Source organism: Eschrichtius robustus, chromosome 21 (assembly GCF_028021215.1).
Source record: "Eschrichtius robustus isolate mEscRob2 chromosome 21, mEscRob2.pri, whole genome shotgun sequence".
Classification (NCBI taxonomy): domain Eukaryota; kingdom Metazoa; phylum Chordata; class Mammalia; order Artiodactyla; family Eschrichtiidae; genus Eschrichtius; species Eschrichtius robustus.
This window is the reverse complement of record NC_090844.1, coordinates 13,450,756-13,578,467: the sequence shown is the minus strand read 5'-3', so window position 1 is coordinate 13,578,467 and position 127,712 is coordinate 13,450,756. Positions and strand designations below refer to the sequence as shown.

The 127,712-nt window shown below is 41.0% G+C and overlaps 3 protein-coding genes across 8 annotated transcripts; 2 read left to right on the top strand and 1 right to left on the bottom strand.

Moving 5' to 3' along the window:
- Positions 1-12,014: 12,014 nt before the first annotated feature.
- CENPU (centromere protein U) lies at positions 12,015-44,250 on the top strand. Its single transcript, XM_068531916.1, has 13 exons — positions 12,015-12,086; positions 15,267-15,315; positions 17,084-17,201; positions 22,427-22,532; positions 26,549-26,609; positions 27,053-27,286; positions 30,705-30,771; positions 31,971-32,079; positions 34,395-34,473; positions 34,699-34,746; positions 35,857-35,918; positions 38,000-38,156; positions 43,117-44,250. The coding sequence occupies exons 1-13, from the start codon at positions 12,055-12,057 to the stop codon at positions 43,228-43,230; spliced, it is 1,236 nt and encodes a 411-aa protein (XP_068388017.1). The 5' UTR covers positions 12,015-12,054; the 3' UTR covers positions 43,231-44,250.
- On the bottom strand, positions 43,870-83,200 carry PRIMPOL (primase and DNA directed polymerase). Of its 6 annotated transcripts, none has more exons than XM_068531911.1 (14): positions 82,996-83,200; positions 81,660-81,718; positions 77,134-77,372; positions 75,084-75,181; positions 74,068-74,197; positions 68,043-68,190; positions 64,101-64,388; positions 55,406-55,568; positions 53,513-53,601; positions 51,634-51,723; positions 51,448-51,556; positions 46,936-47,018; positions 46,810-46,856; positions 43,870-44,115 (listed from the first exon to the last, which is right to left on the bottom strand). In XM_068531911.1, the coding sequence occupies exons 3-14, from the start codon at positions 77,311-77,313 to the stop codon at positions 43,870-43,872; spliced, it is 1,671 nt and encodes a 556-aa protein (XP_068388012.1). In that variant the 5' UTR covers positions 77,314-77,372; positions 81,660-81,718; positions 82,996-83,200. The 6 variants fall into 6 exon arrangements, with proteins under 6 accessions (XP_068388012.1, XP_068388011.1, XP_068388013.1 ...); XM_068531910.1 differs by having other exon boundaries at positions 77,134-77,369; XM_068531912.1 differs by having other exon boundaries at positions 51,634-51,720; positions 77,134-77,369.
- A 266-nt stretch (positions 83,201-83,466) lies between these two features.
- On the top strand, positions 83,467-108,049 carry CASP3 (caspase 3). The gene is made up of 8 exons (XM_068531957.1): positions 83,467-83,563; positions 97,523-97,590; positions 99,663-99,787; positions 103,281-103,409; positions 103,740-103,915; positions 104,257-104,377; positions 105,683-105,804; positions 106,290-108,049. Exons 2-8 carry the CDS (start codon positions 97,538-97,540, stop codon positions 106,446-106,448), a joined length of 885 nt encoding a protein of 294 aa, XP_068388058.1. The 5' UTR covers positions 83,467-83,563; positions 97,523-97,537; the 3' UTR covers positions 106,449-108,049.
- Positions 108,050-127,712: the final 19,663 nt, after the last annotated feature.

Here is a 127,712-nt window from a genome sequence, read left to right as displayed (position 1 = left end):
CAGTGCAGGAGGCATCGCTGCAGTTGGTGGTTCTGGCGTGGATTTCATTCGGCCTCATTGTAGTCATTGTCTTCTGTAGAACTGTCAGAGAAGACATCCCATTGACAGCAGCCGACTGTTTCTTCTATCGCTGCCCTACGCTGTCATTTTAAAGATTTTCTTTTCCAGAGGTCTAGTTAATCACGCCCTAAGTTTTTCTGTAGCCTGTTTTCAGTCCTCTTTCCCTTTAGTCTTGGGTTTGGGGTGCTGATGTCTGCTTTCTTCCTCTAAAGCTCAAGCCCTGTGCACGCCTCTCTGGTGAGACTCCTCATCCAAGGGACTTCCCTGGCGGTCCCCCTTCCCGTGCAGGGGGTTTGGGTTCAAGCCCTGGTCGGGGAGCTGAGATCCTACATGCCTCAGGGCCAAAAAACCAAAACATAGAACAGAAGCAGGGCTTCCCTGGTGGCGCAGTGGTTAAGAATCCGCCTGCCAACGCAGGGGACACGGGTTCGAGCCCTGGTCCGGGAAGATCCCACATGCCGCAGAGCAGCTAAGCCCGTGCGCCACAACTACTGAGCCTGTGCTCTAGCTCGCGAGCCACAATTACTGAGTCCGTGTGCCACAACTACTGAAGCCCGCACACCTAGAGCCCGTGCCCCGCAATGAGAAGTCACCGCAATGAGAAGCCCGCACACCACAACGAAGAGTAGCCCCCACTCGCTGCAACTAGAGAAAGCCCACGCGCAGCAACGAAGACCCAACACAGCCAAAAATAAGTAAATTTTTTTAAAAAACCGGAAGCAATATTGTAACAAATTCAATAAAGACTTTAAAAAAAAATGGTCCACATCAAAAAAATCTTTAAAAAAAAGAAAAAAGCCTCCTCATCCAGTCTGCCTTGTTAGTTAGGTTATTAAGTTCCTCGTGTCGTCTTTTTCTGCCCTGCGCCCTCTTGCTCTCGTTCCCTCACGGGAACTGTGACCTTTCTGTCTCCTCCCTGGGCTCCCAGCACAGGACTAAGGAACTGGTGGGTGTTTGTTAAATTACTCTCATTTGAACAAATACTTGAAATTTTGAACCAAGCTTCTGTAATGAGGTTGATAGAAACACTGTTTTGTTTTGTTTTCTTTTTAAAAATTCTGGTAAAATACACGAGATTTATCATCGTCATCATTTTTAAGCATACAGTTCAGCGGCATTAAGTGCATTCACACTGTTGTGCAACCATCACCGCCATCCATCTCCAGAACTCTTCATGTTGCAAAACTGAAACTCTGCCCATTAAGTAATAACTCCCATTCCCTCCTCGCCCCAGCCCCTGGCCACCACCATTCTGCTCTCTCTGAATTTGACTACTTTAGGTGCCTCGTGTGAGTGAATCGTACAGTGTTTGTCCTTCTGTGTCTGGCTTATTTCACTTAGCATAATGCCCTCTAGGTCCATTCGTGTGGTCTCTCACTTTTTATAGCTGAATAATAATATTTGTACAATTACACCACATTTTGTTTATTCATTTTTTGGGGGGGTTTTTTAATAAATTTATTTATCTTTTTATTTTTGGCTGCGTTGGGTCTTTGTTGCTGCGCACGGGCTTTCTCTAGTTGGGGGCGAGCAGGTGCTACTCTTCGTTGTGGTGTGCGGGCTTCTCATTGCAGTGGATTCTCTTGCTGCGGAGCATGGGCTCTAGGCCCGCGGGCTTCAGTAGTTGTGGCTCGTGGGCTCAGTAGTTGTGGCACTCGGGCTCAGTAGTTGTGGCTCGTGGGCTCTAGAACGCAGGCTCAGTAGTTGTGGCACATGGACTTAGTTGCTCCATGGCATGTGGGATCTTCCCAGACCAGGGCTTGAACCCGTGTCCCCTGCATTGGCAGGCGGATTCTTAACCACTGCATCACCAGGGAAGACCCTGTTTTGTTTTTTTTAGATTTTTTTTTTTTTTTTTTTGATGCGGACCATTTTTAAAGTCTTTATTGAATTTGTTACAATAGTGCTTCTGTTTTTATGTTTTGGTTTTGGCCACAAGGCATGTGGGATCTTAGCTCCCCGACCAGGGATCGAACCCGCACCCCCTGCGTTGGAAGGTGAAGTCTTTTTTTTCTTTTTTTTTTTTTAATTAATTAATTTATTTATTATTTATTTTTGGCTGCATTGGGTCTTTGTTGCTCCACATCCTCACTTTACTTTCTGTTTTCTTTTCTTTTTTTTTGATAACGCCCATCCTAATGGGGGTGAAGTGGTATCCCACTGCGGTTTTGATTTGCATTTCCCTAATGATGATAAGATCAAGCATCCTTTCGTGTGCATATTGGTCACTTGTGTATCTTGGAGAAATGTCCTTTGCCCATTTAAAAAAATTGGTTTTTCTTATCGAGCAGTAGGAGTTCTTTATATATTCTGGATATTAACCCCTAAACACTGTTTCCAATTCTTAACTTTCATGGTGCACTATATACAATGGCGCTCCATCCCCCGAATCAAAACCACACCTCAAGCCCAGGGGTGTCTGTCTCAATCCGGCAGCAGTGGCCCTGCTGCCCTGAGAGCTCACCTTGCCCCTGCCCGCAGGTCCAGCTCTGACACACCCTCACTCTGGGTCTAAACTCAGAAAAACAGTTTGTTTTTAAGTATATTTGGTGTTTGGTAGTTAAAGTATTTTTGCCTCGCTTCTGCTTTTTAGATTACTTGGAAGAAGAAGAAGAACTGAAATGCGTTGAGCGTTGCCACGTGCCAGGCACTCTTCTGAGCATCTTACACAGGTGACCTTTTCACGTTTGCAACCCTCTGAGCCAAATGCTCCTGGTGTCCCCATCATACAGTGAGGAACCTGAAGCACACGACTTGGGTCAGCGTCATACACTGAACAGAGTTGGAGCTGGGCAGTCTGCCTCTGGACACTGAGCTTTCAACTTCACGCCGTGGAGGTTTCTTGTCTGCCTGCGCCAGTCACCTCCTGACAAAACGTGTCATGCCAGCAGTTATGCCTCTAAGCTTTGGTCCAAACGGTTTTGATTCCTACCTAACGATTGTTCTTCGTCATAGCAGAGGCCAGTACCACTTCCCAGTTTTATTCTGGTTCATGGGTCATCAAAAATTAAATATGGTTGCTCTCTGTGATGTTGGAAACCCCAAATCCATCAAGGACCAAAAGTTAGGCAGAACCTGCCGCTCTGTTTCAGGAGGAAAGTAGGTGTAGAGCTGGGTCACAGACCTGTGGCATGTTCATGAGGTCCCTCGGACGTCCTAGGAATCATCAGCTACGGAGGTAGTAACAGCTATAGGGGGCTGTGGGCTCGCTCTGGGTGGTGGGCTATGCTGCGCTCTTAAATTCTCAGAGGGGTTACGTGGTGTGATGGTTAGCATTCTGGACTCTGACTTACGTTCTCATTTAATCCTCGCAAAACCCCTGTTAGGCGGGTGATGCACCCATAGTTCTGTGTCTAACATCAGCTAAGTGCCAGACACAGTTCTGTGCTATGGGGACGCAGCAATGAGCGCAGCAGACAAGATCCTTGCCCTGGGGCAGCTAACTTTCTAGCCGAGAGAGATGGACAGTAAACAGGAAAGCAAATGAACAACTTTGGATTGCAATGGGTGCCTTGAAAACAACGCGTAGAGTCTTAGCGAGGGGCCACGAGGGCCTATTTTAAGTGTTGGGGTCAGAGAAGGTCTCTTTGAGGAGGTGACACTTGAGGTGATAACCTGAAGAATGAGGAGGAACCAGCCTTGCAGAGGTTTGGAGAAAGAGGTTTCAAATAGCAGAAGCAGTGAGTGCAAAGGCCCTGAGGTGAGAAAGAGCTCGCTCTAGTCCAGGCCCTGAAAGGAAGCCAGTACGGCTGCGGCGGCGTAAGCACGGGAAAGAGTGGAACAGAAAGCAGTTAGAGGAGAAGGAGGGCCGGTTACCAGGCCTTGCAGCCCAGAATGGAACCTGGATTTTTCTCGGGAGGAAACCAGAGGAGGGTTTTGAGACAAGGAGTTCATTCCCTGAATGAACCCCTCCTGGTGGCTGCAGAGCCATCAGAGGAGAAGCACGCAACCCGGTCAGGACAGGCTTACCTGTGTAAGGCAGCCTGAACCGGGTTGGTGGCAGTGGAGATAGAAGACAGGCGAAAGCAGCTGGAGGTGGGACCCGTCGCGTGGGGAATCAGGAAAAGGGAGGGTTCGGGGGTGAGCACCGTTGGGTGGACGGTAGAGCCCTACTTACCGAGACAGGAAGACCCCGGGGCGTTGGTTTTGGGAAGGGAATCAAGAGGTTGGGTTTGGGCAATTTCCACCTGAGGTTCCTGCTGGACAACCACGTAAAGATAGATATGAGTCTGCGCCTCGGAATAGGGGTCCCCAAGCCCCGGCACCAGTCCGCAGCCTGTCAGGAGCGGGGGCCGCACAGCAGGAGGCGAGCGGCGGGCGGATGGGCGAGGAGTGGAGCTCCATCGGCCGCTCCCCGTCGCTCACGTTACCGCCTGAACCATCCCCCTCCCCTCCCCGGTCCGTGGAAGAATTGGCTTCCAGGACACCGGTCCCTGGTGCCAAAAAGGTTGGGGGCCACTGCCTCAGAAGACAAGTCAGGAGACAACAGATTGCAAAGTCCGCAGCACAGAAAAGGTATTTCAGGCTGAGGGGCTTTATCAAGCAACCTGGGGACCGGGAAACCTGGATAGGAAATCGAGGCGGCCCCAAACGGAGCCCTGGGGAGCTCCATAGTGGGGCGTTGATGAAAGAGCCAGCAACGGGGGTTGAGAGTCACCTGCCATGAGGAAGGTGGGCACCAAGCTCGTGGCATCCCTGAAGCCCAGAGGGAAAAGTGTTTCAGAAAGGGAGGGAGGGGGCGGGCCGGTTATGTGGTGCGCTGCTGCAGCAGGGAATAAGGTGGGCAGGAGGAGCGTCTGCTGGATTGGCAATGGCGTCCACCTCGGCAATGAGAGTCCAGCAGAGTGGGGAGGCCAGCAGCCTGCTGGAGTGGGTTGAGGCCTGAACTCCTAGGGAGCCAGGAAGAAGGATGGACAGCTCCGTCTTGAAGTTTTGCCGTGAAGGAAGTCAGGTGAGTGGATGGATGGTAACTGGAGAAGGGGAGGTGGAGAGGTTTGCTTTTCTTTGCTGGTGGTGGTGGTTTTGAAGATGAGAGATACAGAGCGTCATGATGTGATGTGATGATGATGACCTATCCTCACAGAAAATGATGAGGCAGCAACTCGGGGAGAACAAGGCTGTCCTGACAGCGGGAGGGGTTAGAGCCCACAGTCAAGCGTAGAGATCGGCCATCGATGGGATATTTCAATAGGCTGATTCTTGTATTGCAACAGGAAGGGGGCTAGGGAATGCGGGGGTAGATACAGGTAGATCCAAGGTGATTGATGCAGAACAACTAGGGAGCTCCTATCTGAATATTTCCTCTTCTTTCTTTTTTTTTTTTTTTCATTGAAGTATCACCTCCTTGTTATGGGTGAGAAAACTGAGGCTTGGAGAGATTGGCTAACTTGTCCTAGTAAGCGGCTGAGCTGGATTTTCTGACTCCAGGGCCTCTCTGTGTCTGGGCCACCTCCCTGCTGGCCGCCCCCCACCCCTGCATGGCGTGGTGCCCGCTGCCCTGAACGTCTCAGGGGCCCAGTCGTCATGTTGGATGAGTTTTCTTAATTAGCGCATCGGGTGCAGTTGCAGTCTCCAGTGCACTTTGAGGCAGGCTATGAGGAGGCGCAGGGTAAATGCCAGGGACACTGGACTTGCCTTTTTGTGTTTCATCCATATTCCCAGCGATTGTTGCTTTTCACGGCAGCAGAAGAGAAGCTGCCCGTCTGTCCCCAACTGCTGGGCAGAGCAGGTGGACAGAGGGCAGAGGCTGTGGCAGCACTGTGAGAGGTGAGGCCATGGGTCTGTTAGCCGATCAGGCCCCGAGCACCCCTGCCGGCCTCCAGCCTCCACCCCCTCCGCGGTCATTACGGACGGCGGCCACGGCTGTGCGTGCGACTGAAGGGGACTCTCCTGTGGCTCACAGCACTGAGGGTGACCTTCTGTGTCTTCTCTGAGCAGAGCGAACCCCCTCGCCCAGCCGCCTTTCACTCCTGTATCCTCCAGTGGGTGCTCAGACCTGTGTTCATCTTGATCTCACCCCTTCACCCAGCAAGAGGAATTGGAAGACTGACCCACCTTACTTATTATCCATACATTTGGCATAAAGAGAAATCTAGAATTTTCCTTTTGACTTTTAACTCCTTTGCTGTTGATTTGCTCAAATGGTGGAAGTCTTGCTGGGTGAATTCTGCTTCTTGGCACCGTTCTTCAGGTACAGAGAGATTCTGCTCTTGCCTGGAAGCAGGGGTTTTTTCCACAAATACATTTTGCATGTAAGTTCTTAGCCACTTTCTTTTGTTGAGATTTTTAGGGAGGGGACGGTTTGGGCTGTCACATTTCTCTAACAGAAATCGTCCTTGCTAAATACGAAGGCTGCTGGATTTTCCCCCAAGAACCCTGAGCAGGCTTCCTGCTTTGCACGGGGCTTACTGAACTGGAGCGTGAATCACGGGCGCGACAGCGGCGCTGCTCAGGGGCGCTGGAGCCCCCGCTCGGCTGCAACACTCCTGGCGCGGGTGCGGAACCAGCTGGCTCACGTGCTGCGTCGGGCCACATGCGCAGACACAGAGGGACTCTTGTTTTCGAGTCTCTTGCTTCCCTGCACCCACGATACTGCTGCCCTTACCTTGTGGGCTCCTGCCGGCTGCCCAGCCCTGCCCGGGCGGAGCGGTCACCAGGCCCTGCATTTGGGAGAAACTCCAGGGCTGCCCCAGGCAGCTCGGCCACCGCCCCTGCTGCTGCGTCCCCTGCTGTGCATCAAATTCACCCAGTTCCCTGCATCCCTTAGTCCTCCCACCCAAGCAGGGCGCCGCCGTCTCTTGCCAGGACAACCGCACCAGCCTCTTACTCCGCCTCCTTGCCTTTGATTTTGGTCTCTACTAAGTCACCCACTTTCCCTCCACTTTGCAGCAAGAATGATTTCTCTGAGTCATGTGTCTTAATCACGTGATTCACCTGCTTAATCATGCCGATGTTGCCTATGGCTCTCAAGCCTGAACCGCTGAATGTACTTAGAGGAAGGCTTGGCAAATGTGATTGCGCATCAGACCCCCTGGGGGAGAGTAAATCTGGAATCAGGCCTGAAATTCTGCATTTCTAATAAGCTCCCGGCTGAAGCCAGTGCTGCTGGCCTGTGCATTACACTTTGAGGGGCAAGGAACTGGAGGGCCCCTGCCTGTCTCCCCAGCCTCATCTCTGGCCACCTCCCCGACTCGTCCAGCCATACGGGGCTTATTCTAGCTCCCAGAATGCATGATGCTCTCACTCGCCCCTGGGCCTTTGCACATGCACCCTGCCTCGAGCACTCTCTTACTCCCCCCGTGGCTGGCTCCTGTCCTTTATTTCAGTGAGATTGTAGATGTCACTTCTTCTAGGAAGCCTTCTCCGATTCTCCAAGCCCAGAAAACAAATTGTAGAGCATGTTTGTGGCCTGGCAGTGGTGTGAGGTGGAGGGGTAGGGTGATGAAGATCTTTTTATGCTAGGGCACAAGGTCAACGGGGTGAGTGAGCTGGATCATGAGGTACAGGGTGGCAGCCAGAGGGCGGGGAGAGCCGTTTCCTCCTACAGAAGTTTCTAGGAAGAAGATTTTTGTGTCACCTGGGGTTAGAGGGAAGCCTGTCTGACCTGAGCTTGTCTGAAGTGTCCCTGGCTCTTCCACTGCCCCCTCCTCCCTGCTCGCTGAGCAGAAAGGATCCCTGAGGAAAGGACCCTGCTTGCCCCGAACGTTCTGAACAAGGTCAGCCTCACAACTGTGTGTGTCCTCAGGCCACCCGAAAGTCATGTCCGAGTGAGCAAGGTCATCACAAGGATAAAAACTTTTTCCAGAAAGTTCTTTTTTGACCAGAGCTTGAAAGTGAATCATGAAGACACGTTTCTACTGTAGAAATGTTATGTCCCTTTTTTCCGTAAGAAAATCTTTTTCTTTGAAGTGTCCTTTCATTTTCTTTTCTCTTTCTCCGCTTATGTACTCCTTTGATCCTTGTACAAGTTATAACGTTACTCCCTTCACAGGTTGGAAGTCGGGGTTTTTTTGGCTAGTAAAATCCTGGATTTTGCTAGAATGTTCCTGCCAGGGTTCCTGCACCAGACTCTCTGAGTCCTGCAGGGAGCTGGGAACGGAAACTGAAACATGAGACACAGCACCGTCAGGATGTAGTGATCAGACCTACTTAGCCATGTGATCTCAACTTGGGTAGGAGAAGTGCCAATTAGGTCTGGAAAAAGTAGATCATTAGTTACAGAGCAAACAAGTTTAGTAACCGGGTATCAGAGCCAGGGCAGTGTTGGAAAGCACATGACCTGGGGAGGGAGCTAATGTCATTGCAGTTTGCCCCAGTGGAAAAATCTTTCTGCCCTCCAACTTAAACGACACCGAATAGTACTTCCTTTCTGAATTTTTATTTCCCCTTTTCCTTAAAGGGGGGCATCCAAGGGAAGGTCTCTTTCCTCCTGGGCCCCCCGGCTCGCCCTCCTGGGATGTTTCGAGTTTGTTTTGCAGTGTCGTAGTTGTAGATGTCGAGCCGTTGGTCTGTTTGAAACAGATAACGACTTTAGTTTCTTCCCAATGAGAACTGCCAAGTTTAGTGGGTTATAACTGTGTACCCAATAATTCGCAGGTGCTGTAAGAAGTTAAAAAAGAAAGTCGGAAAATTGAAGAAATAAATGATTTTCTTTCCCACAATAGAAAATTACACCCTTTGCCTTAAGGGAAACTTACAGGAATGGATTTGATAAATTATGGAAGAGGATCACGCACATGAAGGGGAAAATGAGTTGAGCAAAGGCAGTTAAGATGTCTAGTCTTATTAATCTTGAACCCACTTTGAACTGACGGTAAACATTATTGACAATGTCTGAACATGGGTAAGTAGCTCTGGTCTCTGGTTACGTTTTCCAATCTCCAGCCCATTCTTCCTCTGCCCCCTAGTGGACACAGCGCTGAACAGAACATGTAACAGAAGGAGCTCGCTAGAAAAAAAAGCAAAGAGGCACAGAAAGAAATGATAAGCCCTTCTATCTGTCTAGGGACCTCCAGATTCTTTATCTCTTATCTTCACGGTAATCCTATAAGATAAATAATAATATTCTCATTTATATTTTCATTAAACATCAAGCTAATAATTCCAAAATATAGAACAAAGATATAGATCAACCTACTCCACAGGGAAGATATATTTCCGCAGGGAAGTGTCCATACCCAACCACTCAGTTTACCCCAAGGATCCAGGATGTCTTGTAGCTCTTTATTTTCTGTATTTGTATTATAAAAGCAGTAGCTTTGTTTGTTTGTTTTTCATTTCCCAAACATGAAAGTACATTACATAACTTAACGACCCGCCTCGTAGGTCCTGCAGTCCCTCTGAGCTTCCCCGCGCTGCTCCGGGATCCCCAGGGGCTCCAGACCCGCTGGCTCCACTCCTGTGTTTTCTGCCCCCATCCACCCCGTCCTGAGCACCGTCCCTACTTCTTCACAACCCCAGTGGCACGTCCTATTAGTTCTAGCTCTCTGGGACCCTGACTAATACAGGTAGGCAGGTCACGAAAGCTGGTCCAGTTAGAGTAAGTCCCAGGCCTTTTGCTGGAGCAGGAGTGCTGGGGCATAGCTGCTCTCTTTCTCTGAAGGGTGGAATTCCGACGGGAGACTTGGAAGAGCCGCCAGGTGCAGGCTCTGGGCCGGAATCCTTAGATCTCGTGCAGCCACGGTCACTTACTTCCTGTGGGGCTGCTCCTTAGTTTCCCCATATGCGAAGTGGGATTCTGGCGCCTACCACAGAGGGTTATTGAGAGGGTTAAATGGTTTCGTTATACTAAACACTTGGAACGATGCCTGGATCATAGTAAATGCTCAGTAAGTCCAGGCAATGATGATGATGATGGTGATGATGGCAGGACCCAGGCTGAGGAAAAAGCTGAGGTACAAGAAGAGCAAGAAAATGGATTCAGAGCCCTGATGGCTTCTCCAACCTCTAGATCCAACTGAGCTTGACAGCCATCCTACCACTGGACTTTTCAGTGACACGAGCTCATAAATTCCTTTATCATTTAAACCTACTTGGGTTGAGATTTTATTTCCATCCAGAGTGCTGAACCTCTTCTTGTCTTAACAGAAAGACAAAGCACAAGCACAAAAGGTTTGACTGTAACCGCTTTCCTGGGAAATGGAGCTATATTTCCACACTCTTACGAGTGACAACTTTCAGTGATTCCAGGAACCCTATTTCTATGCATCAGTGGGGAACTACCTTCAAATCCTCACAAGTGATTTACTCTTCTGTGGCAATTGCCCAAATGATTCCTGGATGGGGTGAACAGGTATTTCACTGAAGAGGAATCAGGAAGGACAGATAAACAAGGAAAAGATGATCAACTTAAGGGAAATGCAAATCAAAAACACAATAGGATACCATTTCAACTTGCTCGTCAGGGGAAAATATTTAAGTCTTGAAAATTCTAAGTATTGACAAGTGTGTGGAGCCAAGAGGACTTTTATATACTGCTGATAGGGCTATAAAGTCTACAGTCTATAAAACGATGTGCAAAACTTGGCATTGTCATATAAAGCTGAAAATGTCTTTATCCCATGAGGCAATAATAGTACTACTGAGTCTATCCTTGTCTCTTAGATATGTGCCCTGCAAGACACTTACAGGAATGTTTAGCATGGCATTGTTGGTAACAGCAAAATGACTGAAAGCAACTGATGTTTCCATACACGGGAGAATGGATTAATAAAATGTGGTGTATTTACTTAATGCATTCCAAAGACAGTGAAAATGAATGAATGACAGCTACATGCATCAATGTGGATAAAACCTAAAAATCATGGCTTTGAGTAAGAAATAGCACTTCCAAAATGCATACCAAATATCATTTATATAAAGTTTAAAAACATACAATAATTAATACATCATTTAGGGATATATCAAGGTAGAAAAACATGGGAATGAGAAACACAAAATCAGAAGAGTGGTTATCCGTGGAAGGAATGACCGTTATTACTTTCCTAACCCAGTGGTGAGCACACAGGTGCTTTTTATCTTTACGTTATATATGTTATATTCTTTAGTATGCATGAAGTATAATAATTTTTATTGTGGTAAACTGTACATGACATAAAGTTCAGCATTTTAACCATTTTTAACTGTACAACTTAGTGTACAGTTACTTAGTAATTCACACTGCTGTGTAACCATCCATCATTAACCACCTAGAACTTTTTCATCATCCCAAACTGTGCTTTTGGCTCTCACATCCAAGAAATCATTGCCAAGTCCAGTGTCGTGAAGCTTTTGCCCTATGTTTTCTTCTAAGAGTTTTAGCTCTTGCAATTAGGTCTTTGATCCATTTTAAGTTCATTTTTATTTATGGTGTGATAAAGGTCCAACATCATTCTTTTGCAGGATAGTACATTTTTAAACACAAAGCAAAGAATCAGAGAATATTAAAAGGGGCCCTCTCCATTTACGAATGAAGAAACTGGGGTAGAAATAAAATAATAAGCCAAGCTCACACCACTGCTTCAGGGCAGCAGCGGGGTAAAAGTCAAGGCCTATTCCCAATGCATTACACTAGACAACTGCACAGGCGCCTAAGCACCCAACGCGCCCCGCCCTGGGTTTGGATCCGCCCCTCGAGGGAGAGCGCCCTCCGACTTTCCGGCACTGGCTCCTCCCCTTCCTCGCCCCCTGGGGCGGGCCCTGGCGGCTCAGGAGTGCGGAAAACGTGCGCGGCGGACGTGGGGTGAGGGAAAACCCGGGAAATCTTTGGCGTCTCGTGGACCCGTCAGGAACTGCTTGTAAGGCGTAAACTCCAGCTCCGCTTTCGCGCCGTGCCAGGCCGGGTTTTCTCTCGCGCTCTAGGACGGGGAGGAGCCCTGGCCCAGTAGGAAGCAAGCTCGGGGGCGGGGGGGGGGGGGGGCCGTGCCCGCGTGCTCGGCCCGGATTGGCCGCTGGGATCAGCGCGGGGTTTGGCGGGAGCTTCGGGAGCTGCGTCGGCGCAGTGAGCGGTGGGCTGAGATGGCCCCGCCGCGGCGAGTGCGGCGCTCGGGGTAAGTGTTGCGGACTCTCGGAGCGCCGGGCTGGGGGTGCCGCTTTATCTTCCTTCTCCGTCGGGCTTCGGCCTCTCGGAGCTGTTTGTGCTCCCTGGCTCTGCAACTGTGCAACTTGTCCTAGTGACTAACCTCTCAGGGCCTTGGTTTCCCCGTCGGTAAAATGGGAATAATAATATTCCCACCTTGGAAGGATTACGGTGACGTTTAAAGGAGTCAGTTTAAAACCGTGGCCGGCGGGGAGGGGAGAACGTTGGCTAGTGTCAGCATTACTTTGTGTGGGTGAGTGTAGCCTAAAGTAGACTCCAAATATTTTGAAACAAACTATCCAACAAATAATGAGTGCCTACTACTTGCCAGACATTACGTTCTAGTGACGCTTACACTCTGGCTGGTAGTCAGTATTCTTATTTTCAAGACCCTGCTTGTTTTTGTAACACAAACCACAGACTGTAAAGCTGAACTAAATCTCCCGCCGCGGGGGCCCAAGCTGCCGCTTGTTATTCTTAAAGAGGGCCTCCAGCCGGGATGGGTCAAGCATTTTTTTTTTTAATTTTTTAAATTAATTTATTTATTTACTTATGGCTGTGTTGGGTCTTCGTTTCTGTGTGAGGGCTTTCTCCAGTTGCGGCAAGCGGGGGCCATTCTTCATCACGGTGCGCGGGCCTCTCACTATCGCGGCCTCTCTTGTTGCGGAGCGCAGGCTCCAGACGCGCAGGCTCAGTAGTTGTGGCTCACGGGCCTAGTTGCTCCGCGGCATGTGGGATCTTCCCAGACCAGGGCTCGAACCCGTGTCCCCTGCATTGGCAGGCAGACTCTCAACCGCTGCGCCACCAGGGAAGCCCCATTTTATTTTTTTTTTTTAATCAAAAAGGGCATGCATTTTAAAATAGGTTTCAAAACTGCTCTCTGAAATGTTATTCTTCATGGACTCATGGGCACGTGTCTCTCTGGCTGTGTCTGGAGTGCATCCAAGGCCCTGTGTGGTCCTGGCTGGAGGGGCCTCGGCGTGCTTCGCGCTCCGGCTGGTACTCAAGGCCGTAGGAGTTACACCTGGGCCGTGGGAAGGCGGTCTGGAGAAGGTGCATTTGTAGATGCGGGTGAGGGTGCAGGCAGCCAAACAGCGTAGGGGACAGGCTGGAACAGGACGAAGCAGGGCGGTTGGGTAAAGCGAGACTAGGCTCCCGTGGCCAGTGGGGAGGAGGATTGGGAAAGAATAAGGGGCCTGAAACTCAGCCGACAAGAGTGAACTTTATCTGATAGGCCAGTGGGGTTTTTTCTCTCTCCCTCCCTCCCTCCTCCCCCCACACACGTATACACGTACATATAACATTTTTGCCTTTGAGACTCCTGAAATCTGTTTATCCCTTCCCCTAAAACGCGCTCATGCGCATACACCAAAATTTTTACGTGTGTTATCACCGAGGTCTCCATCTTTTGGGAGCCTCACCTTGCTCCTAGCCTAAGGTGAGGAGGAAACTTGACCACTTTTTTGAGCACAGACAAGGCTAGAAAGGGTGGAAAGAGTGCGTTAAGAAGTTATGTGATCTGGTTTCTCGTCCTATCACTTGGCTGTGTGACCACTGATGTCACTTAACTTTTCTGAACCCCAGAATCACAAAGGCCGTAAAACTAGTATCTGCTCTACCTTCTTTTTTTGGGTCTGAGAATCAAATAGAGCAGTGGTTTTCAAATGCGGTTCCACCGGGAACTTGTTGGACATGCAGACTCTCAGCGGCCACCCCAGGTTTCCTGAATTAGCAGCTCTGGAGTTGGGGCCAAGCAGTCTTGTTTTAACCAGCCCTCCAGGTGATTCTGATACCTGAGGATTGGGAACCACTGCTCTAACAGTTTTCCAACTTTTTTTTTTTTTTTTACTGTAATTCACAGTAATGATGTTTTACATCACAATGGGTATACGGATGTGCACGTACGCACACACATAATAAAACCAAAGGTTTAAGAAATCTTATGTTTTATATTCTCATGTATTTATTTTTTTAAAATGCTGGGGGAAAACCTTAAAGGACATGATGGGGCAGTTGATGAAACCTGGATATGGACCGTAGATTAGATAATGGTGTCAGTGTTAAATTTCCTGATTCGGAAGTTGTCCTGTGACTACACAAGGTAACGCCCTCTTAGGAAAGACACACTGCAGTGTCCCCAGTTTACCATACACAGACACACAGGAAGCAGGTGAGACAAAATGTAAACAGTTGGTGAAGCAGGTAAAGGGTATACAGAAGGTTCTTAGAGTATTCTCAACTTTTCTCTAAGTTTGAAATTATATCAAATAAAGAAATACTTGTTCCGCAAAGAAATACTCGTTCAGACACTAAACGAACTTTGCTGCCCGCTAATGGGTGTCTGCAGGGCACTTTTGAAAGTCAGGGCCTGTGCGTGGTGGTGTAGGGCATCCCCCCAGCCCTGGCACCATGCCTGGACCACAGAGGATACTCAAAGCATAGTCCCTGGCGGGATTATTTTCTGCCTCTCATGTTTCCACTTTTTCTTGCTGGTCACTATTGTCATATCTTGTTTACTTTAAGCTCCGTTGAAGGTACGCAACTTTATCCTTTTATCCTAATGCCCACTGGGGGGAGCCTGAAGGGCGGAAAGAGGGCAGCTCTGGGTTTGAACTGATGCAGATGTTAACGCAGGCTTCCCTCCTTCCTGGCCGCATGGGCTTTGGGCAAATACACATCTGGAACGTGGGATTCACTTCTACCTTGAGGACTGTTTCAGAGCTAAATGAGAAAATGTGTGTAAGAGAGCCAGGCACGGATGGAACGGGGGTCCAGCGCTTGAGAAAGAGAGGTCTTGCTGTCTCTTGCTCATTTCTGCAGAACGCCAGCTGCTGCTGTTGATTGCGACTTCAGGGACAAGGATGACAGCAGGGTTAGGAGTTTTCTGTGTCCCTGAGGACAGAGCTATGCTATTTATACGTAGGTGTTATGAGTTGACCTATAAAAAATTTAATTCAATGTGTGAGATATGGGTTCTACTTTCTAAAAGGATTTTGCCATTACCTGAATTTCATCATGTGCACATTGTTAGTGCAACTAACAAGGAATGTGATTTGGAAAGAACATGCTTGGATGAGGTGTAATTCTGGTGTTTCCCCCAGTTATTTTTAAGTATTTCCTTACTGTTGTGTGTGTTTTTGCTGTTTCCTAGTCCGAGATATTCAAAGAACACTGTAGGAAGAACACAGTCCACGAAAGATGTAAGTTATCTTTTTTATATTTTAATATAATTTTCTCGTAATTGACAATACAAAATAACGTTTTACAGGAGACTCAGTTTCGTAGACTTGGTGAGCTCAGTGTTTTCTTGTGAAAAAGCGCATTCCTTTTCCTCCTGCTCTTCCCAGTATAATGGAGAAAATGGCCATTGTTAAAGTTTTGAATCTTTTTTTCTGGGCCTAGGCTGGTTTCATTTTCATTTGGATAATCGACATCGTTGAACAATTGTACAACGTTCTGTATTTTGCTTTTGTCACTTAGAGCCATTTCTCCATGTTGTTATAGTTTTCCACAGTTTATGATTTCATAATATTCCATTTAGTTTCGCATTTCACACGGTATTTTTACTTCAGGGTGGAGTCTTAGAAGTAAATGTCTGTGAAAGGCAGGTGCATTTGTTTAACCCTCTGGCTAGCTCACCTCAGAGTATTTTCCAGCGGCTTGTCCAATTGGCCTTGGAAATTCACATGAACCACCTCTGATAGTGCCTGCTTGGGGGTGCCCCGGCGTCGGGAGTTCTCCCTGCTCTGTGCCCTGCCCCCGGTTCTCTCTTTTGCGGGGTCTCTCCCCTCTGCCCCCCTAACCCCCTCCCCATTTGGAGGGGGCCCTTTTCCTCTCTGGAAGGGCTTCTTCAGCTTTCCGGCCCTCTTCCCTCCTCGGGAAGGCAGCTGCCTTACCCAGGCCCATTTGCTTGGGGAGGATGGAGGGTGTCAGCTCCTCTTGGGCGTTCGTTCTACCCACACACACTCCATGAATAATTTTTCCCTGAGGGTCTGTGAGTGGTAGTTTTTGTTTTGTCTCTCAGTTTTATTCCATCTCCTGTGTATCTTCCAGAATTTCTTCATATTTTCCTGTCTGTTAATGGCAGCCCTCCACATTTTCCAGAGCTACTGTGGACGTTTTTCTCGTTTTCTGTATGTTGTCTTTCATTGGGATTTGAGGAGCAGTCTTCCTGGGGCTTATTAGTATATTGCACTGCAAACCCTCGTCTCTGTCCTGCAATCAGGAGTTTTTAACCTCTGTGTTTAGGAACTTTCATGGGCATGTTTCTGGGGAGAGGGCCCACTCTGGCTCAGGAGTTGGCAGGCTGTGGCCTTTGGGCCGGATCTAGCCTGCCTGCTGGTTTTGTAAAGCCCTGCGAGCTAAGGGTGGTTTTTATATTTTTAAATGACTGAAGTAAAATCAAAAGAAGACTGTCTCATGCCGGGTGAAAATAGGAAAGTCAAATTTCAGTATCCATACACAAAGCTTGATTGCAGCCCAGCCGTGCTTTTTCTTTCTGCGTTGCCACTGTCTGCTTTCACACTGCGACAGCTGCGCTGCCTAGTGGCACCAGAGTCCCCACGGCCCGCAAAGTCTAATATACTGGTGACCCTTGAACTGGGAGGGTCCACTTCTACCCGGATTATTTTCAATAGTAGGTTCTACACTATCTGCAGTTGAAACCGCAGACGTGGAACCCCGGATCGGGAGGGCCAACTGCGAAGTCACATGGGGGTTTTCGGCTGCGCGGAGGGTGGGTGCCGCTGAGCCCTGCGTTGTCCAGTGGTCAGCTGTGTTTACCCCCTGGTCCTTCATAGAAAAGCTTCCCAACCCCTGCCTTAGATGATCAGAAGAGCCTCTGCCCCCCAGGAGTGTGAAGGCTCACTTCTTAGGCAGCGGTGATAGGATCCTTGCCACGTAAATCAGCTTCGTAATGTTCTTTTTGGGAGGGCCAGTTCAATGACTTTGAACTTTATTCACTTTTAGGAAGCTGGCCAAAAGCACAAGCCTACCGATATATTTGATTTTCCTGATAATTCTGGGATCTCAAGCTTCGGCAGGCTGGGTGAAAATGAGAAAGATGAAGAACCGTATGAAACCTTTGGTTAGTATTTTTTTTTTTTTTTTTTAATTTTTAAAATTTATTTGTTTATTTTTGGCTGCATTGGGTCTTGTTGCTGCGCGCGGGCTTCCTCTAGTTGTGGCGAGTGGAGGCTACTCTTTGTTGTGGTGCTTGGGCTTCTCACTGCGGTGGCTTCTCTTGTTGCGGAGCACGGGCTCTAGGCGCGCGGGCTTCAGTAGTTGTGGCACGCGGGCTCAGTAGTGGCTCGCAGGCTCTAGAGCGCAGGCTCAGTAGTTGTGGCGCACGGGCTTAGTTGCTCCACGGCATGTGGGATCTTCCTGGACCAGGGCTTGAACCCGTGTCCCCTGCATTGGCAGGTGGATTCTTAACCACTGCACCACCAGGGAAGCCCAGTATTTTATTTTATTTTTATTTTATTTTTATTTTTTTTTGAAATCTTGAGTGTTACGTTTTTTTTTTTAACTTTGGGTTTATTTATTTATTTATTTATTTATGGCTGTGTTGGGTCTTCGTTTCTGTGCGAGGGCGTTCTCTAGTTGCGGCAAGTGGGGCCACTCTTCATCACGGTGCACGGGCCTCTCATTATCGCGGCCTCTCTTGTTGCGGAGCACAGGCTCCAGACGCGCAGGCTCAGTAATTATGGCTCATGGGCCTAGTTGCTCCACAGCATATGGGATCTTCCCAGACTAGGGCTCGAACCCGTGTCCCCTGCATTGGCAGGCAGATTCTCAACCACTGCGCCACCAGGGAAGCCCTTGGTTAGTATTTTAAATCTTTATCCTAAAATCTTTAAAGTGGTTCAAGCAGCAGCGTTTAGGCTAGTTACTAATAAAAATATAGAAATGCCTTCAAATACAAAAGCAAGGTTGTCTGCACATGAATACAATGTTCTGGGGAGTATTTGATAATTTGAATTAATTTTTCTCACTTCTAGGTACGTTGGAACTAAGAACTCTGTAAGTGTTGTCCAAGTGGAGCTCTCCTAGTAGCATTTGTCAACAAGCCAGCCACATTAGGACAGCTGCTGTAGACCTTTGTAACAAGAGGAATATAAAATATATTTCTCACTTCATACCTCCAGTAGTCGTTTGGTAAGGGGCTTTAATTTAGGAAGGAGCGGAGGGATAATGCTTCCTTTTCTTAAACACACTGAGGCAGAGGATGCTTCAGGAGAGCTTCACCTGTGTTCCTGGGAGTGTTAGGAAGACAGGACTGGTACCTGGCTGACCAGGGGTATGTGAGTTGTCCAGATGGGACAGCTTCTGTCAGTGTGTCACTGGCCACTCTAGAGGCCAGAAATGATACAGAATGTGCCGTGTGTGCCCATATCTAGAACAGCAGTAATCAGACATTTTTTGCCAGAATAAGTTTTAAGGGAATTTTGAAAACATATAACTTCTCACATATTTTTAATTTGGCATCTAATATTTCTAGTCTAATTTTTGTTAATAAAAGAAAATATTGTACGTTGTATAAGGTGAAAAGTAATCCTTACCAGAATACCCCTTTTATTATGACTTGATAAAAATGTTTTAACTACTCATCTAAAAATCATAATTTAAAAAATTGAGGTGTAATTCACTTGCCATAAAATTCACCCTTTTAAAGTGTACAATTCAATTCACTTTTAGTATAGTCACAAAATTGTACAACCACCACCATTTTCTATTCCAGAACGTTTTAATCACCCCAGAAAGAAACTGCGTGCCCAGGAGTAATCACTCCCTTTTCTTCTTCTCAGCCCTTGGCAACTGTAAATCTACTTCCTGTCTCTATGGATCTGCCTATCCTGGACATTTCATTTCAGTAGAGTCATACACTGTGTATGTGGTCATTTGTGACTTGCTTCTTTCATTTAGTATAGTATTTGCAAGGTTCATCTACGTGGTAGTATCAGTACTTCATTCCTAAAAATTTTTATAGTTCAATAATCCATTGTGTGGATAGACCTCATTTTTTGATCCTTTCATCAGTTGATGTACACTTGCATTGTTTCCACTTTGTGGCCATTATGAGTTATCCTGCTGTGAACATTCATGCACCAGTTTTTTGTATGGACATGTGTTTTCATTTCTCTTGGGAATGTAGTCATCCCTCAGTATCCATGTGGGGTTGGTTCCAGGACCCCCCTTGGATACCATAGTCCGAGGATGCTAAAGTTCCTTATATAAAATGGCATAGTGGGGACTTCCCTGGTGGTCCAGTGGTTAAGACTCCACACTTCCGATGCAGGAGGTGTGGGTTTAATCCCTGGTCAGGGAACTAAGATCCCACATGGTGCGTGGTGTGGCCAGGAAAAAAACAAAAAGCAAACAAACAATGGCATCGTGTTTGCATATAACCTATACACATCCTCCTGTTCGCTATCAATCATATCTGGGTTACTTGTAATACCTAATACAATAGAAATGCTATGTAAGTAGTTGCCTGTGTGCAGCAAATTCAAGTTTTGCTTTTTGGAACTCTGGAATCTTTTTTTCCCCAAATATTTTCAATCCATGGTTGGTTGAATCTGTGGATGCAGAACCCATGGATATGGAGGGCCAACTGTACACCTCAGTCATGTGGTGATTCTGCTTCAGCGTTTTGAGGAAATGTTTACACGGCAGCTGTACCGCTTTGCATTCCCACCAGCTATGTATGAGGGTTCCAGTTTCTCCACATCTTCATCAACTCTTGTTATTATCTGACTTTTTGATTCTAGCCATCCTACTGGGTATAAAATGGTATCTCATTGTGTTTGTGTGGTAAAATATACATAACATAAAATGAACCATTTTAGTCATTTTGAAGTGTCTGCTTCTGTGGCGTTAAGTGTGCACATCGTTGTGCAGAGATCACCCCATCCATCCCCAGGGCTTTGTCCTGTCCCCTGAATGAAGCTCTCTGCCCATTAGCCGACGGCACCTCGCTCCCCTCTCCCTCTTCTAGCTTCCTGTTTCTATGAATTTGACCACTCATGTGAGAGGAAGCGTACAATATTTGTACTATTGTATCCTTTTTCTCATGTAGCATTATGTTTTAAAGTTCATCCATGTTGTAGCATGTGTCAGAACTTCCTTTTTAACAGTGTGGTGTATACATTTTACATATAGACCACATTTTGTTTATCCAGTCACCTGTCAGTGGACACTTGGGTTGCTTCTACCTTTTGACTATTTTGAATAATGCAGCTATGAACATAGGTGTACAGGTATCTGTCCCAGTCCTGCTTTCCCTTCTTTTGTGTATATGCCCAGAAGTGGAATTGCTGGATCATATGATAATTCTGGGTTTAATTTTTTTGAGGAACTGCAGTTGCACCATTAGCAATGCACAAGGATTCCAGTTTCTCCACATCCTCACCATTACTTGTTCTTTGTTTTTTTTGATAATAGCTATTCACATGGATGTGCGGTAGTATCTCAATGTGGTTTTGAGTTGGATTCCCCTAATGACTAATGTTGAGCATCTTTTCAGTGCGTTTATCGGCCATTTGTATGCAGGCACACCTTGGAGATATTGCAGGTTCGGTTCCAGACCACTGCCATAAAGCAAATATTGCAATAGAGTGAGTCACGAATTCTTTGGTTTCCAGTGCGTATAAAAGTTATGTTTACACTACACTGTAATCTATTAAGTGTGCAATAGCATTATGTGTAACAAAACAATATACATTCCTTAATTAAAAAGTACTTTATTGCTAATCATCATCTGACAGTGCAGGGTTGCCACAAGCCTTCAATTTGTAAAAAATGCAGTGTCTGCAAAGCGCAATAAAGCGAAGTGCAGTAAAACGAGGTACGCCTGTATCTTCTTCGAAGAAGTGTCTGTTCACATCCTTTACTTGGGTTGAAATCAGGTTATTTATCTTTTTAGTGTTGAGTAGTAAGAGTACAGCTTGTGTGACTGGTTCCATATGGAGATTCAAAATTGGTCTAGTTTTCTTTTCTTTCCTTGTTATTCCCAGTAGTAAAGTAAATAAAGCCCTTTGCCTCGTTGAGGCCAATACAAAGTATATTACTAACTTTAAAATTGTGCAGTTGCTATGTTCATTATATAAGCAGCCGAAATGTTTAAATCTGAGAACATTTAAATGTGTGCAGCGCGCTAAAGCCTGAGCGTGAAGAGGTGGGTGCTTGGTCTCACCAGGTGCGCCTGCAGCCATTCGCCCCACGCTGCTGGCCTCCTCCCTCCCCCGCCACAAGCCCAGGCCGGGGCGCCGAGGCCTCGCCTGTGACGCCCCTTCCCTCCCCCGCCACAAGCCCAGGCCGGGCCGCCGAGGCCTCGCCTGTGACGCCCCTTCCTCAGCAGGTGGGAGCATCCTCCCACCAAGGCCACGTGGTCTCCGCTCCTTTATCTCTGTGTCTCCAGTATCTTCATTATCTCATTATCTCCTTTATCTTCATTCCAGTTAACCTTTTTTTTTATTTTAATTTTTTTTTTAGTTTTGGCTGTGTTGGGTCTTGTTGCTGTGCGCAGGCTTTCTCTAGTTGGGGCCGCTCTTCGTTGAGGTGCGCGGGCTTCTCATTGCAGTGGCTTCTCTTGTTGCGGAGCATGGGCTCTAGGCGCATGGGCTTCAGTAGCTGTGGCTCACAAGCTGTAGAGCGCAGGCTCAGTAGTTGTGGCGCACGGGCTTAGTTGCTCCGCGGCATGTGGGATCTCCCCGGACCAGGGCTCAAACCTGTGTCCCCTGCATTGGCAGGCGGATTCTTAACCACCGCACCACCAGGCAAGTCCCCATTCCAGTTAACTTTTTATGCTTAGCTCAAGGCTCTAGAGTAAAGGAGAGAGGAGGGGAAGTGCGGAAGGACTGGGGTCCCTCCCCAAAGGGCCAGTCGTCCACAGATGTCGAGCACCCACCCTGCGCCAGGCACTCGGTGGGGTAATGGAGCTGCAGGAGTGGGGCCGGCGCTCCAGACCTCTGAGTTTATTGTTCATGCTGTGTCTCCCAGGTAGATGTGTGATGTTCCATCAGGTGAGGAAGGAATGTCAGACCTCCTGTTTATCTTTTAGCTCATTTAAACGTTTCCATATAACATATAAGGACAGTAAGGTTATAGCTTAACTATCCATGTATTTATTGGTGAAATGGTTTACATTTTTTCTTGTTGAGGTGTGAGATCATAAGTAGCATATGTAATTGGCTTTGATTTTGTTAGCCATTTAAACACAGGTTGCTTTATACTCCAATGTAAAGGAACAAACTTGAATACTGCTCAGACAGCCAGATTTCTGAATGCCCTTTTTAAAAACATCTTTTGTAGACCCTCCTTTACACAGCACTGCTATATATGCGGATGAGGAAGAATTCTCCAAGCACTGCGGGTCATCTCTCCCCTCAACTCCTCAAGGAAAAGAAGCAAAAAGAAGGTATGGGTGGATGTCAAGCAACTGTTTACTCATGGTTAATGGGATTTCTGAGATGTTCTTTAAGATAGAAGCTTATAAAACCAAAACTTTTTAAAGATCTTTTGAGCCAACTTACGTTTTCCCTCAAGAAGACTGGGACTTGAAAAGGCAGTTTTTCAGTAATTGACATTACGTATAATAACTATAACTGACACCTGATTATCCTAGAAAACATACCAGTGAAGGTGGTTTAGCTTTGAGGTAAAACAAAGAAGGAGGGGAAAGGTTTTAGGAGCATAGAATTTTAGATGATTTTGAGAGGTCCCTTTAATTTACAAATATGCTTAATTGTCACAAAAGATATGTTTTCTAGTTCAGGGTGGGAATAGGGAAGAGAAGCTGATAATCCCAAAGGAAACGCAGTCTGTTGTAAATTTCAGCTGCGTGGTCCCTAAGCTGCATCGGTTTGAGTTTTCAGATTTATGTGGAGGCCTGAGTCAGGAAAATCTGTAAAAATGACACCACAGAGGCAACTCGAGAGCACATATAATGAAGAACTCTTCAGTAGCTGTAGTACTAACTAAAAATTATTAGCTAGAGCAAATCCTTGACTTAAGGACCTCTGTTAGGTAATAGGTCAGTTCTAGTTACTGAGTATATTTTGAAAGTAACAAAACTGTGTTTTTAAAACAAATATCCCACTTGGGCAGAAATCTAGATGAGGACATCTTTCTGAGGTTCTCTGCACTGGGGAAACCTTATGGCACTTGGTTATTTGGGAGACTCCAGTTTTTCTATGAGATGTTATTGGAAATCGGTAACAAAAGCCAAATATTTGGAAAACCGCACAGTTCGTTTTAAATGGTGGTGAATGTAATTTTTCAAGAAGAATTTTTGAATAGGTGACACGTTCACATGGTTTAAAAATATAAAACGGTTAATAATAGTCTTTATGTCCTCTCCACCATCACCCAGCTCCTGCATCCACGTCTTCCTTCTCCCCCACTATTAATTTCCTATATGTCTTTTCACAGTTTCTTTGTGCACGTCAGAGTAAGAATACAGGGTTCTAACCTTTTCGGAACGGCAGGATACCTTGCTGCCTGGCTTCTTCCGCTCTCTGTAGCTTGGAGATCTTTCCAGATCAGAGCGTATGGAGCTTCCTCGTGCTTCCGTTCACAGTCGCAGGCTTTGCATAGTTCGGATCTTCCACAGTTTATTTCCCTAGTCCTGGATCAACAGGCAGTTGGGTTGTTTCCAGTCTTCTGCCGTCACCAGCAGTGCTGTAGTCAGTCAGTAACCTGGCACATATGCCGTTTGACACACGTGCCTGTATTTTTCACATATGTGCCTATATTTCTGTGGGATGTATACATAAGGGAAATCCTCAGTCAAGTGAAATATGTTAGCAATTTGCATAGTTACTGCCACGTTCCCACCAGCGTGGTATCAGACTTGGAGTTTTGCCAGTGTGATATGCTGTCTCAGTCTAGTTCTAGTTTGTATTTTCCTCATGACTGAGTTAAATAGCATCTCTTATATGTTTTACAAGTCCTTGAATTTCTTTTTGCACACTCTTTATATCCTTTTTCCAGTTTTCTAGTGTTGGTCATCTTCTTCTTGACGTCTGTGACTTCATTTAAACATGAGTGAAATTAATCCTATTTGTCATGGACAACTCCTGGCTTTCTGTCGTGTAAGTGGATTGAGATTGTGCCATTGAGTAGGATAGGGCTACCTAGGAGATTGAGTACTCCTGTCATCGTGAGGCGATCATGAACTTGGTGTGGAGATGTCAGGGAGACTGGTGTGTACTTGGGTCTGGCGCTCCCAGGAGGGGCTGAGCTGGAGTTCAGACTGCAGTGCTTTGGTACAGGAGGTGTAGGCACGGGTGAGCACTCCCAGGGAGAGACGGTGGACTGAGAGGAGGTGGGGACCTGGGACCACCCTGCAAGAAAACCTGGCATCTGTCCACGTGGAGGAGAAGGAGCTTGCAAAGCAGAGAGAAGACCAGTGGCCAGAGGGGGAAGAAGGAAGCCAGGAGAGGGTTTGTTCTCGGGAGAGGCGGGGGGAGTGAGTAAGTGTGTGTCCTCGGGAGGATCAAACGCCAGTCAGGGAAAGGCTGAACACATGGGTTGGTTTAACAGGGTGGGTGTCCTTGGTAATCTTGGTTTTGGTGGTGTGATACATCCAGACAAAAAACTTTATTTGGGTTAGTTAGACCGGGCTTATATATGGATACAGAAGGAAGTCTGGGAAGAAGGGATGCACGGGGAGGGGCACGGGTGGGGAGAGAGGGAGGGAGAGGGAGGGCGCATCAGCATTTCCCAGGACTCATGGCGGCATCAGCAGCCAGGCCCCGGGCCTGTCCAGGGCTGTCGAGTTGTTTGTTCCCAGATCTCCTCTCCTCTTTCTGTGTCTGCGAGTCTGCTTTCACCCTCTCCTCTCCACCCTCCCCCGTATTCCTCTCGTGGCTTTAACGACCCATAAGCGCTGACCCCAGCTCTCCCTCTTGCCCAGCCTCTCCCGAGGCCCGGCTGTCCTGCACCTCTACCACGTTTCCCTAGGTGCCCATCGGCACCTCGGGCTCAGCAAAGCCAAAACCAAGCTCCATCATTCCTCCCTCGTCTGGTGTCAACGAGCTCCTTTGGTGTTCTCTAGCTTGATGGTCCTGCTGTCACCCAGTCACCCCACAAAGCTGTCTGGGAACTGTTCCTGGTACCTTCTGTTCTCTGACCGGTCTCCTTTGTTCTGACCTGTGACTCCCTTGAGAATCTGCTTTTCTTCTCTCCATACACCCTCCGCCTCCCTGTGGGCACGGCTCAGGCACCTGCCGCTGGTCCCTTTGTCTGTGCGATCACCACCACCCACCCCACTTCCAGTGCGTGTGTCTAGCATGGAGGCCTTGGCTCCCTCACCCCCAACCTGTAGGCGTGGTATGGGGGCCCCTGTGTCTGTCTGGCTCCTCGGGTAAGTAGACCCTGAGGCAGAGTGAGAACTGAAGAGATTTATTAGCCACATCAGGGAAAGTTACAGGTGGAAGAATCCGGATTGAGCAGAGATGGCCTCAGGCCGCAGCGCAGCTCTCACAGCTCTGGCCGCCCCGAGGTGGTGGGCACCTCTGAGGGGAAGGCCGGGCAGCAGTGGCCGCCACGCGAGGGTCGCCCTGGCACGGCGGCCAAGCACAGGCTGGTCTGAGCAGGACGCCTCTGGCCACCTCGGTGCCTCCCCTGTCCTAGCCTCTGGCTTCTTCTGTAGTGTTAGCTTCTCTTTAGCAAGACACTCGCTCTGTACTCTGATTCCCGTACGTCGAACGGGCCAGGCTGTTTTACACCCCTGTGCTTTTATGTTTACTTTTCCCTCTTCCTTAAATCCCCTTCCCTTTGTTTCTTTGCCTGGAAAAGTGTTTTCAGAAGTCATCTCAAGTCTCATAACCATGATGTGTTTCCTGATTCCCCAGCCATTCATCCACATCCTCTGCACTCACTGTCTTCGGCCTTCCTGCTAGTCAGTGAACCCATTAAAGGAAGGCTCCTCATTTTTCAAGTAATTTTATTCCTTGTACTTGCATTTTGAGGTTGGTGTTAAATAAATGTTTGTTGTATTGAATTGAATGAAAAAAATGAAAGAACTCTCATCGGAAATTGAGGGTTATTTTTTCCTTTTCAAAGGATGAAAGAAGGTATTCCCTTTTCTATCCCCTGAGCATGGGCCTAGTGTCTGTGGATTAGTACAGATGATGGCCCGTACACCTGGGAGTGGTGACGGGGAGGAAAGAGCGGTTCTCAGACAGGACCATGAGGTACTGCAGTTATGGGACACTTACTTGCCTGCCAGCACTAAACTGATGTGGCCTGGGTGTGGGAAGGTGTGGAGATGATCAGTAAATCTGGGAAGGTGGCAGGCCCACCCGTGACAGGTGGGAAATCTCCTTATAAATCAAGCTTGTTTTTGTGTTGGAGGAGCAGCTTTTAGAAGACATATGTCAATAAAAATGAAATGCGTGCAAGATATTGATGGTTTGTTCTTTGGTACAGTTCGGACACTTCTGACGTTGAAGCAAGTGAAAATGAGTCTGTAAAAATTAGTGCAAAAAAGGTATGTAGGCGTGTTCTCCTATCTTAAATTGTAAGATATTTCATATCCATTTAGGTTGGATGCAAATAGAGAAAATGTTCTGTAGCAACATTTTTCATAAAGAGTATATAATGTTTTAGAAGATTTTTTAATAAAAAAATGAAATATTTTTGTATCTGAAGTGTTTTTCATTACAGAGATCTCAAATCTCTGTGTACCTTGTCAGTTTTCATAGTGTTCATGTAATGTGTTTAGATGGTGGTTTACAAAGGCAGAGCGATTTGTTGGGAGTGTCTGCTTGGAGCCCTTTAGTCGAGGTCCTATCTGCTAATCGTGTTGCCATCTTCTATTATGTTCAGTCTTGAAGTTTAGAGATAAGAAATGTGGACTTTATGGTTATCTAATATAGCAGGAATGATAAGCATCTGTACTTTCAAAACAGTAATGCTGTTTTCTTGACATAGCCAGGAAGAAAACTCAAGCCCATTAGTGATGAATCTGAAAGCACTGAAGAAAGTGATGTAAGAAGAAAAGTTAAACCAGCAGACAACATAAGTACACAACGTGAAGCTGTTTCAGCTACAGCATCTTCAGAACCTTCAGAGAAACCAGCTGAATCAGTCATGCTTAAAAAGGTGGGACCCCTTGGTGCCAAGCCCTCTGTTGAAAAAGAGACCCTGGAAACAGAAAGTCAACTGGTAGGAGAGTGTCTGCTATCCCCCTGGAGAGAAAAAAGGTTGATAGAAAATGTCTAGGAGGAAAACAAAGCATTTTCGTTTTTTCCTTCACTTCTTTTAAAAGATAAGTTTTATACTTTTCTTATTATAAAAATAAGTTTGTTTTAGAAAATTTGGAAGGTATGGAAAGGCAGATAAAATCACCTATAATTCCATCACCCCAAAAATAAAATAACCACCACATCTTTTGGTCTATACTCTTCAATTCTTTATTGAGCTTTTCTCACCCTAAGTGGAACCATATCCTTGTCATTAAGTATTCTACATACCATTTTAATAAATGCATGATATTTCATTCATGAACGTGCCATAGTTTAATCTCTTACTAATGAGCAATTGTAATTTTTAAAATGTAAGTGCTTTGATGATTTTCTTTTCTAGCTAAATCTTTGTGCACATCCTTGATCATTTCCTTAGAAGAAATTGCTATGATAAGATTTCTGGGTCATATGTATTCTATTTTAAGATTCTTGACATATCAATATATAATATCTTTTAATCAAGCTTTTAATATGTCATAATATGCCGGCACCTTCATTTTGGCCCATTGAAATGGATTTCAGGCTTCTGAACTCCAGAACTGTGGGAGAAGAAATTTCTGTTGTTTAAAGCCACGAAGCTGTGGTCGTTTATTACACCAGCCACAGGAAATAAAACATCACCCAGTGACTTTTCCTTTTTAGTAGCATGCTTTGGGGTTCTAGAATTTCTTTTTTTTTTCCCATAGTTTCTATTTCTTGGCTGAGATTCCCGATCTGCATAATCATTAAGACCATCATTTCCTTCTTTGGACATATTTATGACAGCTGCTTTAAGGTCTTTGTTTTCTAAGTCAGGTAGAGTCAGCCCTCTGTATCTGCAGGTTCCACATCCATAGATTCCACCAACCGCTGATAGGAAATATTTCACAAAACATTCCATAAAGTTCCAAAAAAGCAAAAGTTGAATTTGCCAGGCACCAGCAACTATTTTCATAGTATTTACATCATATTAGATATTATAAGTAATCTAGAGATGATTTAAAGTTTATAGGAGGATGTATGTAGGTTGCATGCAGATACTACACCATTTTATAAAAGGGACTTTGAACATCAGCGGATTTGGGTATCCATGGGGGATCCTGGAACCATCTTCCTTGGATATTGAGGGATGACTGTATCTGGGCTGTCTCAGGGTCAGCTTCTTTTGGGTACTTTTTCTGTCTTGACTATAGGTTACATTTTTTGTATAACATTTTTAATCTAATACTTTTTAATTATATATTCCACATTGTTGATAGGTTGTTGAGATTTTGAGTTGTGTTTTCTTCTGAATGCTGACTTTCATGCTAAGAGGTATCTTAATTATTGGCTGATCATCTTGAACTTCTGTAGTGTGGTTTATCCTTCGTTAGGGTCAATCTGTGGAAAGCGTAAGGTGTCTTCCAAGCCTCTCTAACTCAGTGGGACTCAACCTCTGTAATAGTTTTCAGTAGCTGCATAACAAAATACCACAAATTTTGTGACTTCAAACAACATGCATTTATACCTCATAGTTTCTATAGGTCAGAAGTCCAGCCTCACCTTAGCTGGATTCCCTGCTCGGGGTCTCACAGGCTGGAGTCAAGGTGCCAGCCAGGACTGAAATCTCATCTGAGGCCCGGGGTCCCCGTCTAAGATCATGCAAGCTATTGGTAGAATTCTGATCCTTGCCGTTGTAGGCCTGAGGTTCTTGTTTTCTCTCTGGTTAAAGCGGGGTCACTCTCTGCCCTTAGGTCCTGGTCACATGGCCCTCTCACAACATGGCAGCTGACATCTTCAGAGCTAGCCAGAGAATCTCTCCAGTCTGCTGCAGTGGCCTCTTATGAAACGTAACCTAATCAAGGGAGTGACCATCCCATCATATTCACAGGAGCCACCCACCCACACTCAAGGGGAGGGAATTGTCCAAGTCATTGGGGATCTTGCTTACCACACCCTCCCGTCTCTGTCTCCCTGGTGCATCTGGCCAGAGATTGGTTTTAGGCTTTGTTAGGGTGAGTCTAGGGTAAGCCTTACTCTAGAGCAGTGCTTCTCAACCCTCTTCCATTGTTGTCCTCCCTAAGAAGCCTTTTTAGACATTTTTCCTCCTAACCATCCCCCTGCAGTTAAATTTTAATATCATAAATACACTGTGTATCTGTGTATATACGAGGTACTTCGGAGGGTCACAAACCATTGTACTTACTATCTGAGAGTTTCTGGCCTGCCCCCTTGGGAACAGTTTCACCCTGTTTGAGATTGCACGCTCTAGGGTACCGTTCTTACCCCTAAGTTGTGGTCTCTCCCCTAGCTCAGCTGGATAGACAGCTGTTAACTAGTTGTTAATGAGGTCTCTGCATTTTCTCCATCTGATCTCCCCCAGAATTTCTTGTCCGTTATGACCTGTTACGTTCTTAATGCCACGATAGCCACGTTCCAGTATGCTCTCTGTAGCCTCACGCGCATGTGGAGTAGGTGGTCAGGGGCTGTCGGGGACCCGCACCCAGACCTCTGCTCTTCTCCCTGAGCAGCTTACCGCAGGTCCCCGCCTCCCGCGGACGAGGGTTACCACTCTCTGCTGGGACTGGGCCTGCTGCGCTGCCGTCTCAGCTGTCCCCGGCGTGCGGGAAGGCGGGCAGCCGGAGTCCACCTTCTGAGTCTCAGGCTTGTTTCGCCCGTTGTCCAGTGCCTGAATGAGGGTGCCACCCCTCTCCCCGCTTTATGGCTGTTTATGGCAAGAGAGCTAGTTCAGAAGCTGTTCCTTCCTCTTAGCTTGGGGCAGAAATTGAGCTGATTCCACACATTATTATCTTAAATAATAAAAGTTCAGTTTCCTCCAAGGCACCCACTGTTACAAGCCAACTGAAAGTTTTAATTACTTTTTATCCTGAGACGGTTTTATTTTTTTCAGCATTTTCTTATATTAATTTAGATAATTTATATAATTATTAACTTAGAACGAAATGAGAATTGTAGCTAAAATATTGACAGTGTCTGATAATACTGTCTTTTTTTTTTTTTTTTTTAAATTTTATTTATTTATTTATTTATGGCTGTGTTGGGTCTTCGTTTCTGTGCGAGGGCTTTCTCTCGTTGTGGCGAGCGGGGGCCACTCTTCATCGCGGTGCGCGGGCCTCTCTTGTTGCGGAGCACAGGCTCCAGACGCGCAGGCTCAGTAGTTGTGGCTCACGGGCCTAGTTGCTCCGCGGCATGTGGGATCTTCCCAGACCAGGGCTCGAACCCGTGTCCCCTGCATTGGCAGGCGGACTCTCAACCACTGCGCCACCAGGGAAGCCCTGATAATACTGTCTTAATTCTTGTTTGAAGAGAGACTCCTCTTAAATAAAAATCTTTGCTGTGGTTTTTTTTGTTTTTTTAAGAAAACTCAGAAAAAGAAGATGTTTCGTGGCAAAAGGAAGAAACCAAGAAGTGAAGCCACAGACTTGGGTATACAATAGTGTTTTATACATAGTCAATCATTCAAGAATTTCTTTTTTAAAAATATATTTCTTAATTTGATAAAGTAGTAAATTTAAGTATATAAAATTGTTACTTTAAAAAGTTAAAAATATGTGACTTTGGAGTAACTGATTTTCCCAACATCTATCATGAAAAATTTCAACATACAACAAAGGAGAAAGAATTGTACAATATCTATTCATATACCCACTACCTAGATTTTACTGTCAAAATGTATTATACTTGCTTTAGCGCCTATTCATTAATCTATTTTAATTTTTCATAACAGTATATACTCTTTTCATACAACATAGTATGTACTCTTTTATAGAAGGCTTCTTTCACTCAGCATAACTTTGAGATTCATCCATGTTTTTTGCATCATTTTTTTTTAACATCTTTACATCACTTTTTATTGACACAGTTTATTGAAAAATGGGAGGAAAATAAAGCATTGAAAATAAAGCATTTTCTCTCTTTCCTTCAGTTCTTTTAAAAGATAAGTTTTACATTTTTCTTATTATAAAAATGCTTATTTTAGAAAATTTCAAAGGTATGGAAAGGAAGATAAAATCACCTACAATTCCATCACCCCAAAATAACTACCAGGTTTTTTGGTCTTTACTCTTCAATTCTTTTACTGAGCTTTTCTCACACTAAGTGGGCTCAAGTCCTTGTCATTAAATATTCTACAATAACATTTTAATGAATGTATAATATTTCGTTCACAAATGTACCATAGTTTAGTTAATCTCTTATTATATTCCTACAGCTATCTGAATCAATACACTCAGTAACCTTATGTGTCCTAGAAGTGGCCTATCAGGTAGATTAAAACTATGAAAATACAGTTAACAAAGAAGATCTCAATCACCAGTAGTGTTAGATAAGAGCAGACTGTTAAAGACACAGCAAGGTAATTAAAAGGCAGCAGTGCTTTAGGCTGCTTCAGCAGAAATGGGAGAACCAAGCAGACGGCAGTTAGAGGGTGAGGTACAGACAGGGGTCTGTGAGACTGACTGGGAGAGGAAGAAGTGAGCATGTCTCCTCCCGTATGCTTCTTCAAAAGTTCTCGCTATTTTTAGCAATTTGGTGGAACTACTTTCGTTGTAGGCTTTCAGAACCATGGACCTAGAGCTAAACTGTTGATAATCGGTAGATTAAATTGACTTATCCTAATGTTGTAGATACTTCCGACTGTTTACCTATTTGGTGTTTAAAAGAAAAGAAAACCAGTGACATCATGGAGTTAGATGTCGTTTTGTCTGCATTTGAGAACATCCTCCTAGAGTATAAGTAAGTCTTTTGATACTGTGATATATGTGCCTAATAAATTTCCCTTGAAATAGCACTTCTACTCACTCCACAGCTTCTGATATGTAGAATTTTCATTATCACTGTTTTACATATTTTTAAACTTCCATTATGATTTTTTTCTTTAAGCCTGTGAATTATTAAGTAGTATGTTTTTCTATGTCCAAATATGTGACGTTTTAATTTATATTTTTGTATTAACCTTCCATCTTAAATAGTTACGGTCAAATTTCATGGACTGGTGATACCTATTTTTGAAATATTGAGGCTTCCTTTATGGCCTGGCACATAATCTGTGGGAAAGCTCTAATTAGTGGTTCTATGTAGAATCTCTAATTATTGGATCTATGTAGAATCAGTATTACTCAGTTTTTCCTGGTACTTCCATCAATTTATGCTATTTATATAGAGAGATTATTTTATTAAGATATCATGTTTAAAATTGCTCTTTTATTTATTTTATTTTTGGCTGTGTTGGGTCTTTGTTGCTGCGCGCGGGCTTTCTCTGGTTGCGGCGAGCGGGAGCTACTCTTCGTTGCGGTGCATGGGCTCTAGGCACGCGGGCTTCAGTAATTGTGGCTCGTGGGCTCTAGAGCACAGGCTCAGTAGTTGTGGCACACGGGCTTAGTTGCTCCACAGCATGTGGGATCTTCCTGGACCAGGGCTCGAACCCGTGTCCCCTGCATTGGCAGGCGGATTCTTAACCACTGCACCACCAGGGAAGCCCTAAAATTGCTCTTTTAGATTGAACATTTTATCCTTATGTAGTGACCCCTTCCATTCCTAAAAATGCTTTTTGTCTTAAAATCTATTTTATCTGATACTAATATGTCACTAGATTTCTTTTGCTAGTATTTGCCAGATTTTATATTCTTTTAACTTTTATTTCCAACCTTTGTCTCACCTTAAACTTTATTATTTCTTATAAAATCTTTTTTAAATCCAAAGTGTCCATCTTTGAATTCCACCTGTTGACTTTAGTCCATTTACATTTATTTTAATTATCCATATATTTAGAAGAATGTACTGATCCAGTTTTTACTTTAAAAAAAATTTTTTTTTTTTTTTTTTTACTTTTTGATGTTTTTAATCCTATATAACTTTTTTTTTTAAAAAAATAGAATTTACAACTCCCCACCAAGAAGGTTAGAATTTTGGCAAGCTCTCATGTCTTAGTCTTCTCACCCTTCCCCCACCCCAAAACCCATCATGTTTATAATACCTAGAGACTTTAATTCTGGGAGAAGGGCTATCACAGTTGATGTGAAATGGCTTCTCTTACCTGTTTCAACGTGGGTTCTTGACTTTGAACTTGCCAGGGTACTGCAACTTCTCAACTGGTTTCTGGAGTTCTCATAAAGGCTTTTCGGGCTGTAGGTAGTTGTTAAGTTGGTGTCCCTGTGGGGGAATGAGGTCTGGGGTTTCCTATTCCACCGTCTTCTGATGTCACTAGAAATACTCCATTTTTTTTGATGAAAACTTCTACAAAAATCTGTATTCAAATGTGTAGGCCTTCTCTTATGCTTAACTTCTGAAGAATTAGGCCGTGGGCTTAGTCCCCTTATGCTGGGTGACTTTTCCTCATGGACTTGCCCCAAGAAAAAAGTAACTATAAGATAAACTGTCACACAAGAGATTTATTTTCGATTAAAAGCACACTTTATAGTGTCGTACTGCGCCGAGGCAGAGCAGGGCTAGCTGCCACCCTGGCAGTGTGTGTGCTGCTCCTGCACAGTCGCTGTGGGTCTGTGTCCAGCCAGAGTGAGCCAGACGGGAGACTGGGCTCTTTTGTCCCTGATGACAGGGACCTGAGCCAGTTTTGGGTCAGCTTTATAGTTTTTGCAGAACTGAATGGCTGGCTTCTGGCTACTTACTCATTGGTTAGTCCGGATGTGTTATACAATTATTTCTCCAGTTATAGCAGGGAGGGAGGAAGGAAGGGGCTGAAGTCTGCTGCTCACTGGATCAGGCAGCAGAAAAAGACGGGGATTGGCTGTAAACATTGCTTTCCACATGGCGTAGTGTCACCTGTGGATGTGGCCAGTGTCAGGGAGTGCTGACTACATACATGAGGGTTTGGGGGAAATATTTCCTGTTCTTTTTCTTTTGTTTGTTGAGATGTTTCCAGTATTTTTTTAAATCTGAGAAAGGGCTGCAAGCTGACCATGCCATCTTAGATATTCAAAAGGGCACATACCAAACTGTGTGTGTGTCTATGGGTGTGCTAAACAAATGCAACACACCTTTCAAAATCCTTTATGTAACACCTAAGTTTAACTTTCTTTATTCTGCTACAGACAAAAAACAGACTCTAAAATTTGTAAGGAAGCAATCAACAAATTTCATTCTAATTTGAAAGAAGAACTCATCAACGTGGTAAGTTCATTGACATAAATTTGTTGGTCTAGATATTTTTTACTAATCCTGAGCAGCATACTGTTATCTTAGAAAAGCTTGCATTTGCTGGCAATGTGGTAAAGAACTCATTAGAACTATACATATTTCACATGTTGTTTTTAAACTAGATGTGGTTATATTGTAAACTAATAAACAGTTAACTGTGGAAAATGCAGGCGAATATTTATTTTTTGTTTTGTGTAGCTTAAAGAAGTCCAGATGTTGAAAACTCTGAAAAGGAAGAACACTAAGGTAACTCACTTACGTGATTAGAAACACAGTCCTTTAGAACATGCACATATGTAGAGTTAAGTAAAGACCTGACCCTGGGTTTTATGACCTTGAGAGTTTGTATAAGATCTTTTTATCTTTTTAGTCAGGCTTTTCTTTGGTTGATCTGGTGATTGATCAGATGAGTATCCTGCAAGCTGAGGAACTGGGGATCCTAGTTAGCCTAAAAATGGCTCTCAAGCCCAAAATGACCACTTACATGGATAAGTATTAAGTAATGTATATTTATCACTGTTGTGTATGTCAAAAACCTTTTAGACTAAAGAACTGTCTTATGTCTCAGGTAAAAAGGCAGCCTGGGAAGAATCCTGGGTTAAGGGTCAGGAGACCTCCTTTCTTGTCCTGGTTCTGTTCCTTCAATGCACTGTATGCCACTTAGTTTGCAAGGAAACATGAGGCCCTCCTTGCCCATCTGTTTATAGTTGGACCACTTGACATCCGATGTTCTAGCTTCAAACTTGCATGAACCTACGTGTGGAAGCACAGCTCCCCCCTCTACATTTATAACAGAAATGGATTTGAAATGAATACATTTTTCCTTCTGGTGATTATAAGCCTTCGTTGTTTTTCAGTTTTAATCTCCTGTTGGTCAATTCTGCATTTCTTATAAGCAAGCAGGAGTAGTCTGAATGTCCAGCAGTGGAATATGAGGTAGTCACTAAAAGTGATAGTTGAGATAATACAGTGTATTATATTGAAATGTCCTTTTTAAAATACAAATTGTGTCATAACACTCCCCTGCTTCAATATTTTTCTAGTGTACCTAGATAAAATGGAAACTCCTTACTTTATAGCTCACAGGGTAGTAAAGATCTGACCCCACTTCCTCTTTAAAGTTGTCCTCAAGTTGATACCCCTGTTCTTTTTCAGAGTTCCCTGTTCTTTCCCTTCATAGCATGTATCACAAGTTGTAATTACATCCTGTTTGTATGTAATGTCTATCTTCCCTATTAGACCAAAGTTCCATGATGGTAAGAATGGGGTTTGTTTCCCACTATATTTCCAATACAGTGCACAAGGCAGTGCTCAAATATTTACAAAATTAATTTAACTAACTGTTGTATTACTTAGATGATCTCAGATATCGAAAAGAAAAGGCAACGTTTGATTGAAGTCCAGGATGAACTGCTTCGGTAAGATAATATCAAAATCCTCTTTGAGAACTTACGAGAAGGATTTAATCACGATATGCCATGCGAGGCTTTGTTGTAAAACTTGCTGCTGTGCTGCGTTTAAACCCCAGGTTTCTCTGAGCTTGGAAGCTCAGTGAAGGCAGGCTTTGCTGCCAAGTGGAGAAGCTGTGAGCGGAGGGGAATTCAGCAGTGGCCCGTCCCCCCATGAGAGCTCTCAGTTCTGGCCTGAGAGGCAGCCGAATTAGAGACTTAGTGCATGCACAGACTCTATCTAGAACCAGACTGCCTGGCTTTGAATCTAGGCTCTGCCACTTACTGGCTGTGCAACCTTGGGCAGGTTACTTTTAACCTCTCAATGCCTCAGTTCCCTCATTTGTAGATGAGCACAATGATAACTATACCTCACAGGGTGTTGTGAGATTTAATTGAATAAATAAATATACAGAAAGTGCCTCACGGAGACTGGGATACAGTAAGTTTTGTAGTAAGTGTTAACAGTTCTTGTGAATGTTGTTGACAGGTATAGCTTGGCATGGCACTCGTGTGGGTCCATTCCCAAGTGTCGGGCCAGGACAGTTTCCACCAGGGCTGTCTCCATGGTCTGGTTAGGAAGACTGGAGCACAATCCATCAGCTGGTCAACCAACTAGTATTTTTTGGTGGTCTTCCATTCAGACAGGGCTGCTGTGTGAGCTGGAGGGTTGGTAGTAAAGCAGCAGCAGAATAAGCAGTATCAGATACGCTCTCTGCTCTTAAGGAGTTTAAAATAGCTTGAAAAAGTGGTCTTATCAGAAAAGACAACCTATAATTAAGTTTTAAAGATGAGACAGCCACAGACGTTTAGAAGCGGGAAAAATGGGTTGTCTAGGACTTTGGTTTCCAAATCTAGTGTATGGACAGGTGCTGCTGGCCCACGCGAAAGCTTTCATTGGCCCAGGCCAAAATAAGAAAGATAATGAGAGGAAGCTTTCTAAGGTGTTAGCTGTGTGTGTTGGGCACTGTCCTATAAATGCTTTACATACTAACTCATCGCTGTAACCCTGTGAGGTAGGTTATTTGGCTATATAAGACAACTACAGAAGACTCATCTGTCTTTGAGATCTATTGTTCCTTTTCTAGATAGAATTTTAGAAGTTGAGAAGTACAGTATTTTGAAAAGGCACAGAAAGAGAAAAATGTAGTATGTCATTATTGTAACTTTACAATAACTTTATTGTAACTTTACAATGTGAAAGACCTAAGGCCCAGGGCGGTAACTGACCCTCAGCCACCCGCCTAGGAAGTGAGGGAGCCGCGGTCTGGTGTCTGCCGACTGGCTCCAAATCGAGCACTCCTGCCCACAACCCAGATGGCACAGTGAGTTTTCCAGAATGCAGCACTTGTTCAGTGTACGGAACTGTTATGAGGACTTTTCTTTTGTAAAATGATATTAGAGCATGGTTGTTTTTTTATATCTTTATTTGTGAGAATAAAACATGGTAGCCTCTCCCCATTCTTTTATAAATTGGTCCACAAAATCCAAATTATCCCTTTTTATTTTATAGGTTAAGAAACTAATAAGCTACTGAGAGAGAGAAAGCAGGTTGCCCAAGGTTCACACATTTCATCCAGGCACTGAGTTTTTCCACTGGTTTTATTAGACCTTGGAGATGGACAAAATTTCAACAAGAGGAAGGGGCAGAGGGAAGGCTTTTTGTCCATACTTTTACTGTTAAATTGCAATGCCTGTCTACTTCCGCCTGGGGCGCTAAAATCTTTACCCAAGTATATGTTTTAATTCAATAGTCCCCAAGACTTTAAAAATGACTTGATGAATTTTAGGACATGTAAGGCATATTCGTCTCTGGGCGTCATTGCTGAGCACTCGTTGTGCATCATGTCTCAGTCTTTTCTGTGTGTTGAGTCCAGAGTCGTTCACGTTTATAATTTCAGAGCTAAAGATACCTCGGACCACGTAGGCCACCTCCCCTGTGTTTTTAAAGCTTCACTCAGTATCCTGACCTACTCCATCTCATCTACCTTAGGCTTAGGTTGTTATACTTTGTGTCATTCATTTTCGGGAAAAATTTTTTTTTGTTTTAGGTTAGAACCAGAGCTGAAACAACTACAAATAAAGTATGATGAACTTAAGGAGAGAAAAGCTTCCCTTAGGAATGCAGCAAATTTCTTGTCTAATTTAGAACGGCTTCATCAAGATTATTCAGATATTCAAGAGAAAGAGCCAAATGTAAAGGCAACGGTAACTTCAGTTTTCACTTTTCACTGTGCTTCAGAAGACGCAGGGCGTTTGCGTGCTAGAGTGCAAGAGCTATGGAGAGGCAGCGTGGGTGTCTACCCAAAAAGCATCACTACAAATTGGTGAAAATGTGTTATCACCACTTCTTCAGCTAATTAATTAAGGCCAGAGGAGTAAAGAAAAACCCAGAAACACTGATTTTACTAAGGTGTTATGCTTGAGCTTCAGAGAACTGAATTTCTTTAAGGGAAGTGTATCCTCTGTGTACAGATCTCAAGTGAACAGCTATGCTTTATTACTATAATTGTCATCAACGTAAGACCACTCATACATGTTATAAAGACCAACCTCTTGTTCTTTGTTCAGCCCATACTTTCAGTATCTTTTGTATCTGAAAAACTAGCCATTATCCCATATAAATGGTGTAATTTTAGAAGTTGAGAAGTATTAAAAAGGCATGTAGTAGGGAAAAATGTGGTAAATTTTTTTTTATTGAAGTATAGTTGATTTACAGTGATTCAGGTGTACAGCAAAGTGATTCAGTTATACATATATATGTAGATAAGAATCTTTTTCAGATTCTTTTCTCTGTTATTACAAAATATTGAATATAGTTCCCTGTGCTATATAGTAGGTCCTTGTTGTTTATTTTATATATAGTAGTATGTATATGTTAATCCCAAGCTCCTAATTTATCCCTTCCCACCGCATCTTTCCCCTTTGGTAACCCTAAGTTTGTTTTTGTAGTCTGTGAGTCTGTTTTGTTAATAAGTTCATTTGTGTAATTTTTCTAGATGGCACATATAAGTGATATCATACGACATTTGTCTTTCTCTGTCTGACTTACTTCGCTTAGTATGATAATCTCTGGGTCCATCCACGTTGCTGCAAATGGCATTATTTCGTTCTTTTTTATGGCTGAGTAATATTCCTTTGTATACATATACCACATCTTTATCCATTCCTCTGTGGATGGACATTTAGGTTGCTTCCATGTCTTGGCTATTGTAAATAGTGCTGCAGTGAACACTGGGTTATCTTTTCAAATTATGGTGTTTTTTTTTAAATTAATTAATTTTTGGCTGCGTTGGGTCTTCATTGCTGCACACGGGCTTTCTCTAGTTGCGGTACACGGGCTTCTCATTGCTCTGGCTTCTCTTGTTGCGGAGCACAGGCTCTAGGCGCGCGGGCTTCAGTAGTTGTGGCACGTGGGCTCAGTCGTGGCTCACGGGCTCTAGAGCGCAGGCTCAGTAGTTGTGGCGCACGGGCTTAGTTACTCTGCGGCATGTGGGCTCTTCCCAGACCAGGGCTCGAACCCGTGTCCCCTGCATTGGCAGGCGGATTCTTAACCACTGTGCCACCAGGGAAGCCCTATGGTGTTCTTCAGATATATGCCCAGGAGTGAAATTGCTGGATAGTTAGTTCTATTTTTAGTTTTTGTTCTACTGTTGTTTATTTTATATATAGTAGTATGTATATGTTAATCCCAAGCTCCTAATTTATCTAGTTCTATTAGTAGTTCTATTTTTAGTTTTTGAAGGAACCTCCGTACTGTTCTCCATAGTTGCTGTGTCAGTTTACATTCCCACCAGCAGTGCAGGAGGGTTCCCTTTTCTCCACACCCTCTCCAGCATTTGTTGTTTGTACACTATTTGATGATGCATTCTGACCGGTGTGAGGGGACACCTCATTGTAGTTTTAATTTGCACTTCTATAATAATTAGCAATGTTGAGCATTTTTTCATGTGCTTTTTGACCATCTGTATGTCTTCTTTGGAGAAATATCTATTTAGATCTTCTGCCCGTTTTTTGATTGGGTTTTTTTGATATTGAGCTGCATGAGCTGTTTGTATATTTTGGAAATTAATCTCTTGGTCACTTTGTTTGCAAATATTTTCTCCCATTCATTCTGTGGGTTGTCTTTTCGTTTTGTTCATGATTTCCTTTGTTGTGCAAAACCTTTTCAGTTTAATTACATCCCATTTGTTTATTTTTAAAATTTTCATTACTCTAGGAGGTGGATTCAAAAAGATATCACTGCAATTTATGTCAAAGAGTGTTCTGCCTATGTTTTCCTCTATAAATACTACACTATAAAGAGTTTTATAGTATGCAGTATAGAACCAGGTATATCTTTCCATCTGTGTCCTCTTCAGTTTCTTTTATCAGCATCTTACAGTTTTCAGAGTACAGGTCTTTTGCCTCCTTAGGTAGGTTTTTTCCTAGGTATTTTATTCTTCTTGATGTGATGATAAATGGGATTGTTTCCTTAATTTCTCTTCATGATATTTCATAGTGTATAGAAATGCAACAGATTTCTGTATATTAATTTTGTATCCTGCAACTTTACCAAATTCATTGATGAGTTCTAGTAGTTTTCTGGTAGTGTCTTTAGGATTTTCTATGTATAGTATCATGTCATTTGCAAACAGTGACAGTTTTACTTCTTCTGTTCCCGTTTGGATTCCTTTTCTTTTTTCTTCTCTGATTACTGTAACTAGGACTTCCAAAATTACGTTGAATAAAAGTGGCAAGAGTGGGCATCCTTGTCTTGTTCTTGATCTTAGAGGGAATGCTTTCAGCTTTTCACCATTGAGTGTGGTGTTAGATGTGGGTTTGTCCTATATGGCCTTTATTATGTTGAGGCAAGTTCCCTCTATGCCCACTTTCTGGAGAGTTTTTATCATAAATGAATGGATGTTGAATTTTATCAAAAGCTCTTTTGCATCTACTGAGATATTTTTATTCTTCAATTTGTTAGTGAGGTATATCACATTAATTTGTAGATACTGAAAACTCCTTATATCCCTGAAATGAGTCCCACTTGATCATGGTGTGTGATTCTTTTAATGTATTGTTGGATTTGGTTTGCTAGATTTTATTGAGGATTTTTGCATCTATGTTCATCAGTGATACTGGCGTGTACTTTTTTTGAGATATCTTTGGTTTTGGTATCAGGGTGATGGTGGCCTCATAGAATGAGTTCGGAAGTATTCCTTCCTCTGCAAATAGTTTCAGAAGGATAGGTGTTAACTAATCTCTAAATGTTTGGTAAAATTCACCTGTGAAGCTATCTGGTCCTGGACTTCTGGTTGTTGGGGGGTTTTAAATTACTGATTCAATTTCAGTAACTAGTAATTGGTCTGTTCATATTTCCTGTTTCTTGCTTGGTTCACTTTTAGTAAACTTTGTAGTTGGTTCTGATTTTTGCTGCAGAGTTTGCTACTCTTATGATAACCAACTCAGGTTAATAGAAATATTTAAATTACAGGAAAAATTTGTATATTTTATATAAAATTATGATATACAAACATATAATGTATACATACATCTTATTCTTCACTTCCAAATTCAACTTCAAAGTTTTGATACTGATGTAAAAGTTAGGCTCAGGAGAAGAAAGATTTGTTTATATTCAGTATATTAGAGATCTGGAAATAGAATGTTTTTAATTTTTTTTTGACAGTACCCAACTGGTCTAAAGCTTATTTGGAGTTGGGGATTTTGGTTAGTAGGAGAAATTAATAATAGCACTGGTTGACTTTGAACATCATAACTTAGGTGAGAACTGAGACTCAGTGACTGCCTTCTTTGGAATATATGACTCTTACTAACATCTTGTTCTGTGCAAGCCCTCAGGCGTTCCGGACTTCCGTTGTAGCAGCTGTCCGTTATGCTTTCAGAGTGTAGATACTGGGGTATATGTCTTACCTCTTCTCCTAAACTAAGAATCTAGCACCAAATGTTAGTTCTTCCCCTTGCCCACCTTCCCTGAGAGCAGGTGCCCTATGGTAGCTTGAACACATTAGGCTCTCAAATACTTGTTAAACTGAATTGCCTAGTAATATGGTGATATTCTAGAAAAAAATTCCATTATTTATTGGGTGGTAGTCAGTCTGACAGCTTTTCTGCTTAATTTCACTTCCAAGAAAATCACCTTGAAAACATAAGCAACAAACTATCATAAGTATGATACAGATGTTGGGTGATTTTAGTCACTCACCCTTAGATACAAATTGCACCATGATATTTGGCTTTGTTAATTATTTCAAAATCATGAGTTGAGCTTTGATTTCTATTTTACATTGGGTTTGTATTTAATTTTGTCTTTAATCATTAAGGACAGTTTGGATTGGCAACTTTTTTCTTTTTTTTTTTTTTTACAGAACTTCACATTACCTTATTTATTTATTTATTTATTTATTTTTGGCTGTGTTTTGGGTCTTCGTTTCTGTGAGAGGGCTTTCTCCAGTTGTGGCAAGCGGTGGCCACTCTTCATCGCGGTGCGTGGGCCTCTCACTGTTGCGGCCTCTCGTGGAGCACAGGCTCCAGACGCGCAGGCTCAGTAGTTGTGGCTCACAGGCCCAGTTGCTCCGCGGCATATGGGATCCTCCCAGACCAGGGCTCGAACCCGTGTCCCCTGCACTGGCAGGCAGACTCTCAACCACTGCGCCACCAGGGAAGCCCCTGGATTGGCAACTTTTAAGACACTTTATTGATCTTCCCAGTAAGTAATTTTTTCTAGATCATGAATTTTAGGGACCTGCTGTTCTTGTTCCATCAGTTCTTACAGTAAAAGTAAATCTTCCATATGGTTTCCTGTGTTTAAGATAGCATGAGATCAAGCCGACCACACAGAGCTCTAGCTGACTTGCCCAAAACAGGTCTTACCCTGTCCCAGGGATGATTTTGTTTTAAATAATTCAGATGCCACAGTTCTTTGAGCCAACTTATCTCCTGGGATGATTAGCTCAAGCTTTGCAGAGCAGTTCCCTTGCAACCTTATTTATCAGTTGTCCTAAGGCAATGAATTAAAACCAATTTTATTTAAAAAATGAGAGGAAGAGTGATTCAGGGAAACCTCTATTAATATTGGCATTTGGTCATAACACTGAGCTACGTAAAATGGATAGGGTTCTAAAAGTTTTTGATATTTGTTATTCTAAATATTTTCCCTCAACAGTATGATTCATCCAGCCTTCCAGCTCTGCTATTCAAAGCAAGACCCCTTTTGGGAGCTGAAAACCATCTGCAAAATATCAACTATCAATTAGAGAAGCTCCTTGACCAGAAATGAAGACCAGTCTACTAAAGTGTGCACATATAAAGATTAGTCTCATGCTACTGCCTGTTACCTTCTGAAACTGTATGCATTTTTCCACAAAGGAGATGGGGGAGAAAACTGCCAAACTTTATTACTATTAATTTGAATTGAATATTTCTTTTAATTGTTATAGCAACATTCTCAGGTACATTTTAAAAAAGTAAACTTGTCTAATTGTTCAGGCTGGTTGTATGGTCTTGTCACCAGAATCTAATATTACTTTGTCATTAAAATTAAATGGCTAGCTTATAGTAGTTTTAGAGGCCATAGTTAATTTTTCTGGTTAATGTCAAGTAATGAGTTTCAAAATGTTTTAAAATGTTGACACCTAATCAGCCCTAGACATACAAAAGTTTTACCGTAAAAATAAACATGCAAAATTAAGCCAATATGAACAAAGACTAACTTTGGTTAATCAAATAAGGAGACTTCTACTGAATTTAAGCACACAGGAGCTAATTTTCAATAAAACTGGTTTACTTCAATAAATAAGATTTGGAAGCAAAATAATACAACTTAGCTGATACAACAGGCTTTGTAAGTTACTACAGTTTGTTATTAAATCCGTTTTCAAGCAAATTACAGCCTAGTTATGTAAGTGTCCATAATTAGCTACTCTTGCAATACTTCTGTAATTAGTTCATCAGGGATTTCATCAATTCCATTATAACCGAGAAGACTGTTCTCTGCAGCGTCTGCCAACTCAGCATCTTCTGTAGCCTCCAAAATATACGCATCATCAATGCCACTATCCCAGTCAGCATCAGAAAATGTACCTTTTGACGATGCACTAGATGATGGTTCATGAGGAGTCTTGGTTTCATTGTTCCTTGTTTTATCTGCTGTAAACTCCTCCTCCTTTAGTTCCAAAGGGGAGGGAGAGTAGAGTAGGAAGAAAATACTGCTTATTCAGACAGAATGTATGATAATTTCACCATATAGTCGATCTCTACTGAATTAAAGTATTCAGTTCAACAGATACTAAAGTGAAAACACTGGATGATATTGTCTCCAATACAGTCACCATGGGAATGGGCTCACTGCTGCTGCCTTTGTGGCACACTCTTGGAACTCCAAATTTAGAAATGCCTGCAGTTCCTGTGGTACATTCTTTTCAATGTACACAGATGGGGCTACAGCGAAGACAAGACTGATTTTTTTAAAAAAGTGGATAGTCTAGCTGAAGGCAAACTGGTTTTTAAAAATGTATCTGCTATCTTAACATATTTCTCTATCTTTAAAGTATTTTAAAAATTAACATGGATTGAAAAAAGTTACGAAGAACAGTTTTGAGACAACTGTCAAAGTATGAGTGTGGATTTGTATATTATATCAACATGAAATTTCCTGAATTTAATAATTTCACTATAGGTATATAAGAATGTTCTTCATCTCTTAAGTATGTAGCTGGAGAAAAAGAAGGATTTTGATGTCTGCAACTTATTCTGAAGAGATTTGTTATGAACTGAATGTTTATGTACTCCCATCCCCAAATTCATTAGGTTGAAATCCTGACCCTCAATGTGATGGTATTAGGAGGGTGAGGTCTTTGGCAGGTGATTAGATCATGAGGGCAGAACCCTCATGAATGGGATTTGTGCCCCCTTATAAAAGACCACAGAGTGCTCTGTGATCCCTTCTACCAGGGAAGGACACAGTGAGAAGACAGCTCTCAATGACCCAGGAAGCTGACTTGAGTCAGCCAGCACCTTGATCTTGGACTGTCCAGCCTCCAGAACTGTTGAGAAATTTGTTGTTTTTAAGTCACTCAGTCTAAGGTGTGAGAAATTTGTTGTTTTTAAGTCACTCAGTCTAAGGTGTGAGAAATTTGTTGTTTTTAAGTCACTCAGTCTAAGGTATTCTGTTATAGCAGCCTGAAATGCCTAGACAAGATTCATCAAAAATGATGTGTAATGTGTACAGCAGAGGGAGAAAATAAGTGTGGCCAAATGTTTAACAAATCTAGAGGAAGGGCGTACAGGAGGGTTCCTTGTTCTGCTGCAACATTTTTGTAGGTTGAAACTTCTTTTAAAACCAGATGAAGCAGAAATGACAAAATATTAACTGTTAAAACTAAGTGATAGGTTTATTATATACTGTTATTTTAAATAAAAAGACAAAGTAAATCCAAGCAGTGGTAATACTGTACACCAAAAGTACTTTCAACCTGGCATTTCTGAGGTATTACTGGATAGGCAGGAAAAAAAAATCACTTTTAGAAACCCACTGAAACCACAAGCACTAACATGCATCAAAATAACACTCCAAATGAACCAAGGGTAAAATATTCTTCTTAGAGGCACAATTTAAAAAACCTTTTTTCTTGGTTATCTCTTAGCCTAGTAGTTCACCAGAGAATCTGGCTACCATCAATCAGCTATTTTATATTCCAGCTCCTACAGCTCAAGAATGAGACTTCTACCATTTCAGTATGAATTTTTTCAGGAGACTTTTTAAAGTCAAATTTAATAGGCACCAGTCAATTATCTAGATTGTAAACTCAAGCACTAATTCAGCTTGTAGCAGGTAACTTTCATTCTAACCATAACACTATAAACAAAAAGGCTGATAGATGTGGGGAAAAAAAACACTAAAAAGTCTAGAAAATAACAAGACAAAAGAGTACTTAATGAAAAGTTCTTGTAAAATATTAGTAAGACCCCATATAAAAACAGAGGGTAGTTACAGGCAATCCATAATAGAAACACATAGTAAATCTGATGAAAGTTAAACTGCATTAATAAGTGTAAATTAAAACACCTGAAATACCACTTTATGCCTACCAGGTTGGCAGAGATTAAAAGGGAAAAACAAACAATGTTGGCAAGTGTAGGGTAATAGGTACTCCCATAAACTGACATCTCATTTCCTATCATTTTTTGGAGAGCAATTTGGTAATATGTATGGAAAATATCTGTGATAGTTTAAGTATGAAAAAAAGCCTACAATGTAGTACATATACTATGACTAAAAAAACGTGAGGGTACACAGATAACAAATTTTGGAAGATATAGACCACAACGTTTACATCAGTTATCTGCGTGGTCAAATTATAAGTGAGGATGATTTTTTCCTTTTGTGCTTTATGTATTTTCTAATGTTTGTCTACAATGAATGTGAATTACTTGGGTAAATAAAAGTTTTTAAAAGAAAAATATTGGTTTGGCAATCTAGTAATATCTACCAAAATTTAAAATGCATATATACCCTTGGACACAGTTCTACTTCTAGAAATTCTTCTTACGGTTTAAAGAAACAATATATTTTGATATTTTTGATATTCTTTGTAAAGCAAAAAATGATATATTTATTAAATGTCAAACTGGTTAAATAGACTACATTAATTTCTTATGCAGAAGTGGGAAAAAATGAGGTTCATATTATCAGATTTGTGCTGAGATGAGACAATCACTACAACATATTCCTAAGTGAAAACAAGGTACAGAACAGGGTGTTTCAACAATATCTGGACACACCCGGACACCACTAGCTCATTTACCATTGTACCAAGAACTAGTTAGGAATGAGAAGGAAACTAAAAACTGCACTTACCTCTTTGAGAAGAAACAGGAGACATACTTCAGCAGGTAATGGGAAACCTGAATCAGAAAAACAGTAGAACTATTATAGAAATATCTAATTTTTACTTTGTGGTAAATGTAAAAATTAGTAACTCACAGTCAGATTTGAAGTTTTCTGCTTTACATATAGGGTCATGACATTTCTGATACCAAACTTCATTTTTCAGGTCAACCAAAATCCTTTACATTAAAAAAAGAAAAGAAGAAAAAATTATTTACTATCTATAGACTTGATAGAAAACAAAATTCAGCTACATGCCATTTACAAGAGATATGCCTAAGATTAAAGATGGAGAAAAGTTAAAAAGTAAAAGGATGAAAATAGACACTTGGCAGACCATGGTTGCCAAAAGTATCACAAAAAATGAACTTCAGGGCAAAAATTACATACTGACAAAAATTCCTCCCAGGAAGATACAATTCCCAACTTCTATCCACCAAATAAGAGAGCCTCGAAATGTGTGAGCAAAACTGACCACTTCAAGGGGAAACAAATCTTCAACCATAAATCAAGACTTTAAAAAAACCATTCTTTTGATAGTTGATACCAAACAAACTCTCCAAAACTCAGGATATCAAAAATTTGAGAATTCAAAACAATTATAAAAATGGACTTTGCTAGATACAACATGAATCATCAAATTTAAAAGTATTCATTCACACAACACATTCTCTGACCACAAAGCAAATTATTTAGACATAAGCAACAAAAAGATAGCTAACTAAAATTAATAACTGAGAGATTTAAAACATTTTTCTTAATAACCAAATGACTCAAGGAAAAAAACCATGATGGAAATTAGAATATGCTTAGAACTGAATGGAACTGAAATTACATATTAAAATATGTGAGGGGAATTCCCTGGCAGTCCAGTGGTTAGGATTCCACGCTGTCACTGCCGAGGGCCCAGGTTCAATCCCTGGTCAGGGAACTACGATCCCACAAGCCGCATGGTGGGCCCCACCCCCCCCCCCGAAAATAAATAAAAAATAAAATATGTGAAACAGAGCCAAAGTGATCTTTAGAAAGAAATTTAGAATCCTAAAAGCTTATTAAACAAAAAAAATGGCTAAACAACTTACTTAGAGAATTAACAGTAGAATAAACCTTAATAAATTAAAAGGCAGGAAGGTAATAAAGAGCAAAAATTTAGAAAGCTCAACAAGGACAAAATGTGAAGACTAATGAAATTCAAGATTAAACAAAAAAAGGTAAAGACATAAATGTTATTAGAAACTGAGATATAACTACAAATGCAAAATATACTAAAAAAATATACAATTATGAACTTTTTCCAGTAATGTTGAAAATTTTGGTGGAAGAGACAAAGTGCTAGGTAAAAATATACCAAACCAAGCAAACTTAAAGTTAACAGAAAACCCAAACAATCCTATAACCACTAAAAATTTTTTTTAAAATTTGATTAAGTAGTTTAAAATCGTCCCACATTTCACAGAAAAGGAAACATAAAATGGTTAACGGTCTATGTGGTATTGGGACATTTACCAAGGAGAGAAAAATGCTGGCAACTGAGTCTAATGGCCCCATAAACATTCCAATAATAGACTTTCTAATAAAGAGACTAATGCTACAGTTCCCAAACTGCACACCAGAGTGACGTAGGATATTTATATCTTTCTAGGGAAACTCTGATAACACATCTGTCAAGCACCCTGCAAGCTACTTGCTTGTAATTCATAGCTTCAATTTATCACCTTTCTTCATTCCTTTCAGTGATGTCCTATCTTTGCAGAGCTGGGTTTTTTGGTGGTGGCTGTGATGAAAAGTACCATAAATGTGGAATGAGACGTGACGGTGAGGGTGGCAGTGTCCAGCCTAATTCCAAGGTTTAAGAGTTTATGTATGCAATGTTCAAAAGGACACACATCCCATTAATAATTATATTTAAGAAGGTTCAAAAGGTCCAAACTTCCAGGTATAAGTCAGTCAGTCATTGGGATATAATGTACACATGGTGACTATAGTTAATAGTACTGTATTACATATTTGGAAATTGGTAAGAGTAAATCTTAAAAGTTCTCATCACAAAAAAACAAAATTGTAACTGCATCTATGCATGGCGATGGATGTTAACTAGACTGACTGTGGAGATCATTTTGCAAGCATGTTGTACACCTGAAGCTAATGTAATGTCACGTCAATTATACCGCAATTTTAAAAAATGAAATACAAATATTGTCTTTCAACTGGTAAACATTTTTTTTCAAAGAGCTACTAGATTATTAGGACAAATACTAAGTTGCTTGAAACTGATTAATAAACTGTTTGTTAGGTATTTCTTTTGTCCTTGGAGCAATGTGAAAAAATTATTACGATACTAAGGGCAACATAAGTGAGAAAGTCGGGACCAGTGGCAATTTGCTAAGTTGAGAATCCTTATCTACATAGAATGCTCTTCGCAGGATGTTTCTGCATATGGTAAACAAACCTAGAGTCTATGGATTTATGAGGCATGGTTCCCTGGACATGTCACACATGCTACGTAACTATGACTATAAAACACAGGTGTTTCATAACCTCAATGCTCCCTGCTGCGCACAGTGACTGCTCACTTCTGCCTCAGCTTTCAACCTGAGTTAGAGAAAGCGTCCAGTGCAGGAAGGACCCGGGTCGCCGTGCCAGACGTCCCAGGCCTCACTCTGCTTCACCTGTGCCTTTGCTTCCGTATATCTTTAAAGCTACTAGTAAAGCTTATCATTGGGTAAGATCTCTGATACGTATGAGTGAGGTTTGACAATCCAATCCTCAAATTTGTTAGTAATCAGGGAAATTCAGATGAAAACCATAATACCATTTTAAACTCACCAGAGTAGCAAAACAAATTTTTAAAATCTAACAAAGTTTTGGTAAGACTATGGAGCAGTACAAAATCTGAAAACACTGCTGGTGGGAGTGTGAAGTAGCGTGACCATTTGGGAAGATAATTTATTATCTAATAAAATTAAGTATGTGCATATTCTATGACACAGCGGTTCTAGTTTGAGAAATATACTTTGAAAAACTTGCATAGGTGCACTGAGTGATATCTACAAGACTGTTTGCAGCTTCACTGTTTATAGCAGCAAGCCAAATGTCCATAGTAGGACAATAGATGAACTGGTATATTTATATTTGTATAATGACATCATATACAATGATGAAAACAAGAATAAGCAACAGCTACATGCTGCAGTATAGTATGGATGAACCTCACAAATGTTGACCAAAAAAGCAAGTCAAAGGATGCAATTTACCTAAGATTCAAAAAACTGTAAAACGAAATAATATATTGTTTGGACATATAAATATATATATATGGAAAAACCATAAAAAGAGAAGCAAGGGAAAGATTAACACAAAATCCAGGATAATAGCTATAATCTCTAAAGAAACTGGGGCTGGGCCCACAAGGTACTTCTGAGGTTTGGATAAATTTTGTTTCTTATGGTGAGTGGCAGATATGGCAAGTTACCGTTTTAGTATTAGTTCTTAAAATGTACATATATCAATACATTATATACACACTTTTATATATATGATGTATCTCACAGTTAAGAGAAAGACTACATTGTGGATACATAATACAACCTGGTAATTCTTCAGAAAGAAATATATAGCAACCTGAGTATCTCAGAAAGTTAAAAGATGATCATTGTATGATAATCATTTTCTGGCAAACTTTCATGCACAGAAAAAAGACTAGAAAGAAACACCAAAATCTTAACCATAGTTATTACTGGTTCTGGGACTATGGGTGGTCTTTTGTGTTTTTCTGTTATAGCTTTGTGCATTGAGCATGTAGTTTTTAAAGTTTGTTTTTTCTTTACTGAATTAATCTACATATATAGTATAGCACTGAATAATAATATCTAAGATGTTTTCCAGCTTCCTAACAAGCTTCATGATGATTTTCTCACATCTGGCCCATGTGCTATAAAAGCTTGATATGTTGAAGTCTGAGCTTTGACATTAGGTATTAAAACATAGCAAAATTGCTCACGTCATAAATGATAACTACTGGGTTTCTATTTTATCCCTATTCTAAATATTCCTTATATGATTTAAAATTCTTCCGGTTCTACTTCTTCCTCTACTTCCTCTCCTTTTGCCAGGCGCATTTAAAAGAAAACTCTAAGAACAGGGCCTGGCGTGTACAGCAAGCACCCAATAAGTACTGGGTCCCTTCTATACCATTCTTTGTCTTGAACATGTTAACATAACCTTAACCCCAATTCTTAAACACTGACGGAGTAGTTTCCTTCTTGCCCAAATTTGCTCACTTTTGATTTAGACTCCATAGGTGTCAAGGGCCAATGGCTACTACCTCTCCTTTCTTTCTAGCCCCACTTGATTCGACTTTAGTTTCCTCAAGATTTTACTATTTAAGGGATTATTTTACCAAATAAAATGCAAAATAAAGATATGTGCTAGAGGCAAGGTAATAAGATACTCAAATATTAAAAAACACAAACCAAATAAAATATAAATTGAATTACAACTAAATCTTATAACAAAATCATTTTTATATTCTCATCTTTAAAAATTATAAACATTACAATATAATACTGGTTAAACACACAGAACTCATTAACAAACAATATTACTTACATGATATTATTACTCTTGTGGGCTCTTCCAATGTTTTCACACCAGCGGTATTTACAAATATCATAAACCAATAATTCTTCTGGGAAAAAGTAGTTCCAACGCCGAATTCCTGAACCACAAATAATGTTTCTAAAGATATTATTACTGTATCATATAACAGTTAATTAAGAATAAGATTATGTTTACCTCCTTTAATGCCATTTTTATTCACCAACAAGAGAACAAATTGATCAATTTCAGGGTAAGGTGAACACTGAAAACCTTCAATGGTTTCTACTGCAACAAAAAGAAAAATTAATTATAAATCATAATGGCTAAAAGATGAGGAGTTAAATTTTAAGTTGTTTAGTACAACTATGGGTTTTGCAACTTGCCCCTGCCAGTTTGTTTTGGTTTTTTTTGGCCTTCTCTGCAATTTGTCTTTTAGTCGGTCATGGATTCTTACAAGGAAGCAGGTAAAATTCAGACCTCTCAATTACATCAAATTTTAGCTAATTTGCATAAAAAGCATTCAGTATCACTTCAGTTGTTTGCTTCATTCTGATAAAGAGAAAAGCAGCCCCTTGCATCCAGGAGCTGTCCTAGTATTATCATTGAGGCCTTGGTGTTGCTACAAGCTGGCTGGGGACTCACAGCTCAGCCCTGGTGTTCTATTAATCGTAAACTATTTCATTGAAGTTCAACATCAGATAAGGTCACTCTGTGGCCATGATGATTCAAGGCAAAAATGAACACCACTCTGTAATCATGTGTGAACACAGACAAAACATGAACATTTTCCAAACCACAAAAATGACCAAACGCCCACCTATCTTGTCTAATGTAAGTAGCTGCTCCTTCTTTACCAATTGTAGCTTTAGTCTCCCTGTAGTCGGCCTTCCTTCTAGATAAGATTTATCAAGATATTTAATCATAAACTTGTCACTGACAGCACCCAATTCAAAACAAACACACTTCCTTGGAGACTTCAAAAGCATCTAACTCAAGCCTGAATCCTATAATAAGTCCTAACACCCTTTTACTGAGATGCCCCCAGTTTCCTATGGTGTGCATTCTCCACCGTGGTGACCAGTAATAAACTCAGCTTACCACAGGTGTGTTCTCCAGTGCTCTTTAGCTGTAGAGCACTGACATTCATTATATTTTCTATCTAAGACTCTAATGGAATAAAAATAATTTATTTAAAATCTTACTTAAATTTAAAGACAGAATACTCTTCTTAAAATAAAGCCCGATTTCACTTACAAAAATAGTACACATTAATTTAAGAAATTTTGGAAAATATATTACAGCAGAAATGAGAGAAATAAACTCTAAATAAATCAATGTCTAGAAATAACTGTTAAACAACCAGAGGAAAATAAACATAAAATGTTATCCATATTTTTAAAATAAACCTGTGATCATACCTCACATATAATTTGAGTCTTAATGTCATAAATGGCCATTTTTCATATTATATAGGCTTTATAAATTTAAATCAAATGGCTACAGAGTATTTTACAGTAGGTAACCAATCCCATTTTGTTGTACATTTAAATTTTCAGTTTCACTATTATAAATAATGATAGCCCAAAATATGTATAAAAATATTTACTGGAGAGTTTATATGTATCTTAGAAAAAGATCTATATTTTCTTAAGTATAGGAATGAAGAACACATAGATTTTATGAAAAATTATATGGCCATTAAAAGAATACAGAAGCTGTCCATATACCGGAAATATACAAAAAGCTCTGCTGGGTTATATAGGCAATTATTAACAGTGGTTACCCATCTTTGATTGTGGACAGAGGGGTGAAGAGAACTTTTAGTTTTTTCATTTTATTATGTGTTTATTTTATACAAACAATCTACATTTTCATATTTTTCCCCAAAACACCATAAAATGAAAATTAGTGAAGAAGCTTTAAAGTATATCAATTTTTACACTTTTTCCATTTTGGATAGAAACCCAGTTGTTCTGAAGGATCAGTACATATGAATACTTAAGATTTAAGATTTATAAGCAAAATAAATGTTGCACCCTTAAATTTTCATAGGAAATTGTTTTCTTAATATTACCTGAAGTACTGGTATGGTTAAAATACTCGACTCGTTTTTGTTTATTTTGAGATATGTCACATGTCAGAATTCGTAAAGTATCTGAGAATCTGAAGAAGAAAATATGTACAACAAAAAGTAACATTATATTAGAATTAAAGAGACATGACTACAGAAAGGACACAATTTCAAATAGTTTCATAAATAAAATCCTTTGTTCAACAGATAACTGTTCCAGGATATTTATGCCACATTTGCCTACAAAAGCACCAATCCAACCCATACAAAAAAAGAGTAGTTTGGTGATCATTTGAAACTGATGCTTTCCTCTACTACAGAGTGAATCAGAAGACTCTAGGACTGCTGAAGCTGCAGAACGAACTATTCCCCAAACATACAGAGCCTTTGAAGTTTATGTTAACAATAATTTTAAAAGTCTGGATAACAGGAAGAAAAAAAAGAGGGATGAAAGCAAAGGGAAAATAGATTAAAATTAACTGAAAGCAAAAATACATTCATAACCATAAAGAATTTAGCCTTTAATTCAGGAAGAAAAATACCTGATTATTTAGTTGGCTACACAAATGACAATTAAGATAACTCTACTCAGTAGAACTCTCCACTTCTGTAAAATTAATATTGAAACTACAAAAGAAATTTGAGATTTGGTAATCAAGAGATTACCTGTACTTCAGGGTGTTATTAGAGACCAACTGTGTTGCTTTTCCCATACCTGACAGAATGTGACCTTATTCTGGTGCCAACAACGGTGGGGAGCAAGAATCATGTAATTTTTAGGACCATACTACCTCTAGAATCTCAGATATGACGAATAATTAACATTTATTGAGCAGAGACCATGTGCCAGGCGCTGTTGTAAGCACACACATACATACATACAGCTCTTACTTAATCCTCACAACTCCATAAAATAGATGTTAATATTATTTCCATTTTAAAGGTAAGGAAACTAAGGCTTTGATGTTACTTCTAAGATTTGTTATGAAAACTCAAATAGTCCATAAATATATAGAGAAAAACAACATATCTTCGCACCCTCCTGAGTAACTGCTATCAAGTCGACATTTGGACACAACTTTCCCTATGGCAGTGTATTTTAAGTATTTTTATTAAAATTTACCTCTATGGAATTTCTCTTTAAAATTATATGTAGGAAAGGCAAAAAGGAGAAGAATCAGAACAAGTTAATTCAGCAAGGCAATTTAGTCTGATCTTTAACCACATGTCCCACACTAACAAAAATTGCCAGCCCAGAGTGAAGGGGAATAAAGGCATATATTTCTGTTGAAAGATGTCTTTCACACTTTTTAAAAATGACCAAAACATGGGAATTTAAATGTTCAGTAACAGAACTGACAATAGAGTATGTCAGTATAATGGAAAATTATATAGACATAAACTATTTTATTTACAATTTATTGTTGGTAGTTATTAACTTGACAAATATTCATGACATAATGTTGAGTGGATAAAACAGGTGACATGACCATATAAATGATGATCTCAAGAAATATGTTTTAAATGAAGGAGCTATGTAAATTTATTTCTGTATGTGCATATATAAAAAGAAAATTAAATAACAGTAATTACATTTCCAAATGCAATACAAGTCATTTTTCATTTTTATAATCATTTTAGAAAAACTGGAAAATATCTCAAATATAATCATAAAAGGATATAAAGAGAAAAATAAGTGGTTAAAAAATAACTTTTACTATTATTATTTAGTTATTGGACAAAAAAGAACAGTTAACCTAGAATTTTAAGAAATGACTTTCTTTTACTCAAGACATAAAAAAATCTATACAATTCACATTTTAGTAATATACAGTGCCATTCACTGCTTAATAAATATTCAGGAACACACAATGATTTAATTCTGGTCCTGTATACCTGACATTGCTGACCAAAGCAGAGAGGAAATATTGATTTTCTTTGGAAATATTCTTCGATTGTATAGGATAAAATCTGTTATCTTCAGCAACCTCCAAAGGCACATACTTTCCTATTTTTGATGATTTATACAGTCGAAAGTTTCTATTTCTTGTATAAACTCCTATATCAAAAATTAATAAAACAATATGAATGCATGTTTTCAGTGATCTGTTTTTATAGTCAGCAAATATTAAGTTAATTCTGTATAGTATTATTAGAAAAAACACCTGGTTGCGGTTCAAGATGGTGACGTAGGAAGATCCTGAACTCACCTTCTCCCAGGGACACACTGAATCTACAGCTATACATGGAACAATTTCCTGTGGAAAAAAATCTGAAAACCGGAGGAATGGCCCCTTCACATCAGGCAAACGAGAGGGAAGTCACACGGAAGCAGATAGGAAAGGCTGAGAGGCACTCTCACCATAAACCCCACCCCAGGCACGGCAGCACGCAGTCAGAAGGGAACGCAAACCCGGAACTTCTCCCCAAGGAGTACAGGGTTCATACCTCACCTCAGGCACCCCAACTTTTAAGACCAGCACCTGAGAGATGAGCCCTCCAAACACCTGGATTTGAAGACCAACTGGGCTCACACCCACGAGACCCACAGGGCCATGAAAACTGAAAACCGCTCTTAAAGGGCTCACATGCAGACTCACCTGCCCCAGGGTCAAGTGCGGAAGCAGCCCATTGAAAAGCACCCATTCGTTATGTGAAAGAGAGTCATTTACTAATTTTAAAGCACTGGTCTGAGGGGCAAGGTCCTGTTGGGATATTCTCTAAGGATGGAGGCTGGTGGGCACCACCTTCCTGCTCTCCTTCTGCCTTGCTAAAGCTGGAGGGAGCCATCTTTCTTTCATCTTTCTTTTTTATTTTATCAGCGGGTACCGTCTTCATACCACCCCTCAGCCTTGCTCCAGCAGTGGGTACCATCTTTGTGCTCTCCCTCTGCCATGATCCAGAGGGCCAGTAGCTCCCAGAGGGGAGCTTCTACACACATCTGCTGCCCTGGTTTTCACATCTGGTGACACACTTTCTGTGGCTACCACCCAGATACCCCTTGACCTCCTGGCTCTAGAGGTTAGGGAAGCTTGTGATCCTGGGTCCCACGGAGCTATAACAATCAGAGAGACAGCTCTTGGTAGACTACCACTCCCAGAGTACTGCACAGACAGCAGACTTAAACACACCCCCCAGTCTTTCTAACAAAGAGGCCTATTTGCTTGTCCTGGAGCTTAGGGGCTCTTAGGGAATGGAGGCCAGTGGACACCATCTTTGCACTCTCCCTCCACCTCACTACAGCTCACCAGTATCTCTCAGAAAGGAGCTAATACACTCATCTGGAGCCCCAATTTTTGTGACTCCTGCCCAGCCAGACTGCCTGGCTCTGGTGACTAGCAGGGCTTAAGCTTGTGGTCCCACAGGAGTGTATATATTTGCATTCTTTAAAAGCTGCTGCCCAGGGCTTCCCTGGTGGCACAGTGGTTGAGAATCTGCCTGCCAATGCAGGGGACACAGGTTCGAGCTCTGGTCTGGGAAGATCCCACATGCCGCGGAGCAGCTGGGCCCGTGAGCCACAACTACTGAGCCTGCGCATCTGGAGCCTGTGCTCCGCAACAAGAGAGGCCGCGACAGTGAGAGGCCCGCGCACCGCGATGAAGAGTGGCCCCCGCTCGCCACAACTAGAGAAAGCCCTTGCACAGAAACGAAGACCCAACACAGCCAAAAAATAATAATAAATAAATAAATTTAAAAAAAAAAAAAAAAAAAAAGCTGCTGCCTGAAGGTCTGACTTCCAATCAGCTTGAATGTAGGTGCTGAGATCCTCCCCCCTTTGGGGCACTGACTGGTCTTGGCACACTCAGTTACTAGGAGCTATTAAAAATATAATAGGCTTCTTGGACAAGCACAGAGGTTTGTGACAACATGAGCCAGGACAGAAATGAATGATAAAGTTCATCTTCTACACAAGGCCAACTCTTCAAGACTGGGAGAAGTGGCTGTTTCATCTAATGGATAGAAACCAACACAGAGAGTCAAGCAAAATGAAGAAACAGAGGAATATATTCCAAATGAAAGAACAAGATAAAACCTCAGGGAAAAAAAATCTTAATGAAATGGAGAAAAGTAACTCACCTGATAAAGAGTTCAAAATAATGGTCATAAAGATGCTTGCTGAACTCAGGAAAGAATGGAGGAACACGATGAGAACTTCAACAAAGAGAAAATATAGAAAAGTACCAAACAGAAATCAAAGAACTGAAGAATACCATAAGTGAACTGAAAAATACACTACAGGGGTTCTACGGCAGACTAGATGAAGGAAAAGAGAGGATCAGTGAACTCGAACACAGGGCAGAGGAACTCACCCAATCAGAGCGGCAAAAAAAGAAAAGAATGGAAAAAAAGTGAGACTGCTTAACGGATTTATGGGACATCAAGCAGACTAACATTCACATTAAAGGAGTCCTAGGGGGAAAAAAAGAGAGAGAGAGACAGAAAGGAACAGAAAACTTATTTGAAGAAATAATGGCTGAAAACGTCCCTAACCTGGGGAAGGAAACGGACATACAGATACAGGAAGCCCAGAGAGTTCCAAATAAGATCAATCCAAAGAGACCCATACCAAGACACATCATAATTAAAATGCCAAAAGTTAAAGGGAAAGAATCTTAAAGTACCAAGAGAAAATACTTGTTACATACAAGGGAACCCCCATAAGACTATTACCCCAGAAGGGAGTGGTATGATATATTTAATCTGGCTGACACACAAAAAAAATTTCCAACCAGGAATACTCTACCTGGCAAAGTTATCATTTATAATTGAAGGAGAGAGAAGGAGTTTCCCAGACAAATAAAGGCTAAAGGAGTTCATCACCACTAAACCAGCCTTGTAAAAATAGTAAAGGGACTTCCTTAAAGTGAAAAATTAAAAAGGGTGTTAATTAGTAACAAGAAAACATATGGGGACTTCCCTGGTGGTCCAGTGGTAAAGAATCCACCTTCCAATGCAGGGGACGCAGGTTCAATCTCTGGTCAGGGAACTAAGATTCCCCCATGCCACAGGGCAACTAAGCCCACGTGCGCTACAACTGCTGAGCTCACGCACCTCAACTAGAGAGCCCGTGTGCCACAAACTATAGAGCGAGCCTACGTGCTCTGGGAACGTGAGAGCCACAACTACAGAGCCCACATGCCCTGGAGCCTGTATGCCACAACTAGAGAGATAAAACCCACATGCCACAACTAGAGAGAAACCCACGCACCACAAAGATCCCACATGCCTCAACAAAGATCCCACGTGCCACAACTAAGACCTGACATGCCAAAAGTGAATAAATAAATCTTTTTTTTTTAAAAATGAAAGTATAAATCTCACTGGTAAAGGTAAATATATAGTAAAGGTAGTGGATTAAGACTTATAAAACTAGGGACTTCCCTGGTGGCACAGTGGTTAAGAATCCGCCTGCCAATGCAGGGGACACGGGTTCGAGCCCTGGTCTGGGAAGATCCCACATGCCGCGGAGCAACTAAGCCCATGTGCCACAACTACTGAGCCTGTGCTCTAGAGCCCATAAGCCACAGCTACCGAACCCACATGCCACAACTACTGAGGCCCACGTGCCTAGAGCCCGTGCTCCGCAACAAGAGAAGCCACCGCAACGAGAAGCCCGTGCACCGCAACGAAGAGTAGCCCCCACTCGCCACAACTAGAGAAAGCCCACGCGCAGCAACAAAGACCCAACGCAGCCAAAAAAATTAAATAGATTTATAAAAAAAGAAAAAAGACATATAAAACTAGTATGAAGGTTAAAAGACAAAAGTAGTAAAAATAACTACAATAATTAAGGGATAAACAAGATATAAAATGTGACATCAAAAACGTGGAGTGGGAGTAAATATTAGAGATTTAGAATGTGCTCAAACCTAAATTGTTATCAACTTAAAATAGACTGTTATAAGTTGTTATATGCAAGCCTCACGGTAACCACAAAGTAAAAACCTATAGTAAATACACAAAATGACAAAAGGAAACTAAGCATACCACTAGAAAAGGCATCAAACCACAAAGGGAGAGAGCAAGAAAAGTAGAAGGGAACCAAGGAACTACAAAACAGCAGAAAACTATTAACAATATGGCAATAAATACATACCTATCAATAATTAAGTGTAAATGGACTAAATTCTCCAATCAAAAGATACAGAGTGGCTAAATGAATTAAAAAACAAGACCTATCTATATGCTGCCTACAAGAGATGCACTTCAGACATAAGGATAAACACAGGCTGAAAGTGAAGGGGTAGAAAAAGATATTCCGAACAAATGGAAGCAAAAAGAAAGCTGGAATAGCTATATTTCTATCAGACAAAATAGACTTAAAACAAAGACTCTAATAAGAGACAAAGAAGGGCATTACGTAATGATAACTGATAAAGGGATCAATACAAGAAAAGGACATTTGTAAATGCTTATATACACCCAACACAGGAGCATCTAAATATATAAAGCAAATATTAACAAACCTAAAGGGAGAAATAGACAGCAATACAATCATAGCAGAAAAATTTAATACCCCACTTATATCAATGGACAGAGCATCCAGAAAGAAAATCAGTAAGGAAATATTAGCCTTAAAGGACACATTAGATCAGATGGACTTTACAGAACATTCCATTCAAAAGCAACAGAATACACATTCTTCTGAAATGCACATGGAACCGTCTCCAGGACAGATTATATGTTAGGCCACAAAGCAAGTCTTAACAAATTTAAGAAGACTGAAATCACATCAAGCATCTTTTCTGACCACAATGGTGTGAAACTAAAAATTAATTACAAGAAGAAAACTGGAAAATTCACTTGTATGTGGAGATTAAATAACATGCTAATGAGTAAACAATGGGTCAACAAAGAAATTAAAGGAGAAATAAAAAAATACCTTGAGATAAAAGAAAATGGAGGGCTTCCCTGGTGGTGCAGTGGTTGAGAATCCGCCTGCCAATGCAGGGGACACGGGTTCGATCCCTGGTCCGGGAAGATCCCACATGCCGTGGAGCAACTAAGACCGTGCACCACAACTACTGAGCCTGTGCTGTAGAGCCCGCGAGCCACAACTACTGAGCCCACGCGCTGCAACTACTGAAGCCCGCGCGCCTAGAGCCCGTGCTCCACAACGAGAGAAGCCACCACAATGAGAAGCCCGCGCACCGCAAGGAAGAGTAGCCCCCGCTCACTGGAACTAGAGAAAGCCCTGTGCGCGGCAACAAAGACCCAACACAGCCAAAAATAAATAAATAAAATAAGTAAATTTATTAAAAAATAAAAAGAAAAGAAAAAAAAAAAGAAAATGGAAACACAACATACCAAAATGTACAGGATGCAACAAAAGCAGTTCTAAGAGGGAAGTTCACAGTGATATAGGCCTACCTCAAGAAACAAGAAAAATCTCAAATAAACAATCTAAAATTATACATCAAGGAACTAGAAAAATAAAACCAAATGAAGCCCAAAGTTAGTAGACAGAAGGAAATAAAAATCAGAGCAGAAACAAATGAAATAGAGACTAAAAAAAAAAAAAAAAAAAAAAAGATCAATGAAACCAAGAGCTGGTTCTTTGAAAAGATAAACAAAATTGATAAACCTTAGGTAGATTCACCAAGAAAAAGAGAGGACTCATATAAATAAAATCAGAAATGAAAGAGTAGACGTTACAACTGACACAAAGGATCATAAGAGACTACCATGAATAATTATATGCCAACAAATAGGACAACCTAGAGTAAATGAATAAATTCCTAGAAGCATACAACCTGCCAAGACTGAATCATGAAGAAATCGAAAATCTGAATGGACCAAGTACTAGTAAGGACACTGAATCAGTAAACAAAAACCTCCCAACAAAGCAAAGTCTAGGACCAGATGGCTTCAAATGTGAATTCTATCAAAGATTCAAAGAATTAATACCAATCCTCTCAAACTCTTTCAAAAAATAGAAGAGGGAACACGTCCAAACTTACTTTACAAGACCAACATTCCCCGATAGCAAAACTAGACAAGGATACCATAAGAAAAGAAAATTACAGGCCAATATCACTGATGAACATAGATCTAAAAATCCTCAACAAAGTATTAGCAAACCAACTTGAACACTACATTAAAAGGATCATACACCATGATCAAGTGGAATTTATTCCAGGGATGCAAGGACAGTCCAACATCACAAATCAATCAATGTGATGTAACAACACATTAACAAATGAAGGATAAAAATCATATGATCATCTCAACAGATGCAGAAAAAGCATTTGACAAAATTCAACATCCACTTATGATAAAGACTTTCAATAAAGTGGATACAGAGGAAACATACCTCAACATAAAGGCCACATATGACAAGTCCACAATTAGAAATACTCAGCAGTGAAAAACTGAAAGCTTTTCCTCTAAGATCAGGAAGAAGACAAGGACGCACACTCTCGTCATTTTTATTCAATGTAGTATTGGAAGTCCTAGCCACAGCACTTAGGCAAGAAAAGAAAAAAGGCATCCAAATTGTAAAGGAAGAAGTAAAGCCGTCATTGTTTGCAGATATATTGCATACTTGTATACTTGATATTATACAGGTCTGCCTCAACTAACAATTGGTTACATCCCAACAAATAAGTTGAAAACGCATTTAATACACCTAACCTACTGAATATCATAGCTTAGCCTAGCCTACATTAAATGTGCTCAGAACACTTACATTAGCCTACAGTTGGGCAAAATCATCTAACACAAAGCCTATTCTGTAATAAAGCACTGAATACCTCATGTAATTTATTGAATAGTATACTGAAAGTAAAAAAACAGAATGGTTGTCTGGATACAAAATGATTGTGACTGATCTATCTTCATGACTGCATGGCTGACTGTGAGCTGCAGCTCACTGTCACTGCCCAGCATCACAAGAGAGTATTATACCACATATCACTAGACCAGGAAAAGATCAAAATTGAAAATTCGAAGTATGGTTTCCACTGAATATATTACTTTTACACCACTGTAAAGTCAAAAAATTTTAAGTGGGGAAAAAAAAATGGTAGGTCAAACCATCATTAAGTCAGGGATCATATGCAGAAAACCCTAAAGACTCTACCAAAAAAATGTTAGAATAAATGAATTCAGTAAAGCTGCAGGATACAAAATCAATATACAGAAATCTGTGGTGTTTCTATACACTAATAAACTATTGAAAGAGAAAATGAGAAAACAATCCCACTTACAGTTGCATCAAAAAGAACAAAGTATCTAGGAATAAATTTAACCAAAGAGGTGAAAGACCTGTACACTGAAAGCTACAGGCATACTTCAGAGCTACTGTGGGTTCAGTTCCAGAACACCACAATAAAAGCAAATATCAGAATAAAGTCACATGAATTTTTTCGCTTCCCAGTGTTTATAAAGGTTATGTTTATATTATATTATAGTCTATTAAGGGTGTAATAGCAGTCTTTAAAAATATACATACCTTAAGAAATACTTTATAACTAAAAAAATGCTAACCACCATCTGAGCCTTCAGCAAGTCATAGTAGTAACATCAAAGATCACTGATCATAGATCATCAAAATAAATAATAATGAAAAAGTATAAAATATTGCAAGAATTACCAAATGTGAAACAGACACAAAGTGAGCAAATGCTGTTGGAAAAATTGCGGTATCAGTGGTTGACTCAGGGCTGTCACAAACCTTTGATTTGTAAAAAAACACAATATCTGTGAAGTGTCACAAAACAAGGTATGCCTGTTTTACTTCCAAATTCTTATACTTGGTTGTCAGGGGTGCTAGAAAGATATGCAATACAGCAGGAACACTTCCTATTCTCAGCCTGATTGGCCTGGTAATCTTGCTTATAGCTTAAACCTACTTTTCTTCAACTTGTAGACACTGAAGCTCTCTGAGTTGCTCTAACCATCAATGGCAAAAATGCTGCTCTTATGGCTTTTCAAATCACAAGCTAGAACTCAACATAAGAATGAGGTTCAGTTCAGCAAATTGGAGCTCAGCTGAATTAGGGGTCCTGACTGGCCTGTGTGTTACCTAAACAGGCTGAGGTCTTGTGCCAGTGCTTCATATATCCTCAGATTCAGAGACCAGAAGCAAGCACGGCAGAAGAGAGCACAGCTGAAGAAGCCACCAGTTTTATCATAGTAGGAACTTGATGAAACAACCCCTGCAAAGCTCTTCAGTGCAGAAAACGCCAGGCTTACTTTGCCACCTAATAGCTCCATTTTTACATTGTACTTATTTTTACAATTTATTTCATCTAATTAAACCTGTCAGCAGCATTGGAGACTGCTATCCAACTGTCCCCTGTCATGAATCCTGTGACCATTTCAGAGCAGGAGCCAGCCACAACCATTCTCTTCTGGAGCTCAGGCCAGCCTGTTGCTTATGTCCCACAGGACCCCTTTAAGATCTCCTAACAGAAACCTACTAGATTTCCCGCACCTGAGCTCACTGATCACATTCTGCTAGTGACCCCAGTCATTGTGGAGCAGTGGTGGTAGTAAGAATCCTAAGCAAAGTGACAAGTGGGCACTGATTGGTCTCTCACAGAAGTACACAAGGACAGTCCAACAGAGAGCTGTCAATTCTACTTACCTAGATCCACAAAAAGATGCTTTTCTCCTATGTTATTCTTCACAATTAAAAATGAAAGGTCAGGACTGCTTTGCTTAGCTGACCCCAGCCTCTCCAGTTTCTTTGAATTCGTTGTCCAGCTCTCTCCTATATCCTCATCTGTGGACTTTTTGCTAAAGGAAATTCCTTGTTTAATTGGTGTTTCAGAAAAATGGGAAAATTCATGGCCCGTTGTCTTTGGAGTCATATCATCATCTTCACTAGCAATTAAGTGAAAAGCAGGCTCTAAAATTTTTCTCACAAAATTACCTAAAGGAAAAATAAAAAGGTTAATCTAATCCTTTTCTGAAAACTATAACAAGATCTAGGCACAAGTCTACACAGGACAATTTTACACAGTAAGGCTTCTATTTCTGGTTTTAAAACTGAGTTGTTATTATAAACTGTAAGACCCCTCTCCTATACTTCCTTCCTCTTGTGTAATCTTTTACTTTTTAAATTCCCTTTGACAGGGGAGTTTGGTGTAACTTGTAAACTAATCATCTTAGAAGGGAAGGTTAATGTGAGAAGATTTGTCAATGTTGCTAGTATGGGCCTGGGCCGAATGCTCTGTCACCAAAAAGCACCATTTTAATGAATACAAATTGAGTAGAATTTACATTCACAATCAATGATTAAAGAATGCAAGGTTTACACAAGTAAACAGTGCTGCCAAGCTCTGCCACACTCTCCCTATGTCAGGATGTCAGCAAATTTCTCAGGACTTATTTTCTCTCCTTTACTCGCATGACGTACCCCAAGAACCTTGACATTCACAGCCATCAGTTTAAGGTTCTTGCTCCTCCTGCCTCTCCCGATAATTGGTCATGAGCTGGGTTGTGGCCCAATAACTAAAGTCCAGAACTAAAGCAAGTAAAGACATCTGTTGTATTTCAACATTTATTCTAAGAGCTCTAAATATGAGTGGCGCTATCTTCACATAGAAAAGATGGTATGACAATCCAGAGCTTCTTTAAGCTCTCATAATTTATATGATAAAATCAAGTAACAATCTGGTTAAGCTGCTTCATGTATAACAATACTGGAGAAATGCACTACTATAAGAAAAACTTAATTTTAGTCTTTAAAATTGGTATAGTCTGGGTTTGTCACTTTATTTACCAGACAGCTTGAACCCTTAAATCATACGATACACATGCTCTAAGTTCAAAACTCTCTTTCTCCAAATTAGACCTAATTACTTCCCTCCTCAAAGAAACAAATCCACTATCTTGTAAAACACTAAAAATCAAAATGAAAGCAAAAGCATTTGATCCTTGCAATCATATATAGACATGATTATCTCTGGAATGAGGGAAATAAGGTAAATACTGAGTAAAAAGAAATCATGATATATCAAAGGACAATAAAGCAGTCCAAACATAAATTGATAAAGTAAATTTTCCTGGAAATGTAAAATTACACCTACTTGACACCAAGAAGGCATGGCTGCAGAACCAGTTGCCAAGACTGTGCTTAGGAGGCCGGGCTAGGACGATGGATGGTGTAACCACCTTAATACTAACACCGGCTCCAACAAACTACTCTGCTTTCTGCTGCCCTTCCCCAATAGTATCACCCTCACCTCATCATTAATACAGGGACAATTTTATTGGCTGGGAATAACTCAAAAGAACGTATCAATCATAGAAATTTCAGGTTCTATGGCAGGCTGGTAGGAAAGTATTTCAAGGAGATCAAATTTGTACATCTTGCTAACATTCTATGATCTTACACTTCCTAATTCCTCTTTCTGAAAGGTTGACAATAGGAAGTAGAAATGTCACCAAGAGATACATTGAGGGAGGGGAACCAAAGTGGTGAATTTGGACTATTCCATAATCTCTGCATCTCTGGTTCTGACAGTTCATAATTTTAGAGGATCGAAGCCGCAGATGGCATCCCATTTATCAGGTCTGACTGTGTCTCTCACTCTAGCCACACTGGACTCCCACTGCTCCCCAAATTAGTCACGAACTCTTAACCTCTATACTTTTGCTTATGCTGTTCTGACAGTAAAACCTTTCTTATCTTTGTCGGATGGAATTTCATTTAAAGCCCAGCTTGAATGTCAGCTGCCCTCAGAAGCTATCTGTAGCAGACACTGCTAATTACCGGTCAAATTTCCATTCTCCTCTTCCTCCTAGCAACACATCTCCACGTTTAGCCTCGTGGCTAGGACTCAGAGCAGACTATGAGGAGTAAATAGGAATCAAAGAAATACCCTGCTTAGGACTCTACCCCTCCGCACAGACAGCAGAGCCACCTAACATTCAGTCATTCATTCGGCAAATATTAAATGACTTCTTGTATTTATGGTAGCTGCTGCTGCTACTGTTATATTATTATTACTGATAAAGACATTACTATCTGATAAGCTCTGGAAATACAATGGTGAATAAGAAACAATCCATGCCCTAAAGAAACATTAAGTAGAATAGAGAAGACAAAACAAAAACAAAAACAAGAAATTACCCCAGGAAGTGGTGAACGCTTTGACATGATAGGCACTGGGCACGCTCTGCAACCCAGAGGGAACACGAACCTAAGTCTTAGGGTTTGGGATGTGACAGAAAAGGCTTCTCAGATGACAATACCTACACTGAGTCTTAACAGACCAGGTGAACTGGTCAGACAGCAGCGTCAAAAAGTGCAGAGGCCTAAGGACTAGAGAAAATGTGGCCCCCGTGGGAGCTAAGTGAAGGACAGAGTTAGAAGTGCCAAGTGGTGAGAGATGAGGCCAGTGCACAACGGGCCTCATCATGCAAACTAAGACACCTGGACTTTTCCCTGAAGGCAAGGAATAATCCTGGAAGGGTTTGAGGCACACAGTGGTATAATCAAATCACTCTAGCTAGCTGACTAAAGAAGTAAGCAAGACACAGCATTTCCACTTGGGTAACTGGGCGAATGGGCATACCACTCGGATATACACCTCACAGGAGAAAGAGCAAGTTTGGGAGAAAAGATGAGGAGTCTGGTCTAGGACACGCTGAGTTTCAAGTGTCTGTGTGGGGATGCTTAATGGGAGAACAGTCTCGGCTGCAGATAAAGACTTGAGAGTCATCAACACACAGATGGGAATTGAAGCCATGACAGTGGATGATCATTAAGGTTACAGACGGAGTGAACAAAGGGACAAGGACAGATTCAACAAATGTTCCTGCCTTTTGACCTTGGTACCCTGGAAACTGTCAGACACTTGTTCTGAAATGGATTACCTGTTACCTGAACTTCAGGCAATCATCTGCTTGCCCTACCCCTGTTTTGATATACACTCAGGATTTTGGCTTTTATTCAGACCTTGGTTTTCAGTGTTCCCTTTCTGCCTATTTGTTCCCCTTTGGACTGACTTCATTTTATACCTTGGCCTATATCTCTAAATGTCCAGTACTAGAATTAATCCTCTGGTTACACTTTCAGGCTTACACATCTACACTTCTCTCCAACCCTAAGGTTTGGCCTGGAACAATAAACAAGGCTTCGTGAGTGTGGCCTGGAACCCAAGCCCAGTTCTCATGTACTAAAAGCTAAGGCAAGGCTAAAGCGAAGGTCAGAAATCCAGATCTCAGGCATCACAGATAAAGACTTGAATTAGGCCTCTCCTGCATTACCCAGAAAACTTCTGAAATGACTCCTGTTGGAACAGAAACCAGGACCAGGGCATGCATGGCCATCCCAATATCTACAGCAAGAGGCACTAATGCCAAGGATATCCTGAGCACATTAATGTGTCTAAAATGTATCTAGAATAGGAAGATAGGTCTAGAACTAAAGGCAAATCCTGAAAACATGAAAAATCATGATTCATTTTTTAGGACAGGTTAATGACCATAAAACCTGACAAATACAAAACTTTAAGAGGAAAGGAAAACATAAGTTTTTAATATAATTGTGATTTTTTTAAAAAAACAGTACACTTACCAACATGAATATTATCTTTAAATGCCACATCACGGAGTTGAAATATTAAATGGCGGCTAAATTTTTCACTGGTGCTAGAATCCAAGTTGAGAACATCTTCAGCTGAACAACTAACCCTGTAAAACTGTTGAAGTGCTTTACAAACATGCTGAAAACACAAGTAAAACATAAATAATTAGTATTTTTTAATTTGTTTTAAAATTTTTCCATGAGCAAAATTCAAATATCTTGGTACAAGTCTAATCTGTTTTTTTATTTTGATATCAGATTATTACACAATTTTACTGAATTACTTATGTATTGAAATATACATATTTAAATTATTATACATGTTTATGTTCAAAAATGCATAGGCTCTCAGGGTTAAAGGCCTCTCAGAATTCAATTTATCTTATACATTAATCTCTAAAATCACAATAAAAATATTTCTTTTTAAGCACCTCTTTTCATAAATTTTATTTATGTATTTATTTATTTGTTTGTTGTTTGGTTGCACCAGGTCTTAGTTGCGGCAGGTGGGCTCCTTAGTTGCGGCATGCATGTGGGATCTAGTTCCCTGACCAGGGATCGAACCCAGGCCCCCCGCATTGGGAGCAACAGAGTCTTATCCACTGTGCCACCAGGGAAGTCCTAAGCATCTCTTTAAATATTATCTATGAGTTAAAAAGTCACAATTCCATTGTTTACAGTTTTAGTCTTCAAAAAGTTCCTCAGGCACACTGAGCCCAAATCTACGTCCAAGAATATGGCCTCCAGGGCTAGATGATGCTAGTAATGAAAGCAGTTACGCATTATAGGAAGGTAGTGAGCGCAGGGTTAGGAGCACATGATTAGGAGTCAGAAAGGTTTGAGTTCTGGCTTTGCCACTTACCAGCTCTGTCGCTTTAGTCAAGTCCAAACCTAACATTCCTCAACTGCAAAATGGGATAATAATAGAACCTAACATTTCAGGTTGTTGTAAGGAGCAAAGAGAAAATGAGAGTAAAGAGTTGGCCCAATGCTTGGCACATGTAACTGCTTAAAAGCATTAGCTGTGCAGCCACAGGACAAGTCACTTCTCCTGAAGCCTGTCTTCTCTTTTGCAAAACGAAGGTACTAAGAAACGCCTAACAGGTATGGTACTGGCACAAAAACAGAAATATAGATCAATGGAACAGGATAGAAAGCCCAGAGATAAACCCACACACATATGGTCACCTTATCTTTGATAAAGGAGGCAAGAATATACAGTGGAGAAAAGACAGCCTCTTCAATAAGTGGTGCTGGGAAAACTGGACAGCTACATGTAAAAGAATGAAATTAGAACACTCCCTAACACCATACACAAAAATAAACTCCAAATGGATTAAAGACCTAAATGTAAGGCCAGCCACTATCAAACTCTTAGAAGAAAACATAGGCAGAACACTCTATGACATAAATCACAGCAAGATCCCTTTTGACCCACCTCTTAAGAGAAATGGAAATAAAAACAAAAATAAACAAATGGGACCTAATGAAACTTAACAGCTTTTGCACAGCAAAGGAAACCATAAACAAGACAAAAAGACAACCCTCAGAATGGGAGAAAATATTTGCAAATGAAGCAACTGACAAAGGATTAATCTCCAAAATTTACAAGCAGCTCATGAAGCTCAATATCAAAAAAACAAACAACCCAATCCAAAAATGGGCAGAAGACCTAAACAGACATTTCTCCAAAGAAGATTTACAGATTGCCAACAAACACATGAAAGAATGCTCCACATCATTAATCATGCTCAACATCATTAATCATTAGAGAAATGCAAATCAAAACTATGAGATATCATCTCACGCCGGTCAGAATGGCCATCATCAAAAAATCTACAAACAACAAATGCTGGAGAGGGTGTGGAGAAAAGGGAACCCTCTTGCACTGTTGGTGGGAATCTAAATTGATCCAGCCACTATGGAGAACAGTATGGAGGTTCCTTAAAAAACTAAAAATGGAACTACCATATGACCCAGCAATCCCACTACTGGGCATATACACTGAGAAAACCATAATGCAAGATGAGTCATGTACCAAAATGTTCACTGCAGCTCTATTTACAATAGCCAGGACATGGAAGCAACCTAAGTGTCCATCAACAGATGAATGGGTAAAGAAGATGTGGCACATACATACAATGGAATATTACTCAGCCGTGAAAAGAAACGAAATTGAGTTATCTGTAGTGAGGTGGATGGACCTCGAGTCTGTCCTACAGAGTGAAGTAAGTCAGAAAGAGAAAAACAAATACTGTATGCTAACACATATATATGGAATCTTAAAAAAAAAAAAGGTCATGAAGAACCTAGGGGCAAGACGGGAATAATGACACAGACCTACTAGAGAACGGACTTGAGGAGACGGGGACGGGGAAGGGTAAGGCGGGACAAAGTGAGAGAGTGGCATGGACATATATACACTACCAAACACAAAATAGATAGCTAGTGGGAAGCAGCCGCATAGCACAGGGAAATCAGCTCGGTGCTTTGTGACCACCTAGAGGGGTGGGATAGGGAGGGTGGGAGGGAGAGAGACACAAGAGGGAAGACATATGGGGACATATGTATAACTGATTCACTTTGTTATAAAGCAGAAACTAACACACCATTGTAAAGCAATTATACTCCAATAAAGATGTTTAAAAAAAAAAAAGAAACACCACACAGGGTTATCTCGGGATTACCAAAAATGTCTGTACACTGCCAAACACTTAGATACCTAATAGTTATGCAATAAATTGTGTTTATTAATGTTATTTTGGTATTATAATAGCATACCACCTCCCATCATGCTCTCTGATCCTACTCTTCTTCAGTAAATTCTTTCTCAGAGAAGCCTTCCTCAGTTTCCTTATCTACATCAAATTGCCCCATATATATTCTACCTCTATTTGTAGTACTTACACAGCTGCAATTGTTCTGTGATTATTTTGATAGGTTTCCTCTATATCATAGAGAATATCCCTCACGATCTGTTCTCTCCTGCTTCTGTAGAAATAGAACCCCGATTATTCGCTAGATATGAGGTCATCAAGAATAAAGACCATGTTCCCCAGACTCCCTTGCAGTAAGGTGTGGCCATGTGATTAAGTTCTGGCCAACAGGATGTGAGCAGAAGGAAAATATCCACTTCTACATTATAATCTTAAAGGAAAGGGGCATGCTCGCCCCTTCCCCATTTTCTCCTGTCTAAAGTGTAGACACAGAGGTGCTGAGCCATCTTGGACAATGTAAAAAATGGCATCTTAGGAACAGCAAAGCAACAAGCCTAGTCCCCTAATACAATGGAGCCACATCCAGGTGTTACGTGAGAGAGAAATAACTTTCTATCTTGTTTATGCCCCTTGAACTTTAGGTCTTTATTATGGCAGCTAAATCTTATCCTAACTTATTATCCTCCATTACATGATAAATTCTGTGAAGGCAGAAATCATGTCTCTTTGGGCTAACCATTGTATTCTTAATGCCTAGGCACACTGACACTAAGAGGCTGAAAAAATATTGACAAATGAATAAAGTCTAGTTATGTACTTTGGAGCCATACAGAATAAATGTAGTAACTGTAGATAATAAAAGTAATCATAGTCCCCTTAAGTTCTTTTTCCCAAGTAAAATTTTAAATAAAATTTTAAGTTACAGGGAATATAGCCAATATTTTATAATAACCATAAATGGAGTATAGTCTGTAAAAATTTTGAATCACTGTGTTGTACACCTGAAACTAATATAATATCATAAATCAATTATACCTCAACTTTAAAAGTTTTTTATTTATTTAAATATTTCAGTTGTAAAATCCAGAAGTTAAAAATATATGATTATTTGAGCAATGTTACCTGTCAACATAGTTTTATAAAATGCTTTAGCACCAGAAGTCATTCCATCTGGCAGAAGTGGCTTACTGGGATTGTCAGTTAAAAATTGTATCAAAGGGCATTACATATTATCACTAGTTATTATTAGCCAGTTATTTATTAACCATGTTATGATAACAGCTAACCTAACTTATGCCTCCTCACGCAGAGACGCTAAAGGAAAAGAACTTATTGTATTATACACTTGTTACATACAAAGTAACCAGTAAATGAAATTAATTTCAATATAATCATTTGTAAAGGTTATATTAAGTAAAATAATCCTAATAACTTTTCTACCAACATGAGCATGTTAAATAAAAATGCTGTATAATTTTAAACTCAGATTTCTACAACTTTTTCCAACTTTTGTTGATGTTAAAGATTAGTTGCTCAAGACTAACTTGGATAAGATTGTATAAAGAATTAGCAGGAAAATAATTTAAACACCTACATGATCTTTGCCATACCAGTGTTTATTAATCCTTGTTACAAATGGGATTTGCACTAGTGTTGATTCCATTCGGGGTAAGTTTCTAGTTTCTAATACAATGAAGTACTAATACTTCTTTTTTAACAGTATCACCATATTAAAGTGCTAGTGAAAATCTCTGAATCTTAATTCCTTCTTGGCCACACAGAACCCACATAACAAATCCTACCTTAGACCATAGAAGTGTATCATACACTAGTAAAGAGTCAATATCTATGGATTATTAAAAACGTAATTAAGGTTAAAAATTAAATACAACTTACCAACTGTAATGAAATAAAACATTTAAATTTATTTTTAAGGGTCCAATGGCTATCTTAAGAAAAACATAACTTTTCTGTTGTTTTTTGGGAGGGCTGGGGGGAACTTATGTACATTTCTTTTGCTTCAAAGTCAGGAGAAAGCTAACATGTTTTTTTAAAAAACAGTATTTGCGTACATTTTTCAAATAAATTTAAAATAAAACATGTACAGATCTGACAAAATCAGCAGATACTTTTAATCAAAAACATTTTAATTTGGATGTATTTTTAACATTATAAAATGAGTCATCTACAGTTAACATCTAGAACAAAAAATAGTTAATGTTAATACCTACTCTGAGGCCAAATAATAGTCAATATAATTTTAGTACACCTTAATACACTACAATCTTAAAAGATTTTATAAACGAACCTAATAGAGCTTAGTTGCACAAGCCCATATTCCTTTTATTACTAACTTCCTGGTTGACACTGCTAAATCAAAAATATATACTAGAACTACACTTTTTCTCTTTGTTAAAAACAAGGAGAAATGATAATTGTAGTTCTAGACCAGGTTTTGCCAGTAACTAGTTGTTGGACCTGGAGTTGGAAATAAGTCTCTCTAGGCTTTAGCTTCCTCATTTATGATGATGTAAGACAGAATAGTTTCCAAAATTTCTGCCAGCTCAAAACTTCTGATACTATTTTTATCAAAATTTTCTTGAAGTTTATCTTAGTACTCAATTTTTCAGTAAAAATTACTTCACCTAATCTTCACCAGAGTCAACTATTTGTAATGTAAAAGAATATATAATTAAGAAATGGAAAATTCCCAAACTGCCACCTTTCTCAGTTTTTTTTTTTAATGTATTTGTTTTTGGCTGCATTGAGTCTACGTTGCTGTGCGCGGGCTTTCTCTAGTTGTGGCTAGCGGGGCTACTTTTTGTTGCGGTGCACAGGCTTCTCATTGCAGTGGCTTCTCTTGCTGCGGAGCACGGGCTCTAGGCACATGGGCTCAGTAGTTGTGGCTCGCTGGCTCTAGAGCGCAGGCTCAGTACCTGTGGCGCACGGGCTTAGCTGCTCCGCGGCATGTGGGATCTTCCCGGACCAGGGATTGAACCCGTGTCCCCTGCATTAGCAGGCGGATTCTTAACCACTTTGCCACCAGGGAGGTCCTCTCAGTTTTTTTTGATACAGCAATATTACGAAATATATGGGCATAAACTGAACCTTCCTCCTTTCCAGAAGTTTACTCAGAGAAGTGACATTAAGAAACGAAGTCAAAAGGAAGAGTAACAAGAAAAAGGAGGAGAAACACAGAACCTATATGTTACATAGGTTGGATTCCTTTAATGACTGAATGAGTGAATGAAAAGATATACAGGTAGATATAAGGAGAAAAACCTGAGTCTGTAATTTACCTCAATGAGTAATGCAACCATCTTTTTCCCATCAGCTCCTGGATTGGCAAGTCTGTTAAATTCCAAATCAAAATAAAGCTTGCACACAGCATTTTCAGGAATGACTTCATAACAGTGTAAGAGAGTTCTTCTGAATTGAATAATTCAAGATTGTTAGGTTTATATCTCACACCTTTTAAATCACAGAAGTTGCTCTTGTATCTCAAGATAGTATATTAACTGTGATTTAATGACAAATAACTATGACATAATGAAGACAAGATAAAGTGAACAACTGCTTACCACAGGTTTACGGAACACAGTATCAAGAGTTTCCATCAAACAAGATGTAACAATCATTTTCTGTAACATTATTTAACTGGAAAATATAGTCAACTTCATGCTGCTACTTATTCACAGATAATTTTGATATCAGGTAACACTTCTACATTTGTTTTCGGTATCACCATGAAGCAAATTTTAAGAACTTTCTCAAACTGCGATCCCACAATCACATATTCTTGGGATTCCATGAATTTTTTAATGAGAATTTTTAAGTTCCATATTTTCATTAGGAATATTTTAAACACTGGTTACATACATTCTGAATCACCTGACTTCAATGAGCTTTCAATGCTCACATGTGCAGTTTCATTCTCACTGGTATATAGAGGTATGACTTTAAGATGGGTTATTAAGAAGAGATGCTGACCTGATTAGTAAATGATAAACTGCTTAGTGGCATCATATACAAATAAAAGGTTTACAGTAATTTGAACAAAGAAAAGTGATGGTGGGAACTGTGTCATCACGTGGTACAGGAATTCAAAACACACGCAATTTCTCTCTCCTAGCACCTGGTGAGATAATTCAGTGTTGCTATCACAAGGAAACTCCAGAATTCAATTCTAATAGTAAAGTAGTAACTAACTGCGTGACTGAGAACTATGAAAGCCAAGGCAGCCTGATTTAACTTCACAAGCATTTCCAGATGAAGGAAATATAATTTAATGTGTTGTCCTTTAAAAGCTACTTACCGGGATTTATAGTAAAACCAAAGTTGAGCATACGTTGTTACGAGGTAAATACGTTGTCCATCGCCCACTTTGCATTCCAAAGCAAATACATGAACGTCCTTTATAAAACCAAAATTAATATTCAAAAAATTAGTAAAATGCAAATTTAAAATCAACTGTAGCTATTAAATGTTCATAAAGATTTTATCATTCAAATTTTCAAAACCTGGAACATTTGTATTATTGAAAACAAGAAAATTAATCACTAAATCTGTGCCAATCAAAATCTAGTTATTTGTATTTATTTATATTTAGTCACTCAAGTAATACATGTTCAAGGCAGGAACAATTAGAACATCCAGACTAAAAAGAAAAAAAAAAAGAAATCATTTTTCAGTCACTCGTTTGACTTCCTATTATAGTTTTATCTGCCAGTTTATGAAAAAGAACTTATTTTTTAAAACTACCTGAACATTATTGTAAATAATTTGGACTAAAGTTAATAAATTTCCTAGAGTATATAAAAATACATGAGAACCGTTTTAAAAAATATATTTGTACGTAAATCTTAAAAGTTTAAGGAAAGTTTTAAAATGCAGAACAAGTAACTATAAATTATTATTTCTCATGGAAAAGGAATACACAAGTTCTTTTGTTTCCACTTAGCTAAAGGTAGCTGTTGAGCCTACAAAGGAACTAAACTTCCATTTTCATGAGAGAAATCATAAAAAGACTAAGTTACCCGACCCTATTAAAAATCTTCTCGAGATAAATTTTATAAACTGATGATTGGTAAATCCAGCAATCATACAGCTATATTTTTTTTGAAGTCAAGATTAAACGAATCTGTATTTTAATTTCTGATACCTGAATTAGGGTTACACAAAATGCACACAAAAGGCTTTTCTTCTATTTCCTAAACTATTCTGATGTGAGCAAGCTTCTCTTTACCAGGGAAAGAAGGTCCTCCTCCTTAAATACTTTTAGCATTTTGAGCTTTTATATATCATCAATTTTCAGAATCACAATTTATTTATGCTGGATTTATGTTGGATAGATGCATCTTTTCATTATATTTCTTTATATTCCCCACAGTGCCCAACAAAAAAAGATGTGCAATACACACCTGTTTATTTTTGAGAACCATTCCCTTTGTGAGGCTAGGATGTAGCAAGCACTTCTTCCTCCCACTTTCCTAATGTGTTGGAAATTATGATAAATCTACTCTACTACTCCAAACCACAAAAGGGACAGTAGAAAGATAAAAAACATGTGTGCTTTGGTGCTATGATTTAAGTTTCAGGGCTTATTAACTCTAAGCTATGACATTTGAGACATTTTCATTTGCTATTGTTTAAATTCAAATCTCCAATCCCTAATTTCATCCTTAAAATCTCACACTCCGGGCTTCCCTGGTGGCACAGTGGTTAGGAATCTGCCTGCCAATGCAGGCGACAGGGGTTCAAGCCCTGGTCCGGGAAGATCCCACATGCCGCGGAGCAACTAAGTCCGTGTACCACAACTACTGAGCCTGCGCTCTAGAACCCGTGAGCCACAACTACTGAAGCCCACACACCTAGAGCCGGTGCTCCACAATGAGAAGCCACCACAATGAGAAGCCCGCGCACGGCAACGAAGAGTAGCCCCCGCTTGCTGCAACTAGAGAAAGCCCGCACGCAGCAACGAAGACCCAATGCAGACCAAAAAAAAAAAAAAAACTCACACTCTACTTCCTCATTTCCTGATATTTCTGTGGGTATTATTTTAGTTTAACTCTTACACTCATTCTATTATTTTTCAGTCCATGAATACAGTCACTTCTCCTCTAAGCATAGCTTCATTTCTATGTCATTACAGATTTTTCAAACTATTTGGCACTAGACACGTCATTTTTTTCATTATTAATATAAAGTAAATGGTTAATGATTCATGGATATCTTTCCTAAATAGTACAAAGAGACTGCAATTAAATTCTTCTGGTAAAATATGTAGACTGAAATGAAAACAAACAATAGATTTTTTCTGGAAATCTTAAGTTATAGTAGCCCTAAAAAAAGATGAGAAAAATTACCTCTTTACAGCTTTTAACAAAATTAAAAGCTTGAGTTTGCCGATGAAATAGTTTCCAAATGGATGGTGGCTCTTCTGGCTTAGACAATCTTGGTCTGTACACCAAGGACAATGGTTCCCTCTCATAATGGGATGCTCGTTCTTCAATTTGCTTCAGTTTCGCTTCCCATTTTCTCTTCATTGGTTCAGAAGTATGGGGAGACTAAATCCTATCCCACATAGGATGTCTGTCAATTACTACTAAAACAAACAAACATGGACGTCAGTTTCTTTGTTTAAGATGTATTTTGTTTGGTAAAACTTCAAAGCTCATTTCTGCTTATTTCTTTGCTTTACAGTTTATGTTTTGAGTGAAGTTTTATTGTGAAACAAGGACAGGGCTGGTTATCAGAAATCTTTAGATCCTGGCTCGTCCATCTAACAGTGCTACAGTTTTGAACAGGTTAATGAAGCTCCCTAAATTGTAATCAGCTGCAAAATGGGGATCAACATGATCTTTATGTAGTTATCTTGAGGATACATGTCATAAGACATGAAAATGTTTTGCAAATTCCAATGCCTCATGTAAATATGAGTGTTTTTTGCATCACTATGGTTTTTATTATAACCATTTTGTTGCATCAAGTGCCATGTACCTCACCCAGATGGTGGGCATCATTCCAGTACTATTATTTCTTAGTGTAGAATTCATTTCTAGGCACCACTGTCTAGCTCTTAGCTCCCTTTTCCTCTTTTTCCTGCCCATTGCTCTTCTTTTCTACTCAAACAACTATTAGCTGGGAGGATAACCAGTGTATGAATGGGAATTACAATATCAGCTAGTTTTGGTTTGGGATGTATGGTAATCACAAGCATGACTTTAAAAAAAAGAATAAATGTTAATCTGTTAATTTAATGACTATTTTTGTGATGAGTCAATTGAAATGATTACATTTTAACCCTTGTTTCCTTATGATATATGTTTTTGTTTGCATACAATGCTTCCATGTTAGCCATGCCAAAGTAAGGGGACCAGGCAATACTTTTCCAATTTGGGATTATGGTTTACTTACAAAGGAAAAAGGATAGGTTTTTAGAAGTGGGGGGGGAAAGCTTCCAGTATAGAGGAAAAATGGGGACAATTCTCTGGCATTCGTCCCATCAAGAGATGCCATCTAAGCCCACTCCCATACAGACTCTCGGCCATGTGACTTGCTTTGGCCAATGTCACATCAACAAATGTGAAGCAAGCAGAGGTTTAATAAGTGCTTTTGCATTAGACTTGGCTATCATGGAGTCCTGCTCTGAGATCATCATGCTATAACTCTAGCCTCACAGAGGATAAAAGGCTCTCTGGAGAAGAACCAAGGTACCCCAGCTGATAGCAAGCACCAACTATCAGACACGTGAGTTAAGCCATTTTGGATCATCCAGCCATCATCTGAATTCAATGTTTGAGTAAGCCTGAGTGAGTTCAGGTGAGAGATCCAGCAAACTGCCCAGGCAACCCACAGAACTCTAAGAAAAAATTAATTTGTTGTTTTTAAAGCCAGCAAGTTTTGGCCTGGGTTTTACACAGAAATAGAAATAACTAATAGTTTCCTTCTTCACTAATATCAACTATGTTGTAATTTATGTATGCAGAAAACAGATATATTAGGTTTTAAGTGACATAATATCATACGCTAAAGCATTTGAAGGTAAAATCCCTATTTACCTTTGTCAATGCCTATCTAGCTAGTACTTGCATTGATAAATATGCTCTTGAATTTTAGCAGAAAACTTTGCAACATAAACTCATTGGCAAATGAAATATTCCCTGGAAAGAAAAACAGAATCACCCAAAAAGATTAAGAGAGGGTAGGAATATCCTCATGCATTGTTAGAAAAAAAGGCATATTATCCATAGATTTCAAATTTGACTTCAACCATAACAGACTTAAGATTATACTCTCAGAATTACACTTAATCCACATGGATATTATAAATTATAAACCAAGAAACAGAAATAAAATTCTAAAGCTATCAACATAAATTTCATAACAGATATGCCTAGGAAAGGAATACAATTTCTTTGGATTGAAGAGATGGGGCAATTTTTAATACAACTGTGTTAATTTTTCAATATATGTGACAGGGCTCCTTATTGCTAGATAGATTCTGAGTATTAGTTTATTTAATCTGCTTCACGCACAGATAAAAATCCCCTCCATTTAGATAACCTAACTGAGAAACTTTCTTCTAAGAAACTGACTAACTTTAATAAAGCCCACCAATTACTTAACGAAGACAATAAACACATAATCGATCAGAGGTGAATTAATGACTCTAGTATCTAGCAAATAACTGACTAGAAATAACCATGTGGATATTCACACTTAGTTACAACGACATCGGGAAAATTTTTTCTGGTTTTGTAAAAATATTGGTATGACCATGGGAGTATATCATATATGAAAGTCACAGTCACAATGGAAAACCAGTTTAACACTTACTGGACGGAGGAAACCACGCACGTCAACAGAAAAAAAGAGAGAAGCTCAAAATAAGTTATGCCCCCTTGTTCTTTGCACAGTTTTAAAATTTTAACAGCTGGGCTGAAAGACAACTGGGGCTTAGACTATTCAAGCAGCAGGGTTGAATATTAAAAGCAAAGGAAATGGAGAACAGGAAGGCATCTGGTATTCTGGTTTTGGACTATCATATTCCTCATCCCTACCCCCTGGGAGAACATATCACCATTCCAGAAATGCTGGTGGGGAAATAGTGCTGTCTTTTTCTATATACATATAATTACACATGAAAACCCCTTTTCACACAGGGACCATAACTACTTTTGTAACAGTTTCCAAGACCCAAAGAAAAATATTTGTTGTATTTTAAAATAGCAGGCTTAAGAGCTCTATTATTTATTTCTTAGCATTGCATGGGAATGATTGTTTAACCATTTTTGATACCAGTTTTACAACTAAAGGTGGTCAGGCTAGAAAAAAGGTTGGCTTAGTCTTTTTAGAGTAACTATAGTGGGAGAAGGGACGGCGAGAGGGAGGGTGAGGAGATGACTCAGACAGCTGACCTAAGCAGCCTTGGTTTCCAGACGTTTATGCCTAGACTTGTTCGTCGGTGACACTGACGGCCTGGTCCCCAGGAGCAGCTGGACCATGCGGCCCATGGTTCACGACTACTGCTTTCTAGGGACAGCTGAAGCCTGCCTCGCATGGCTCTCTCTAGCCCAGTTCTCCTAGTTTCTTCTCTTGTCTAATCACAAGTCAATTCCTATTCCCCAACTCGAACTTCTCCCTCTGCCCTGAGAACAGACTGACTCAACAGTATCTTGTGTTTTCTGCATATATGTTCCAGTTCTACCATTTTGTAATGTTCTGGTATTTGGCAATGTTTTCTTAATATAATTCCCTTTACGGCCTCTTGTAATACATTTACACTATTTCTCCCACTGCTAAAGTATTCATAATAAAGTATGTGATTAAACTTCATTTACAGTAATAATAGTTTACTTCCCAGATGAATAACACCTTACAAAATTATTAAATATACTAATTGACTTTTTTTTTTTTTCCTACTTCAGTCACCTTGCCTGTCTATGCTTGAACAGAGTAACTCATATTTAAACTTCCCAGAAGTCTCCTATAAGGAAGAAAACACCCAGCGGTACAGTTTTTTCCAGTTTCACCTTTCTACCATCCCCACAGGATCTCCCATCCAAACAGCCTAATTCTGCCAGACTAATCACCTTAAGACCATGTTCAACAGCCAAGACGTGGAAGCAACCTAAATGACCACTGACAGAAGAATGGATGAAGACACGTGGTACACATATACAATGGAATATTACTCAGCCATAAAAAAGAACGAAATAATGCCATTTGCAGCAACACGGGTGGACCTAGAGATTATCATACTACGTGAAGTCAGACAAAGAAAGACATATCATATCACTCATATGTGGAATCTAATTTTTTTAAAAAATGATACAAATGAACTTATTTACAAAACAGAAACAGACTTCCAGATATTGAAAACAAACTCACAGTTACCAACGAGGAAACGGGGGGCGGGGGGGGGATTGTAAATCAGGAGCTTGGGATGAACACACACACACTATCTACGAGACGGATAACCAACAAGGGCCTACTGTACAGCACAGGACCTCTACTCAACACTCTGTGATGACCTATATGAGAATCTGAAAAAGAATGAATATAGGCGTAACTGAATCACTCTGCTCTACACCTAAAATGAACTCATTAACACTGTAAATCAACTATACGCCAATAAAATTTTTTTTAAAAAGACCATTTTCATAGCTTTTCCTAGGGACACTGATTAATGATTCAGAGCATCACTTAATGCACGTTAAAGTTTACCTCAAGAAGTCCAAACTCTCCAGAATCTGGCCCTCAACCACTTACCGTTCGATTTCTTCTTGTTCAGCCTTCTCACCAAATGAATGATGATGACCACTGCCTGCACCTGGCCCACTCCAGCAGCCCTCCTGCACGTTTCCCTCCCCCGGAAGGCCCCACTCACCTGTCCTGAAGTCTTCCCCTGCCAGGCCCAGATCAGGTTCTGCCACCTCCGAGACGCCTCTGTAAAAAGAAACTTCCAACATTGCTTCTAGCCAGCTATTTTACTATAATTAAAGTTTCTCCAGACTAATAAGTGTAATCTACACAAAAACAGAAAACGGCTGCTGCTGCTGCGGCTTTAACTAGAGCCTAATTTTGGCAAGAAAGTTTAGCACAGGAAGGGGTTTGAGCATCACTACGGGGTAACAGTACTGGTTGAAAAAAACTAGTACAGGGCTTCCCTGGTGGCGCAGTGGTTGAGCATCCGCCTGCCAATGCAGGGGACACGGGTTCGAGCCCTGGTCTGGGAAGATCCCACAGGCCGCGGGACAACTGGGCCCGTGAGCCACAACTACTGAGCCTGCGCGTCTGGAGCCTGTGCTCCGCAACAAGAGAGGCCGCAATAGTGAGAGGCCCGCGCGCCGCGATGAAGAGTGGCCCCCGCTCGCCGCAACTAGAGAAAGCCCTCGCACAGAAACGAAGACCCAACACAGCCAAAAATAAATAAATAAATAAAGCCAGAAAACATCTTAAAAAAAAAAAAAACTAGTACACTAGTGTCTGCCTTACAAATAACTGCATGCCAACCACTGCGCAGGTTGGGAGTGGGTCCTATTCTTCAGTTTTACTGCAGCAGAAAAAGGACTGCCAAATACTGGTCCTCTCTCAACTTGGGAGGGATAAAGGCCTGGGTTTTATTCCTGGGATCTGAGTTTAACTCATGTAGCCCTTAACAAGAGCAAACCACTTAGCCTTTTTAATTAAGCCCAGGTGGAAACTGGAATTCCTACCTGCAGGGGTTGCTGAAAGAAAAAGAAAATGCATTGCCACAATGTAAGAACACAGATAAGCACTCAAGGAACGGTAGCCATACTCAGAACGATGTATATCCGTGAACAAAACAGCGCCCTGATTTATACCCAAGTAAACAAAAGTGCTGGAAGTGGGCGAGTTCTTCACCTGGGGCCCCTGACTTGTCAGAATGTCCTGAACCTCTTGAAATTTGATGGGAGAATTTCGTGCTGAATTGGGTTGGTATATTCTTCTGCGAAAATGACTCAGAGTCTGAAAAGAGTTCGTGACCCAAAACAGGCGGAGGCCCAGCAGGGCGGTTAAAGCTTTTGGTTTCGGGACAGGGAATTCGGGGTGACTTAAGGGAAGGCCTCCGGTCGCCCGAGGAGAAGCGGGGATTACCGGCAGGCCGCGACCCGCTCTCCGTCCTCCCGCAGGGCCCGCTCGTGACTCCCTTCTCCCTGCCCCCGGGACCCGGCGAGGCCTTCGGGTTTCCCTCCGTTTACCTCCAGAGACGCTCGCCGTGGGCGGGAAGCCATGGGTCCTCTGCAGCTGGCAGCACACGCGACCCACCCACTGTGGCGGGACCGAGTCTTCAAACCTGGCGCGGGGGCGGGGCCGGGGCGGGAAGTGGGGAGAGCGCGTGCCTGTGAGACGACAGCGTTCTGGGGCAGGACGCGGACTGAAAGGGAGCGGAGGCCGGGAAGGGCCTAGAATGGCCCGGAAGCGTAGGGAGCCAGGAGCTCGCGGGACCCGTAAGGGGGCGGTGTCCTCGGGCGGAGCGGCGTCCTCAGGCGGGGCGGGACCGTGAGGGGGCGGTGTTCTCGGGAGGAGCGGTGTTCTCGGGCTGGACGGGGCCTGTGAGGGGGCGGTGTTCTCGGGCGGGGGGAGCCGGGGCCTGAAGGACGTGTCGGCGCGTCGCGGAGCTCGCAGAGCTGAGGGGCGGGGCCGGGGTGGGGCCAGAGCGGGGAGGGGCCTGCTCGGGCGCCTACCTCTGAGCGCGGCTGCGGCGGAAGCAGAGCAGTAATCGAGCCCAGCAGAGCGAGCCGGTGGCTGCGGCGTGTGGGCTGAGAGGTGAGCTATGCCCTCGACGCTTCTCGCTTTGGTGCCATAGGCCCTGGGCTGGTTCCCTCCTCTCTCCCAAGCTCAGCGCCTGCCCCGGGGGCCTGCACCGGCCTGCAGCTGCCCCGGGGAGACGGAGGAGACGGGCCTTGTCCGGACGGCGGATCCTTTGTTTTGGCGCGACAACGGGGGCGGGGACGAGCCCTGAAGCCCGCAGATCGAGAGACCCGGCCCGGGGACGGGAGGCCGGGCCGCGGAGCGGAGATCCGGCTGGAGACGCCGAGCCTGGGGGACGGGGGAGCCGGACCGAGGATCGAGAGGCTGGGCCGGGGGTGGTGGGAGACCCGCGTGGGATGTGGCGGGCGGACAGCGGGAGGCTGGGGAGCGGAGACCCAGCCGGAGACGCCGAGCCCGGGGGACAAGTGGCCGGGCCGAGAATGGGGGGTGTCGGGAGACCCGGGTCGGCTCGCTGAAGCCTGGTAGCAGGAGGCTTGACACGGGTCGCTGAGCCGGGGGAGGAGAGGCGCGGGAGGCCCAGGCGGGGGCGCTGAGGCCGGGGGTTAGGAGGTCGGACCCGGGAGCGGGAGGCAGCGGGGATCGAAGGCTGAAATTTTAATCGGGAAGGAGGTGAGGAGGCTGGGCGCGGAGAAAAGATGACCTGAGGGCAGGAGGCGGGCTGGCTCTGTCCTAAGGGCTCTGGCCCTCAGGGCTTATCCTCCCATTGCTGGTGAGGATTTGGTCTCTGCTGCCTTCTTTGTCTAGATTTTATCAGGTTGACGGGTGACTCCGCTTTCCAAAGAGGTAGTTTCAAGTATTAAACTCCTATTCACTTTCAGACCTGAAGGCCTCCATGCATCCTTCTAGCTCCTGCGGGTGACTATGTATCCATGGCCCAAATCCCTTAGGCTTTGAAATCCCCTCAGCGCATGTTGAATAAGAGTGCCTTAGTCACTCTTGTTTTCAGTGGCTGTGCTCTCAAGCCTTACTTCCCAAGGCAGCTGCCTGTTTCCCAGTTCTCAATAAGTGGCTCCCAAGCCAAGAAACTGGGAACCAACCTTATCAGCTTCCTCTCCTGGCTCCTCCAGTTAGCCACGAAGCCTCCTGGCCCTCCTAAATATCCACTGGATCTGGCCCCTTCTCTCCATCTCAGATTTAAGCCACCCTAAGCTCTTACCTGCCTACAGGAGGCCCCTCTGGCCCCTCTCCAGTCCATTCTTTATAGCACAGGCTGAGGGATCTTTACAGAATAAAAATCCAGAAAGCTGTTCCTTTGGTCATAGGATAACCCAGTCCCTTAACACGGTTAACAAAGCCAAGCATAGGTTGGCTCCTTGGTCCCCTTCCCCTGCCTTATCTTTCATTATGGCACCGTTTCACTTTCTGCACAGCCATGCTGATCTTAACACTAACTGTTCTCTGCCTGGAACACTCTTGCATTACCTCTCTCTTCCCGTCACCACACACTTGCTTGAGGAACTCCTATTTATGTTTCTGTTCTCATTAAACATTTCAAGGTTAAGTCTATCTATTATGTGTTCCTTTGACATCCGTCTCATCCTAAGAGGAAAGTGTCATATCCTTTACAGTTGCTTATTTTTACGCTCTCCCCTATTAGCTCCTAAGCAAATTCCACAAGGAACTGTGTTTTTCTCGTTATCTTGTTCCGTATTGTCTTTCCCCATATTTGGGGCCTGGCACAAATGAATGCCAATACTACAGTATTATGCTTTTTAATAATTATGCCCTATGTAGAAAAAAAAACTATTTTAAGGTTGCTTAGCAAATTATAATTAAATGATGCGGACTAGAAAGGAATGGTAGAGGTGAAATGCAGAGTTGCTGTAACAATGTGTGTATGCAGGATCGTATTAGGAGGTGCTAAGCAAGCTGCATAGACCAGCCTGTGTCAAAATGCGCTCAGCCACTTTGAATATATTGTAGTTACGTGATCTCTAAGAATGAAATACAAAGCTTAAATCACCCCTATCCCAACCTGATGGTTTTGCTTTACGCTTTTGCAGTGGAGGCTTTTGAAAGTTAGAATGTGTTTTAATGAATGAAGGAATGAACAGTTTATTGGAGTGTAGCAATAAAACCTGTTCCCAGTAAGAAAGAAGTGAAACATTGTATCCAATTACATCAGATTTGCTTTTGCTTTCCTGAAAAAAAAGTCTTGCCTCCTGTGATTTTAAGAGACTGACATCTGATAGAGGCGATTATAAAGTTTTTTTTCAGTTTTGCTTTCAAATCCAATTTAACACAATCTCCTATTGCTTCATCCCCCTTCTGATGCTGGAAAGCAGTCTTTAGTTTCATGAATGGCATTAGGTCAGTTCTGGTGCCTAGTATCAGATAGTTCCTTAGGCTCTGTCTCAAAGATGGGAAGCAGTGGTGTTGGATCTAAAAAAAAGATGTGGAATTCTTAGACTGTTAGATACTGTTGTGTACACATTTAACAAATACAAATGTAATGGAGGGGGATAGGTACGCTGCTGTCATAGGACCCGAGGCCACATCCACAGGGCAACACTTCCTATTTCATCCATAAATTAGGCAGGAGTAATATACATACCTCGCAGGGTTATTATAGGGATAAAATGAGATAATGTCTGTGACAGTACCTTGTAAATCTCTAAGTAATGTTGTTAATTCTCTGCCTATTTTGATCTTCAAGTTGCTTATAGAGTTTCTGCATTAGGGTAGAATAAAATAAAGTTATCTATTTTGTACTGAACACTGGCATCTGTCTTGTTGAGCCACTTTTGAATACAGTGAGCTCTGGTGCAAGTCACACATAGGGGTAGAATCTTGGTCTCCACTACTTCAAACACTCAGGGTTTACGACTGCACACAGTTGGTGTTCAGTCAATTGTTATGGCACAAATGACAAATAAATAAATACTACTGACCCTGGCTTTTCGCAGTTTCAGACCTTCTCTGGCAGGTGGTTGTAAAACTGAATCACTTCTACAGAGGAGTGACTCTCAGTGGGAGGGAGGAGGCCTTACAGGTTATCTATAGTTTTTATAAAAGGCATCCAAGATCCTTCATTCTACATTTATTTCATAACACAGTATTTAGGTCTGCAAGGACTTTCCCATTTCTCCTTCTGCCCCTCCAGAGATACCATCTTAGGACAAGACTTCAGGTGAGGGGAAACGGGCCCCTTGCACTTAGTAAGCATTGTGTCCTTTCTGGCTTGTGGCTTTGAGTAGTGGGGAAGCCCTCCTGTCTGTGTCTTCCTAGTGGTGTGGTCCTTGCCAGAGAAAAAGAAAGAATGGTTTTGTTTGTGTGGCACAACTGAACTTATTTAAGTTTCTTCTGTATTTAATTTTACTTGCCATGTGTGAGATTCCGCCTTTATTACAAAATAAATATTAAAAGTCTGACTTTTAGCAGGCCCAATGACAATATCCAGTTTGGTGACTCTTCCCAAAGAAATGCAGGGACCAGATGGGAAATGATTTCAATAAAACCTCTAGTACGTCACAGCAGAAATCTCCTCTTATCCAAACTGTTGTGAAAAAAGTATTTTCTTCTTTCTGTTTCACTTACCAAATCTGGAAACATGACTGCTTTTGAGACTTTGTCCTCTCTGATTGGTAATAAATATAATCCTGATGTTTTTCAAGTTCTTTGGCCAAAGTATGAGCCACCCTCCTTGTCTGTAGGTTCTTAACCAGATATGGAGGGCCAATTCTCCTACACCATTGTACATAAAGGACTTGAGCATCTGCAGATTTTGGTATCCCTGGAAGGAGGAGGAAGGGGGGTGTCCTAGAACCAGTCTTCCATGGATACTGAGGGAGGACTGAATAATCTCCCCACAAGTCATAGTGAAAAGGCTTCACCTCTCCTTTAGAGGCAAATAGAGACATAGAAAAAAGTGTCTTAATGACATCCTAAATGCTTAATATGAAAGTTATTCATATTTTGTGAGTAATTTTACTTTTAGAAGTAAATTACCCAGTGGCACCCCAAACACCATAAACATCATTCCTGGTTTCTTCGTGAGTTGGAGTGAGTGCACTTTATACTATTTCACTGTCCTTGCAGTCAGTTTCTATCATGTTTTTGTATGCTTCCTCTCTCATCTTAGTGTTTCTAGGTTATGGATTTTTGTTTCCTTTCTTGAAATTACTGATAGCACTACCCCTCCTATGTAGAACTAAGCCATGTAGAAGTGTGGGAAGCTGACAGATCTGAGTTTGAATCCAGGCTCTGCCATTTAAAAGTTACTTAACTGCTTTCAGCCTCAGTCAACTGAACTATAAAATGGAAATCTCATTATGCCTCGAAACATCGTTGGAAGGACTAACTAGAAATACGTAAATAATGAATACATGCATAGATAAATGTACCTTTTAGCTCAGAGTCTAGCCCCTATTAGCCAACAGTAAGAGGACCTGTTAGTACACAACACTCAAATCACATATTGTGTTATGATTCTTTGGGCTTTTCTTTGGCTACCTGTTTTGGTAAATTTTTACGTATAATTTTTTTGAAGAGACTCGTATTTGTGGAGATGATTCAGAAGTGAGTGATGTTGGTTCTTATGTCTCATTTTGAGATTTAAAACCCGTTTGGTAGGGCAAAGACCAGGTTTTAGACCTTACCTCAGTTTCCTTATAGGACAGGCACCAAGAACAACCCACTGATGGGTGACAGGTTAACTAAGTAGGAATAACGTAAACTGGTTATCCTAATTTAATATCTCATTTTGAAATCTCTACTATAGGCACAACTTTCAAGCCATTTTTTAAAAAAAATAAATTTATTTATTTATTTATTTGTGGCTGCGTTGGGTCTTTGTTGCTGAGCATGGGCTTTCTCTAGTTGTGGCCAGCAGGGCTACTCTTCGTTGTGGTGCGCAGGCTTCTCATTGCGGTGGCTTCTCTTGTTGCGGAGCACGGGCTCTAGGCGCATGGGCTTCAGTAGTTGTGGCACGCAGGCTCAGTAGTTGTGGTGTGTGGGCTCTAGACGCAGTCTCAGTAGTTGTGGCGCATGGGCTTAGTTGCTCCGCGGCATGTGGGGTCTTCCCAGACCAGGGCTCGAACCTCTGTCCCCTGCATTGGCAGGCAGATTCTTAACCACTGCACCACCAGGGAAGTCCTCAAGCCATTTTTAATAACAGGTTGTTGTTGGGTGTTTTTTCCTAAAATGTTGATACTTTGTAACTTCATATAGAAATTTCAATTTTAGAAATTAATTTTTATTCCTCTCTTCGAACTCTGTAGATAATTTATTCTGCTTAACTTCATTATTGCATTATGCAACAGTCCCTTTAGTTGGCAAACCACAATAAAAACTGGGAAATCATTGCAACTTTTCACTTTAGGAAAACACAGCCTGAAATGCTTATGTATTTTAGAGTGACAGTAAATTTGTACTGACAACATTTTTTAACTTTTGAAAAATCTGACTGTTGTAGCTTCAGTGGCAAGTATTAAAGGGATCTAGGAACTCAGAGACCTGATTCTAAGACGCAGGTTCCAGGTTGCCATCTAATGTCAATTTATCTACTTAGAACTTCTCTGGGATCCAATATATGTTTAGAAATTTATTATCATCAGCATCCTGAATTGATGGAAAGAATTACATACTCAGTACAGTAAGAAACAATTAGTGTTAAGTCCATTGCGGGGCTACAATATATTTGTTATTTTTATTATTTTTTTTTTTATGTTTTAAATAGCTTTATTGAGACATAATTCACATACTACACAGTTTATCAATTTAAACTATAGAATTCAATGGTTTTTAGTATATTCACAGGGTAATGTATCCATCACCACAACCAATTTTAGAACATTTTTATCACCCCAAAAGAAACCTCATAACCATTAGCAGTCATCCCCAATCTCTATCCAAACCCCTAAACTTAGGCAGCCACTAATTTACTTTCTGTTTCTATGGATTTATTGAAAATTTCATTCTTTTTTCTGGCCGAGTAGTAATTCATCATATATATATATGTATATATACATATATATACATATATATATATAAAATGTATACACACACACACACAATATATTTTTTAAGCCCCTATTGTATATTTTCCTATTTGTGTTTTGTCAAACGAAAGTGTTCTAAGAACTTAAACTCTCGTCATCATATAGGGCACTTTTTCCCTTGGGGGACAATTTTTTTTATCCTTCTGAGATGAGATCACCATGTCCAGAATAACTTATATTCAGCCAGGCATTAGCTAATGGAGGTGAGGTAATGCTGAGTGTAACTCTTAAGTAAGCTCTGCAGGAACCAAAGCTCTGCTCCCAAGTGTGTGGATTTGGTGCTTTCATGTGGGAGAAGCAGGTGGTGACAAGCAGAAAGCAAATGTGCGCAAGTCTGATGCAGTGAGGATTTTATTTATCATTATATAAATTTTCAGTAGTATGTGAAGGTCAGCTGACAGGACTGGGGGAAACAGAGACTCCACTCTTGGAGGGCACACACAAAGTAGTGTTCGCATGGGGACCCAGGGGAAGGAGCAGTGACCCCATAGGAGACTGAGCCAGGCCTACCTGCTAGTGGTGGAGGGTCTCCTGCAGAGGCAGGGGGCGGCTGTGTCTCACCTTGAGGACAAGGACACTGGCAGCAGACAACCTTTTCTTTCAACTAAAGTCAAATATGTTTGGCTTTCAAACCATTGTCTCAGTCTTGGAATTTAAATCTCTTTTGAAACCCAAAACTGAGCAATGACTTTTTTGTTCTAGTCATTATCTGCCTTCTCGCTGATTTCCAGTGTTTCTAGTTTTTAAATTACACACAGTAGCCTCAGAAAAACTCATAATTACTTCTTTTTCTGTTTGTTTTAATATTTTTGTTGAGTTTGGTGTCTCTTTCATGGTGTCAGTTTTTCTTGAACAGTCAATGATTCTTGGTTATTCTCTTTTTCTGTCTGCCTGTGTTGCTTGTGATGGGGCACTGGAATGGCTGGACTTATCTTCAGAGTTTAGGTGCCAAATCAGTTGAGTTTGGCAAACAAGTTGGATGCCAAACTCCAGTTTGTGTTATTTGCTAATGTGGGTACTCTGTTTACCAGGTTTCAATGTACACTTTTTTTCCTTAAAACCTGTGGGGAAGTACTCTGACTACTCACTATTCAGCCAACCATAAGAAAAGAAAGGGACAATCCCTCAACTGCTCCAAATGCAGCCCACCAAGAGATGACCCTAAAATTCCCCTTCCTTCCACTTCTACCTATGTTCTCTCAGCTCAGTTTCCCAAAATCATTCCCATCACCTCAGGAATCTTTCCCTGATATTTCCTACTTTCTGTCTCAGCAATTCCTCAAGATTTCGGCTCCAGGATCCTTGTTGATTGCATATCAGCAGAGTAAAGAAAGTGAAATAGGATGAGGGAAGACATCTGGGAGAGGTGACCTTTCAATAGAGACCTGAGCGAAATAAGTCATATTATATAATATTATATAACATAATACATCAGTGAGACTAGTATTCCGGGTAGTGGGAATAGCAAATGTGAAGACCCTGAGAGAAAATTATTTTTAAACCGTTCAAAGAATCCAGTGGGACCGGAATATAGCATGCTAGTTGCTGATTGGTGGAATTGAGAGAGGAAAAACCATCACTGTGTCATAGTGTTATGAGAGTAACAAATACACACACATAAAAAGCAATCCAGGACTTCCCTGGTGGCACAGTGGTTAAGAATCCGCCTGCCAATGCAAGGGACACGGGTTCGAGCCCTGGTCTGGGAAGATCCCACATGTCACGGAGCAACTAGGCCCGTGCACCACAACTACTGAAGTCCAAGGGCCTAGAGCCCGTGCTCCGCAGGAAGAGAAGCCACCGCAATGAGAAGCCCATGCACTGCAATGAAGAGTAGCCCCTGCTCACCGCAACTAGAGAAAGCCCGTGTGCAGCAATGAAGACCCAGTGCAGCCAAAAATAAATAAATAAATAAATCTTTTTAAAAAAACAATCCAAAACAGGATAAAATGAAAATACAAGAAGGGTTCTAATTACATGCTAAGTAAATATATAGGTGGAAGAGATTAATTCTGGCATGGTGGATCAGGTATGATTCTGTGAAAGACTTTAAAGGAAGGGGTTTATTTCTTGTTTATGTAAAAGTGTGAGTTTGTTGACCCTGACACATGACTTCATAAAGTCGTCATTGGTAAAAAAAAAAAAAAAAAACCACACAAAGGGAACAAAATACATCATAGTATTTGTTCCTGAGAAATCCTTATCAGAGAAACTGTTTTAAATACTAGTCTTTAAAAATTCAGATTTTTTTTTCTTTCAGCCATCAAGTACCTTCTGAAACAAAATTGTCTATTTGATGTCTAATATGGAAATTATTAATGACAAGTACTTGTATTAAGGCTAATCAGGCTGAAACGTTTTTAACTTTTAAAAATGATTTGGTTAAAGAAAGTTGATTAAATGTATGAAAAGGAAATGACTACTTGAAAGTCACCTTATATTTAGGTTACATCTTAACCTTGGTATGAACCAAGAAGCCAAATGCAATTGACTCTTGAACAAAGAGGGGTTAGGGGACCCTCCCTATAGTCGAAAACCTGAGTGTATAATTTTTAGTTGGCACTCCACAGCCATGGTTCTGTATCCATGGATTCAGCTAACCTCAGATGGTGTAGTGATGTAGTATTTGCTATTTTTAAAAATCCACGTGTTTAAAAAAAAAAAAAAATCCATGTGTAAGTGGACCTGTAGAGTTCAAACCTGAGTTGTTCAAGAGTCAACTGTATTTTAAAATTCTGGAAAGCTTGCCACTGTTTAAATCTAAACCTTCTATTACCGGTCTTAAGGATAGAATCGCCTTGTCCCACAGCTTTATTGTTGGCAAGAAATAAAAGATTGTTAGAAGTTAGTATTTCAGTCCAAGAATCACTGCGCTGTTGCAGAAGTGTTTGGTAAGACGTCTTATGCCCTTGATCATTGGTGGGAACATAGCAGCCTTTAGGGGTTCCTGAACAGCTACTGTGCACCCTACATTTGGCAAACTCATTCAAAGCGCCAATTTGAGGCAAAACCCTGGGGCCAGAAAGACACTGGCAGGGGTTCTGGGTTCACCTTCAGAAATTTTATTAAGTCTTTTTTCCCATCCCACTGTGTTTTCACTCCAGATTTTCCACAGGCTGGCCAGAAAGTCTTGAAACATAAATAACACTATTTTCTCATGGATTATAATATAATATCAATAAGCCATTTATTATGTATCTGCCTGCATTTCCAGAATTGTTAGCCAACCTGTACTGTTCTCTCAATTAGTCAAGTTAACAACTTTGTTTTTCAACCACGGATGGATAATTATTTTGACTTGCGTTGGGGCAAGTTGGCCTCTGTATTTATGGTTGAAGGAAGTTTGAGATTTCCATGTGCCTATTAATGTGTTTATTATACATATGAAAGAAGAAGAGAAAGACAGATAGACTGGGACGTGGTACACAGCAGTCAAGGAAGGGTTGCTGCTTTCATAGTAGTAAAGTACCACTATTTTTATCGCTCTCGAAACAGGGCTGAGAGTTGAAACTGGCTAACACAATACTGGTTGGTATAGTCTACCATTGTTGGAAGATATTATTTTATAAAATAATGTTTACTACAGTTTCCTAACTTAAAAAAAGTAGACATTATAGAAAATATAGAAAATATAGAAAAATATTAAGGAGTAATTAAGTTGCCAGTGATGCCATCACCCAGAGATAGCCACTGTTAATAAACAGGTTAAAAGGTAAAAGATACTATAGAACCAGTGTATTGGATACACCATGACTTCACTATTTCTCTGCACAGCTTTTCAATATTTTGATGAGTAATACATATCCTTCCCCTTCCCTCCTCTCCCTTATCCCTAGAGTTTTTTCCTGAGGCTGCATTCTTAGAAGTGTAAGTTTCCTAGAGCAGATGTCAAGCCTTTTATTGAGGGGTGTGGGAGGGACATGTTTCGGGAGGTGATACCAATTTACGTCCCTTCTACTCATGTCTGGGAATGCCTGTCTCACACAGCTCTGCTAGACGTATGCATGATTAGGTTTTGTATTACTTGGTAAAATGCATGCATAAGTACTCATGAAGGTATAGATAGGACATTTGGGGATTTTTGTCTCAAAGTTCTCTCTTCTAAACAGAGAGGAAATGGGTGCCATCACGTGAGAAGTGCCTCGTCCTCCTTGCGTCCAGTTCGCCAGCCTTCATACGCTGTGTCCAAATAATTTGTCTTCCTTGCGTTATTATAGTGGATGAGCCCTCACTTGTTCTTATCTGAGGCTAATACCTCCCCATATGTGAGCTAGATTCACAGACCCCCCTCATCCCTCCAAGAACTTCGCTCTTTTTCTCCTCTTGCCTTATTAATTTCTCACTTTCTGTGGATCATTCTCATCAGCATAAAATCATGCTTTAAATGGCTCATCTTTAAAACCAAGCCAAACAAGGAATGTCCTCTACCCCTGGTCCCCTTTCAGCTACCATCCCCTCTCCTTGCCCCTTCACGGTAAAACCATGTTGACTCACTTTTGTTGTCTTTACTCATTTTTCTTTTCCCATTTTCTCCTCAACCCACTGCAGCAACATTGATCCTTTTAAAGTATACTTTTCAAAAAGTATGAAATTTGACTGTTGTGTACATATAAAATATGTCCAACATTTTATTCAATTAATTGATAATAGAACCAGTCCGTTGTTAGGACCAGTTCAAAGGAGACTTTGAACAATAAACATAGATGTAAATGGTTGGGTATAATGAAATGAATTTGCTAATAGAAGCAAAACTGGTTAATACCCTATAGGGCAATAAAGTGTAATTTGGGAGGGTCATCTTTTCTACAAGTTGCAAATCCGTTACATCATTACAAGACAAAACTTGTTTTCATTGCTATCAATAAGAATCATCTGCATGGCTTCCATTTTTTGTGGCTTAACTTCCTACAAAGTTGTAAAATAGCCTAGTCAGGAGAAGGTCAGTCAAAAGAGGACACCCTATACAAACGAACTTATCTACAAATCGGAAATAGAGTCACAGGTATAGAAAACAAACTTATGGTTACGGGTTAGGGGAGGGATAAATGGGAGATTGGGATTGACATATATATACTACTATATATAGACAACTAATAAGGACCTACTGTATAGCACAGGGAACTCTACTCAATACTCTGTAATGGCCTATATGGGAAAAGAATCTAAAAAAGAATGGATATATGTATACGTATAACTGATTCACTTTGCTGTGCACCTGAAACTAACACAACATTGTAAATCAACTATACTCCAGAAAAATTTTTTAAAAAATAATAAAGTCTTAAAATGAAAACAAAAGACACCCTGTAAAATCGGATAATCCCCAAGCTTTCTCTAGCCAATGCCTAGTACCACCCTGAAATAACATCCAGTAATTTCTTTCGCCCATTTCCAAGTCTGGGACAATTTTTCCTGACAATTCCCACTATGCCCATAACTTTCTTGCCAAAGCTAATGGTCTTCTGTCCTCAGCTGAAATGACCTCTTAGCAACATCTGAAATGATCAAACACTCTTTGGAAGACTTCTGCATATTTTGGTACACCCCAGCTACCTGATTTCCCCCCGTTTCACTCACTTCTCTTTAGTCTCCTGCTAGCTCCACTTCCTCCAGTAACCCTCTAATCATCAGAGTGCCCCAGTATATCTCCAGCCCTGCTCTCTCCCCGAGTTCCAGACTCTTAATTACCTATATCCACTATTTAACCGTAGTCCAAACTTTATCATCTCTTTCCGGGACTATTCCAGAGGGCTTCTCATTGGCCTCTGTGCTTCCGCAGTGGATTCTCCACTCAGCAGCTAGAGTGATCTTTTTAAAGCATGCTGTCCCTCCTCTGCTTCAAGCACTCCAGTGGTTTCTCCTTCTTGCAGTAAGGATAGAATCAAAGCTCCTCTTGGCTCCTAAGGCCCTATATGATCTTGCCTTTCCCACTTCAATTCCCTTCACTCCTTCCCTTCCTTTTCCACGCACTAGTCAAACTGGTTTTCTTTCCTGCACCATGAATACACGAAACTCTTTCAGGGCCTTTGTACTTCGGACCTTTCCCCAGCAAGGCAGCCTGTCTGGGTGGCCTCTATGTCATTTAGCTCTTTCTGTCAATGTCACCGCAGAGATGGCTTTCCCAGCCTCCTCAGCTAAAAAGTAGCTCACACTACCAGTCTCTCTATTACTCTACCCTATTTTATTTCCTTCATAGCCCCTATCAGTATCTGAAATCTTATCAGTCTGTAATTCTTCTTCCTCTCTAGAATGAAAGTTTCTTGAAGGTAGCAATTTTGTCTTCCACTCTGTCCTAGAGCCTAGAATGGCGCCTGGCACAAAGCATGTGCTCACGAAGTATTTGCTCATCGACTGCAAGATGCTTCATCCCAGTTGTACACAGCGTCCTCCCTTAGATTTCTAGAAAAACCGCAGGAAGTAAGATGATAGAAAAGCAAAGAGCTTTTGTAGAAATGCACAGCAAAGACTGACTTTGAGAGAAGGTGAAACGCTACCCCCTTCGGTGGTTCCAAAATGGTGACACTTACTCTCCATATTTTTTTCTCCATCTTCCCCCACGATAGGTGCAGACAGTACTTAGGGACAGAGGAGGAAGGAACTGAGCTTTGGAGAAGAGAAGAGATGTCTCCTTAATTTTCAAGAGACCTTGAAAGGGGGGACTTTGGTAACGGGGAAGTGTGGGAAGATAAAAAAGTTATGGAAATGGATGGTGGTGATGTTTATACAACACTGTGACTGTCCTTAATGTCACTGAACTGTACACTTAAAAATGGTTAAAATGACAGATTTTATGTATATTTTATCACAATTTTAAAAATTTAAATTTAAAAAGGGGGAGGGAGCCGAGGACTTTCTGTAAAGGCTTTTGTGGTTGAGTGAGTCCTGTTGATGGGGTGTGTATTCTTTTTAAGATGTCTGATTTTAGCATGGGAGTTAGGTTAAAAGTTCTATTTTGATTGGAATTTTTGAGATAGGCAGGACTTCTAGAGGCTGGAGAAAAATTTTCTGTCCTTGTTTTTCTGTATTCTTTATTTAGGGAGGCCACATGAAGTACCTTTGCTTTGGGGAAGCTAGAGAAGACATGGTAGAACTCCAGACAGGTAGTAAGGAACTGGCTTCTTCAGAGGCAGTAGGGAAGAGTGGGAAGAAGAGGGCCTCCATCACTAAGCTTTGCGTCTGTGGACAAAGTCACTTAATCACTAGGAGTTGGGTTTCCTGACTTTTCAGATTGTTGGGAAAATAAAAGATAAGATGCCTAGCACAGTACCTGCTGTATAATAAATGCTCCGTAAGTGAGAGCTGCTTTGATTAGGACTCACTCACTGTGGGAGGTAAACAGAATTGTCTGACAGAAGAATGAAAGCAGGAACTTTAGTTTTTACTTCCAGGTTTCCTAAAGCCGGTCCACCACCTTAAATGAGAAAGTGGGATTTTCATGTCTAGTTTAAGAGTAAAGATTATGTGGAGGTTTGGAACTTCCTGGTGCTGAATCTCTTGGGAATCTAAGCATCGTAGAATAGTGTTATGTGAGGTATACCGTTTTTGGTTTTTGTTTTAACTGTGTTGAGTTGGAAGGCAGAGTTCTTACCAATGACCAGATCTGTTGTAATAGAAACAAGTTGCGGTGTGTATCTTGATCTGGTGGGGTATCCAAATGTAAAAATGTATCAGGCTGCACACTTCCTATCTGTGCACTATGTGTACTTCATAGCTCAATTAAAAACGAAAGAGATTGAGAAATGGGCGACCTTATACATACCTTTACAAAGGATTGTTCTCAGGTTTGACTCACAGAAGCCTTGAACAGTAGAGGTGAAGCTGGGAGAGTGATGGTACTGCTAATATGAAAATATCCATATAGTGTGTTTATTTAGATAAATAATCATTGGAATAATTAATGCAGTGATCTTATAATGACTGATTTTGATTAACATCTATTTTCTTTATATTCTAGTTAATAAGAGTATCCATGGAGAACAATGAAAATTCAGTGGATTCAAAATCCATTAAAACTTCAGAGACGTGAGTATTTAAATGGAATCTCATACAAGCAGAGAAAGATGGGTGTATGTAATACAGCAAACTTTGAGGAAGCAGAAAGAATATGGGCTTTCAAGCCAGAGAGGCCCAGATGACTTCCTACCTCATGTGACAGCTGCATGTCTATACACATGTTAAATTATCCTCTCTGAATCTCCTCTTTAAAATAAAACTTTCACGGAACTGCGGGGAGGTTGGAGGGTGCCTGACGTGTAGTCAGAAACCCTGCCCTCGTAGCAGAAGGATGACCCAGGAGAGGCAGATGCACCTTCCGAACCTCTGTGCAGGATGAGAGGTTTTGTGTTTGGGGGAGTTTTTTGGCCTCCTGTTTATTTGTGAGCTTTAAGGCTAAAATAAAATGCCAGTTCTCAGTCTGGGGAAGAATTGCCTGGTTATAGATTATCTTTTACCCTTTGTCTCAGTCTTCCTTTTTGGAATATTCTGCTCATTAATGCTTCCAATAACCAGCAGATGGAGAAAGGGAAAAGATAGAACTCAAACACTCTTTTTTTTTTTTTTTTTTTTTTTTAGTTTATTTATTTATTTATGGGTGTGTTGGGTCTTCGTTTCTGTACAAGGGCTTTCTCTAGTTGCGGCGAGTGGGGGCCACTCTTCATCGCGGAGCACGGGCCTCGCTATCGCGGCCTCTCTTGTTACAGAGCACAGGCTCCAGACACGCAGGCTCAGTAGTTGTGGCTCACGGGCCCAGTTGCTCCGCGGCATGTGGGATCTTCCCAGACCAGGGCTTGAACCCATGTCCCCTGCATTGGCAGGCAGACTCTCAACCACTGCGCCGCCAGGGAAGTCCCCAAACACTCTTAATTCATGTCTGTTATTATCCATTTGGGATCTCTTGTGGTACATTTAATTCTAAAAGTTTATTTCTGGGGTCCAGTATTATTATTCTGGACCACCCAGGGAATTATAAACTAATTTTAGTAGTAAACAATACTGTTACAGCAGAACTATTAACAAGTTACCAATAAAGAGTTTTGCAATATTTGTTTAGCAAAGGAATTTGCCTAGAAATTAACCTTTTGAAAGGCAGTCTCATTTTAGAGGTTTCTTGCCTTTTTTTAAACCCTTTTAAACTGATTTACACATTTTCCTACCTTTTCCTATCATACAGAACATAATTTACTATTTTAAAAGATAGTAATTTACTATCCTTTTCCAAAAATATTTTTAGAATTGCATATAACGTGAAATATTCCCAGGTTGAGTGTGTGGGTACATGGACGTTAGGCATCAGTGTTTGGCTGTTGTTTCCTGATTCCTGGTCCAGGTCAAGGGTCAGGTTTGCAGCCTGTTTTGGTCAAGTTTTATTGAAGCATAGCCACACCCATTCGTTTACATATTGTCCTGGGTGACTTCCACCAGCTGGATGGAGTGGGCTGCAACAGAGTCTGTACAGCCAGCCAGCCTAAAATACTTAATATTTGGCGCTTTGAGAAAAAGTTTCTTGACCCTGGTCTAGATAACAGAGGTTTTTGGATAAGTGACCTTTAGACAAGTATTTTCAATTATTTACAACAGTGATTCTATGTAGCAATAAATTATTAGTTTGTTCAGTGCACAGGGTTTAAGGAACAATTTAGGAATTGTGATAAATATTGTGTTTTGAGTCATAGTTGCCTTTTGTTGATTTCCTTATCACTTCAGGGTAATTTTTATGATTTCACTCTTACTTTGAAGGATAAAATATTTTAGAAAGTTTTTAAAAATTTACGTATAAAATGTATTTGATGAAATTTTAATAAAATTTAGAGGAAGGCAAAATATGGAGATTAAAAGTCTGAACTCTGAAGTTCAACAGATGCTTTCCGCCTTGGGTCTGACACTGTATCTGCATACATCAGCCTCATAGTGGTCACTTCCTCATCTGTGAAATGGGTTTTTGTGAAATTTTAGTGAGGTAAAGCCTGTTGCACACAACCTGGCATATTATATTCAACAAATGTTAACTGTTCTTATGTGTTAGAGAAGTTGTGTTAATGTGAACAGCAGCATTGGTCATTTCTCTCTTTGTAAACTGTTGTTTGATTTCCAAACAGAAAGATCTTACATGGAAGCAAATCAATGGACTCTGGAATATCCTTGGATGATAGTTACAAAATGGATTATCCTGAAATGGGTTTATGTATAATAATTAATAATAAGAACTTTCATGAAAGTACTGGTATGTATCATAAGATAGTTTTTAATCCTTTACAAGTATTTGTACCATTTATATTTGGTGTAGTATAAAAAACAGAATTGATGTTATTAGTTAGTAAACTAATGACACAGAATAGCCATGAAGTAGAGATAGAGCAGGACCCTATGGGTCCTACAATTCAACATGAACTCTTAATCTTCTACCCATCATCAAAATCTCTCCCTCTTCTATCTGTATGTTTATCTCTTCTGCCCTGACTTCTGTGTAACCCTTGCTTCTTTATCTTCCTGCTCCCTCTTTCATGTTAATGGAAGGATCTCAACAAATAGTAAGTAGAAGTATTTTTCCATTCCAGGAACTGTGCAAGGCACCTCACAGAAATTGTCTTATTTAATTCTTAGAGCAACCCTGAAAACTAACCACCATTAGATGCCGAAAGGTTAAAAATCCTTCCACAGAGTCCCACAGATGATTTAGTAGCAGAACTGGGACTCAGCATTGGTGCTCTGAATCCACTTTCTGTGCCACTTCACCTGTGCCTTCATTCATTGTTGACTTTCTCTTCTTCCCCTGAAAAGAAGACAGACTCCCCACCCTTAAAGAGACCTTTCTTTTACCCTGCTGCCTCTTAAGCTTTGATCTGATTTTTGTCTCCTTCCCTAAATCTTAAAAACACGTACTTTAAACTTGCCATCTTCACTTCTTTCCATCCCTTTGATCCTGTTTTCTCTGTTTCTACCTCAACCGCTCTGTAGAAGTTGCTGTTAGGTTCACCATAGCCTGATCACCAGATCCCCTTCTCAGTCTCTATACTATGTATGGCTTGAATCTAATAATACTTTCAGAGGTTTTTTTTAAGAGAATGTAAAAAATAAAATCCCTCATGATCCTAAAAAGCTATTTAACATCTTACTGTATTACTTGATAATTTTTCCTTGACAGTTTCTTTCAAAGCTTAATTTTATCCATAATAGTAAGCAATTTTGTATTTTGCTTGTTCCATTTAATGTAATATAAGCATTTTATGTGTTGCTGTATAATTTTCATATCTGTTATTTTAATGATTATATAATATCCCATTCCCTAAATATAGCGTTCACTTGACTTGCATAATTTACCATATGAATGAACACTTTGGCTGTTTCTTCATTTTTCATTTTTAAATTGGTGCTGTGATAATTCTTTGAATTTGCATATTAATCGTATTAGAATTAATTTTAGTTAAAGAAACTAGAATCTGCTGATTCAGTTTAGGAGGCTATCTACCAGAGTGCTGGTGAAAAGGGAAAGAAGCCAGATTACACTGGAAAGATAAGCCGGATTTGATGTTAGATTCATTATAAGGAGTGAGGAAAAAGTAGTTGAAAATGAGTGTCTAAACCTGAATGGCACCATTTGTATTGCTTTCGGCTCTAAGTTGAGATACCACCTTCAACCTTTAGGTATTCTGCCTCACTTTGCTAGTTATAATGCCCTCGTCCCATAGAACTTTTCATTGTTGAACTTACTGGAGTTATTTTTCCTTCCAGTTTTATTGAGATATAATTTACAGACAGCACTTATAAGTTTAAGGTGTACAGCATAATGATTCGACTTCCATAGATCATGAAATGATTATCACAATAAGTTTAGTGAACGTCCATCAACTCCAACAGATACAACATTAAAGAGCTAGAAAAATGCTTTTTTCCTTGTGATGAGAACTCTTAGGATTTCCTCTCTTAACAACTTTCATATATAACATACAACAGTGTTAATTATGTTTATCACGTTGTACGTTGTCTCTCTAGTACATCCCGAGTACTTACTTATCTTTAAAGGGGGGGGGGTGGAAATTGTTCTACTCACCCCCCAAAAATACTTAGGCCTGTAGTCTGGCTTTAGCCTTAGAGTGAGCCCCTTTTCTGCTTTGAAATTTGAAGGTCAGTTTCTCACAACCGTCTCTGACAGCCTGTTATTTTCTGTTCAACTACTAAGTGGCTCACAAACCAGGACCAGAATTCAGTCACCTTGTCACACAGCTGCATGGCGTCCTCAGCCTTTCCAATGTCAAAACCTTGATGAGCTTACTTTAATTTTATAAAAATAATATATGGCCATAATATACATTTCAGAAATTGCAGAGTGGCAAAAGAAAAATTGAAATCACTCCTAATGACACTACTCAGATAATCAACAATAATTTGGAGCTGGAAACATCTAGTCTTTTTTCTGTGCATATGTGTTAAGTTTACTCAATGTGTGCCCTCCCCCGGCAGCACTTTAGGATTTTTAAATCTGAATTCACTGTTCAGTCAATCCGTACGTGTATGTGGAAGGCGCTGTAAAGGCATGAGGAAAGCCCAGGACTCCTGGGTACAGTCCGCACACCAGCTTCAGTACTTTGTCCAAGTTCCTGGACTCCTCTGTGCTCCCACATCTGTGCAAATGAAGCCAGTCATGATAACGGTCTCATGGTGGTTAGAAGGCTTAATGGAGACCACACAGAGCAGAATGCCTGATGAACAGTGCTAAAGTGGCTAGTGGTTTGTGGGGTTTTTCCTGAAAAGGTGTTATGAAAGTACTAATGTATCTTAGAATTGTTGGGAACTTGAAATCAAAGAAATAGTTCCTCTAAGTTTGTGAGGTGTGTATTGATACATATGTGTGTGTGGTGGTATGTGTGTGTGTATGTACAATATGTATGTGGGTGTGGGTGTGTGTGTGTATATATATATATACTTACAATTTTTTCTTTAAAGTAGGATCCTATTCTTTTTTTTTTAAGTGACCATTTTCCCATACCAAAATTTTGTCTACAAAATTTCAGTGGCAATATAGTATCCCATTATATAAATGACTTTTAATTTATTTAACCAAACCTCTCTTGTTAGGCATTTAAGTTTGTTTTTCACTATCTAAGCAGCAGTGAAAGACGTCTTTGTGACTGTAGCACTATAACAGTTTATGTTATGAACTGTCTTATATGCTACGAAATGAAAGAGACTTTGTGTCACCACGATCAGAGTATTGAATTTTCTTAGCATTTGCAAGGAAGAGTTTACTGTGGATTGTGTGAATCACTGAATAGTTCATTTCAAAGCAGTTTGTTTTTTGTTTTTTTTTTTTAATATATTTTTTATTTTTGGCTGCGTTGGGTCTTCGTTGCTGCACACGAGCTTACTCTAGTTGTGGTGCGCGGGCTTCTCATGGCAGTGGCTTCTCTTGTTGCGGAGCACGGGCTTGAGGTGCACGGGCTTCAGTAGTTGCAGCATGTGGGCTCAGTAGTTGTGGTTCACGGGCTTCAGTAGTTGCAGCATGTGGGCTCAGTAGTTGTGGTTCACGGGCTCTAGAGTGCAGGCTCAGTAGTTGTGGTGCACAGACTTAGTTGCTCCGTGGCATGCGGGATCTTCCCGGACCAGGGCTCGAACCCGTATCCCCTGCATTGGCAGGCAGATTCTTAACCACTGCGCCACCAGGTTAAGTCAAATGTTTTTTTTTTTAATGCAACTAAAAGTTACTTTTTCTGTTCAAGGGATGGCATGTCGGTCTGGTACAGACGTAGATGCAGCCAACCTCTGGGAAACCTTCACGAACTTGAAATATGAAGTTAGGAATAAAAATGATCTTACATGTGAAGAAATTTTGGAATTAATGTACAGTGGTAAGAAATAATGAACAGGATGACCTTCGTTGTCCAATTTATGTTACAATCTAGCTGTAATTATACACATATAAAAGTAAAGCATGAGAATTGTGGAACTAAACTGTATACAATCCTACCCTATATATTTTATGTAAGTAAAACAAGTTATTCATACCAGCTCCCTAGAGTGGTTTGAGGTGTGTTGCTCTGCCCCAAGTTGGGTTTACACGATCTCTTAGTTCTGTTCTCAGGTTTCTTCATCTTATTCCCACACAGTACATATGAGATGGTTGAATAAAATTGCATTGGTTTTCTGTTTGTTTTTCTTGTTTGTAAACGTTTTCCCAGTTTCTAAAGAAGATCATAGCAAAAGGAGCAGTTTTATTTGTGTGCTTCTAAGCCATGGCGAGGAAGGAAAAATTTTTGGAACAAATGGACCTGTCGATCTGAAAAAATTAGCAGGTTTCTTCAGAGGGGATTGTTGTATAAGTCTAACTGGAAAACCTAAACTTTTCATTATTCAGGTAATATATAACTGAGCAACTTGGTTATTGAGGATTCATTAGGGATTAATTTACTCAACTGTGGATTATCAAAAAAATTTATTTTTTTCCCTGAAGCTACTGAACTATTGTTAGTTTTTTGTTTATTTAAACTACCACTTAGGAGATAGAGAATAAATTTTAATTTTAGACTTCTAGCAAAAGGATTCTGCATAATTAACATCAATTATTACAGAGCCTTTGCATTTCTTAGAAATAACAGTGATGCATGTACACACATATTTTTTAAAATAAATGTTTAGTTTCTTTTTCTTCTTTTTTTTTTTAACTTTTTAAATAAATGTTTATTTTCTAACCTCTAGGCTTGCCGAGGCACAGAACTGGACTGTGGTATTGAGACAGACAGTGGTGTTGAGGATGATATGGCCTGTCAGAAAATACCGGTTGAGGCAGACTTCTTGTATGCATATTCTACAGCACCTGGTAAGAAACTTACACATACTGAACGTTATATGTAGATTTTAAACAACGGAGAGTGTGTTCCAAAGGCTGCCATGATTCTGATATCCATAAAAAGCCAACTTGTCTGTATTTTAGGGTGCCTTAACCACAGGCAAGTCTCAAAAAGTTGTCTTTAGCGAAGTTGGGCTAGAAAATATGCATCTATAAGAAAGCATACTTACATAGTGTCATTCATGAACTTAATACCACATGGAAACTGTATTAAAACGTAGGACAAGTCAGAGCTTTGCCCACTTCCTGGAATAGGAGAGAACTGCGTTTTCCAGGAATTCTTTGGAAGATAGGAAATTGAAAGGATAAGCATGAATAGCATATGCGCAGGTAGAAATGTAATGAGGGAAAATAGAGTTAAAAATGATTTATGAAGAGGTTATCAACCTCCACTTTTTTGTGGTTGTATTATACGCGTCATCATATAAATAAATATTTATTGATCATACAGTTGTTTACTTATACAACTAACTCAGGGTGTCGCAAAGTTTGGAAATATAGGGCAAATGTATTTTTAAACAGTATTACATTTTAAAATATAGTCAATGTGATTTCTTTTAACCTCCAGGCGTCTTTCCAGATAAAGTACTTTCAAATTAAAAGCAATGGATCCAGGGAATTCCCTGGCGGTCCAGTGGTTAGGACTCAGTGCTTTCACTGCCACGGGCCCGGGTTTGATCCCTGGTCGGGGAACTAAGGTCCCACAAGCCGCGCGGCAAAGCTGAAAAAAAGGAATGGATCCAATAGTTAATCTGGGAGAAGAACAATAAATACACTATTTCCCCTTTTTGGACTTTTGAATATACTATAATGTGTTTATTATACTCTATTCAGATGCCCTGTAGACAAATTTAGGACACTCAAATGTGTGTGCATATGTAAGCAGGTTATTTCTTGGATAAGCCAATAATCTGATCGCAACACGATGCTACTTATAATGATCCTTTTTATTTCTTCGCTTTTGCATCTTCTGCACGTTACCCTGTTGTTCCCTATTGGAAGGAAGCCCAGGAAGTAAAATTCTCAGTAACTCAGTGGTGAAGTTAGTCCACAACTCTTTTCCTTGTCAAAGCAGAGGTATACATAAAGCACCCATTTGGTTTTTGTTTTGTTTTCCCCTGGAATCAAAGGTGTCATTTATTTATTATTTCCTTTTTATGGCTGATAACACCTATGGATGTTTGTGCTTGTTTTTACCTTCATGATTGTGTCGTAATTTACTACATCAGCTGACACTGGATAGGCATGATATTTTGGTTACATTTTGCCTTGTAGGTTACTATTCCTGGCGAAACTCCAAGGACGGATCCTGGTTCATCCAGGCACTTTGTGCGGTGCTGAAGCAGTGCGCTCACAAGCTTGAGCTCATGCATATCCTCACTCGTGTTAACCGCAAGGTAGCAATAGAATTCGAGTCCTTTTCCACTGATTCTACTTTTCACGCAAAGAAACAGATTCCTTGTATTGTGTCTATGCTCACAAAAGAACTGTATTTTTAATCACTGAAGAAATGGATGATTTTTTTTTTTTAATCTGTATGCCAAGTGAGGAAATGGTGTGACTGATAAACCATATTTTCCTCTCTCATTTAAATCTAATCTAATCCCCCCGCTGATACATGGAAACATGTCACTTTCGTAGCAATAAAACTACTGTGAAGCTACCTCAAACACAATCAGGTAGTTGAAATTGAATTTAATTAAGAATAAATAAAAATGGATAATGGTACAGTCATTATGAGAGGAAATGATTGTAAATTAACAGCTCTCATAATTAGCAAGTTTTAGTGATTATGCTGTGCTACAAATTTTCAAGGAATTATGGAAGAATTTAAACATTGCTGTAATGTGTTTCAGTGATATTGACAATGCTCTTGTTTCAGAGAACATGTTCTGGTTTTTGTCAAACCGTAGACATGACGATGTGGAATAATGTATCCTCGAACTTGGTGGTCCATGTGCACGGTCAAATGCTTGAAGACCTTGATCTTAGAATTAGTACTTGGAGACAAGACAATGGTATTTTTACATCACTCATCTGAGCACATGGTGTTGTGATGTCTGTCCCGAGCATGTCTTTGTTGTTTAAAAAAAAAAGAAAAAATCATCTTTAGTATTGAAAAAGGAACTAAATGTTTTACTTGAGAATATGCAAGAAAACTAAGTTGACTCTCTCAGGTTAAATGCAACATTAATAGAGGGAGACAGAGTTAGGACTATAAGGTGCTGAAATGCAACTCTTCCCACCAGCTGCTGGGCCTCGCATACCCACAGAATAGCTGAAGGGCCCTTATGCAAAACCTCAAACTTTGATCACACTGATAGCAGCGTGAATTGAAGAAATTCTATAGGAACATACTAAAATACAACTTACAGAATACACAGCGAGGTGTGAGGAAGAAACAGTAAGTCAATCAGCTGGGCACTCGTAAGTAGAAGATGGCTTGAGCCTGAACAGGGACACAGCGCAGCCTGTGTGATGAAGGCAGAGCCCTAGACTACGGCTTCAGGAAAAGGAATGCTGGCTAATTATCTTCATAGGTACTGGTGTGCGTGGACAATGCTCCCAAGGCAAGAAGCTCCAAGAAACTGAACCAAATCAAACTTCTGAAACGGAAATTTTCCGAAGATGGTGAGAGTCACGATAAAAATTGTAGCACTTTTTTTTTTTTCAATTTTTTCAATGACAGCTTTTAATTGGATGTTAAATCAAATTCTTATCTGCCTTTCTGCAGATAGCACATTATATAAAATACAGCTAGCACCATTACCACTGTACCGGATACACTGAATAACAATTCACTTCTCACTTTACACCGAGGGGGAGAAGGGCTGCAGCAGTTGTCAGCCTGTCAGAAATTAAGTATGTAAATTAATGCTTAAGTGTATGAATACGAATATGATTTACAAGAGGCTCGGAGTGTTGTTGGGGGAAAATCCTGAGGTCTCTCATTCCCCTTCAACGTTAACAAGTGCTCAGTGACCTTGACAGACTGCACGCAGACATGGGTGTGGCCACGTCTGCACCTGGCCACCAAGCTTTGGGAGCTGAAGTACTCCCGAAGAGCAAATCCGGGACTCCTTCTGGAATGTCCCTTTCTGCCATCCATGAGTGTCAGCCCATAAAAGCAATTTCATTAGCATTTCCTCATTTTCCAATATAAGCGGTGAGTGTGGCCTAATAATATGGGCCCTCAACCATCCTTTGCCAAGGATGGGAAAAATCATAGCACTCTTTGTGGTAAAATTTTTGAGCATGTTAAGTGGTATTTTGTTGACATTTATAATCAAAGGAGAATGATACTGTTATGATCGTATACGGTTCTCTGGAATGAAAGGACCATGGCACCCAGGATGTTAGCAGTCATCCAGTCTTCCCCCCTTTGGTGCCCAGGGAAACTGAAGGCCAGAGGGGAGCAGAAGCACCGCCCCGAGCCGGGGAGAGCAGGCAAGGAGCCCCCTAGCTCAGGAGGTGCTGGGCTGTCCCTGCATCGCTGCGTCCCGCTGGTTTTCAGTCTCCCATTTCCCGTGAGCTTGCTTTTGCTACAAGAAAGGAACTCACATTTATAAATGAGAGCTATTTGTCTTGGCTATGTCTATAACTTTTTCTAAGTCAATGAAGTATCTTAAAGTGTGTTCCTGCGTGACAATTTTATAAAAAATTTGTTACTATGAATTTTTATTTCCAAATATAAATTCTAACTTAAAATTACCATCACATTCAAGTTTTTCTTGTTGTTGTTTCTGATGTGCTACTCACTGAAATTGAAATATTTTTAACCAAGCGTTTGATTTGGAAGGGCCAGAGAAGATGCAACAGGACCCTTTAATCAAATACTTTGAGATGGTGGCAAATTACCTTACCGAATAGGATAAGCAGCCTTCCTTTTCTCCCAGGTCCCTCTCAGAAGACCACTTTTAAAGTTACCGTGGTGCCAGGAAGGATGCTAAGTTTGCAGAGATCACAGCCCCTAAATATGACCATACTTTTGTTTGTTTCCTTGCTTTGAGGAATGGGGAGTAGCACAGTATAAAGGATATTGCTGAAATTAATCATTTTCAACCCATAAATTTTTAGTAGGGCGAACAGAGGGTGGGTGGAAGAACTGGGGCGGGGGGGGGGGGGATGGAAAAAACCTATGATGTTCCCAGATGGTCAGCTCTGGGAGAGGAGCTGTGACAGGGGAAGAAGTCCCCTTTGTGTTTTATGTACTTAGAAAAGAAATATGAGAAAGTGCAAACATGAGTGGTTTACATTTCTTCCAGTATTTCTATAGTGAATATACATTACTTTTAAGTCAAAAAACTAATAAAATTCTCCTAATTGGGACTAGGGGATTCCTGTTTCCAAGGAGTAGAGGGTGACATGAATAACTCCTTTAAGACCCTTTTAAAGATATAGTTCTGTAGTATGTTGACAGTAGAGCCCATTCTAATCTCTGCTAAATAAAGGAGTCTTCAATATTAAAAAGAAAAATACCAAGGACAAGAACCCAATAGAAAAATGGACTAAGGGCCATGAACAGACAGTTCACAGAAAAAGACCAAATATCCCTTACACCTCAGATGAAAATCTTAATCATCACAAGAGAAATGCAGATTAAACTAAGGTATCATCTGTCATCTAGCAGACGGACAAAAGACCTCATTTGACAATATTCTGTTGGCTGAGCTGTGGGGAAATGTATCCCCCGTTGGTGGGAGCGCACAACGGCGTGTGGAGGAGAATCCAGCAATATATATCCGATTATTTACTCTTGAAGTGTCAATCTCAGGTCTTGGAGCTCAAACTACCCATACACCCGTACATGCACAAAAGTATATACACAATTATTCACCTCAGCATTGTTTTTTTTTGTTGTTTTTTTTTTTTTTTTTTTTGGCTGTGTTGGGTCTTCGTTGCTGTGTGCGGGCTTTGTCTAGTTGCGGCCAGCGGGGGCTACTCTTCCTTGCGGTGCACAGGCTTCTTATTGCGGTGGCTTCTCTTGTTGCGGAGCACAGGCTCTAGGTGCCCGGGCTTCATTAGTTGTGGCACACAGGCTCAGTAGTTGTGGCTCGTGAGCTCTAGATCGTAGGCTCAGTAGTTGTGGCGCACGGGCTTAGTTGCTCCGTGGCATGTGGGATCTTCCTGGAGCAGGGCTCGAACCCATGTCCTCTGCATTGGCAGGCAGATTCTTAACCACTGCACCAACAGGGAAGCCCCTCAGCATTGTTTTAATACAGCAACCCAGCTGTAAAAAAGATAGGTTAGATACACTGATACATCCACACGGTGGAACACGACTTGCTGTAAAACAGAATGAGGAGGACCCTCTTGAACTGATAAAGATCTCCAGCATGTATGATCAGGTGGGAAAGGATGAAACACAGAACGCTATAGACAGTATGCTGTAATTTGCATAAAAAAGGACTAGGGGGCGGGGAGAGTATAAGAATATGCATAAAGTAACACCAGGAGGATAAAGGAAACTAATACAAATGTAAATGGTGGATGGGGACAGGGATGGAAGTGAAATTTCTTTTGTGTTGACTTTTCTATATCATTTTGACTTTTTGGAACCATGTCAATGTATTACCTGGCTTCAAAAATGGAATCAAATCAAGGGGGGATGGGGATGGCACAAAACTTTCAGGAATGAGGACGTGGATCCTTACGGGGGTAGGGCTGGAAGGGATGCCACAGCTGTCCATAGCCATGTTGCAGGATTTTGTTTAGCTTGTTTATTTTCTTCTTTGCTTCAACCTCTGTAGGTATTAGTTGAGAAATCGTAACATGCTTGATATTAGAACTTGAGCCTAAAGTAATACTCAGCATCAGCTTTTTATAGCTCAAGGAGCAAACTAGACTATTCACATTCGTTTCTTAATTCACTCCCTACGTGTTCCATCCTTATCCTTTGCAATACGATTGTAATACATTATCACATGATGAGGCAGACCAAGAAATATCCATCAAAGAATTTTTGTGCACAGAATCTCTACCGTCTGCTACATTGATAATTGAAAGAACTGAGGAACTGACATGCTTAGGGATGTTCAGAAAAAGAAAGCATCTCCCTTTCAAGAAAATGTTCTTCCAGATTTAAAGTTGGTGCAAAAGCTATTAAGTAGCGTGTTTGAGCTAAGAGGCCAATGTCTGATCTACACCTTATGCTTTGGTTTTAGGTGACTTAAATGTCAGCTCAGGGACCTAACAGCCTCATATACAGTTTCCCAAGAGGGAAGCATGTTTGGCCAATGTACTGAAAGCTAATTCACTGATTTTACTGAAATATTTCCAAAGACTCATTTCTGCCTGGCAGGTTTAAGGAGCATTGAGGAGGCCACTGTGGGCGGAGGGGAGTCAGCAGGAGAGCAGGTGAGGCTGACGGGGAGGTGGGGCCGTGAGGGTGCTATACCTACAGGTCCCGCCTAGGGACAGAGTACTGGTGCAACGGGAAGAGGCTCCAGCATCTAGGGACCCAGGAAAGGAGACCGAAAGGGACTGCCAGGGCTGAAGGTGGGAAAACAGGAGAGTATAGGGTGAGAAAGCCAAGGGAAGAAACTGCTTCCCAAGGAAGTGGCCTGCTGGGACGAACTACTGAAAATTCAGAGAAAATGAACATTTGAAATATGCATCGGATTTGTGACAGGAGGTTACAGGTGATCTTGACAAAGGGGATTCTGTGCAAATATTGAGGCAGAAGCCAGCTTAGAGAGGACTGATATATGAGTGCCAAGTGAGGAAACGGAAATTAAAAGTATAGAAAACTTGAGAAATTGGCTTTGAAGGAAGGGCAGGATTGGGGGGAAGAAGTAGCTAGAGGGGGAAGTGAGTTGAAATGTTGTGTTGTGTGAGAGACTTGAGCATGTTTAAATGCTGATGGCAAGAATCCAGTCAGGAAAAAGACTGAAAATACTGGAGGGAAAAGTAATTGACAGTGTAGGGTTCCTAAGAAATGAGAGAGGGTTAAATCTGAGCTAACTGTGGGGATGCAGAGAGGAGGTGTGTTTTTTGTTTGTTTTTAACGGGAGGAAATATGAGAAGCTGGGTGTGAATAAAGCTAGGCTTGTAAGTTTTGTAGCAGGAGGTTATAATACTCTCTATTTTTTAAGAAGTAGAAGACAATGACTCTGCTCAAAGTTAACTGTTCAAAGGGTTAGAAGGATAAGGAAGCTTTGAAACCATCATCGTCAAGAGCTGGAGAGTGAGTTGACTGGAGAAGTTTAGTGAGATCGCTGGGCAGTGTTTAGGACCCAGTTGAAACCAGCAATGGTGAATCACAGTGGTACCAGCCTGCCCTGTTGTGGGGTTTTATCTAGGAACATTCAGCTGCTTGGTATGTGTTGGCTTCATCCAACTTTGGGTATTTGCCCACATTTATTAAAAAAAAAAGAGGAGCCACGGATTTCAGCAGACTGCAAAATGAGTTACTACTCAACTGATGGACCATGGAAGCTAAGCTGGAGAGACAGGGCAATGAACACAGAAGGGGGGTAATTTTAGGGAATAAGAAGAGTGGTCCGTGGCCTGATGGTCCTGATGAATTTGAAGAACCCTCATACAAGTAGTGGAACAATAAGCAGATTGCAGTCAGAGAATGGATGGGACGTGGGGCAAATTCAATCATGAAAAAGATGTGACTGATTAAGTTGAAGAATGAAGTAGTACGAAAGACCATTTTGGAACTGAGGTCATGGAACTAAGGGGTGAGAATGCTGGATGTGTCCTCCTCCCTATGGGCACTGATTTGCTGAATTGAGATTCCATGTGCAGGAGTATAGTATAAGATAATGTGATAAAATGTAGTTTTGTTTATAAACCTTTGCTTTTAGGGAACTTTTAAAAATCCACCTTCTGTTTCTGCCAAATAACACTGTTTAAAACTACCACCTGTTATCACCATTCATAAAAGAAAGGGCATTTTAACTCCCACCTCCTTCATTTCCTCCTCAACTCCCAAAATAAGGAGGGACATAATCTCACATTTTCCAAGGTCCCTGCTCACTTTTAAAGCTTAGAAAAAATAACCGATAATTCTGCTCAAAACCTTAAAATATATATTTTTTTGTTTCCAATTTGTAATTGGAACATAAAATAGACAAAAGCACCAGGTAGAAATTGTAGTTGCCTGTTTCCAGCCAATGCTGCTGGGTCTCTGTTCTGAACATTTGCTTCCAGAGCTACTGTTGCTGATGCAAATTCAGAGGGAAGAGACTGAGCAATAAAATTTGCAAGTGGTGCCTGTTGAGAGTTTCAATTATTTGTAAATCTGTGAGAATGAGTTGAACTCCAGCGGGGGTAAGTGATGGAGGCAGTCTGGGTACCAAAATCTTGTTCTGCACCCACACCTCACCCTGCTCTCCCCATCTCCTGCTCCCCCTCCTCGTGGCTCTCCGTCCCCAGCTATGAGCTTGGGACCTTGCACTGACAAACAAATCAGATTTGTCTGGCTTGTGTGTATCAACTCTGGTCTGATTTATCATCACACCCTTGACCCAACCCAGGCTGATACAAAATTAAATGATCTAAATATTAAAAGTCTGTCCATTAAGGACAGATTCCATCTGCCTATTTTCGTTTCAGTTTATCCCTGTTGAAGGTACCCTTGGTACCTTCTAAACAAATTCTTTTCAAAAAACCTTTAATTTGAGAAATTTAATATGAACTCTTTGGGTATATCTCTCTGATATTAAAAGTAATCAAATATCCTTTATATTTCATTTGAATTTCTCATGTAAGTACAAAATGGGACAAAATTAGAACCTGATTTACCCCCTGGGTTCTCTCCTCATCTCCTCACATGCCCTCAAGCATAGAGCAGAATTAATAGGTTGAAATAGTTGAACCAGAACAGTGGTTTGGTTTACCCAAGGAAAACATAAAAAAGATAGGCTAGACTCAGAGCCACTATAACACATTCACATCCTTAAAGTTAACCACTAAAAGTGTTAGAGATTCTCTTTACGGTTTTCTCCTTGAAAGTCATCAAGTCACCGATGGAAGCTTATTGTGAAAGTTTATCTATGAGCCTTGCGGGCATCTACTCTGTGTTCAAGCCCTGAAGTAAAAGTCCCTTCAGACCACTGCACTGATGTCAACTTGCTTAGTTGGACAGGAGCATAATTTTGAATCGCATCAAGTAAATTCTGGGAAATTCCTAGTTGACATCTGCACTATCTTTGAAGGTCTTATGTTGGGCAGCCCATTTTTTTCAGCATGTGAAACTTACAGGTAAACTATGACTAAGAAATGTTTTTCACTAAATACAGCCACAGTTCATTTCAGCTCAGAATTCCCCCCCGCCCCGCCCCGCTTCACCGCCCACGTGCCCACTTCCTCCGCTGGGTTGGTTTCGAGTAGTTTGGGTAGTACCACCTCTGGAATCCGCTCACTAGCTGCCTCTTCCCCAGTCTGAACTCCAGTTTCTCTTTCTCTAAAATGGGGGCAATAATATCTTCCTTCCAATAGTAGTGACATGAGAATTTTTTAAAAGATAACGATGGAAAAGTTGTCTTGACAGATTAAAGCTCTAGAGAACCATGGCAGGTTATTCTACGTATCCATGAGTTTGCTGTTGTTGGAAATGCCAGTAGAACTAGGGAAACTACTTTCTTGACTTATCTGTACTTATAGCTCTCAACTTTGTGCCCCTTCTACTCTAAGTGAGGCTTACATAACCATCCTGAGCCAAGAAGAAGGGGGTAGGGGTCTGGGCTTCAAAGGGGAGGAAGACAAATCACAGGAAGAGGAGAAGAAAAAAATGTCTGGTGAACAAATGTTTGCCTTGCCTTGCAGATAAGTCTTTCTGATATAAAAGTTATCTCTAGTAATAGCTCTTTTCCTGCAACAAGCCCTTTATCTAAGTTCCTTTAGGCAGTTAAGGGAGAGGCAAAAAGCTTTTCCAGAGACTGCTGGTTCTTCATTGCCTTCAGGCCAAAACATCCACATGTCAAAGTGGCTATTTGGGGGTGGCATATTCTGTTTCCCCTCACAACTTTCTCATTTAATGACAAAACGAAAATGAGTTAGTAATGAGTTTGATGTCCCTTATTCAAGGATTTGGGGTGCACAGCGTCTCACAAGCAGTGGAACCCGCTCCCGGAGGGATTTTGGGCAAGAAGGAGGCTTACAGAGAGAAGAGGCCACGTGGAAACAGCACGCCTGGGTAGGAGGGTGGGGATTTCCTTACAAAACTAGCAAGTCCTGTTCTCCAGGGTAAGGTAAACTAGCTAAAGCTGAGTTGGAGGATTGTGAGTGGTGTATGTCAGGTTTCCTTGGCAGGAGTTTCTGGTAAAAGCAGGCTGATCTAGGCTTAGATCTGTGACGTGGGTCACAGACATGGGGTCGCTGGGGCGGCCTCCATTTTGAGGCTCCCCATACGTGAACTGTCCTTATCACTCTGTTACTATGTCAAGTTACTTGAACCTCAATTCTGCTTGGTAGTGGAGAACTCATCGGTTTAGGGCAAACCCAATCCACTCAGAGTTAAACCATCCAACTTGGGGCTCACTCCCTGCCTGCGAGTTTGTGAAGCATCATGACACGGAGGGAGGAGGAGGTTGGAGGTATCTGGTCTTCCAGTGTCACAGGTGCCCCGTGGGTCCTGCTGAGATGAATGTCATTCTGTTTGGCTGTCCTCCTCCCCTCCTCTCTCTGGCATCCCTCAGGACACTTGCGTTCCCGTGGGGTTTCTGCTCTCACGGTGTACTCTGCGGCCACTCTGCGTCCTCTCGTTCCCAGTCACGAGGCCCTTGTTGGGGAGGAAAAATAATTTTCCCTCTACCCTTCTGAGTTCTTGGCTGAGGTCCCTGTAATAAAAGACAGATTCACAAGACAATAAACGAACAGAAGTTTATGAACCTGTGTGTACATGGGAGACACCCAGCAAAACTGAGTAACTCCCCAACATGACCTAAACCTCTGGCTTGAATAAGCTCTTCACTAAAGACAAAAGAAAGAAAAGAGAGGGGAGCTCAGTTATGGGGACGGTTACCAGGAAGAGCAAGGTAAACAAGGGTAAGTTTGTTACACAGATTTCAGTCTGTACCTCCTCCGTGGATAGGTCCCTTGTGATTAAGGGTTTTCTTTCCCTTCCTGGTACGGAGAGGGAGATAACCCTACAAGTGGAAATTTCCTTTGTAAATGTACATTTCTCTTGCAAAAGAGTAACTTCTCCTTTGTTTTCAGAGCTTCTCCTGTGTCTGTAGTTTCTGAAACGAATCCTATGCCAAAGAGGTATTTTTTAGGGCGGCATATTCTGCTGCTGCCCTTCACCCGTCAAAGTCAGCTGCATCTCAGACCACAGAGGAACGTTATTGAGCTGTTTCTTGAGCCCTGGCGGGACAAGCAGGGTGTCTGGGAGGCTGCCCCCAGCCCACCTACTTAAGCCCTTTCTACAGCTTATGCCTTTTCTACAGCTACCATGATGGGGAGGGCACAGCGGGAGCTTCTCCTTCAGGGATCCAAGCAGGAAATGGGGTGCCAGTCCGTTCTAAGTTGCAGAACCCCAAATCTAAGGGGCTGCACAGCAGGGCTCCTTCTGTGAGGCCCTCAGCATTGACTCACCCCGGCTCTTTCCTTACCAGGTCTCCTCCCTTCCCCAGCTCGGAGGATTTTGACCTGGTGGCGGGGAGGACAGAGAGGGAAGAGGCAGATCAGCCTTCTCTGTCTGTGTCACACCTGGCCTTCAGCTGTTAAACATCAAAACACAAGAACTTAATGCGACAAGTCTCCTTGGGGCCATGAAGGCCTTGTGCCTCACAGCCAAATCGACAGTGCGGGAACAGGAGGTTGTGACAGGGTGAAAGGAAGTGAGGATGCAGATTTTGCCACATGTGCTTATGACAGTAGTTACCCTTATGCAATTTCTCTATGCCAAGCTCTTCACAAACAGTATCTCCCTTAATTCTCACAAGGATCTTAGGAAGTAGCATTATCCTCTCAATTTGCTAACTGAAGTTGAAAGTTTGTAATTGAAAGCTCAGAGGTTAAACAACTGGCCTAAGGTCACACAGCCCGTGGTTGGTAGTGCCTGAACATGAATCCAGGTATTTCTGCTTCCCAGGTCGTTGCTCTTTCTACAATCCCCCGACTACTCACTTCTTTAAAGGACACCAAATGAAAAACACAAGCCGAAGCATGCACCTGGAATCTAGCAGAGAGCATGTGTCTGTAAAACAGATGGGGAAAACACCTTACACCTGATCCTTAGAGCTTTGTCCTTGTGAGACACTGAAGCAGCATGTGTATGGAGAGTTGGTCAAAGGGATAGACGATCAGAAAGGATCTTTTCTTGGTGGGGCGGGGAGGAGTAGCTGGAGGAGAGAGCAGAAGAATACAAGATCTCAGATCCTTATGAAAAATGTGAACCAATGGCAGAGACTCACTTTTCCAGAACCTGCCCTCAAGATGGCCCACAACTATACTTTAGTGCATCACTTAAAGAAGCCGCCTTAAAGGAGGGTAAACAAGCCTCAGGATAGAGCCGGAACACTACAGATTTGGAGTCAAATTTGGTTGAAAATGGGCAGACCCCTATCCTGTGATGTATACACTGGTTTTCTTAACTAAAAAATTTCGAAGTCTCTTGGCAATGCATTTAAAACACCATAATTTTCTTTTTACTTTCCTTTTCGATTTTCTATCCAACTCCATTCTTCTTTCACCCATCTGTTGCCTTAGGATCCAGAAAGCAAAGCAGCAGCAGCTGCTATAGCTGACGGAATGAAGTCGGGAGCATCTGTCCATGGTGTTGTGTGTGGGTAGCAGCAAACATACATGAGCAAGAAGACCAACAAGGAGAGTTTGGGCTCCAAGCATCGCTCCAAGCAGGAGTAACTGCGTGAGCATGCCACAGAGTTGGGCAATTGGGAAGCCGAATGATGATGTGGCTTTTAGGAACTCAAAAACAAAGTGGAGGTGAGAAACAGGAAGGAGCACTGTGAAATTGAAAGTTCACTGGCTCTGGGGTCAGCAAGATCCAGTCATGAAGCCTGATGTCTCTGCTCGTTTACTACATGACCTTGGGCATTTTCGTTCACCTCTGTGAACCTCAGTTTTCTTATTCGTAAAATAATTATAACCATAACATCATCCTTGCAGTGTGGTTGGGAAGATTAGAGGATGCATATAAAGCACACAGCTTAGGACTTCACGAGCAATCAGTTCTGTCCTACATCAAGGCTCATGTATTTCCTAAGGGATCGTCCATGGCTCCCCTCAGATTCCTAGAGCTCATAATAGGTTGAATTCACTGCACGTATGTACGTGCAAGGCGGCTGTGCTAGTGCTGTGAATTCAAGGTGCAAGCAGCTTCTGCAGAAAGCTGCAGGAATGTGAATATGGATTGGTCCCTGCTGCTTTCATTTTCTACTGATGCAAAACCATTTACCACGCACTCAGCATCTTAAAACAACATGTTTATTCTCGTACAGTTTCTGTGGTCTGGCGTCCAGGCACAGTGGAGCTAGGTCCTCAGGTCAGGGGCCAACCAAGCTGAAATCAAGGTGCCAGTGGGCTGTGTTCTCATCTGGAAGTTTGACTCAGGAAGAAACCATTTCCAGGCTCATTAAAGTTATTGGTAGAACTCGGTTCCTTATGGCTGTTTTCTTGCTGACTGTCAGCCGGACACCACCCTCAGCAACTACGAGCCACCCTTGGGTCCTCGCCTCGAGGGCCCCTTTACAGGAGGTTCATGACATGCTGTTTGCTTTTAGGCCAGCAGGAGGATCTCTCACTTCAAATATCTCCCCCCTCCAGAGAAGGCCCAGGCCCCCTTTTGAGGGGTTCACTTGCTCAGGTCAGGCTCAGCCAGGATCATCTCCCTCTTGATTATTCACAGGCAACCAGTTGGAGACCTTAGTTTACATCTGCAAAATCCCTTCACTTCTGCCATGTAACCTAACCTATGATAGGAGTGAAATCCCACCATATTCCCAGGTCTCGCCTGCGCTCAAGGGGCGAGAATCATACAGGGCATGGACACCAGGGGGCAGGAATTGGGGGGGCATCTGAGAATTCTACCCACTATGCCTGCCTGGTCATGCCCAGCTCCAAGTGAGGGCTGAGGGCTAAGCACGGAATTAACACTTGGTAGACACCTCGTGAATCAGCTTTGATTCAGTTGGAAGTTCACCAGGTGATTTTTCTTCTTGCTAGATTAACGTAGTCTACAGAATTACAGCAAAAAAATTCCGGATACCACACCCTGAAAGAAAATTGTCCTTTTGGGAAATGCTTTGCCCTGGAGGAAGCATCTCTTACCATCTCAGACACTTTCCATTCTGTTCTGCAGACTTCTTGAGGCTGTAATGTACATTCCTAAGAATTCAGGTCACGTGGCCTGAGATATACTTTTTAAAATACTCTCAATCTAAATATGGGGAAACTAAGGCCCATACAGGACTAAATTCACCTGGCCCCCTGCTCTGGGCCTCTTGCAGTGATGTCCTGACCAAAATGTCCCTGCTGTTTAAGGAGAGACGTATCAATTGAGTAGGATTCCTAGTAGGTGGTCTAATGAGTAGGTGACCACCAGAAAATGGAAAAAATACTAGCCAGTGTTGGGTGGGTTGAGGGATTTTCCAAATAAAATTTAATGTCCTGATGACTACCACTATAAAGAGAAAGAGATGGTAAAAGTTATTTTCAAATTAATTGAAACTGAATTATTGGGATTAATTGAGGAATATTTCTTTTGCATAAAGTCTTTTTTCCTCATTTGCAATGAAAAAAATTTTGTATTAATATTAATAGGCTCCAGGAGACAAACCACATTTTGAAAGTAAGTAGCTTGCAAATCTTTCCAGGTCTACTGGGATTAAAACAGCTACAAAGTTATCTTGTTCATTACCTCCTATCCAGATCACTGAAACCTGATTGGTTTACCAGTCTCTAGTACCCCTCCAAATGATTTTTACATCTCTTTCAGGCTGAGGTTCTTAACAACACCTGACAGTATTAGTTTTCCCTTAAAGAAGGATTCCCCGGGTGGGATAAGGAGGGTGGGAGGGAGACGCAAGAGGGAGGAGATATGGGGATGTATGTATATGTATAGCTGATTCACTTTGTTATAAAGCAGAAACTAACACACCACGGCAAAGCAATTATACTCCAATAAAGATGTTTAAAAAAAAAACAAAAAAACGATTCCCCTGTGCTGAAAAAAATGTGGGGTTAGATTTGAGAAAGACCTCTCCGAGTCAAAAGTCAAATGGGAAGAGTGGTTCTGGGTTGTGCAAGAGAAGATCCCAGAGTCTGTCCTAACCCAGCACTCCAGTGAAGGGAATTTAAAGAGCCAAGATGGGGGGCCGTGGGGAGCGGGCATGGACTAGCTTTACAGAGAAGCGCCATCGGCTGAGCGTCGCCCCGAAACCATACTGGCTTTGGAGGGATCCTCATCAATGTTGGCGGCAGGGACCCGCGCCAGAGCCCAAGGATGTGATGTGAAGTAATCAGATTCTCACGCCCCGCTGTTGGTAATGCAAACTTGGACAGCCACTTGTGAAATCAGTTTGGCACTTTCTTAAAAGTTAAAAATACACTTATTATATGAGCCGCTCGTTCCACTTCTAGGTGCTTACTCAAGAGAAACAGAGATACATGTCCACCAAAAGACTTGTACGTGAATGTTCATAGCACCTTTATTCATAAGGGCCCCAAATGGAAACAACACAGATGTCCATCAGGAGGTGAATGGATACACAAACTGAGGTATAGTTGTACCATGGAATAGTCAACACCAGTAAAAAGTAACAAACTACCAATACACACACATGGTTGAATCTTAGAGGCATCTTGCTGAGTGAAAGAAGCCAGACAGGAGTACATACTATAAGGTTCCATTTAAATAAGGGATGAGAACAGGCAAAAAACCAAGCTCTCAGTGAGAAAAATCATATTAGTACTTGCCTGGGGAAGAGATTAGGACTCTAGAAACTGCAAAGGGTCAGAAGGAAGATTTTAGGAGGTAATGGGAACATTCGATATCTTGATGGTGGTGATGGCTACATGGGTGTATGTATTTGTCAAAACACATCAAAGTGCAGTCTTAAGTGCATTCAATTGTATATAAAATATTCATTGTTATATAAATATTAGACCAACCAAAAGTTGATTTTTTGTTTTTTGGCTGCACCATGCAGCTTGTGGGATCATAGTTCCCTGACCAGGGATCAAACCTGCTCCTTCAGCAGTAAAAGCGAGGAGTCCTAACCACTGGACCACCAGGGTATTCCCAAAAGTTGATTTTTAAAGAATGACCCAGGTGCAGGGTTTCTACTGGAGAAAACTCTGATGAAGATCACTCTGTGCATCCCTAGAGACCTCTGAAATTTATGCTGTGTGTCTCAATTCCAATGGAATTCCTATTTAACTGATATAAAAATACTATAGAGACCAAGGTGGAGTCAATTCACTCTTCCTATTCCTTCTGCTAGAAAGCCCGGATATTATAAAGCAAATATAGAAAACTCTGAAAGGGGAGAGGAGGAGGAAGACGGGGAAGTGACCTCAGAACACAGGGAGTGATGTGGCAGTGAGTTCCCTGAGTTTTCTTATTGTCTCATGCATCCTGGATTGAATAACAGAGAAGCTGGCAATACAGAAAGGGCAGTGGGTGCAAACCAAAAAAAAAAAAAAAAAAAAAAAAAGCTTCCAAAGAAAGGGGCAGCCTAGGAAGACAGAAAACTTTTAGACAATAACCAGCCCGCTCAAGCCAACACGACAGGAAAAAACCTCGCTCCACACCCACCTGATCACCAAGGGCACCCAGGCAGCAGAACCTCTTCTTCCTCAAGTGAGTACTGTTTCCTCTTTAAAAAAAACCTGTTAACATTTTCAACGGCACTGGCTATGCTTTGAGGTAATTCATGGCTAATGATGGTTATAAAACCATAAGGGTGTCTCATTTGCACAGGAGGTGAGGTCCAAATGGTCCTTCTGTGACCACCTCTGTGATGATTAAATTGCTAGGTCACTAACACAAGTCATTGCTATTCCTTGTCCCCAGATTGGACCCTGGATTTAAAAAAAATGACCAGTCTTCTCTGACAACACTAAACTCAGTGGGGGAAAATACTTAGGAATCTATTAGGGTGACTTTGTACCCAAATTATCTTTGGCACTCCCTCGATGGCCACTTGGTATTGCCAAAAAATTACTTCCATCTCCCACTAATTTAACTCACAGCTTGGCACACAGGAACAAAGAAGGGCTTCTGTGAATAATTAGCTGTGAGTAACATGCTCCACAGTTGTGCCAGTGGAGCTCACCAGGACTGTCAGAACTGCCCTATTTTTCAAGCTCACAAAAGAGAAAAACCTTAAAGACAAAGAAGGTAGCTCATCCTTCTCCTGGAAGGATATTTGTAATTATTCAGACAATCTATTCAAATAAAATGTTATCCTTATAGATATATGCTCTAGTAAATAAAATGTTATCCTTATAGATATATGCTCTAGCATCTTTTCAGGATGGGTAGAAGCAGCTCACATTCAAATACTTATCAGCAAGTTTTAAAAGACTTTATTCCAACATTTGAAATACCTTGTCCATAAAGAGCGAGTGGGCTTTTTATGGGATGGTGTAAACAGTTTGTAAAGCCCTATACATCAACAATGCCTCCACTACCTAACAGGAATAGTAAAATATCAAAATTGCATTTTGAAAAATAAACTTGCCATGATCTGTGTTAAAACTGGCCCTGTACTTCCCTGGTGGCGCAGTGGTTAAGAATCTGCCTGCTAAGGCAGAGGACACGGGTTGGAGCCCTGGTCGGGGAAGATCCCACATGCCACGGAGTAACTAAGCCCGTGCGCCGCAACTACTGAGCCTGCGCTCTAGAGCCCGCGAGCCACAACTACTGAGCCTGCATGCCACAACTACTGAAGCCCGCGCACCTAGAGCCCGGGCTCCGAAACAAGAGAAGCCACCGCAGTGAGAAGCCTGTGCACCGCAACGAAGAGTAGCCCCCGCTCGTCGCAACTAGAGAAAGCCCGCGTGCAACAATGAAGACCCAACGCAGCCAAAAATAAATAAATTTTAAAAACCCCAAAAAACTGGCCCTACCCGTAGCTCTTTTAACATGAAATCTATAGCTTAAAAAAGACAGGCACTCTCGCCATATGAAATATTAATTTGTAGGATTTTGGGTATTTCAGGCACTTCTGGAAGAATAGACATGAGCTGAATGGTGCTGTGTTGGATTATAACAATACCTCTGAGGTGTGATATTTCATTCACAAGTAAGAGAGCTCTACCAATTGATCTGGATGATCATGAAATAATATTGGTTTCACATTTGGGTTCATCAGTTTTCACATTGCCTAAAGGTCACTGGACGGGGTTTTTTCAAGCCCCACGAACGAATATGGCTGTCAAGTCCTAAGTTCTTATATCTTAAACCCCTACCTCCCATAATAAGCAGATGTCAGTCCCACTCGTTTCATAACTCTTGACATTAATGTCTCTTTTTCTCCCTAGACACAGGGGTTAGTAACCTACTCTCCATCAAGTTCAAAATCAGTAGTGGCATCATGATGTTTTCCCAAGGGTGACCTGAGGCTACAAGGACAAAGGACAGGCCGGTAACTCTAACCTACATCTGCCAAAGACTAAAATTCAACCTGTGTTCCAAGCTTCCTGAACTCTAAGTAAGTTCATTCTGATACAATTTAAAGACTCAAGAAAATCCCCAAGGAGACATTTTTTTCAACCTACCTGTTGTCAACAGGAAGACAGGTCTAGTGACCATCACATGTATCAGCAGCACACGATAGTGATTACACACCAGGATGTTTGTTATTTGCTGCATTGCTCCATCTAAACTTTCTGGTCAATGAGTCATGGCAGAGAGGTAAAGGGAATTCACTCTTAAAGACCAAGTCTCACCCTCTCTGGATACCATGTCTTGACCTCATTACTGTCACTGTGGTCTTATCTTCAGGAACTAAACATACAATAACAATTTGTTCCTTTAATTGTCACACTGATATACAAAATACTTAAATGCTTCTAAATGCAGGGTCTGCGCTCATGCATCACAAGGCACTATGGGAAAATCCCCATACAAGAGGACCTTTTCACCTAAGATGCTGCGTGTGACAGTTGAACAGCAAAAGGCTGAAAGAACAAAGCCCTCCAGATGTTATGGGTAACACAAATAGTCTAACTTCACAGAGTTTGTACTTTCCCTTTCCAACTCAGTGGAAAAAAACAGAGATAACTAGCAACTGAAGACTAGTGTGCTAGGCCACTGATGAATCTGTATTGTTAGAAACTAGCATTTAATCCTACCTTAGGCTACTTTAAAAATCCACCCAAACACTTGTAGAGTAAGTGTAGTGCCACTGTGTTCTAGACGACAGTTACAATTGGAAAGGAAATAATAGTTTACATGAAACATGAATACTTAGAACATGTTGCAGGAACTGAACCTTTAAAAGCACATATTCTGGGGACTTCCCTGGTGGTCCAGTGGCTAAGACTCTGCACTCCCAATGCAGCGGGTTTGATCCCTGGTCAGGGAACTAGATCCCACAAGCTGCAGCTTAGAGTTCACATGCTGCAGCTAAAGATCCCGCATGCCGCAACTAAAAGATCCCACATGCCACAACTAAGACCCGGCACAGCCAAATAAATAAATAAATATTTTTAAAAATAAATAAAAGCACATATTCTGAATTTTCTCACCTGGATACTAACAAATAGTGAACGCTATATATTTAAGAATAGACTTGTAAAAGAAATCTGAAGAACCAAATGTAAGAAATCTTACGAGGAATCAAATTTAAAATAAAACCTTGCTAAAGAGGCAATGAAGAACTGTAGAATAAGAAAATGACAAGAAGTCCAATATTCCATTTGTTAAAAATTCTTTTCTGTTGGTTTACTTTTCTCTGTTTTTAAAATGACTTAAAGTACACCAAATGGATTAATCATAATCCTTGGTTCATGGCACATCTTGGTTCATAGGTCATCCTTGACTGTTCCTGGGCCTCTATGTAAATATATTTGAGTGTATTTGAATAAACCAGTGATCACCTGTGAACCCACCACACAACCCAAGAACGAGAACTCTGGCCTAACATCTACTAACATCTGTTCTACCCCTGTTCTTCTCCTTGCTTCATACCCTCCAGCCCAGGGGTAACCACTGCCCTGAATTTATGCTTATGATTCCTGGGCTTTCAAAAAAATGTTTTATCGTATATATATGATTGCTTAAGCAACATATTGCTTGGTTGTTTTTCTTTTTTAAATGTATAACTTATATCCATTCTCCTGTTAATTTACCCATTCTCTTATGAATGAACATTTGGTTTATTTCCAGATTTTTGCTATTATGAATGGCACTATGTGAGGGGTTTTTTTTTTTTTTTTTGTCTTCTGGTACACATGGGCAAGTTTCCCTACAGCTTATACTTAGAGGAATTTTTCTGTCGTAAAGTATAAGAATGCTCAACTTCATGAGATAATCCAAATTGTTTTCCAAAGTGGTGGTTCTAATTTAAACTCTGACCAAATAATAAATAGCTTTCTCTTCATATTTGATCCACAATCTCTCCATATTTGGTATTGTCAAACTTCTTAATATTTGCCAATAGAATAGACACAAAACGTCTCATTGTTCATTTTCCTAATTACTGAGATTGAGCAATTTTTATGTGTTTATTGGCCAGATGTTTCCTCTTCTGTGAAATTCCTATTAATGTCTTTTGCCAATTTTCTATTGTTGTTTTTCATTAATTTGTAAGAGCTCCTTAAACTGTGCTGATATGTTAACGCTTTGAAGGTTTTATGTGCTGCAAGTATCTTTTTCCATTTTATAGTTTCTCTTTTCACCGTTTGATGAAAGAATTTCTTAATTTTGCTATAGTCCAAAATTTTAATCTCCTTTAATGGTTAAATGCATTTTTGCATCTCACTTGCTTCTACTTTCTACTAAACATTTTAACATTTTGCTTCTGACATTTAAGAATGATCCTCTGTGGATGGACCTAGAGACTGTCACACAGAGTGAAGTAAGTCAGAAAGAGAAAAACGAGTACCGTATGCTAACACATATATATGGAATATAAAAATTTAAAAAAAAGTTCTGAAGAAGCTAGGGGCAGGACAGGAATAAAGACAAAGACGTAGAGAATGGACTTGAGGACACGGGGAGGGGGAAGGGCAAGCTGGGATGAAATGAGAGAGTGGCATGGACATATATACACTACCAAATGTAAAAGAGATAGCTAGTGGGAAGCAGCCGCATAGCACAGGGAGTCAGCTCGGTGCTTTGTGTCCACCTAAAGGGGTAGGATTGGGAGGGAGACGCAAGAGGGAGGAGATATGGGAATATATGTATACATATGGCTGATTCACTTTGTTATACAGCAGCAACTAACAAAACACTGTAAGCAATTATACTCCAATAAAGATGTTAAAAAAAAAAAAAAGAATGATCCTCTGGAATTAATTTTTGTATATAGAGGGAGTTAGGACTATAATTTTATTTTTTCCCTATACCAATAACCATTTTTTTCTAGTTGTGCTTATTGAAAAATCCCTCCTTTCCTTGCTGATCTGCCATGCCATCTGTATCATATATCAAAGATTAAATATGTGAGGACTGTTTGGGAGTTCTGTATTCTCCTTCATGGGCCAGTTTCATTGGTCAGTTTGTTTATCTTTGTAGCAATACCACACTGTCTTAATTGCTGTAGCTTCATAAAAGTTCGGATGTTTGGCAGGGTAAATTTCTTCTCTTTCCTCTTTAATAATGTCTTGGATGTTCTTGGCTCTTGTCTTAATGATAGATTATTGCTATGATCTATGAAATGTAACCTATGACCTTACAATTCTGCAATTCAAATGGGTTGTTTTACTTAATAATCAATTGCTCTGTTTAATTATATTTAAATTGGCATAAATATTAGTGAGGTTTCTTGTTAATTCAGAAGAAGCTTCACCTTCATTGACCAATATGACTTATGCATTAGGGTGTAATAAATCTCCCAGCTCCTTTTTTTTTTAATCATAGCACGCACAGAAAATAACATTTCTATAGCAGATGGGGGTTAATGGACAACAATGCTTGTGGCCTAAGATAAATGCCCAGGGCCCCAGGCCCCACTGAGCCCTCCTGATGGCTGAGAGCATCAGTAATCTCCACACACGTATAACACACGGTCCCCCAGAACACAGATCAAGATGCTCTGCGTTATTCAAATGAGTAGTTGACACTATTTCATTTTAATTAAATAAATAAGCATTTACATATATTTAAAATAGGTTGGATCTGTGTCCCTTTACAAAAGCAAATTACTTAAATTAAACCACAGGCAAAGGCAGCGTTAACGTAAGTTGAGCACATCTGTCTTCTGTGAGATGCTATTCCAAAATCTAATTTGAATCTAACAGAATGTCAATAAAAAGTTTAAACACTGAACAAATTAATTTACATATTATTTTACTTTAATTTAGTTACTTATTTCTATGACTTTACTGTTCTAAAAAGTGCCCATCTAATAAAAAATCAACGATCATAGCAAGGACAAAGAAGATGGTGAAGAACCATTCCCAACCCCACAGCCTACAAACAACCATCGTTAATACTGGAAAATACATGCCGTTCACCCTCTGGGCTCATAGACGGATAAATAGGAAGACTGAAAGATAGATGACGGAAGGGTGGATAGACTAAAGTAATTCTGAATAAATGGTATCACTATAATGCTAATTTTGATTAAAAGTTTTACATTTAATTGAATTTTAAAGCTCTGTTGTTTAGTACATACACATTTAGTGTCTATATGTCTCCTTGGTGGATTTTTAAAAATCATTATATAATAACCCTCTTTATCCTTTAAAACTTTTTTTTAAATAAATTTATTTATTTTATTTATTTATTTTTGGCTGCGTTGGGTCCTCGTTGCTGTGCGCGGGCTTTTCTCTAGCTGCAGCGAGCGGGGGCTAGTCTTCGTTGCGGTGCGCAGGCTTCTCATTGCGGTGGCTTCTCTTATTGCGGAGCACAGGCTCTAGGCACGCAGGCTTCAGTAGTTGTGGCACGTGGGCTCAGTAGTTGTGGTGCACAGGCTTAGTTGCTCCGCGGCATGTGGGATCTTCCCGGACCAGGGCTCCAACCCGTGTCCCCTGCATTGGCAGGTGGATTCTTAACCACTGCACCACCAGGGAAGTCCCTTTAATTTTTTTCTGTTATCAATATAGCACCACTCTTGCTTTTACTATTATTCATGTTAGCTTGACAAATCTTTTTTTATCCTTTTACTTTCAAATTACCTATGTCATTGTGTTTGAAGCGAGTTTCTTGTAGACAGCA

What these genes read in the sequence shown, in the direction of transcription:
- CENPU (XM_068531916.1), top strand. Translation starts at nt 12,055, where the DNA reads ATGGCCCCGCCGCGGCGAGTGCGGCGCTCGGG. An exon ending in AAGAAGAACTCATCAACGTG is followed by an intron (nt 34,474 to 34,698) that starts GTAAGTTCATTG and finishes TGTTTTGTGTAG; the next exon opens with CTTAAAGAAGTCCAGATGTT. An exon ending in AGCCAAATGTAAAGGCAACG is followed by an intron (nt 38,157 to 43,116) that starts GTAACTTCAGTT and finishes TTCCCTCAACAG; the next exon opens with TATGATTCATCCAGCCTTCC.
- PRIMPOL (XM_068531911.1), bottom strand. Translation starts at nt 77,313, where the DNA reads ATGAAGAGAAAATGGGAAGCGAAACTGAAGCAAATTGAAGAACGAGCA. An exon ending in TAACCATACCAGTACTTCAG is followed by an intron (nt 51,724 to 53,512) that starts GTAATATTAAGA and finishes TTTTTGTTGCAG; the next exon opens with TAGAAACCATTGAAGGTTTT. An exon ending in TCCTGTTTCTTCTCAAAGAG is followed by an intron (nt 44,116 to 46,809) that starts GTAAGTGCAGTT and finishes TTGGAACTAAAG; the next exon opens with GAGGAGGAGTTTACAGCAGA.
- CASP3 (XM_068531957.1), top strand. Translation starts at nt 97,538, where the DNA reads ATGGAGAACAATGAAAATTCAGTGGATTCAAAATCCATTAAAACTTCA. An exon ending in TCCATTAAAACTTCAGAGAC is followed by an intron (nt 97,591 to 99,662) that starts GTGAGTATTTAA and finishes ATTTCCAAACAG; the next exon opens with AAAGATCTTACATGGAAGCA. An exon ending in GAACTTTCATGAAAGTACTG is followed by an intron (nt 99,788 to 103,280) that starts GTATGTATCATA and finishes TTTCTGTTCAAG; the next exon opens with GGATGGCATGTCGGTCTGGT.